The sequence below is a fragment of the Pogona vitticeps genome, chromosome 1, assembly GCF_051106095.1.
Source record: "Pogona vitticeps strain Pit_001003342236 chromosome 1, PviZW2.1, whole genome shotgun sequence".
In the NCBI taxonomy this organism is placed as follows: domain Eukaryota; kingdom Metazoa; phylum Chordata; class Lepidosauria; order Squamata; family Agamidae; genus Pogona; species Pogona vitticeps.
Window position 1 is genome coordinate 148,851,418 of NC_135783.1, and position 115,446 is coordinate 148,966,863.

Genomic DNA, 115,446 nt, shown 5'->3' on the forward strand with positions numbered 1-115,446 from the left:
TGTTCAGTTTTGTGCATCCGCGTGACGGTTGATTTCAGGAGCACGACAGGTTCTCGGTGTTCAGGACAAGATGGAGTAGCCAAAGGACGTTGTTTTGCCGCCTCTGAGATGGCTTTATCCGTGGCTTTCACATGGAACATAGATTTACAGGAAGTTTGGGCCATGGGCTTAGCAGGTTGGAGAGATTGCTCCCAAAGTTGTAGTTTGAGCCTAGAAAGGCGACTGCGGAGAACTGCACTTAAAAGTTTTTACAGTGAGGGCATGAGGAAGTTTGATGAGCCTCACATAGGAAAAAAAGGCATTTAGCGTGGCTGTCAGAGAGTGGGATTTTATTGTCGCAGACCACGCAGTATTTGAATGGGCCTGAAGAAGCCATAAACTGATAACTGGGGGGGGGGGGGGAACGGGAGGGGCGCTTCAGCCTTAAGGCCGGAGCATATTTGTTGGAAAATAGTAATAGTGATTGATAAAGAAAGAAATTTTTAAATAATAATTTTTAAGTAACTTTCTTTCGCTTACAGAAAAACTCACAGAAGCTATTGATCAAGGTTCTCAACGTGGTGGTTGAAAAGAAACTGAAAGGAGAACCTTGGCACCAAGGTACATATACTAGGGGGGAGGGGTCTGCACTAATGTATCTTTTTGCTACTGCAAAAGCTCTAGAATATTCCAACGATGTTCCGCACATGCGCATATCACCCATAGTGTGATTCACAGAGGCCACGAAGAAGAAACCCCACTTTATCCAGAGGGACTTCTCTTCTCTGACAACTGCAGCCAAGGGTGTGAAAGTTGTACCTGCCTGGCATACCTCAACAAGCTAATCGTATTTGTATACCATCCACATTCTCTTGGAGGACATTGAATTACATTTCAAAACAACACTCAGGTTATACTGATGGTGTTTTGCTTTCATATACAGTGGTGCCTTGCTTAACGGGCACTCTGTTTAACGATGAAACCGCATAGAATTAAGTTTTTGCTATCACAAAAGCGATTGCATTGCGATGTTTTTAATGGGGTTTTTTCGCTTTGCGATGATCGGTTCCCTGTTTCGCTTACCGATCATTGCAAAGCGATGATTTTTAAACAGCTGATCGGCGGTTCCAAAATGGCCACCGGGTTAAAAAAATGGCCGCCCGCTGCGTTTAGGGACGGATTCCTTGCATAAGAGGCAGCAAAAATGGCTGCCGTATGGAGGATCTTCGCTTTAAGGTGAGTTTTAAGCCCATAGGAACCCATTAAATAGGTTTTCATGCGTTTCTATGGGCTTTTTAAAATTGCAGTGACGAAATTGCTTAGCAGCGATTTTTGCTGCACGGATTAACATCGCTATGCAAGGCACCACTGTAACAGCATCAGGAGACATGCTATCAAGAAAGCTACACAAACATCTCTCCTGATTATGATCAAGCAAAGTATGATGATTATACAATTTCTGAACTCTTAATTAAAATTAAAACATGTTCTCATAAGATCTTTTCCGTTAAATAATTTCAGGTGCCAACAAATCAAATAAATAAATAAATAAATAAGCTCTATCTACTAGGCTTTATCGAAGACTCAACACTCCTAAATATTTTTGAAACCTGATGGTTAAATAGTCAACTGAGAAGAAAGAAAGAATGTGGACATCAGAGGTGAAACAAACTGTAAGAGCAACATTCACACAGGAGAGTTTAGAAAACCATGCCTTCTTCCTTTTCTCCTTCCTTGTGGTCTGGAAGGAAATGATTGTAAAGAGGCAGGTACCTCTTGAAAAGGTCAACAATCTCTCCACATTTTTGATGGATGGGTTTTTTTGTCCCAGATCAGAGTGATAGGATAACCAGAATAAACCGGTTTGTCTTATTCAGTGTGAAGCCCCGTAAAAGCGGGCATTGTTCTCAAACTTAAGTTTCGTTTCCTTGCAACTTTGTAAGAGGTGGAATTTTTCATGGGAAGGATACTGTTGCGCCGGTGCGATGTAAGTTTCTAGTTTCTCTGTAACCAATCATGTATTGCCCGCCTATGCAATGCCCATATATGGAGACTGTGAGCCTTACCGGACTGCCCGGAAAGGACAAACTATAAAAACTGTATGTGAAACGCCACGCCTTTGGAGAACCGCTTCCTATGTCACTTGGCAAGGAATGTTCTTCTCCCCGCTTTCTGCAGCAGGCGAAAGAAAAATAAACCTCCTTTTCTTTTATAGCCTTCGTGTCTCGATCTCTTGTTTAAGGTAAATTGTTGGGCGTAACAATTTGGGGGCTCGTCCGGGATCCTTAAAGGGTCCCCGTTGAGGCCAAACAAAGCAACGGCTGCGACGACGTGAACCGGGGGGCCCCTGTCGTTTATTTTCCGACAGCCGCTTCTGTGCCGAGGCCTTGGTTGTTTGGCATCAAGAACCCGGAGGGAGACACGAACGCAGAGGTTTCTTCAGTCGGCCGACCAACGACCACAGATCTGGTGAGTATATTATTTGGGGAAATAATCTGGGTAATCTGGGTGGTCGTTGTTGAGTGACTGTGAGAGTGTTTGGACCTGCAGCTCCCTACGCCAGCCGTTGGGTGATCCGGTGGCCTGGGTCAGGTCGTTGCGAGTGACGGTCTGTAATCCTCACGTGTCCGCGTCCAAGAGACCCCTTACTCTTGGCGCAAATCCCCTTCCCTAGTGTTTTTGTCTCCCGCGGGATGGGGAACCAAACATCGAGGGATGAAAGAAAGCCTAGTGGGGGCGGAAGCAAGAAAAACAAAAGGTCCGGTGGGGACCTCAGGAGGAATTTCGAGGGGGACGCCCCAACTCCAGGCCCTTCTAGGGGTGGTAATGAGTTAGGAATTCCTGGTAATAGCCCGTTGGCAAGGCTGTTACTTCATTGGGCTTCCGTGAAAGTGCAGGACTTTCAGACAGAGCAGGAGATGGTTAGAATGTGTACAGAAGTGTGGCCTCAGTTTAATATCACACCCAAATGGCCACAGTTTGGTTCCAACAACTTTGATGACATTAAACTAGTGGATGATTTTTATGTTTCTCACCCACCCCGATCAGTGTATGTAGACTCTTGGTTTTGGTATTTGATCAAATTCGGAGAAGGAGTGAGATTGGCTGTAAGTAGGAACTTGGTGGAATCTAAACTGACAGGGGAGGAGATGTCTAAATTTGACCCTCTGGAATTTATTAACTATCAGCCACCTCCTCCCCCGCCACCTGTGCAACAGCAGCAACAGGTTCCTACCGCTCCTCCATTAAATGCGCCAGAAACAGAGACACCCCAAATTTACCCAGCCTTACAGCCGCCAACATATGACCAAACCCTGAGAGAAGGGCAGCTAGAAGGGGCAGTAGGTGAAGAATCCGTAGGTCCTATTTCCCCCATGAGCAGCGATCGTACTGTAGATTACAGCACGTCGCCCCCCCCCCGACCGAACACTAGGTCCAGAAGTAGAATGCTAGAATTAGGAGAGGGAAGTCCAGGTGTGTTCCAATGCCCCTTAAGAGAGGTGCCTATGGGCTCTGCTGTTGGATTCGTGGAAGTTCCGTTAACAAATTCGGATATAAGAATTATAAAGCAGAACCTCCCCAGCCTTCCGGAAGATCCTATTGGATTTGTCACCGGTCTCCGGGATGCTCTGGGAACAATGACTTATAAACCCACGGAGCTTCTACATATCTGCAGGCAGCTGGCAGGAGCAACATATACTAATCAAGCGCTAGAACAAGCCCGCCAGCTGTGGCGTGGGCAGGCTGCTGGAGCGGCACGAACAGAGGACCAGGCAAGAGAGAGGTTCCCGGAACTTACTCCTGGGGACTGGGACTTCCAAAACCCCAATACCAGAGAGCAATGCGCCGAAATGATGCAGCTGTTACTGAAGGGATTTGAGGCAATAATTCCTAAAACTGTTAGCATGAAGCTTGCCTTTGGGCAACCTCAAGGAAAAGATGAGACCCCGGTAGAGTACCTGGAGAGGCTGAAACGCAATATGCGGAGGTACACTGGATTAGATCCAGACGACCCGGCCAACTTAAACCTATTGCGGCTGGAGTTCGTATCCGGATGTTACCCGGATATAAGAATGAAATTACAGAAATTTGACAACCTGACCACAAAACCTATGAGTGAATTATTGACTGAGGCTCAGAAAGTTGTTGCAAGAAGAGAGGATGAAAAGGAAAAACGGAAGTTGAAGTTAATGACTCAAATGGTTGAGAAGGTAGTGGAGAGGAAAGTCCCAGGCAACGGCCCCTCTTGGGAGCGACCCAGGGGAAGAGGATTTGGTAGAGGAGACAGAGGCGGGTATAGGAACCAAGGAAGTAGAGGAGGGTACGCGAGAGGTAGGGGAAGAGACGGAGATGGGAAGAATCAGGTGGGAGGTCCACGAAGGACCCCGCTACCCCATGATGTGTGCGCGAATTGTGGCCAGGTTGGCCACTGGAAGCGAGAATGCAGAAATGCAAGGAGAAATGATCAGGAGGAGTTGACCCGGTTAGCCGCCTGCTATGAGGATGAATAGGGGGGTCAGGGCTGCCTGCTGAAAAGTCCCGCCTGCTCGGAGCCCTTGTTAACTTTGCGGGTGGGCACCAATGAAGTTATGGTAGAGTTTTTGGTAGACTCAGGGGCCACCCGGTCTACCCTGAGTCAGTCAATTTGGTCCGGAAAGCCTCCCCTTACGGAAGGTCGTGTTAGCGTAGTAGGGATAGAGAACCAATCCCAACAAGTAGCCATTCTGAAACCCCTAGTAGTAGTTAAACCTGACACTAAGGAGAAAATTTGGCATGATTTCTTGTGGACCCCGAATGCTGGTGTGAACTTGCTGGGCCGGGACCTAATGGCTAAATTAGGCATACAGATATTTCTTAAAGAAAACATTTGTGAAGTCCGGCTGGCTGTCCTCAGGGAGGAGGATGAAAAGAAAATTAACCCAATTGTATGGGCAAAGCCAGGGAATCCCGGCCTCATGAATGTTACACCAGCTAAAATCCATTTGAAAACAGATACACCGGTTTACCGTCCACAGTATCCGATCAGGCCAGAGGCTGAGGAAGGACTCAAACCGGTTGTGAGGGAGTTGCTGGACGATGGGCTCATCGAACCTAGTGACTCACCTTACTGCACACCTATCTTGCCAGTAAAGAAACCCAATGGGACTTGGCGCATGGTCCAAGACCTGCGGGAGGTAAATAAGGTAGTGATTCCGAGAGCCCCAATAGTTCCAGACCCACATACGATTCTGCGAAGAATCCCTGATACTCATGTGTGGTACACAGTAATAGATCTAAAGTCAGCATTTTTCAGTGTGCCGGTAGACCCGGAGTCCCGGCCGATATTTGCATTTCAATGGCCACACCCAGAAACGGGAAAACTAACTCGTTTTCAATGGAAAATATTATGTCAAGGTTATTGTGAGAGCCCCACTATATTTGGAGAAATCCTGGAGGAATTACTCCAGGGATGGTCCCCACCAGAGGGGACACTCCTTACTCAGTATGTGGATGACCTACTTATTAGTGGAGAAGAAGGAAAACAGGTCAGGAAAGCTAGCATAAGCCTTCTGAACTTCCTAGGAGATAAGGGGCTTAGAGTATCTCTGGATAAGTTACAGTTTTGTGAACCAGAGGTCAAGTACCTAGGACTTATCTTGAAGAAGGGAACTAAATGTATAAATCCCAAAAGGTTAGAGGGAATTCAAAATCTGGAAATGCCAAAGACAAAAAGGCAACTGAGGAGTTTCATTGGCACTATTAACTTTTGTAGACAGTGGATTGAGGGATTTTCCGAGTTAATTCAGCCATTCCTTAAGAAGTTGTTGAAGGAAGAACCAGAAACATTGGTTTTGGAAAAAGCAGATTACAAACTATTTGAGAGAGTCAAAAAGGTACTAGTTTCAGCCCCAGCATTAGGACTTCCAAACCCAAACAAGCCCACCCATCTCTTTGTCACCACTGGAAATGGGGTGGCAAAGGGGGTATTGGCTCAGAAGAAAGCAGGACAATACCAACCTATTGGGTACTTATCTAAACATTTGGATGCGGTAGTGTTGGGATGGCCCACATGTCTTCAGGCGTGTGCGGCGGCGGCCGAATTAGTTAAACTTACTCGAAAGCTGTACCCCTTTGAGGCGATTGTTCTGCATTCTTCTCACCAGCTCAAAACTATACTCACTCACACTGCTCGACGGTGGATGACTGATAGCAGGCTTTTGCAAATTGAAGCGATATTACTAGAAAAGCCTGATTTGTTGTTAACCACCACCGACCATTATGGTCCAGCAGGAGGCCTATCAGAGGCAGTCAGAAAAGAGATGTGCAATGAACATGATTGCATTGCAATTACCGATCTGCAAACTAAATTCAGGGAAGACCTTCAGGAAGAGCCAATAGAAGGAGCATGGAACTTGTACACAGATGGGTCCTCCCGGGTAGTAAATGGGAAAAGGATTACTGGATATGCCATTGTAGAGGACGGGGGTCTAGAAGTGGAGACTGGCCCTCTCCCTCCCTCAATGTCAGCACAAACTGCTGAGTTATATGCTCTTAAAAGAGCTCTAGAGATAGGGAAAGAAAAGAATGTGAATATTTGGACCGATTCGAAATATGCCTGTGGAGTGGTGCATGTGTTTGGAAAAATTTGGAGTGAAAGAGGCCTCCTGACCTCACAGGGAAAGAATCTGGCCCATCATCGGTTAGTATTAGATACCCTGGAAGCGCTGAGTTTTCCCTCCAGGGTAGCTATAATACATATTCCGGGACACCAAAAGGGGAATGCCCCAGAAATTGTGGGAAACCGTCTGGCTGACGAGTTGGCGAGAAGAGCAGCTGAAAGAGAGTTTGATACTGCCCGTCTTGCAGCTCTGATTCCGACTTGTAGGGAAATTACTGCTCCTCTGGCATATTCACAAAAAGAATTGGAAATGGCGGAGTCACAGGGAGCCACAATGGAAAACGGTATTCTAAAACTGAAAGATGGAAGGCAGTGGCTGCCCGAGGGCACAGCCAGAGAAATTCTTAAAGCCCTACATGAGGGAGGACATTGGGGAGCTAAGGCCTTGGTTGCAGCTTTCCTACAGAAGTATGCAGCCAGGAAGGTTTGGTCACATGCCAATGCCATTTTGGCCCACTGTGTTGCATGCCAGAAAGTGAACAAGAATAATCCCAAGAAAGCAGAAATGGGAGGACGGCCTCTGGCTATCCATCCATTTGAGCATTTACAGTGTGATTTCATAGACATGCCGAAATCAGGTCCCTGGAATCATTGTTTGGTAATCACAGACCAGTTAACGGGATGGGTGGAGGCTTTCCCTACAGCCAAGGCAACGGCCGGTGTAGTATGCAAATTGCTATTGGAACAAATTGTTTGTAGATACGGGATAATATACTCCATGGATAGCGACCGTGGTACACATTTTTCCCAGAAGGTATTGCAGAAAGTAGCGGATGTCCTGGGTATTAAGTGGAAACTTCACACCCCGTGGCATCCGGAGAGTTCCGGAAAGACTGAGAGGATGAATCAGACCTTAAAGAAGCAAATTATGAAATTAATACAGCAGGCCAAATTGCCTTGGCCAAAGGTATTACCTCTTGCCCTTTTTGCAATCAGAACCAAACCACATAGTGGGACAGGACTGTCCCCATTTGAGAGCTTGTATGGGATGGGAATTTGGGACGTGAGTGTGCAAAAAGCTAGCCCCAACTTGGAACTGTTTAAAGATGCCTTTATAAGAAAGTATTTGCTGGCACTGTTCTCTATCCTTTCTGACATTAGGGAGCAAGGGATCTCTGTGCAGAGGCCACCTTTGGAGGTAGCGGTACATTCCTTTCAACCTGGAGGCTGGGCATACATCAAAACGTGGAAGACCGAACCCCTTACCCCGAGGTGGCTGGGACCCTTCCAGATACTCCTTACAACAGAGACTGCAATACGCACTAAAGAACTAGGTTGGACACATCATACTCGTGCCAAACACGCCGCCGACCCTGAGGGACTTTGGGAAGCTACGCCAGTGTTGGGAAACGGCCTGAAAACTGTTTTTAAGAAACTTAAGTGATGACTGATGAGTGGTTAATACACAAATGTTGCCCTTTCTTTCAAGTACAGTTGAATATAAGGAAAGTAACTAACCTGATCCAGGCGTGGTACGTTGTAGTGAAACCAGAAAGAAGCCGGAGGGACTTGTATATCTATAAGGGGTATTCGATTGGAGACCAAGTAGTGGTAGAAGAAAAAGAAGCACATAAGAAGCCACTAGTGGAAAGGATCTTATATGGCCCTGTGTTTGGTCTGAAGGACCCCTGGTGGTGGCATACCATACTCTGTAGAGTTTGCCCAATTACCAAAGACTACCGTCTTTGTGAAGAGTCTGGGGATTCAGACTCAGAGTCTGAGGACGGGTGTGGATGTGCCTCGGGCTCTCAGTGGGCCTTGGAGAAGGCGTTTCCTTTGAAGCTATAAGGGTCGGGCTGGCAGAGATTGAGATCGGATCCTGGCTGAGTCAGAGGAAACCCTTTCCACCCTAATACTCTCACCCCCTAATCATGAGTATGGGATTCCAGGAGATATAAGAAATCTAAAAGATCCCTTGACAGGACTAAACCCCTTTGAGATACACTGTTTGTTGTGGTACCCATTTTGCCCTTATCATTGGTGTGCTAGAGTGACTAAATTTGACACAGGTCCGACACTAAGGTGGTACGTATTGAAAGTGGGGTACCCTGAGGAGCTGTGGACCGAGAGCTTGTGGGCTGTAAAAACGCCAACGACAAGCTTTAAGTGGAAAGTGAGTTCTCATAGTGTTTCAGTGGCTGAACCCGTATCAGGGGAATGGATCCGCGACGCATCTTTGGTGCACCACGAGACCTGCTGGAAGTGCAAGAGCGGAAGTCCTTGGTGCACGCCCGGTCCCGACTCGGAAGACGAAGAATGGAACGCCCACTACCAACGACGGTAAGGTCCACCCCTTTGGTGTCTTGGAAACATATTTGGCAAATATTGGCAGGCAGACCAAGGGTTAACGGCAAAATGGTCACTATAATTGGATTCATATTCACACTGACAGTGGTGGCCAGTACCACCTGCCCATGTACCACTACCACTAGAAGAGGTAGTTATATACATCAGACCCTTGTCTATAAGTCTACCTATAAGTGTCAGGGAGCTATTGAGGGTTGCCATTTTAATGGAACAGAGTATAAGATCTGTAGAATAAACGGCCAGGACCCGGTTTGTTATGATCCGGAAGAAAACCCTGAGAGGATCTGGGTTGAACTTCGCGTTAATGGTAAGCTAATAACACGGGTTGAACGCAAAGGAAATCGCCCTCTTTCTTTAATTTTTGATGCGTGTGGAGCAATCAGCCATGGGGACTGGACTAAAATTAAATGTGGTGGGATAGAGTGGGTCCACCATTATATGGTACAGCACAAGTATATGGGGGATAGTAGCAAGTGTGGGTCTGGAACGTATTTGTTTGTTCCCGCGTGGAGTTGTGTAAGATGGGCCACATGGTCTACCACAGATCGTACCGCCATCCTAAGAAAAGTGCCCGTTAAATCGGATTGCACCTGGGGCTCCTGTAATCTCGTCAACTTTACCATATTACAGCCCGAGGAGTGGGATAAGAAAGACAAATGGGGTAAATCTATGTGGGATAAGACGTTCAGTATACTCATTAATGGTAAAGGAAAAGACCCAGGGGCGCCCGTTAAAATTGTCCAGGTGAAAGAATATCGAGTGGGAGAAGACCTGAGGCGGTATATGGATTTTTGGAAGGAAGTAGTCACGGACCCTTGGGAGCAATCCTTAACTACCGCTACGGTAAACTTGTTTATAGAATTGGCCCAAACCATAGCTGCCACCTTGAATGTTTCCAATTGTTATATCTGTGGCGGAACTATTTTGGGAGACCAGTGGCCTTGGGAGGCTATCGAGTGGAATTTTACTACCCCGTATAATTTAACAGGGCAACCTGAACATTCAGGCCGAACCAGATGGGACCTCTCTAACAATCTGGTAGGAACAGCATGCATTCAAAGGACTCCTGACAGGTTAAGTGCTCCAATACCCATAGGGGATTCAAATTGTCAAAATGTCCGAGTCATAAATGGTACAAGTATGAGTACCTGGGGAAATTTAACAGGCAACCCTTGGATGAATTTGACTAGGGAAGTATCCAACCTTTGGCACAATGGTAACATGAAAAATGAAGTAATGGCTCCAAATGGTTTATATTGGATATGCGGTAAAGTAGCCTATTCGTATTTGTTAATCAATTGGACTGGAACGTGTTTTCTGGGACATCTTAAGCCATTCTTTTTCATGATTCCGTTGGACAAAGGAGCAACCCTGGGCCAAGTGGGGGAAGAAATGGTAAGAGAGAAAAGAGAATTGAAAATTGGAAACTGGAAAGATGATGAATGGCCGCCGGAACGCATCATCGCTTATTATGACCCCGCCACGTGGGCGCAAGATGGTGCGTATGGATATAGAACGCCAATTTATATGCTTAATAGACTGATTAGATTGCAGGCTGTAGTAGAATTACTTACTAGGGAGAATGAACAAGCTTTGCTACTCTTAGCTAAACAAAATACGAAAATCAAAAACGCTATATATCAAAATAGACTTGCTTTAGATTACCTGCTAGCTGCGGAGGGAGGAGTATGTGGGAAATTCAACCTCACAAATTGTTGTTTGGAAATAGGGGATACGCAGGAAGCTATTGCTGAAATAACTGGAAAAATGCGGAAACTTGCTCATGTTCCAGTACAGAAATGGACTGGAATGCTGGACGATTCAGGTTGGTTAGGAGGAATCTTTAATAACTGGAAACAGGCGTTGTTTTTCTTCACTATATTCATGGTGGGCTTAATGATTTTGCCTTGTGTCATACCATTAATAAGAAATATGATTAATTCAGCAGTTGAAGCGGCAATACCAAAAACACAAATGGTTGTTAGGGCTCCTGAAATAAAATATAGAATAATTCCGGAAACTGATCAAGAGTATGAGGTCACTAATAAGTTGTGAATAAGACAAAGTTTGTGTAAAAAGAAAAGGGGGGAATTGATAGGATAACCAGAATAAACCGGTTTGTCTTATTCAGTGTGAAGCCCCGTAAAAGCGGGCATTGTTCTCAAACTTAAGTTTCGTTTCCTTGCAACTTTGTAAGAGGTGGAATTTTTCATGGGAAGGATACTGTTGCGCCGGTGCGATGTAAGTTTCTAGTTTCTCTGTAACCAATCATGTATTGCCCGCCTATGCAATGCCCATATATGGAGACTGTGAGCCTTACCGGACTGCCCGGAAAGGACAAACTATAAAAACTGTATGTGAAACGCCACGCCTTTGGAGAACCGCTTCCTATGTCACTTGGCAAGGAATGTTCTTCTCCCCGCTTTCTGCAGCAGGCGAAAGAAAAATAAACCTCCTTTTCTTTTATAGCCTTCGTGTCTCGATCTCTTGTTTAAGGTAAATTGTTGGGCGTAACAAGAGTTTGGCACCATTTTTAGGGACTGGAAAATACCCATGGTTATTCTTTGTTTGTTGACAATTTTGGCAGTTATAGTTGTAAAATGTAACTTTTCTAGGTTCCACTCCATATTAGGATTTATGGATATATATATCCTGAATACAGAGAACATTTTTCACAAAATGTTATTACAACTAGTCTCTTACCTAGCAGTGTTTCACACACACATATATGTACTAGGAAATCAATTAACTCCCAATCAACTACCTACTTAGCTAAACTGTCAGCTGAATAAAACTTTGAATCAAAGCAATAAGATGGCAGTTGCGCCGTGCACTTTTGACAGTTGGTTAGAAATGAATACATTCCATGAAGCAGCTATGATGTCCTCTACCTTAACAGCATTGTTTGGCAAGTATGATGTCATAGGAGGAATGGGACAACTGGACTGTTGCTAGGCTACAACTCCCATCAATCTTAGGCAACCCACCCAATGGTGAAGAATGATGGGGACTGCAGTGGAACACCATTTGGAGGACCATCTGCCCCGCGTGCCCTTTCAAAGGAAAGGCACAGAGGAAACACGGCTGGCTGAGTCTGTGTGGCTTTGTAGAAGGCAAGATGCCAACATACCCTGTTTCCCTGAAAATAAGACCTAACCTCAAAATAAGCCCTCGTATGATTTTTCAGGATGCTCGTAATATAAGCCCTATCCCAAAAATAAGTCCCAGTTAAGTGAAACCCCACCCTCCACCATTGTGCAGCAACCAGAAGATGACATGACTCTATCTGAATAAATGTATATTGTTTTACATGAAAAAAAACATCCCCTGAAAATAAGCCCTACTGCGTTTTTTGGAGCAAAAGTTTATATAAAACCCTGTCTTATTTTCAGGGAAACATGGTACTGGCATTACATTGCTCCTGATAATTGTGCCATTCAGACCAGAAGCATTATTAGACAGCAGAGTATAATGACAGCAAAACAGATACAATTTGAGAATTAATGTTGTATACATTTCTTCCACAGTGTATGAGAACTAGACTATTTGCATTTAATTTTTAAATGAATTATGTTCTAGTGGATGAGTGCTTAAAAACTATAAGCTCACAACTGAAAACTAGGCGAAGGGGTATTAGACCCTTCATTTCCTCCCATTTCTGCCTCCTCTCCACCCTCTCACAGACGTATATGCATTCTCAGCCGTCACAAAGACATTAAAAGCAGAATGAAGTTGGATTTAGTTACAAAACACATTTTATTTGTAAAGTAAGAATCGTTCCCAGAGACTGTGCTGTTTGTGGAGGACAAGAGTAATTTCAATACAAAGCAAAAGGAGACAAACCAGTTGCTGCGAACAATTCAGTAGTACAGACCAAAAACCATTTACAGACTTGCATTTATTAAAGGTTCATATAATTAGCTTTGTACAGCAGTGACAAGATTCGAATCATATTGTTTCAATTGCTGATTTGCAATAGCAGGAAAAAAATAAATATATTTTTAACATTTTTATTACACATTTAACACTTCAGTAAAAAGCTACAGGTAATTATGTCTCATTACCTGCTATTGTAGAGAGGTATGGATTGAACAACATGCAAGCATACATACATGACAAAGTATCATAATTTCTGAATAAGTTATACACAGTGAACATTAGCCAGTCTTTAAAAGATTGAGACCCTATTACATTCTGAGAATCAAACGTGAGTAGTTTTCTTTGTAAAACATATCTGCTAGTGGCTAGGAATTTAAAAAAAATGAGGTGATAAAACCTCATGTAGCTATTGACACATGGAGGCTTGTGGTTTTTTCAGCAAAGATTTAAGCTTTTTTTTCCCCAGCCCTTGTCGCTCTTGCACCATATAGCACCACAAGAGCACAAGGACTGCTGTGAACATCCAAAGCGTCATGCTTAGCATTTACTGGCTTTGTATTGTACAGCTGTTCATTTAATATTTGAGAACAATGATACATTTTTGAAAAACTTACAGTCAAGACTGGCAATTTGGCTTATATTGATTTGCAACATTCTGAGCTTCAGAAAAAATTCAGGTACAAACATGGTGGAGAAATGGTTTTATTCACCTATCTATCGGCTGCTAGGCAGAGAGAACACCATTGTATCTGGCAAAATAAATACAAGGCAATAACAGCCTGAAAGCGGAAATGAAAAAAGAGAGAGGCCTAATTGCACTCTTTTGCAATGAAATGGCACACATGTTTGTACAGATGCATGCATCAGTGCAAACGTATGCACTTGAGGTACCTTTTCCTCAGACTAAATGAAAAATCTATATGATATACAATCTTCTCCACTAGTACTGCAGCTGAATCAATTAAACAATGATATTTGGCAATTTAGATGCTAGCAACTTCAGCAATGATTGCACTTCAGATTGCTCAGAAACCAGGTGTGTATGTTAACAGTTCATAGATTTCATCTTATGGTGGTCGGTTTAGAACATGTAGGAGCTCCAGGCAGAGCAGAAGAATGATTACAACTGACCAAGCGTTTTAGCAGTGTTTGACAATCTAGCAATGGCTTGTAATATTCTGCAGTGGACCATGAGTTATTGCTTCATTTAGTTGCAAGAACAGTGAGGCATTGCTAGCATTGTTCAGTGGAAAGAACTGGATGCACACATTAAATAGTATTGGTTCTTCTCATAATGTCTGCTAGAAACTGCTTGTACTTTCGGCCATTCTTGCTCTTATGGGACTACTATGACACTTACACAGACCAATGCTACTAAAATGGCTAACTGTGGGACACACACAGCTTTTCAACTCTGGTACTTCCTCCTTCAGCCGTTCTAGTTGCTCTGTCTGGAATATATTTGGCTGTTCAGGCATCCAGTCATAAATCCTAAGAAAATCACATAAATACAAGAGTTTAATTAATGCAAAGTCATCTTACTACAGCAAAGTGTTGAGACCTCTCACTAAAGTTCAATGCCAGTACTTTAATATTTTCTTGTTTAGGATGAATGTAAAGGGTAAATAACCTGAACATGACATGTTGTGTATCGTATAGCAATAATTGAAAATACAGTATAAGATATTCAGCATCAAGTTCAGGGGTGGGCGAACTATGGCCTCTAAAAGCCGCCTGTGGCAACAGAGGGCATTTTTTGTGGAGACTTCCCATAAACCTCCAAAGCAGTCGCTTTCTACCCCTGAGTCTAGGGAAATTCTCCCAAGACTACTCTCCCCCCCCCCTCAAAAACACACCAAATCAAAGCAGAAGTGCCAGATTGGTACTTATTTCTCATATTATTGCGACTGCACACATAAGCAGTCACAACACTTCATGCTCAAGTTATTTAGCCTTTGCATCCATCCTAGGCAAGAAAATGTTAAAGGACTGGCATTACTGGTCTGAGCACTTCTGTTTAATCCCCCCCCCTTTAAAAAACCGTTGTCTTGGGCCATTTTTGGGCTTAATTCACCCTGCTGGGGGAGAAACTTGCATTTGGCTCCAGAGCCATCAGATCTTCCCCATCCCTGATTTACATGTCACTAGTTAAATGTTTTTATGCAACAGAGAGAGTAAAGAACAGGCCATTGACGCTGTCAACATCTGGGATATCCAGGCATTAAGAAGACCATACTGTGTTAAACATGCATCAACAAACATTCTGTATTAATTTAACACCATGCTTTACAATTCAATTCTTTTAAAGTATATTAAGGGCCCAAAGAAAATACTTTATGCTCTGTTTTCAAGCCAAAAGCATTCCAAAATCTCAAAATGGATTTTCAAAGCTAAGCAGAAGAAAGCATTATTATCCCACTGTGGACTGATTATGTACTTTTTAAAAGGCATTCTAGAGAACAAGTACAAACCTGTCACATCATTTGGAAGGTGAAGATCAGGTGAAGGTCTAGAGGAAGAGGGAACCCATGTGTGAAGGACTGACTATACTAGTTACTTGCCTACAGATCTTACAGGTGATTGATTTGAGAGCAGGTGTGAAGAACTTGTAGCTTTACAGTTGTCGTTGAACTGCTGTTCCCATTATCCCTGATCACAGGCCATGAGATGGTTGGAGATGATGGGAGTTGGCAGTCCAAAATCTGGAGGGGCCACATGTTCCACACATCTGCTTTAGGTCACTATCAATGCCTTACAACTATTAATTAGCTACAGGACATGGATATGGATTTCCAAATGTTATTCAGGTACAGCTCTGATCAACCCTAGTCTGTATAGTCAAAGACAATGGGGAATGCAATCCATCAACATCAGGAGGGAGAAATGTTCTCCATCCCTGATTAACAGCTCTCTCTTTTGCTCACCCAGACCGAAATGTTGTCCCAGTGCACAAATTTCAGAAGGGGTTTTATGGTCATCTGGAGGCTCCACCAACTGCCGCAAAGACTATAATATTGCTATGAATAGTCCTACTGAGGAAGCTGCAGTTTGGGCAAGAATTAACCAATCTGCACATATTCTCTTTTGCCATCAAGAATGGAAGGGGTGTCCTCGTGTCTACCCACTCATTCTGAATTCAAGCACTTGCAGGTGCTATGACGCTGCAACCAACCATTGATAGGCCTGGGTTTCTCTCTTGCAGCATCTTAAGATTCAGTGCAAGCGATAACATTGTTTCTGGTCCCATTCAAAGTACGTAGGTTCCACACACACAGAGCTGACTGACTGGGAATCCGTATCTAAAATGTGAAAAATGTTAGCTTCCCTCTGCTGACTCCATGCTCAGCATTAGCCAATTTAAACTAAAAATTATATCTTGTCATGTGCCAAGCAGTTGTGGATTGGAATTCTTTTTTTCAGCTGTGTTATCCCATAATAAAAACAGCACTGATTATTTGGAAATTTGCCAGCTGAAGGAAAGTCACTACTTTGAATTTAGTGACCTAGCATGTGTGCTCCTCCTTCCCTTCCTTCTCCTTTCTTCAATAAGAAATTGCAGTGTGAGACGCCAATAAAGCGTCCCGCACTGCAATTTCTAGTTTCTGATAGGATCCTGACTGACAGCAGAGCTAAGCTTCCCAATTTCTTCCATTTCCGTTTGGCCTTAAATTTCACTGTCACTTAGGGAGCTAAGTCCCTGCTTCAATCTCTTTTTTATGGATGTTCCTAAGAATCTACAGCCAGCATTTCTCCTTTTAGCTTTGAGACCATGTTGCCTTTTTCCATCTCCTATTTGAATCTTTTTCTGAGGAACCATAGCTGTTTGGTTAATCGCAGCATTGTTTATGCTATTACATGCTGTCTAACCAAATTCAGCCCTATGTTCTCAGTGCTAAAGGAAATGTCAGACTAAAGGCAGGGCTTCCTGTACACATGGTGATTCTAACTAAACACACACAAACACATCCATCCCAAAATAATAATAATTTACTTTTAACTCTAACCAAGATTGTCACACAATATTGACTACCCAAACTTAACCAACAATGTGAAGTATCAAATTAGAAGGTGGCTTCATTAGTAGCTCTAAACAGCTATGCGCAAGAAATGTTTTCCAGCCTGTTTCTAGCCCATTGGAGCAGACTGTCCTTCTCAATGCTGGTTTTATTTGACTGGTGTTGACGTACGTCTTGTGTGTTAATACAACTTCCAGGCATTGATATGCTTCTCACAGCCCAACAAAGATAAAACAACTGGTTTAGCTGTAAACATTTACCAAAATACTAGTGTTTCAGTGTGGACAGAGAGGATATATTTCTGAGAATACCTACATTATCAAGAAGTAACAGCCAACATATTAATTTAGCTAGACTATTATTTTGTGATGCAGAAGTTGTGGAAATCAACCTAATGCTGGGATGGGCAACCTATTATCCTCCAGATGCTTTTAATAACAACCCCCATAATCCCTATTCAGTGGCTATACTGTCTGAGCTTATGCAGTTTACAGGCCAAACAGATCACAGCAGACTGCCAATTCCATATGCATGAATGGAAAATCAAGTTAATCCATATCCTTTTAAAATTTCAATTTTTGCCTATAGTTACTGCTAGAATTCTTGTTAAAAGTTGATTCCAAACCATTTCTTCATAATACAGATTGTCACACTTGTTGAGACTTCACAGGCAAAATGACTATTAATAGCACTGTAATTGTAGATTGGTGTTAGCATTTTATGTTGTCTGCTTGTTCTGACAACAAAAGGCACTACAGAAACTTTATAAAGTATTACAAGCAGGGGCTCTGCAAGCCAAACACTACCAAAATATTTGTCACAGAAGGCACAGCATTCCAACTCTTTAAACCAGTCATATCCCAATCCAGTTTAAATGACACTTTTAACAATCATGCTTCAGAAGCAAGATTATCTGCTGGCCAAATAGATCAAAGAAAGGTAATCAAGCGTCCCTTCTAGAATAATATCTCTGAGAATGTCCAAGAAAGATAGTTTACAACATCTTTCCTTGGCCCCAAAGAACATAGTCAGTAAGGGGAAGAGCTAAAAACGCAATGTGCATTCAGGAACGGATGTAAAAGGCACATTATATAACTTGAAAGACTTAAGACTTAATTATTCCCCACTGTACAAATCATTATTGCTTGAAAGTCAAAGCTGACTTTCCACACAGTGATGCAACCAGTTCTGCTAACAGTGGATAACTGAAAAGCTTAATCGTCCTTGATTCTCCCTAGGAAGCACTGTCTCACAACTAACGGTAGAGACAATCAGACCTAAAAGATAAATAAGCTCTTTCAATATAACATAGTAGCATATAGACAGGACCAAAAACCACAAAGATCATGGTTCAAATTTTGGTCTCCCATGAAGCTGCTAGCCTGGCCTTAGGCAAACCATTGTCCCACAGTCACACCCATGTCCATACAGTATGGGAACAGGTGGAACTGCCTTACAGGTTAAATTAGGTTAAGAATTTTGAATATTCTCTCTCTAGAAATGTTAAGTATTTAAGGCGTACTTCCCATATAGAGAGCTTCTTGATCTGGATTCAATCAGAATTTAAGTTTACTGCTATAGCAAATAGCATGATTTCATGATAATGTTTTTGCAGCCTCCCAAATATGAAGCAGCTAACTGCTCTAAATAAGTTACTGATGACAGCTAAAAGAACATTACAATACCAGTGAATTTTGATTTTAAAGTTAGCTGTGAAATGGAGTTTTGGAATGAAGCAACCATCCTTCCTAAATGGTGCATGCTAAAGAGGCATCACAAAATCTCTCAGAGGAAGGTGTGTCATTTCAAAGGGCAACCTGCTCCTCTACTCTCAAACTATAGCCTTCTTTGAATTCCTTCCCTTCACCCATTCTCTCAGCCAAAGAATGCCCAGTCGCCTCTATACTGTTCCATCATGTACCAGATGGAATCTCCTGACTGGGATGGGCTCTTGTTCAGGATGCTGAGTGGGAAACCCCACACCATTTCCATTACCAAATGATAATTTATTTATTTATTAGATTTGTATCCCGCCCATCTAGACTACGTCTACTTTGGGCGGCTTACAGTAAAAAGGTAAGTTGATGAAAAGATTTGTGAAGCTCTTACTTCAGTCTTTAGTTTGAATTTGAACACACAGCTAAATGTTCACTACCAATTATATATATATATGTATTAAAATATTGTAATACCTGTCATATACCAGACCATGAACCCCAAATTCCCTCAGTTTCTTCCTGTTGTCTGGTTCATTTGCTTCATCACCCCAACAAAACACAACTAAACCTTTAGATATGGCATCTTCTATAAATGAGGGATGGTTTAGCAATTCTTCAGTATGTGCATTAATTCCCTGAAAAAAGAATACAGAACATTAAGCATAGATCTGAGACATTAGCAGTACAAAGATCAGTTTTTCATGGTAATACATAATTCACATTAACAGGTTACAAGGCACTATGGAGATTTTGACGGTAACAAGAAAAATGATTTAGCTGAATGGTCTCATTTTGGAAATCAGTTACCACACAATTATCCAGACTATTTAACTTACCAGCAGATTTTCAAACACTGCAAAACTTGTGGCAATTGCTGTTGTACGGCATCTGAGATCCATGAGTTCTGGGTAGGCTTCACATTGTCCTTGAGTTAGAAATAATATGGGATATTTATTTTGTTTCTGCCTGACCCTGTAAGAAAATTTGAACTAAGTTACAACTTTCATAGGAAAAATACAATGATAAACATTTTTAAAGCATTCGGTGTTGCTCTAAGATGCAAAAATCCTTACATTTGCCTTGAAATAATTAATTAACTTGCAAACGATAATATTATTAAATAGTGTAAATTAACCTCACAGAAATGGCCATGGAATTCCTATGTAACATTAATCTGCTTAGAAAACTGAAAAAGAACTATGAATGTCATCTGATCTTCCCTTGTTCTCCATGGAGAAGTAATTCTTCATTTACAAAACATTCTATGCAAAAAGATTATAGGAGACTGAATGCAAACCATGACCACTGTCAAATATCTCCATTACTGTCTCATAAGAAGTGCAAGCACAGCATTTGTCTACTTGCATTGACATGCGGTGGCAGTGTTCCTATGTAATACATGCATTATTTCTTTGTAAATTTCATGCTTGCTGTGATGAAGAGCAGGTAGCGTTTTATGCTGAAAACTGCTTGCCTGAAGTAGAAGCCTGAAAGGAAACTGCAGCTGCCAGAATATTGCTTCCGCAGTGACTCTAGTTCTCATTTACTGAACTAATGAGCACATTTTCACAAATGCACAATAAACAGCATTATTTTGTTGCTTCTGTATGAATAGCACAGCAAACAGCCAAATCAAACCATGGTTTTTCCTCTCCATTTCTTTATTGTTTCTCTTTTGCCACTTTTATTAGCTCCTCTTTCAGGGTGAGAAGCTGAGGAAACAAGCTATGGTTTAAACAAGTTAGGGGTTCTAAGTTAACAAACTCTGGGTTTCTATTTTGATATGTGGCCATTAACAGTCATGGCTTCTTAGCAGAGGCAGGACAGCAAATCAAAATCCAGATTTCAACAAGCTACATGATAGTTTATTTTGATATGCAAACACAATGATTATGCTTCCCACCATTTTAACTGACAAGGAGTCCCACCACTGCTACAGTGGGGTCTTGACTTAAGAACGGCTTGAGTTAAGAACATTTTGACTTAAGAACCACTCTCATAGGAAAATATTGACTTGACTTACATACTTAGATTTGAGTTAAGAACTGAAAAAACCCACGTGGGAGGCAGGGAAAGTGCAAAATGTGAACTTTCAGTTAACTGTTGGCCAGTGAAAAGGGTGCCTGTCTGCTTCCTCACTCCTCCCAGCGTTTAGAGAGTGGATTGGGAGACAGTCTTCAGACTGCCTGGTGTTCTACTGCCTGGACTGTCTTTTCCCTGCCTTCCCTGAACCTTTCTTGACCTAAGAAAAAAAGAAACAAAATATTCCCCCTCTAGTGGTCGAAGGCAGAATAGCAGCTTCCCATTAGTTTCTATGGACGGAAAAGAGCAGATACGGATCAAATGGTTTTCAATGCATTCCTATGGGAAATGCAGATTTGACCTGAGAACTTTTTGACTTGAGAACCGCCTTCCAATACGGATTAAGTTCTCAAGTCAAGACCCCACTGTATGTATTTTACATCATAGTTAGACAATTCTCACAACTTGCCCCTGAAAACCATGCCAGACAAATTTGGCTTGCAAACGGTGAAAATTTCAGACAACCCAATTTCATGCAACCATTTGCTTGCTTTAAATAGCTTGAAGCAATTTGTCACTGAATTCTATTAGCAAACTTGGAAAAATGCATTTCAAGCCAGCACAGTGTGGCAGCAGAACTCCACAGTGAGTTCTGAAGGTGTGAAACTGGACTCGTACCACTTCAGGCTTTTAATGAATAGCAACATGTGGACATTCCTGAGCTGCAGGCTAACAAAGAAAATACCAAATCAAGTCGGATCAATATCTCTTAATATTTTCGATAAAATATAAACCCTGCCATGCAACTAGATTACTACAAACTCTGTGGCCAAAATCCTCTTGCCTAGTTATGCCTGCATGATGCAAACAACATAAACTGGGTGGCAAACTGCCTCATGTTAAAAAATCCTTGTAGACAGTATCAATTGCACGACTCAACAAACAACAGTAATGTCTACAGAGATTTCTTAACTTGAGACAATTTGCCTCCAACAATTATACCACCTGCATAAACTGTACAAGAGAATTTGGGGCTATGAATATAAATACATGTGTACCACACATTAAAAATACACCTCTCTAAAATGATATTGGGGAGTATTTCCATTAGCTCACATTGTGCATATGTCTGCATCAAATGAAGAAAATACGATCCTCCTATTTCCAGCCTTGAGAAAAACAGTTTTCAAAATTATATCTAGGTAGAGGTTCATGTCAAAGTAGGTTGAAAGGTTGCCATCCCACAAACCATCCTGTAAACACACAAAAAGCCACAATTTTAAAGATGATTAAACACTATCAAAGATGGCTGCTGTTTGCAATTTAAGTCATAGTCTTACACCTTAACGTTTTTTCAGATTCACCATAAGAAGCAAACTATTCTTCATTACAAACACGTCATGTTGATGACTTACTGCAGCACTACTGATCTGTCAATTCAGCGGAGAAAGCAAAAACTGAACTTGGGGGAACATCTCTCTTTCTCCAGAACACAAAAATGTTACACAGTATTCAATAAATGCTTCCAATGTATATAGGCATCATGTTTTTCACATAGCATCCGGCTGGTCAGCATATCTGGTATTGGGAAGAAAAACTACCTTTATATCAAGTGGCTTTATAGATGGCAGTATTTTAAAAAAATAATTCCTCAAACAAAATGTTTTCTTATGTGTGCATACATGCAGAACCATGTGTGCTCCAGGTCATTTTCCACAATTCCACTTTCTTCAAAAAATAATATTAGCAAGCTGTAATTTGTCCTCACCAAACTTTGGCACCTGTTTGGTTCTATATACAGTGGTGCCTCGCTTAGCGATCGCTCCGTTTAGCGAAGAAATTGCTTAGTGATGCATTTTTGCGATCGCAAAAGCGATCGCTTTGCGATGTTCTCTATGGGGTATTTTCGCTTTGCGATGATCGCAGGGAAGCGATCGCCGCAAAGCCCCCATTTTCGCACAGCTGATTGGCAGTTTCAAAATGGCCGCCGGGGAAAAAACATGGCCGCCCGCTGTGTTTAGGGACAGATTCCTTGCTTCAGAGGCACCGAAAATGGCGGCACTATGGAGGATCTTTGCTCAACGGTGAGTTTTAAGCCCATAGGAACGCATTGAAGGGGTTTCAATGCGTTTCTATGGGCTTTTTAATATCGCATAGCGATGTTTTCGTTCTGCAGTGATTTTTGCGGAACGAATTAATGTCGCTAAGCGAGGCACCACTGTATCTAATTAGAAGTCTGGACTACTCTACATGGTTTCTTCATTTCTTACATCTCCACTGCTGTGTAAAATCAGCAGAACACATGTATTTTAAGAACTGAATCCCAGATATACAGGCCACACAATATTGAGCTAGAAAAGTTCAGCAAGTCAGTTTTATTTGTATTAAATGTAAGAGGTAAAGAAAAAAAATAAACACAATCTCTAATACAATCAGGTTCTACAGTGGAAAAAAGGAAACAGATCAGTTCCTGCCTCATGCAAAATTACAAGCTAAGGTATACGTTAAGAAAATAGTCAATTGCCTTATTAAATTGTTAAATGGGGCTGCTCTCTCTGTGATAATGTGTTCTAGAATGGGTTTCAACTTTTTTATCCAATAGTTTTTAACTTCATGTCTGATTATTTTCAAATATTGTAGTAATTTATTGCGATTTTTATTAGCTTTTAAAAGGCTAAAAAGAATGTTCATATAAGGGTAGAGTTTCTTCTGAATGCCAGATATGCTGACAAACTAGATGCTATGAAAAGCCTTGTGGAGCAGTGGTTAAACTGCAGTACTGCAGCGAAGACTCTGCTCACAACCTGAGTTTGATCTTAGTGGGATCAGGTAGACAGCTCAAGGTCAACTTATCCTTCCAAGGTCAGTAAATTGAGTATGTAGCTTGCTGGAGGGGGCAATGTGTATCCTGAATAATTAAATTGCAAACCTCTCAGAGAGTGCTTTAAGCCTTAAGGAGTGATATGTAAGCAGCATATTTTGCTTTGCTTTTTTTAAAACTTTGTTTTAATGTTGTATGCCACCTTGGGTCTTCTAGAGCAGAAAGGCTGGATACAAACAAACAAACAAATTACCTTTTGCTGACAGATCCATTTTATTTCTATATTAAACCCAACATCTTCAGGAATAGATTCTAGTACCTGGATGGAAAAACATTACTGACATTATCCAGAGTTACTAGGGATATTCATTACTATTGGTCAGGAGAAAATGTGCTCATGTGCTACATTCTGGTGTGATGATCGTTACTTCCTAGGTTTTCAATAAAAATGCAGACTCTATAAGAGCTGCCTTTCAAGATTTCTGGTGAGCTGCAAATGTCCCGTGCAAAACCTAATCAAGGAAGCAAGGAAATGACATTCTAGCAGGCCTATATTTACAACATTACTCTTATCTATTAGAGACTGTTCCTAGTTTCCACCTTGGTTAGTGGCACCAGCAGCACATTATCCAAAACATAAAAGAGAACTGTAGGCAGATATTGCAAAACCTGCCAGACTGCCCTTCAAATGTGTGCCACAGACAAAGTAAAATGGACAATTAGCAAGTCTGCCAAGGACTTTTTCCTCTCTCCAAAAGAGATACAGGCCACAAAGAGCATAAGGCAAACACAGCATGCATCTAAAAACAGAAAAGCTCATTTAGTTGAGCTTTCTATGCTATATTAGGTCTCACAAAAAACGTAAAAATAAACAATGTCACAAATCACGCTATTTGATACTCCCTTCCTTAAGACTGAATAGCTTTCATTTGTAAAAGCCTATTTTATTTGTATGAATACAGGGAAGAACATGCAGATATTTCTATATCTGCACACTCTCTGGGGAAAAACTTATAGAAACTTCGGCAATTCCTGTAATCTGTTTTAAGGAGTGGTTTTACCAGTTCCAAACCCCCCCAGTGAGTTTTCCATGGTTGAGCAGGGATTGAAACCCAGGTCTCCTGAGTCCCAGTCTGTCACTCTATCCACTCACCATGCTGGGTAATCCTGTTTTTAGCAACAAATATTCTAATGCATGAAATCACATCATTTAAAAATATAAAATTACCCTATGTACCAAAGGCAAGCAATTATTACTCTAGTTAACTGCACCACAGAGCACAGGACAGTGCTTCCAGCTTGAGGGGTGGGTATGTGCGGTTAGAATAAGCAGTATCTACACGCAGAGGTCTCAAACATGCGGCCCGGGGGCCATTTGCGGCCCCCCAGATGATAGTTTGTGGCCCTCGCCTTGCCTGCCCCCCCAAAGCGCCCACACATCCTCTGCTGTCAAGAGTAAAAAAAAGCCTTGCCTCACTCGCCGGCTCTCTCCCAAGATAGCACCTCTTGCACCCTCCATCCAGAACTGCAGCCTGCCAGCCAGCCCACCTGTCTGTCGGCTAAGGAAACTCCTGGGCGGCTTCCTCGGGCTCTTGCTCCGCTTGGCGGAAAATCTGATGCGGCCCAGCCTCACCCAGACTCTGCCTCTAGCGGCCCCCAGGTAAACTGAGTTTAAAACCCCTGATCTAGAGGCTCTTTCAAGCTTGGGTGCAATGAAGGGACGGGAAAGGAAAATGCACGGAAAACATAAGATCAGATTTGGCAGTTTTGCTGGGGTAAGAAGAGCAGAAAATACAGTACTTTTCAACCATTGTGCTGTGTACTGTGGTGATGAAAACCTGAGTGACTTGCAGTGGCAGCAAATTATGTAGTCCATAATTGTGGTAGTGGTGGGCGACTCACACGTGGGTCGTCTGTACTCATCCTGCCCTAGATGGAATGAATGATGACTTACTTTTTGTAGTGATGGAAAGGGCTGCATGTCAGAAGGAACGTTTTCTTCCTCTATAAATGATTCTGTGTGGAAATATATAGAGAAGAAAAGAGAACTTAAGAAAAGACACATATATTGCAATGAAAGGCTATGCTATTTCTAACTAGGCAGAGGTAATTCACATACAGTTGAGGTTGAGGACTGGTAAGCTGGCTCTATCCTAGCCCCAGAGACTCCACTCATCCTGCTCCCTTTGTCAACTAGCAGGCAAGCTTTCATGCCCCTCCCAAACAAGTGAGGCGGGAAAGAAGTTTGCTGGTGAAGAAGAAACCTCATATGATGCTATCTGGTGACCAGAGATACGCATTCTGCCCACCTCCTGTTGTTCTGCCACTTTCCTTCACATTCTGAAGAGTGAGAAAGCAGCAGCTACCGTATTTTTCGCACCATAAGACGCACTTTCCCCCCACAAAACGGGGTGTGTGTGTGTGTGTGTGTGTGGAAAGTCTGTGCGTCTTATGGAGCAAAGAAAACAGATTATATTTTCCTGTTTTCTTCTCCTAAAAAATTGGTGCATCTTATGGAAAGGTGCGTCTTATGGAGCAAAAAATACAGTATTTCTTCCAATAAGCCTCAGGTGTTTACTTCCAGGGGCCAAGCCTCCCTACCTGCTGTAACCCTAAGTGGTCTTCAAATTAGAATTCAACCTGCGTTTGTCCACGAATCCAGCCTTCAAGAATACAAATCCAGTGTGAGTTACCACCCCAGTACCAGGAGATAAGCAGCCCAAGAGTAGTGTCAGCTCAAGAGTAGAACTAACACCAAATTAGCCTTTTCTGAACAAATATATTTCAACACAGGCTTAAATACTTGGTAAGCTTTTTTTTTAATTGAAAAAATATTTCCACAAAACCTTGCCAAGTAATTAAGCAGTACTCTAGGATGTGTTCAGTTATTAACTATGTTCATGAACTGGTTCATAATCAGAATATAATAGGTAAAAAAAAAAAGACTTTAAGACTTCGGCCTACCTTGACTATCCTTAGATTTCAGCGCAGTCACATGGGCTAGCTATTAAAAGAAATTAAGTAGATGGTTTGAAAAGCTTTGTTAACAGGAAATAGCAATATATTTCACATACAGTTCCTTCATAGAGCTTCACTCTGGCTTAAAATAAAACTGTTCACTGCCTAAAGCAAAATGAAGATTACTTTCCATTTGTTCAAGTTCAGCCTATAAGCAATTCTGTAATTTGTGATGCTTAACTTTTTGTTTTGTTTTGTTTTTGGCAAGCTGTACCCTGCCAAATTCTGAGGATAGCTATTCAGGCATTCAGCAGGACAATTAAAACATGGATTCTTCAGCACACAAAGTAAGTTTGCTTATTTTATTTAAAGCATTTTTTCATTGTTTTTCTGCCTACTATGGCTCCCAAGGTAACCACTCCAATTAACAGATAATTCTGGCCCTTTTTAAAATGCTTTTACTTTTTAGTGTGGTTATCAGCTTGGCTCTGGAATTCATACCGTACACTTTTATAACTTAACAGGCCTTTGTTAGGCAGGATAAAAATCTTAAATATGGGCCGCCAACAAATTTCTAAAGTAAACACTGAAAAATGGACGATAATAAGACAATACCTTTAATAACTGCAGCTGGGCAAATGTGAGCTCTTTGACTGCAATCTCGAACAGTTCCAATGGTTCATTATCATCTTTCTTTCAAGGAAATGGGGGGAAAGGATAAGGTCAGAAAGGTAATGAACTCTGAAACATCTTCTTTCAGGATGATCTTCAGGGCATAAGCCTCAGTGAATATAACAGGACTTACTTCTAAGTGAGCAAGTAACAGATGTAGGTATGAGTGTTTTCATATTTCTCCACCAGCAACCCCAAAAAACCTAACCATGGAATTCCAGCAGCAAGTAGGAGATGCCATTTAAAGCGAGCATTATAAAGCAGTGTTTCCTCCCCTGCTGCCATTGAATGTTAGGGTATGACCCTCGCATGATAAGACAACTAGTCCCAGAATGAATAAATTTTGTCTGTCTCACATATAGAACTGTGCTGTAAAGCAGAGGTCCCCAACACAGATCTTCCGCCCCATCCCCCGCATGCACTCACCCCCGGACAGCTGATTCGCGCACTCCAGTGTGCCCGTGCGAGCACTGTGCCACCGTTTGTGCATGCACACGAGCGCAAGCGCACCCAGACAAGCACCGCACTGCCGTTTGTGCATGCTCACAAGAGTGCGCCCGCACAAGCGTCACACTGCTGTTTGCGCATGCGCACGAGCATGCACTCATTTGTGCGAGAGAGTGAGCGCTTGTTTGCGCGTGCGCATGAGCACTGGGGGTGTCCTGCCTTCCCCAGCCGATCCACGGGGTGAAAAATGTTGGGGACCCCTGCTGTAAAGGAAACAGAAGAGATACTATCCATTCTATTCCTCTTCCCCCAAACCATTTCTACAGAAAAATAAGCTTTTATGCAGGAGGAACAGAGAAGCCCACCCCCCACATCCTGCAATAAATATGTTCATACAGGACAACATCTCTTTGTCACTCCCATGGTAAAAAATGATGGCATGAAGGGCTGGGGGACTGAAGCCTCCCATCACCCCAATGTACAGCTGCTAGACAAGGAAAAGGAATGTTTTCCATTCCCATGCCAAATCACTTCTGAATATGACAGCAAAGAAGCCATTTCTGTTTATTTTTGTGGATCTCTGGATCAATGCTCAGCATTTTGTTTCACCACTCCTAAAAGTTCTTTGACCATAAACCTGGCAGCATCCTAGTCTAAATATCACTACCAGCTTAAAGAGAACTATTCTTCTTTTACAAATAACAATGCTCTGAAGACTTCAGATCCATGTGCTTCTACATGAGTGTGCTTGTGTTTTACACACATACACACACACAAAAGACTGGAAAATGCCAATTTTCATTTAAGGATATATCCTCAGACTCCACTACTTTTAGACAAAGCAGGAGTTCTGCCAATATGTTTTGATTACTATTTAAAGCCACTTGATCCATTCCATATAAAGTGGCAAACAAGTCAGAAAATGAAAAAAAAAAGTGTCCTCCAGTGTCAGCGCAGGGAAAACATTATAGATTCCCTTGAAACTCCTCAAAATACTTTAAATGCATGCTTAAAGATAAATGAGACAGATAAAGAACCTTCATGTGGAACACAGGTGCTTGCTACCTGATATCTAAATCCAATGAAGCTGATTTGGTTTTAGATTGGTGCCTGATGTCAGTAACGGACTGGAATGAGGGTGAATAAACTAAAATTCAATCAGACAGAAGTGCTCCTTAAAAGACAGATAAGGAAACAGGGAAGCAGCCTGAGCTGGATGGGGTTACACTCCCCCTGAAAACACATGTGAGCAGCATATTTTGGTGGTGGCCAGGAGTGCATTTTTACAGTTAGAACTAATGTACCAGCTGTGCCCATTCCTGGGCTTAGTAACTAGCTGCCTAAGAGGGTTTAAAAATAAAAAGGATTGTAGTGTTTTTGTTGCTTTTAATGTGTTCTTACTATTGTTTTTATCTACTCATTTCAATATGTATTTATTTAACTGGGCTGGGCTGAGGGCGAAGGCCAGGTCTGTTTGCATGGATGCCATGCTGAGTTTTTTTTTTCCTGGGCTTTCCTTTTGTCTCCTGACCACATGGCCTGGGGGTGGGGCCTAGGGGTGGGACTTCCTGCTGTAAAAGAGCATGTCCCAGGACGTAATTCTCAAATTTTGTATCTGGCCTTAATATGGTAAATAGGAAAGCCAATTAGATGTGCATAAGCCGGGGAGTTAGGAAAGTTTTAAGGATCAGATCATACTTTTGCACTATTAAAGAGCAGGCCGGGTAGGTGGGGCTCGTCAGCCATGGAAGGCAGCCCATCTAGGAGAAGGAAAACTCCGATTTCAAACCTCCACTGCCTTGTGGCTATATCCACCAATGGAAAAGGCTTCAGGAGTTAACCTCGAGGCAAAATCCGGAGCTGGAGTCCCGAAGGCAGCTCGTGTCATTCTGCCAACTCCTGCGACGTTGCTGGAACCAGTCGTATTGGCTCTTGCCTTTCCATTGGACATTTCAGCAATGTGGAGAGGGGGGATCTGCTGCTTGGGTAGCAGCCTATCCTCCATATTACCTTACCCGGGCTTCATGCTCTGGAGAGGACACTCCTCGATTCAGAGCATGTTACCATAGTCTCTCGAGACTGAAGGATGCCTATGTTATTTAACTATCTTTTAATATTGTATTTATTATTGTTAACTGTTATATTGTTTCTTATCAATATTTTGAGATTAGATCCTTTTTCAGAGAAGCGGTATATAAATTTTTACATAAATAAAGTTGTATTTTATATTAACTCAAATCTGCATTTAAAAAAATCTTACATTGAATAAATACAGTACTGGCATGTTTTCTGATCTTATAACAACTTCAGTGTACAGTACTGTATTAAGATTTGCAATACGCCTAGTGAGTTAGTATTGCATTTATAGGTTTTACATCTCCTGTACTGAGATCTCTGAGGCTTAAATAGGGCCAACTTACTGACAATCTGATTATTTTATTTTTTTCTCTCTGCATCTTAGTTCACAAAAAGTGACATAAACCATATTTAACTCAATACCTTCTATTGGCTGGGATACATATACAGCAGCAAATAAGTATGTTGGGACAAATTTGTTTTGATTTTGGTTCTCGCCCACCCCCGTGTTTGTAAACAATAACTTCCTTAAATTTGGATACATTATTTACAAGTTTTCAGTTTACAATGTTGTAAAATGCCCATCGCATAGATCTAGATCTGTACAAATTCTGCAACAAAATATCAATCTAGGGAGTTAAAATGTTCCATCTTTATGGATCAAGGTTAAAGAGTCTACACCAACATTGCCCTTTGAACACCCACCAGGAAGGGGGGAAATCTTGGTGGAAACATGCACACATTTATCAATAATCGCACTGGCACAGTACTTTTTGTCTAACCTTGAAGAATCCCTAATTAACAGCCAATGTATGAAATCCAGTAGTACAGTGTAACTACAGTAGGCCTACTGAATCACTGGAACTTATGGAGGAGTTGACTCACCAAACCTCCAGATTCAATGAGCTAGGCTTATTCTAACTGTGACTTACTCCTGGATTTCAACCAAAGAACACAAAATTATAAGACAGGAAAAATTGCAGTTACTTTCATTAGCCAAGGAACATAAAATGCACATTTTATACCTTTTTCATAGCAATACAACAAGTAAGATCATGATATATGATGGGGATGAGATCCCGGGAAAGGTGTACATCAAATTCCACAAAGGCTGCTCCCTAAACCAGAAAAAGAAGGAAAGACAAAAGCATTTAGTCTTTAAAATATGCAAGGTCAGTACAGTCGTGCCTCGCTGGACGATTATCCCGTTTAACGATGAATCCGCTTAACGTTGATGTTTTTGCGATCGCTTTTGTGATGGTTTAAATGGGTGGTTTTTTTTGCTGTGCGATGATCAGTTCCCTGCTTCGGAACTGATTTTTGATTTACAACGATCAGCAAACATCTGATAGTCGGGTTTCAAAATGGCCGTCAGCTGAAGAAATTGGCCCCCCGCTGTTTTTAGGACTGATTTTTTGCACTACAGGCACCGAAAATGGCCACCCCTATGGAGGATCTTCGCTGGACGAGCAGGTATTCAGCCCATTGGAATGCACTGAACGGTTTTCAATGCGTTTCAATGTTTTTTAAAATTTTGTTTGACGACGTTTTCGCTCTATAGTGATTTCGCTGGAACGAATTAACGTCGTCAAGCAAGGCACCACTGTAACTGTATAGCAATGGCATTATAAACATTTTGCTGGTATCCTGTTGCTTAGTTTGTACTTTATGGACAAAATATGATCCTGTTGCTCCGTGTAGCACTTAACACTAAAGTGGGTCCATTGAATCAATGCAGGTTGGATGGGTCAACTTCTCTGTAAATTCCATTGATCTGAATGAGCTACTCTAACTGTGGCTTTCCTTAGCATAGCACAGTAAGTCATAGTTAGAGTAAGATCATTTGAATGAATTGAGCTTACAGAGGTGCTGAAACACTCAATTTCCATTGATTTAGTGAATCTACTCTAGTACGATTTAGTACACTAAGCAACAGGATTTTGACCAGAATTTAATGCCCCAATCACTGAATAAAGTCCAAATTTAGAGCATTTAATAAAGATGATTGTATCATATAGAACAGAACACTCCTAAGTTCTTACTTTCCTAACATACTGATTCTAATGCATGTAATAATCTTTCTTTGCCTCACCCAGTCTAAAAATTCTGATTGCCCTGATGCTTCAGCCACCCCCACTGACAAATTATGAACCAGAGGCTTCTTCTGTCTTCCTACCAAAGCAACCTAAAAATAACCTAGTCCATGAATAATAATAAAAAGAGCCCCTCATATTCATGGAAAAACTGTGGGAAAAGGCTCTTACAGGAGGAAATGGGGGGGGGAGGTAGCAACTTTGACTAGTTCTTTTTTCTAGCACATCACTACACATATTCTTCCGGAAGACTGCCTAGCCGTTCCAAACAAGTTTGCATGGAGATGGAGGATCTGTTCAAAAATTCCTCTTTTTCTTCCTCCAATGGGAATGTTCTATCATCAGAATTCTGCTCATACGAAATTCGGGATTTCAGCCAGGTTACACAAGGCTACATCAAAAAGTCTATTTCAGGATACAGATTTCAAGCTATGAAGCATAAACTTTTTTCATATAAAAATGACAATTGAGAAGCGCAGAGAGCAAGAGAGAGAGAGAGGTAAAAACATTATAAACTTACATGTTTAGCTGCATTCTTTAAGGAAGCAACAGTATTCTCTCGAAGTTTAGCTAGCCTGGGAACAAAAAGGGGGGAGGGGGATGTTTTCATTTCTTTTCTTATTTAAAACAATCAAGATACAAATTGTAAGTTCATTTCACATAAAAACAGAAGCAGACAAGCCAGCAAACCACAAATTATGCATCTGCAACACAAACAGCAACAAGGGAAATACCTCTACCAATATCAAAGCAGATGTCAAACCTAAGATACATTTGGCACTAATAAAGCAGAACCACTATACATAACAAGGCTTGAAGGAAATGATGAACCATAACTGGAATGTTCACAGGCCACAAATGACTATTCCCAGTTGGCAACCGTCAATTAACAATTGATCGTCATCAGGAAATAGGACTATTGCAGGAGATTTTAAAATAATGTTAAGTTATTTGGTATCCTGTTGGAATTAACCAGCATGGAATGAAGCTGCAGAAGTGACTTGGCAAGTCCCCAGCCTTGTGCCTGGTCAGTCACTTCAACAAATAATCATGGCCATTTCCACAATTTTCATCTTATACACAGAAATCCCAACACAATGCTGTTTTTGAGAAGGGAAACCTCTCCACTCTTCACATTTAAGAGTTTGTCATTTATTAAGTTATTTGAGGAGAAACGTTCTGGAAGCAACTAAGTGTGGGTCAGGTTCCTCTGAGGTCCAGCTTTCTCCATTTAACTCATAGTGCACATTTGTCTATGATAAATACTAAGGAAATACAGTGGTGCCTCGCTTAACGATTGCCCCGCATTACGACGAATCTGCTTTACAACAATCTTTTTGTGATTGCAACTGCTATCGCAAAACGATGGTCTAAATGGGGAAATTTTGCTTAGCAATGATCGGTTCCCTGTTTCGGGAACCGATTTTCGTTTACGACGATCAAAAACAGCTGATCGTCAGGGTTTCAAAATGGCCACCGGGTGCTTAAAATGGCTCCCCGCTGTGTTTAGGGACGGATTCCTCACTATACAGGCAGCGAAAATGGCCACCATATGGAGGATCTTTGCTGGACGGTGAGACTATGAAAAGGGGCTGTGGTACATGCTGAAGTTTCTAGGTGTCTTTATGTAATCCCTGCCTGAAACCATAGCGAGCCATGGACAATTTGTTTTGACAATACTTGGCTAGGAAACAACCAAACATCTGACTGAGTATACGGAAACACTCTATGTTCCTACTGACTGCTTTGGCATATATAGTTGCTACTGCTATCACACTTGAGAGAACCCTCTGACACTTATTCTGGAGCAAGACACATTTGAGCCAAAACACAATTGTTTTTTATAGACAACGGCCTTTCTTAATCTGAATTGATATTATGTATCCAATCTCTAGTGTTTCAATCTACGCTGATCAGCCAAGCTTCAGGACGAGGGAGAAAAGTTTCTTTCCAAACCCAAAGCGGTCTCCCAAATTAGAATTCATTGTGATTCAACTCTGAAAACTTACTTGGTAGTGGTTGTAGAGTTTCCTGCACCCCTGTGCCCAACATCTAGCCCTATTCTTCTTGATCTCCAATATTTAGCATATGAAGCTTGCATATCACAGGAATATCCTTGAATTGGCCTAATAATTATGAAGTCCACTAAAAAAAGAAAGAAAGAAAGCCACTTGGTTGTCAAAGCATTTTCCTCTAATTAAAACAGCATTTCATCTGTTACAGAGAATTATCATTTAAATCAACTGGATGGAAATGACGTAGCTAATATAGAACAAACAGGCACCTTTAAAATGTAATTTATAAACACCCAGCATTTTTTTTGTGTGATCTGTAACTTTTGATAACATATATTTTTTTTTTTTGCAAACTTCCTTGCACCTGAGCTTCAACCCATATTGCCCATTCTGCAAACAGAGGGACTCCATTCATTCACCAAAAGGGCCCGAATCCAGCAGAGGTGTTTCACTAGAGGTTCACATACTGGGAAGGTATGTAATATTTACTGACTCCCCCCCTTTCCCCATGTCAATTAATAGTGCTCTAAAGAGCCTCCAATCCTCTCATGCAGCTTTCCAGAAGGTAAAAGAGAAAGGGGAAAATCGCTGGCATCCTCTCCTTGCTCCACTGCTCAGGATGAGAAGAAATCTGCTGGGTGCTAACCTGGATCCACCCCAATATTTCAAATCACAAAATAGAAGGGAATGAATTTTGATTAAGGTTTGCATTTGTGTTGACCACCACATTTTGCATTAAACACACCTCGAACTTTCCCAATTGTTTTTCGTGAAATCCTGTGCATAATAGGAAGTGTGAGGATACCACAGCTCTTTCCTGATTCTGCAATAGTGGACGACAACAGACACGCAGAGCCCACATGACCGGGAAGTGCATCTCCTTGTATCACTGCTTCACTAAGATCTTCCTAAGAATACAAAAATATGTTTAGATATTTTAGATCACTGCCATGTTTTTGGAAGTGGAAACTAAACATTCCTCTCAGCTATACTCTTGCAAATGAAAGACAGAGAAAGAACAAAGCAAAAGAAAATATAATTACACATTTGAGTTCATCGAGTCCATTTTATACTCAAAAGTTCCTTTGTTTAATTCACAGGGACCCAGTCTTGCTGCAAACTTCATATCCCCAGAAACAGAAGCATGTTTATAATCAATGCCATGCTTCAATAGAGTAATACAGTATTGGAAGCCTGTATTTGTAAGGGAGCAAATTGGGGGGAAAATACACAAACAAAAAATATAAATGAAGAATTTCTTCACCCTCTTATGGCAAAATATGTACATGGAGATGAGAATACCAAAGAAAGAGAAGACCAGTGAATGTATAATGGACAAGTATTTACTGCTTATTCCATGTATTTTTTTACGAAGGAAGTACTACTCAATGAAAGAACACTGTTGTAAGACAAAGACTTGCGAGAAGGTTTGGAGACTGCCACCACAACTGAAAAGCCTCATGATGTATCTAAGTGAGGCTTCGACGAAACAAAGACACTGGAGAACTCGGTTTTGATAGCCATGGTACAGGAGATCACATTCAAATAACTGCAGGATCTCCCAGCTTAGATGTCTTCTAAATGTGCTGAGAGAAGGAAACATATTAGCCTGAGGACTGCTTCTTGTCTCATCATGTGCAGAGGTGGGGCAGAAATCAGTAATATTCAGATATGCCTTTTGCCAGATAAATATAATGGGGAATCTAATAAGATTTTCATTCTTGGAGAGCAAACTTCTTATCCTTTGCAAGGTTTCCTTCTTCTCTCTTCTTCTTCCACTTTCCTATCTGTAATTGTGTTAGGGTGGTTGCAACCCCGAAATTTGATGAGTGATCCAACAGAAAGATTAAGTCACACAGTAAAATGGACTACGTATTTTAGAAAACTGAAGACATTGTACATTGTCTGTTGTCAGACAGAAAGATACATTCTCTCACATAACTAAGCCCTCACCTCAAAAAAGTCAAAGATTAATTCCAAATTGTCTGGTTCCATTGTCTGTATAGAGTATTCTGTCCACCGGTCAGGCTGTAGACCATAACCACATTCTGGCTGAGAATGCCGAGATTTGAATTCGGTGTCACTTATCAGTGAAATCTCTAATGTGTTCGGCATTCTATGATGAAGTGTAGGTGACAGCCTATCATCCTCATCATCTTCACCTTCCTCTTCCAAGCCTTCAAGGGTGAGTTTTACTCTAAAAAGGAAGGAGAAAGCAAAATCTGATGCTAATGCATAATGAAATTTCAATGACAGCATGTAGACAGACAGTGGTGTCAGAAAATTTACTAGGTCTATTTCATAACACTCTGGGGTATACTGTATTAAATTATCCATGGCTTAGAGAAAGCTTCTTTCCCACTCTTAGTATCAAAATCTGAGGTCAGCCAATGGAGCTGAAACAGGAAGATTCAGGGCATTCAAATTTGACAAAATATAGTACCTCTTCACACAATTGATAGTGAATATTATAGAGCTTAGTTCCACAAGATGTGATGATGACCACCAGCTTAGACTGTTCGAGATGCATTCATCAAAAACAAAGCTACACATTGCTACTGATGATTGTATTTTCCTTTATTTGAGGTATTTCTGCATTGCTTTTTTTGGGAGAACTTGAAAACCTTTTACATAAAAACTATAGAAATGAAATAGGTATGCTTCTCAAAGCTCCTCTCTCCTCAGGGAAGGTTATACTATACATCGGAAGTTGAGGGGAATGTTACTGGATATTAGATGCCGGACAACCTATTCACTCTCTTCAACATCCTCCTTCTCTCCCAGGCTAAAATGGGTTTTTAGCAGCCTTTTGGTGGCAGTGGCAAGATGAAAGATGCCACTGGAACACCATGATGCCATGCTGGAAGCAGCATGTTTCTTAACAACTGTTGCTGGATCACAAGAGTGGGAAGACTTATTAATTCCAAAGCAAACATGTTGCAAGTAGCACAATGCATTACTTCTTGTGTAAAGACATCACAAATGTTTTATTTTGAAAAAGTACTCCGGCTAATACCCTGTTTCCCCAAAAATAAGACAGGGTTTTATATTAATTTTTGCTTCAACCCCCCCCCCCCACACACACATTAGGGCTTATTTTCAGGGGATTTTTATTTTTTTCATGTACAGCTATCTACATTTATTCAAATACAGTCATGTCATCATCTTCTGGTTGCTGGACAATGGTTGAAGGCAGAGTTTCACTTCATTAGGGCTTATTTTTGGGGTAGGGCTTATATTACGAGCATCCTGAAAAATCATACGAGGGTTTATGGTATTTTCAGGTTAGGTCTTATTTTCGGGGAAACAGGGCAGTAGTCATAATCTGAAATGCAATGAGTAACTTTTACCTGTAATTTCAATAAATTACATTTTCTGAGTCATTTTGGAAGATGATATTTAAAATATTTTAGTGAATTGCTTTAATAGAGGGCCTAGTTTAGTTTTTTTATTCTTTTTTCCCTCTGTTTTGGTTTTTTGTATGTTGAATTTAAATAAATTTGTTTAAAAAGTGCTGTGCTACTAATGCAGTAACCGAAAAGCGATGAGCTGCTTTTTCTAAAAGTAATTACAAATGCTAACATGTTACTTAAAATTAATTTTTAAAAAATGTTCCTGTCTCTCTTTAGACCTCATGACCTATTTGTGCATTCTACAGTCATTTGATTGACCACTACGGGTACAGTAATAGAATTCTGAATGAGACTGGCCTCTGGATTGATCCAGGAGGGCTCTAAATTCTATGTTTGTGTCTCATATAAACATCATGCGGTTATAATATGATCATTTCTCATTTACCTAAAGAAGAAAGGTGCTAGAAAGGAATTTATGTCATTAAACCTTTCTGTGAGTAAAAGCAAATGAATGGAAAAATCTAAAGACCATAACTACACCCCACTCTGATCAAAAAGCTCTCATGTCTCACTGGATACATAAGAGTGATGGATTTTAAACTCATCTGCCTCATTTGGAGAACAGACAGCTCAGTATGCAACCATATCATAAAAAGGCAATGGCATCAAGATTTTAACAACTGCAGAGCTGCAACCCTGATCTTTCATTTAGTAATCTTAACCATACAGCAGAGTCCTTAGTTTTACCAACTATCTTCTATGAAACAATAAAGGAACAAATCAAAAACTAATTAGGAAAACTGAAAGGTAACAATGTATTTACGAAGGCTTTCACGGCCGGGATTTAATGGTTGTTGTGGGTTTTTCGGGCTCTTTGGCCGTGTTCTGAAGGTTGTTTTTCCTAAAGTTTCGCCAGTCTCTGTGGCCGGCATCTTCAGAGGACAGCACTTTGAGGACATCTTCAGAGCACAGAGTGCTGTCCTCTGAAGATGCCGGCCACAGAGACTGGCGAAACGTTAGGAAAAACAACCTTCAGAACACAGCCAAAGAGCCCGAAAAACCTACAACAACCATGAAAGGTAACAATTAATCCCATTAATTTTTCCAACAGTTAACCCTCCATAGAAAAGCAAGGATTCAGGCTTTAAGGGCTCTTAAAAACTTGAGAGCTTAAACATTTTCAGAATTACACTACGTAATATAAATTAGAATGCCACTATATTATTAAAGGCAGGATTCACATAAAACACTGAACAATCAGTCTGAACATACCTAAACCTAGATTTTTTAAATTTTCTCTTAGTTATTGATACAGGAGGTTTTTCAGAAAAATGCAGTCGTAGTCTGATTTCTGTCTGACATGTCAGCCATCCGGAATCAACGCACTCCACATTATCTGACAAAATAAAAAAAAATTAAAAGTACAGATTTATGAAATCATTTTTCTAAACCTGGAATGTCAACAGAACTCTGGCAAAGATATCTAGCTCCAACATCATATCCTAAAAGTGAGGTGTCATTGTAAGATGGCGGCTGTTGACATGTAGCCAGTAATATCTACAGAAATATTTATAGGCAACACAGATGTGACTTGAGACAGATTTGCCTTCAATGGTTTCTGTAAGAAATGGGTCTGCTGAGTGAAATGTCATCAAGGTGAAAGTGGTGGTGCATGCACACCAACCTTTATAGAGTGGAGAAAAAGTTACAGAAAAGGCAGAATCTTACAGCAAACAAGAGACCGAGGTAAGAAGTGTATGAATACATGCATGCATGTGAGTACATTAGTGGCCCCATTCCCAGAATCATTAGCAGCACCTGACAGATAAATTAATAGCATCTACTCCAAAGCAAATATATTGCTGAAATTAGCTATACATGACGGTGCTTGAATTAGAGGGAAGGCTGTATTAAAATGCAGAAACTTCACCTCCAACTTCACCAAATGCTTGTTTTTTAAATCCATTGCTCAAGAGGCTGTCATTTCACTGAACTGGTTGCCTCCCAGCTCCAGGGGTTTCTGAATGAGGCAGGTTATCTAAATCCATTTCAGTTTGGCTTCAGGCCTGGAAATGGATGGAAACAGCTTGGGTCACCCTGGTGGATGACTTATGCTGGGAACTGGATAGAGGAGTGTGTTCTTATTACTTCTGTTGGACCTTTCAGTAGCTTTCAATACAACTGACTGTGGGCTGGAACTTCGTGGCACTATCCTACACACTTCTTAGAGTGCCAATCTCAGAAGGTGATAGTTGAGGACTCCTGTTGGACTCCTTAGCCATTAGGGTTATGGTGTCCTTCAGGGCTCTCTCTTGTCCTCCTCATTATGCAATATATGCATAGCACTGTTGGCAGAGGTTGTCTGGCATTCTGGAGATCAGTACCACCAACATGCTGATGGCATCCAACTCTATCTCTTCTTTCATCTAAAGTCAAGGATACAGTTTTTGGTTTTAAACCAGGACCGGATTAGTAATGGGGTGGATGAGGGTAAAGAAGTTGAAGTCTCAATCCAGACAAGAGAGAGGTTTCCTGGTCAGTCAAAAGGCAGCTCAGGAAACAAGGATTCAACCTATGTTGGATGGATTTTCACTCCCCTAAAGACTCAGGTTCACAGACTGGGTGTACCTCTAGATTCATCCCTGAGTGTGGATGCTCAGGTCTTGGCATTGACCAGGACAGCATCTCCACAGTTAAGAGTTGTGCCCATTCCTGGAAGATGTCTGAATGACCCGTGCCTTGGTTACATCTTAATTGGATTCCTGATAACATGCTCTGCGTGGGGTTCCTTCTGAAGAGTGTTTTGAAATTTTCAGATGGTCCAAAAACAGTGCAGCTACATTGATGGCCAGGGTCAGTCTCGAAGGACTTACAAATTCCTTCCTATAACAACTTCAGCAACTACCAGTCACAATTCAAACTGCTGGTCATGACCTTTAAAGTCCCACACAACTTAAGTCCAGGCCATCTAGAACAGTGTTTCTTAACCTTTTTGAAAGAAACGCCCCCTTGAGCCATTGAGGAAGTTATCATCGCCCCCCTCCCCGAGGTGATGATATCTTACCTACCTACCTACCTACCTACCTACCCACCCACCCACCCACCTAGTCTCCCTCCCTTCACGGGGCGAGGATGAGGACCCAAGAGACTCTTTCCTTCCACCTGATCCACACTCAGTGCTCCCCTAAAGGAGAAAGGCGAGACGTGGCAGGTAGAAAGAGCTGGATCATCTGGCGGCAGCAGCAGCACCGGATCTACTGCCAGCACTGCGGCTGCAGTCGCCTTCACAGGTTTGGCTCGCTCCAGCGCCCCCCTACCACCCCCCTTCTGTTCTTTCGCCCCCACACCGCCCCTTTTCGTTCTACCGCCCCCCTGAAAAATGAAATCGCCCCCTGGGGGGCATTATTGCCCACGTTAAGAACCACTGATCTAGAATACCATATTCTCCTATATAATCCTGTCTGGGCTTTGAGATCTGACAGAGGTCTTTCTCATTATTTTTTCTCATCCCCAAGAGACTCCGTTTGGTGGGAACTCAACAAAGGGCCTCCCTTGTGGCTGCTCCAAGCCTCTGGTATTTTATGCTATGAGAAGCTAGGTTTGCCTTCTCTGCTGGCAAGGAAAAGACCTTTTTATTCAGGCTGTTCATCAGCAATTAAAAGCTCAAACCACTGGATTTTAGCTGGTGAGCTGGTTCTTTTATTTGGGGAACCGGGTATTACTAATTTCAGTAATTTTATAGTATTTTAATTTTATTTGTATTTTACAACTGAATGCTTTTAATTCTATTTTGATATGCATTACTTTTGTGTATTTGAATTTCACGGCATTGTTGTAAGCTTCTTTGGCTTCCAGTTTTAAATATATAAGTAAATAAATCATGTGTGGAAACAAGCCTCCAGTAACTCAAGCACTGAGATCTTATGTAAACTGTGTTTCCCCACCTCCACCCCTATACAGTACAATGGACCAAATATTCAAAGCCATTATTATAGCAGAGTGGAAAGTTCATATTCACACTGTAGACTAACATGAATTAATTTGCTTCAGTACTGCTAATGAGGTGGAAGACTCACAGGGCAATTGTTTGGTAAGAATTATAGCCATAATTACATGATCAGAAGTGAATAAATCCAACATTCAACCTAGGTGGGAATGATTTCGAGAGACTGGGTGGCTATGTCCTCCTCCCTTGCTGCCGGGTGGGGAGTGGGAAGAGAGGTTACCACTATCTGACATACAGGAAGCATTCCAGGACGCACACAGAGAGAGGTAAGCTGGCCAAGACCACCCGAGAGCTTGTTTTAGAGGAACAGCCCCTCCACCCACCCCGCAGGGTTTTTTTTTTCCTGCTAGCTACCTTCTAGTACATATCCCCACAGAGGGAAGTAGTGCAGGCTGGCAAAAATTACCTCAGAGGCTACTCCAACTGCGCCATTCCCCTCTTCCCCTACTGGGTTATCTACCATCAATTGCCATGTGGAAAAGATCCTTATGCCATATTTTAAAAAAATACTTATTGTGATTTTATAATGTATCCTTGTTACTTACAATCTGCTTTGGAACTATTTGTATTTTGAAAATGGGATACAAGTACTGTAAGTGTAATCAATGGTAAACAATACACTTCTCCCTTGAATTGATTGGGCTTGAACAGCATGGTTTGGGTCATACATAGATCTTTTTTTAATCAGTCAATCAATCAACCAACCAACCAACCAACCAATCAATCAAACAAACAAACAGCATGGTTTTGGTTATACACAGATCTTTTTCAATAAATAAATAAAGATTCCAATAAATAAATAAATAGTCCATAAACAAATAAACAGTCAATAAATACGGTGACCCTGGCCTCCAGAAACCCATGAGTATAACACTGAAGATGTCAAAGTGGTTCACTTGCTCCCAAACACAACATCTTTAATTCAGCCTCTAGATCAGGGGGGCATAAGAGACTTCATTACTCAGTACATGCTATGGAGACAACCCTGATAGGGAGAACTGGTTTGTGTGAATTAACTGTTTATGTTTTGTAGTTATGTTTTGGAAGACATAGAGTTATACATGGATTTTGAATTGCACAGAGGTCTGCCACCCCAACCCCAATGTTGTTGAAGGGAGAAGTGGAATACAGTGGCATGAACATGCACATCTTATAATTTCCACCCTTATCCTAAACAGTTGTATGACACAACAACTTCAGGCCATTGTGTGGGATCATCAAGTCTTGATATTGGATAGCCTAAATATACAGTGGTGCCTTGCAAGACGATTGCCTCGCGGGACGAAAAACCCGCAAGACGATTGGTTTTTGTGATCGCTATGGTGCCTCGCAAGACTTTTTTTCTATGACCACGCTTCGCAAGATGTTTTTTTTCCCCGAGACCGATGCCTTGCAAGACAAATAAATTTCATTTGTCTTGCGAGGTTCCCATAGGGAACCTCGCAAAACAATTTTTTCGCAAGACAGCGCTTCTCACAGAACGAATTATAATCATCTTGCAAGGCACCACTGTAACCCTACACCCTCATTTGTAAATATTTCGAAATACCCTTTCATCACCAACATAACAACTTAACACAAATGCCTTTATATCCTATATATATAAATATCTGACACCTCATCACCTACTCACCAAAGATCCCGAAGGTGCCATCATCAATGAAGATATCCTCTGGAATTTAAGGGACAAATTGTAATCCGAGTTTACATTTACTGGCTTATGCATTCACTGCTACTTAAGGCTGCCATCCTACATACACTTGCCTGACAGCAAGTCTCTTTGAACATGATGGGACTTACTTCTGAATAGGTATGTAGAAATTTGCACTGTTGGTAACTGTGCAGCTTTACCACTTCTAACAACTACAGCTAAGACATTTAAACAGGAAGGCAAGAATAAGCATGTTTATTTGCAATGGCAAGATAACTCTAAGTTTGTTTTCTTGAGTTAAAAACAACACTGTCTTCAGACATTAATAGCAGGAGGGATGTCTTGCAAGCTACCGAAACTGTGAAAAGGACATGGCACCATCCTGACAATAAATGATGCCAAGATGTTGCTCTAGAAGTTTAAATACAGTACTATGTTACTAACTAAATGGAATGGACTGTAAACTATTCGTTAAGCAACCAAGAAATCTATTTTGCCACATATTTCTAGTTCAGATATAAACTAGAGTAATTACAAATAAAAATACTTATTCTTTTCCTTCATTACCTGATACAATATTCATATTTTTTTAATCTTCATATCATGTTACATTAGATATATTGAAACATTGGACAAAGTTATCAAACAAAACTATCCTGCGTTTAAAATAAGTTCTAATATCAAAGGTTTAAGATTTCCTCTTCTCCATTTGAAACAGTGCTTCTCAACCTTTGGTATCCAAATGTTCTTGGTCGAATTACTCCCAGAAATCCTGGCCAGCAGAGCTAGTAGTGAAAGCTTCTGGGACTTTTATTCCAAGAACATTTGGGGACCCAAAGTTGGGAACCATTGATTGATCTGAAGTGCCATTTTTAATCATTAAGGCTGATCTTCCACATGCAGCAGCAAAAGGATACATTTTCTTTGCTATTACCAAAAAAACTATGTTTGAAATAGTATCATGGAGACATTAATATATCCAATAAACAAGTGGTCCCCAACCTTGGGCCTCCAGATGTTCTTGGACTTCAACTCCCAGAAATCCTGGCTAGCAGAGGTGGTGGTGAAGGCTTATGGGAGTTGCAGTCCAAGAATATCTGGAGGCCCAAGGTTGGGGACCATTGCAATAAACCACCCAAGCTGAGATCAGAGAGACCACTCAGTTAAGATGTTGGATGTTTTTTGGACGATGTCACTGGGATAAGTTTTCAAAGAAATTGAACTTTCCATTTAATTAGGCCCTAAACTGTCTAAATGAACTTACGAAGAGTCACTGGCAGCTAAAAATGGGAATAAGAACACATATTTGATAATGAGAAACTAACATTTTGTGTTTAAAGGCAACTGAGCAGCATTTCACTAACTATTTCACAAATGAAGGCATTGACTTTTGAATTTAAAGTGCAGTAGTGCTGTGTATGCAGCGGACAGAATCTAGACTAACAGACAGCTAGAAGAGCTCAGTGATCAATTAAGGACATGCTTCCCTGACTGTTCTAAAAAATAATGGATTAAGGAGCAGAAAATCACTCAGGACATGCACAATTCTCATCTACAATAGCAAAGCAAGAAATCAAGCTATGCACTACAATCCTATGCATGCCTACTCAAAAGAAAGTCCTGCTCAATTCAATGGGACTTTCTCCCAGGTAGGTGTGCACAGAATTGCCAATCAGAGAAAAAAACAACTTTCCATTTATTATTTTAAAAGATTGGAAATGCTGAATGGAACAAGGCTAGTCACAATAGTTTCAAGTTCTGATGTTCCACAGGAACAGATAGCAATTAATTTCCACCACTTTATCCACCCAATTCATCTTGCGGGAGAAAGGACATTAGTTTATCCTGTTTTCTCTCTTATACTGCTTATCCCAAATTAACAAAAAGGTATATCATATGTTCATGCACTTAGCACAGTGTTTCGAAAATATGTAGAAAAATGATACCTTGCTAATGAAGTGAAACTTTTCTTAAAAGAAAAAACACAAAAAACCAATTGGCTCTTAAACCTCAGTTTAAGGTGAGAACTGGTGTTCATCCATGACAGCACCCCACAGCTCAGTATGAAATCAGAAGCAACCCCCTCCCAAATTTAGACAGACAAAATGTGTGGATCCTGATAAAAGTGAAGTTTAAAAGAATTTTACATGTTCAAATCCATGACAATGTAATTCATATTCAAAATGCTCCTGCTGTGCTAGAAGAAAGATGCTGATGTAGCAGTGTGGTATTAACGTTAATCCTACAAAATATCATCAACCCCACTAAACCATTTTGTAATGTATTAGTAATCTTATGCATATGCTTCAAACAGATGCACTTGGTGCCCATACCTAAAGGGGTTATTGATCGTGGTGGTAGATGAGTCTCCCACTTGTGAATTATGACTTGGCATGGACCATCGATAGTCTGTAATTTAAAAGTTAAACGTCTGCAATAATTTTTGTTAAATCTGATTTTTACCTGTGATACCACTGACAATTCTTTGTAAGTCTAATTTATTTCAACAACCTCTGATGTTCAAAAATTGGCCTTGATTCATATCACTTATATCATAACTACTGAAGCCACTAAGAGACTATGATATATCTTGATATCTCAAGAGTAAAACTTTATGCATATGCCGTATCCCCATATATTGAAAAGGGGGGGGGGGAGGAATAGGATAGCAGCCCATTGCCCTACACCCAACATCTACACATCCATCCTAGCCCTGGAACTTAGAATGTATACCATATTCAGAGGCTAGGCTGAACATATGGAACTCCATGTTTTACTTTACTTAAAGTGCTCTTCACTTCTCTCAACAGACAATAGTTACAATTGCACTTACATATACCCCATTTTACAGATTAACTATGTTGCGTAAACAGGGCTTAACTTTTTAGAAATTCTAATCATCCTCCATCCAAGGACTTTAGGTTGCGTTAACAGATTTGTAACACTAGTAAGTGTTACAAACCATACTTTGGACATCATACTTTTTAGAAAATCACAACAGTCAACAGTAGAAATGGGGTATTCGTATACGAGTACGAATGCCCCATCTTTAGTCAACAGTTTATATTAGTATAATGTTATTTCCTATTAAGCCATTTTAAAAAACCCTGCAAGAAATCTTCCCCTTATTTGGGATTTTAATTCACTGTTATAACTTTCTAGTCACCTATCAGATTGGTTCAAGATTTCTTAAAAAAGCACAAAGCCTACACTGTAAAATCTTGAGGTTTCTGCAATCCCATCCAGTCCGAAGCCAGCAATAAATCCATCCTTGAATCTCAACTGGAGAAAAAAAGGTTGAAATGTGCTCTCCTCATATAGGAGAGGTTTTTATGCACTTGGGAGGCATCTCCTTTAAAATCTTACACTGCACTCCTGAACATGAATTTTCTTGCTGATACAAAGTTTCCTAAGAATGAGAATACCTATGGAACTTAGCATCACAACACTATGTACACTCCTGAAAAAGCATTCATGGATCAGCTTTACGGGTATTTTGATCAAACACATTTTTTTAAAGGCTCAGCAAAAGCAAGAGGTCCAAAGTTTAAGAGGAACGGTGATAAGGAAGTTCATTTTAGAAGTTCTCAGTTTCTTACCAATTCAAGAAAAGTCCTCCTTCACCATAATTCCTACACACATCCATAAATTCTTAGCTGTAATCTTCTAAATCATTCCAAAATATAGCTGACATAAGGTATGTGAGGCATCTCATTCTCCTTTCACCACCAGAGCCCTAACACTCCCAAAGCACCTAATGGTGCAGATAGTAAGAGCAAAAATGTACTACGCTTTGTGAACACATAAAGCTGGTTTTAGTTGAGGCCTCCAGAAATGAACTCTTGATTCCTTCAAAAATAGTCACAAGATTCCTTATGGTATGTCCATGATTCTTCGATAGGTCCATGTCTATATACATATTAGAGCAGCATCAACAGAGATCATCTGCATAAAATATAAGTTATTGTAAAAAGGCAACAGCCCAGAGACTAGACTGACTGCAGATAACCTCTGCATATCAGCAGTTGTTAAACATGATTCCTCTCAAAATATATATAAAGTATATATAATCACTGAAAACCCGTCAAGAATCTACCAGTGCAAAATATTTAGGAACTTGGGTTAAAATTAATTACAGTGCTGGCAAAGGCCAGCTAGATGCTACTGGATGTGACAGCAAATGCTGCTCTGACTACAGAGAGAATGAACACTGGTGAATGATACAGCGGGGTCTCGACTTACGAACTTAATCCGTATTGGAAGGCAGTTTGTAAGTTGAAAAGTTCTTAGGTCGAATCTGCATTTCCCATAGAAATGCACTGAAAACTATTTAATCTGTATTTGCTCTTTTCCGTCCATAGAAACTAATGGGAAGCTGCTATTTCGCCTTCTGCCACTAGAGGGGGATATTTTTTCTTTTTTTCCCTTAGGTTCAGGAAACGAGGAGGAAGGCAGGGAACAGTTTGCAAAGCACTTTAGAAATCTTTTTTTCAACAAAGCCAATTTTAAATCATGTTGTGCTGATTTTTTCAGCACAAAGACACACAGGCAGGCTTTTTAGGTGCTGAGCAAGCCTCCCCAAGTCTCTTCAGAGCCAGCCCATCAGCTGAGAGGCGGGGAGAGGAGGGTGCGGGGGGGGGGGGGGGAAGCTCAAAATGGCTGCCAGGCTCCCTTCTGGGTGTCGGCTTTTAGCTGTTTCCTGCTCTTTTTCCTGCTGTTTGGGGGCTACCAAGGCCTGGTAAGTGACTTTCTTTTATTTATTTGTAAGTTTCTGACCCTTTTTCCCCCTCCAGAAGCCTCTAAGGGGAGGGAGGGGCACTTTTTTTCCTGTCCGTAACTCGAGGGAAGTTCGTATGTCGAGTCCTTGTTTCCCCTATAGGGCGGGTTCGTAAGTTGGGTCGTTCGTAAGTCGAGACCCCACTGTATGTCTAGCGTTAGAATCCTTCCCCCGCATATAGTCCAGGAAACCGTCATTATGCATTTTGAACGTCTCTTCCTTCCCACTGACTGCAGCAAAAAGTAAGAAAAACCACTCCTATTCTACCAAACCTTTGCTGCACCAAGCCAGTGAGGTGCAGGAAAAGGCAACTGTTTCTTCTACAAGATCTCCCCACCTCAACAGGATTATTCCTCACAACTGCAATCCTCTATGAATCTGCTTGATCATAAACCTGACTGATAACAGTGGCTTCATTTCAGATAATTATTGTCATTACTTATCCACAGATACCCTTCTACTGTCTAGATTTTAAAACATTTATATATATGGGGATTTTAAATCAATGTACAACTTAAGAGACACATGGACATGGGTACCTGTTCTGAGATTTGGAACAAATTACTCTATAAAAGAATCTGCTTAGGTTCCACAAATTCAGGGTATATAGATTAGTCTGATTAAGCACAGCACTTGTGCAGTTTCATAAATTAAGTGCTTGAGCAACAGTCCCATAGTCATATAAAACCATTTTAAAGTGCAAGACGCATTTCCAAATGGTAATACAGCATTGCTATATCTGAATACTTGCTACTTAGTAGCATAGCAGGAGTGATGGCATACACATTTTAAATTAAAATCATTTGAAAATCACGTGCAAGGAGTTTTCTGAATGGGATGACTTAACGTTTCTAGTGAATACCTATAGATGCTACTATTAAGGAGGCACTTATTTTTGTTACTGGTCCGTTCAAACGGAGGATTATAAGCAAGACATTTCTACAAACAGACAATTAACAACAGAAAGCGAAGTCTGAAGTTAACAAACTGTTGCCACAGGTAGATAAAATGGGGAAAGCAAAATGACTCCTACAGAAACAATTTAAATGCTGTTTTACCTCTAAAATACAGTGGTGCCTCACTCAGCGATGTTAACTGGTTCCAAAAAAAACATCGCTATGGGAAAACATCGCTAAGCAAAACACCATTTCCCATAGGAATGCATTGAAAACTGGATAATCCAATGGGAACGGATTACCATCCTTAATCGAAAATTGCCATAGGAAACATCGCTAAGCGAAACGCGGTTCCCCCATTGGAATGCATTTAATAGGTTTCAATGCATTTCAATGGTTTTGACAGGTCTGTTTTCGCTATTTTTAAAGTGTCTTAAAATGTTCACAAACAGTTTAAAATGCTTGGAATCGTTAGTGCACCTTGTGAAACCTTTGCAAACTTAATTTGTCTTTGTTCTGAGTCTTCGTTAATTTTTGGTGAATTCCCCCCCCCATTGGAATGCATTGAACTACAGTACTATAATTAAATAAACATTAAATAATTGCATTTTATACACACTAACATTTATGAAAAGGTACATTTATATCAATCAGACTCAACTTCAAGCTAATCAGTGTACATCACCTCTTAGTCAGATTTTGCAACTAAGGTTGTGAATATATTTATAACCATGACATGCTTTTTTATCTCTTAAAAACCCTCCTTTGGCTTTTATTTTAACTCAAAGAGTTTTCTCAACTATAATAAAGCTAAGGACTATGAAACATTCCAGTCAGTAAAAGCAATCAAGGTTAAGTGAAACTGCTGAAAACAGAAATATGCAACAGAAAGAGCCATTTAACAAAAGTTCTGACCTTTCATTATCAATTCAATGCCACAGAAACGTTCGATTTTACATTTACTGAGTCACTCATTCTATTCCACATTCCACTCTTACATCATTCCTGCTTTCAGCTTCACAGTATCCTCTCTTTGAAACAATGCAGTGTTCAATTCAGTACAGCCTTTCCACCCACTGTTCAATTTTAACTTCTGCTGGTAACTAGACACAAGGTGGCCATCCATGTGGGATCTTTACATATGTCTCTACTCTGCTATTCCATAAAATTCATACTTACCACAGAAGCCTCTGCATCACACGGTACTTATAGCGTGCACGATACAGAGCACCTACTCAAAGGAAACACACTCACCAATACATACTGTAAAGTTTGCATGTATTATAAGGGAACTTGTCTTACTACAGAAGATCTAGCATACAGTATATATTTTAAACACTAGATCATACTTGTTTTTTCTTCCACAGCTCAGATATTTAAAACTTACAAGAGATAGCCAGAATGTATCAGAAAACTACCTCTGGGGATTCTTGCCATTCCAAATCCACATATCTTTATCTAATGCTAGTGTGTCCTGCACAACAGTGACATGCATACATATCTATATGTACTACTAGTGAAAACCTATGTTGCCAGTGCCTTAATTTCCTGCATCATGTTTAAAATGTTTGCATTTAGTTCTGGTTAGCACCAACAAAAAATAAGCAAATGTACTACAGTATTTAACCTCGATATTCTTCATGGTTTACATTTTTTCTTATTCAGAATACAGCTAGGCAGAAAAACCATGAGATATGGAACTGCATAATTCATTTGCAAACATGTGTATTTTGATCTGCATGCATTTGGCTAGGAAGTCAGCTACAGTTTGCCAGTTTGTATGGTAAGCTAAATTTTCAGATGCTCATGCTTGGGCAAATGCTTCCTATGTAGAAACTTACAACTGGAGCTAAACACAGTTTTGTTATTGGGAGACATGAATAAAATGAACCAACTGACTATGGCTTAAATTGTTGCCAAACACCATAACACCAAGAGCTTATCCTAGAATTAGTCAACACATTATACTGGTGCTTGTTAAATTATACATACCTGAGGCTCTAAAAAAATCCCTCGAAAATATCGATAGTCAATATCTTCTCCCCTAGGGAGGTCAACTGTGGCTTTCCATAACAGACTGCAGAAAAATAACAGTTTTGAAAAATGTTTTAGGAATAAATGCAACAGTCAGATATGTCATTTATTTATTTAACTTATATGCCACCCACACTACCCAAAGGCCTCTGGGCGGCTTACAGCAATTTAACTACAGTAAAAAAGATAAAACAATTAAAATGCAATTAAAATATATACTCTACAAGTTGCCATCAGGACCCACAGTTGATATTATTTCAATTAAAAGCCTTCTGGAACAGGAAAGTTTTGACCTGGCGCTGAAATATCATCAGTGTTGGCGCCAGACAATTCTCCCTCAGGACGGTGTTCCATAATCTGAGGGCAGCTGCTGAAAAGGCCCTTTATCTACAAGCCATCCCTCTTATCTCCTTGAGGGATGGCTCTTTGAAAAGGGCCCCTTGGCTACATCATAACTACCGGGTAGGTTCATATGGAAGGAGGTGGTCCGGCAGGTATCCAGGGCCCAAGCCGTTTAGGGCTTTATATGTCAAAACAAGCACCTTGAATTGGGCCCGGGCAGCAACTGGTAGCCAGTGTGTCCCCTAGCAGCCCCACCACTCACCAGCTGCGCAGCTCAATTCTGGACCAGTTGCAGTCGTCGGACCATCTTCAAAGGCAGCCCCACGTAGAGTGCATTGCAGTAATCTATACGAGATGTTACCAGTGCGTGTGTAACTGTCATGAGACTCCGCTCATCCAGGTAGGGCCATAGCAGGTACAATTTCCATAGCTGAAGGAAGGCACCCCTGGCCACCGAGTCCACCTGGGCTTCCAGAGTTAGACTGGCATCCAGGAGCACCCCCAGGCTGCGGACCCTGTCCCTTAGGGGGAATGTAACCCCATTCAGGGCAAGGAAATGGCCCTCCAGGCTGTCCAGCAAAGCACCCACTAATAGCACTTCCGTCTTGTCTGGATTGAGTTTCAATTTATTAACCCTCATCCAGTCTATTATCAGGTCCAGACACGAGTTCAGCACAGAAACCGCCTCACCTGGATTGGTGGAAAACGAGAGGTAGAGCTGAGTGTCGTCAGCATACTGCTGACTCCTCAGCCCAATCTTCTTGATGACTTCTCCCAGCGGTTTCATGTAGATGTTAAACAGCATGGGGGACAGTATCGAGCCCTGAGGAACCCCATGACATAAACACCATGGGACAGAGCAACTTTCCCCCCCATAACCACCCTCTGGACACGGTCAGCCAAAAAGGAGTGGAACCACCATAAAGCAGTGCCCCAAACTCCCAACCCAGCCAGTCTATCCAGAAGGACACCATGGTCGATGGGGTCAAAAGCCACTGAGAGGTCCAGGAGTATCAACAGGGTCACACTCCCCCTGTCTCTCTCCCGGCAAAGGTCATTGTACAGGGCGACCAAGGCAGTCTTCATACCAAAACTAAGCTTGAAACCCGATTGAAATGGATCCAGAAAATCCGTTTCATCCAGCAGCGCCTGGAGTTGCCCGGCCACAACCTGCTCCAACACTTTGCCCAAATAAGGGAGGTTCGCTACTGGTCGGTAGTTAGCCACCAGCCTTGGGTCCAGGTTAGGCTTTTTTTAGGAGTGGCCGAATTACCGCCTCTTTCAAGGTGGTAGGGACCACTCCCTCTCTCAAAGAGGCGTTCACAGCCTTCTGGACCCAGGTGCGAACCCCCTGGCAGATCTTCCAATTAGCCAAGATGGGCAAAGGCCGAGCGGAGTGGTGGTAGAATGGACAGATCCAAGCACCCTGTCCACATCCTCAGGTCTCAACAACTGAAACTCATCCATTAATACTTGACCTAAGCACAGTACACTGGACACAACTTGTGATTCTGCAGTAACGGTGGAGTCCATCCCACTGCAAATCTGAGCAATTTCCCCCTCAAAATGAATGGCAAACTCATCACAGCAAGCTGATGAGCAGTCCTGGGCTTCCACCGGATTTCCCGGTTGAAGAAGATCCCGGACCACCCGAAACAGCTCTGCTGGACAACATTCTGAGGAAGCAATATGGCTGGAGAAACACACTGGTGCCCCACTTGACGACAATAATGCATTCCGTTAAAATTGCTGTACAGTGAAATCGTTGTCAAGCGGAAAAAAAAAACCATTGAAATGCATTGAAAACCGGTCAATGTGTTCCAATGGGGGAAATACCTGCTCGTCCAGCGAAGATCCTCCATAGGGGAAGCCATTTTGCATCGCTGTCTTCTGGAAATAGGTCCCGAAAACAGCGGGGAGCCATTTTGAAAACCCTCCGATCAGCTGTTTTTAATCGTCGTGAAGCGAAAAATCGGTTCCCGAAGCAGGGAACTGATCGTCGTAAAACGAAAAAAACCCATTGGAATCATAGTTTTGCGATCGCTATAGTGATCGCAAAAAGCTCATCGTCAAGCGATTTCATCATCTAACAGAGTAATCGTCAAGCAGAGCACCACTGTATTGCTGTTTCGCCAGCTGTGTTGCCATGAAATAGGCCCAATGGGCTCTAAGTCATGTTAAATCAGACTCCCAGTGGGATTTCCTCCACCTGCGCTCCCCTCTTGCTTCATCAACCGCAGTTCAGATGTATACCAAGGAGCTGTCTGAGTTCTTTTTTTTAATTTTTAATTTTTTAATATATTTTTTTGCATGCAGGGAGAGGGCAGCTAGGTGCAATCATGTCAAGCGCCCGGGACATCTCCCTATTTGATAGGGTGACCTCAGCTTGGACAGGAGCGCCAACCATATCAGACAGATAATCTCCCAGAGCATTTAGGAAAGCATTCGGATCCATTAGTCCCCAAGGGTGGATCATCTTAATAGATCCCCCACCCTTGCAGAGGGGAGAAGAAGCTAACAGACTAAACTTGACCAGGAAGTGGTCTGACGGTGACAATGGGATCACAACCAGCCCCTCCACATCCAGGCCACCATCTTCCAGTCCTGTTGAGAAAACCAGATCCAAGGTATGGCCCTTCTCATGTGCTGGGCCGATGACACATTGAGACAGCCCCATGGTTGTCATGGCAGCCATGAAGTCCTGAGCCGCCCCAGTCAAGGCAGCCTCGGCATGAATGTTGAGGTCCCCCAGCACCAACAACCTGGGAGTCCTCAACACCAGGTCCGAGACTACCTCCATCAGCTCAGGTAGAGAAACTGTTGGTACGCAGCAGGGTGGGCGGTACACCAACAGAATCCCTAATCTGTCTCGTGAGCCCAACACACAATACAGCCCCTCAAGACCTCCTCTCAAAGGGATAGGAAGCCTAGTCAAGGAGATAGAACTTCTGTAGACTATAGCAACTCCCCCTCCCCGACCCTCCGAGCGACACTGATGCTGGACAGAGTAACCAGGCGGACACAGCTGGGAGAGGGGAACACCACCCTCCTCTCCCACCCAGGTCTCAGTAATGCATGCCAGGTCAGTACCCTCATCCAGAATTACATCATGGATGAGAGCAGTCTTCTTTTGTACTGATCTGCCACTCATCAACAGCTCCGTGTGGCTCAAGGGTTTACTGATATGGTCACCTGATACCATCTGGTTGGGGGTAGGACTAGAAGAGGGGATAGATGTAAGATATCTAACCCTCTCTTCTCCTACATGGGCATGTTCTACTCCCACCGCCATTCCTTCCCCTACCCATTTATTTAAAAGTTATTGGATGTGCATTCTCTCTCTCTCTCTCTCTCTCTCTCTCACTCACTCACACTCTCTCACACACACACACACAGCTCTTTCACATTTGCCTCCCTAATTCTCATTTCAAAGGACAGTTTCTGCTGTAACAACTGCAGGCTATAGCTGCTGTTAAAGTAAAAAAAGTTAACAAGAGGCCTCTTACATGTGCAGAGTACAGGTTTCTAAACCATAACTCTTGCCATTATGATAGTCAGTGACTCCAGCAGGGAAACACTACTGCTTATCCAAAAGCACCTTTCCAAAGGAGTCACAATGTATTACTGGATGAAATAGTTACTGTATATCAGTGCATCTCTACTGATTTCTACCCACTTTACCACCTGGGGGAGGCTACTGGTACTATCTCAGAATGCTAAATGAAGGACAAAGCTGTAAACACAATGTATTTAAAAAATAATTCTATTTCAACCCCATGCCCCAGCTCACAATCCTACTAATCTTCTGGACATGTAAATATTGTTTCTACACACAGAGTGCCCCTTGCTGGATCAAGGTGTGCATATTTCTTTTAGTAACTCTTTCATGAGCAGACAATTTTATTCTGAAATACTATATTACAAGCAAATAAATGTAAATACAAGCAAAGCACGTGCTTAAGAAGAGTGCAAGCGCACAAAGATCTAGTAAGCAATAATTAGCCTCATGTTTCAATACTAACATTTCTATTTTAAAATGTGGGGCTCAAATATTAAGGCGTTAAACAAGGTAACAGCACAAAGCATTGTATAGTTAGCCCTATCCAGTTTGCCTGAAGAGATTTAAATGTCTGTGTGTATCACTGAAAGACACTTACACATCGCCAGCCTCATCCTCTGGCTGGAGAATTACTGCACCTTGAGGATTCCAGTTTCCCAGAGCGTTGCAGCTTCCACAAATGGCAAAAACCTCTCCTAGGGGGAAAAATGTTAAAAATAAACAGTAACACTTTTCAATATTGCCTGAGTTTTTCTGCTCAGGAACCACACTATTTTGAAACCTGTCATTCTATAAATATTTATTTAAGATATTTTTACCTCATCTTTCTCCTTACAAAGGACTCAAGGCAAGTAAGCAACCCGGCCGCTGCGTTTTGGACCCACTGAAGTTTCCTGCTATTTTACATAGGCAGCCCCATGTAGAGTGTATTGTAGTAATCCAGCCTGAATGTAACTAGGGCATGTGTCACCATGGCCAGATCCGATCTTTCCAAAAACGGATGCAGTTAGCACCCTTGTTTTACTTCTTCAAATACACGCCTGGCCACCGCCAAAACCTGGGCATCCAGATTCAGAGACGCATCCAGAAGTACCCCCATGCTGCACACCTGTGTTTTCAGAGGGAGTGTAGCCCCTTCCAGCACAGGCTACATTCCTGTGCTTTGATCTGCTTTCCAACTGACCAAGAACATCTTTGTCTTCTCTGGATTAAGTTTCATTTTATTCACTTTCATTCATTACTGACACTAGATACTGACCCAGAGCTGAAACAGCTTCATCAGATTTAGACTGCATATAATACTGCAAAAGTAGCGGTATATGTGCAGCCAAAGCCCACAAAGATAGGGTACACCAAAAGTAAAATGTTTTGTGTTGTTTCATTCCATCCATAAGCCCAGTGTGATGTTCAGCAATGGGACCCTAAAACTCCCTAGGAATAGCCCTCCATGTGTAAATGTCTGTTAATAGATACTTCCCAATAAAATTTTACATAATACTTAACAGCAAGTTAACTAGGCAGTCAAAATGAGAGTCATTTCTTGAGTAAGAAAGCATCTGTGACAGAAGATGAAACCTCTAATTTGTATTCTGAACTTGGGAAGTGGTGCCTTGCAGATGGCACTGTATAGGTCCACAAGAGGGAGTAAGAGATCGGTGTGCCCCTGAGGTTATGCATCTGCCATGCATTCATATGTTGATAGTTTTCTAAGTGTTTATATAGATCATATTACTGGGCTAAAACAGCTGATGGCCTGTTATGTGAGACACCAACAATTTACCCACTCCTTGGCATAGATCAGGACTGTTATGCAATATTTCTGAGGATGTTGCCTGGCAGAGGAGAAGGATAACAGTGGATAACACAGCTGCTGTGACAGCAAGGCAAAATCAGTTCAGCTGGCAGGAAACGTTCTCAAAGATTCTGGGACGGGAAAGGGCTCCACAGTGTCATTTCTTTAAAAAAAGGGGGTTGTAATTTTTTAAAGGGTTTGACAAGAGTATTTTCAGTGATACTTAGGGAGTTTTTATTGATTATGTATGAACACAAGGGAAGGGTTGTGAGTCTTTACAAGATTCAAGGCAGTTTCATAAATGGAAAAAAACTGATATAATATATCTCCAAATATCCCAGTAGCAGGGTGCACTGTTTGCCTTTCCACACCCTGGTGCCCTCTTAGATGTGGGGGCTATGAACGCCCTCAGTGGCCATGCTGGTTGAAGGGTCTCAAACAGGGGCCTGAAGATGTCTAAATCACTATACATCCATCCTCTTTTGCTGTAATAGACCCATGAAAGAAGGAAAAAATTGTACCTGGTGGCGATATTCCTCTTATTTCAAAGGTAACCTGACAAAGTGTCATGTTTGCGAATGATGTTCAATAGCTGCTGTAGCCTACAGTGAAAAGGAGAGAAAATATGTATTGGAAAGACTACATTAATTAAGCATATGCCTTAATAACTGATGCCCTTACTTAATTCATTAATACTGTATCCACTTTTTCAAGGTATTTAATTTGCAAATAAACAATTTACAATATGAATTTTAAACCATACAGAATCACTTGCAAAATAACAACAAATGCTTTCTATTGCCCTCTAGAGATAATAGCAGACCTGTCAGCTTTCTCTTAAGAGCTACTGTTGAAAACAGGCTGATGTCAACTCATGGCAGCCCAAAAACCAGGTTCTTCAAAACACCAATCTTAGGGCTAAGGTGGGTTCACATAGGCATAGGAAGACTTTGGGTAACCTAGTAGCAGGCAATCTGTATCTTTAAATGTCTCAAAGGGAGTGAGAAATGGAGTAAAAATGCCAGACTTTTAAGTTGGATTCAGAAAAATGCACCCACGATATCATATTGTAAATATATACTACCACAGTGTATCAAAATTTTTTAGAAGAAAACCACTCTCTGCTTTATAGAATACAGGAAAGCTTTCAACTATATTTTGGATAAGAGGCTACTATAAAGACAGAAGATACAAGAAAGAGAATGGTTTCCATAGGCAAAGATGTCAGAGAAAGATATATTTACTTTCCCATCAACTGAACAATGTACAGGACTGGAAAAGGAGTTCAAATTGGTGGATAAAATACAAGTAATGTAAGAAATACACATGATACTATAGTACTGGTATAGAGCAGCAATAACTTGAAACAACTACTGAGGAAATTAAAGAAGAAAATGCAAAAGCAAGACAGCAGCTGAACATTAAGATGACAAAAATCATGATCACAAAAAGACCACAAAATTGGAATGATGAAAATGAAGAATTACAGATTATGTGTGCCTCAGTTCAATCATCAATGCAGATGAAGACTGCAGCCAAGAAATTAGTAGAATAAGAATACTTGGAAGCACATCTATGGAGGAACATGAAAATATTGTCAAAAGTAAATATGCTTGGAGAACAAGGCCAAGATCATCCTTACTGTGGTATTCCCAATCATCATGTATGGCTGAGAAAGTAGAAAATGAAGAAAGATGAGAAAAAAATTGATTCACTCAAAATGTGATGTGGAAGGACAGTTTTACAGATGTTATGAACTGCTGGAAAGATAAGTAGGTTTGGAATAAATAAAGCCTGAGCTCTCAACTACACTTAGGCCATCATACTTGGGATATATCATGGGAAGATTAAGATTCATTGGAAAAGACAGTAATACTACGAAAAGCAGAAGGCAGCTGGAAAAGAGGACCACCTATATGAGATCAATTGAGTCAATAAACTCATGGCCTTTGGTCTCCAAGAACTGAAAAGAACTATAGGGTTTACTCTAAGTCAGAAATGACTTAATGGTACATAACAATTAGCATCTTAAGCCAACCCTAAACCAGAATGATAACTAACACAACTGATGTGAGATCTATTATATGCCCATGTAATTTCCTGGTGGCTACGTTTTGGACCAACTGCACCTTCCAAATTTGTTTTTACAAAACACAATAGATGACAGCATGGATGTAACCCCTGAGTGTTCCCAGACAGGGTTGAGTTAGCAAACCAACCAAAGCATGCAGAAAGCACTCCTTAGCTTCTGCCACCGATCGAGGCAGCCTATGACAGCACTGGATCCAGAAAAACCCGTAAACGGTGTACTTTGCTTCTTCAAGGGGAGTGTAATCCAATCCAGAAAAGACAGGATCTCTCCTTCAAGTTCAAAAGACTTCCCAATCAACCTTGTCTGAATTTAATTTTATTTTATTCAGAACAGCTGTTGGACACTAGTTTAGAATTTCTACTACCTCAGTGGACTTAATAATTAGAAATGAGAGATGGAACTAAGTGTCATCAACAGACTTCAACCGAAATATCTGCAGTACTCCTCCCAGTTGCTTCACAGAGATGTCATGAAGTACAAGTGACAAAATGACACCTTGAGGCAAACTCATAAGCCAAAGACCATGGAGTGAAGAAACAGCCCCCTAGTATCATTTTCTGAACAATAGGAGCATGTTATCCTTATCCATCTCCAAGCAGAGGCTATTCATGAGAACAACGGCTATTATGTGAACCAGAAACTAGCCTGAAATGGGTCTAATGGCCCCACTCTAGATAACCATGGAAGCAACTGATTAGCATTATTAAGAACCTAGTGGCTAATATCACTAAAATATCATTGCCTCACTAGTCACCTTGGTGGGAAAATTACATGCCGTATTTTTCACTCTAGAAGACGCACTCCCCCCCCAAAAAAGTGGGGGGAAAGTGTCTGCGTCTTATGGAGAGAATACTGTAAAACAGCGCTCCCCAGGGCCCAGTGGGGGGAGCCTCGGAAGGGTCCAAGAGTGCCTTCCAGGACCTTTTGGAGGCTACACCCACCCACCCCCACGGGGCCAGCGGGGGTGAAATTGTGACCTTCCAGGACCCTTCTGAGGTGTGGAAAGCCTCAGAAGGGTCCTGGAAGCTGGTAATTTCACCTCTGCTGGCCTCCCGGGGGGGGGACAGGGGGAGCCTCCAAAGGGTCCGAGAGTGCCTTCCAGGACCCTGTGGAGGCTCCCCCCCATGGGGCCAGTGGGGGCAAAACCACGACCTTTCAGGACCCTTCTGAGGCTTGGAAAGTCGCAGAAGGATCCTGGAAGCTGGTGATTTCACCCCTGCTGGCCTCGCGGGGGGGGGCAGGGGAAGCCTCCAAAGGGTCTGAGAGTGCCTTCCAGGACCCTTTGGAGGCTCTCCCCACCTCCCTGTAGGGCTAGCGGGGGCGATATTGCGACCTTCCAGAACCTTTCCAAGCCTCCGAAGGGTCCTGGAAGGTCGCAATTTCACCCCGCTGGCTCTGGGGGGGTTGGAGGGAGCCTCCGAAGGGTCCTGGAAGGCACTCTCGGACCCTTTGGAGGCTCCCCCCACCTCCACCCCTGTGGGCACAGCGGGCCAAAATTGCCAGAATATTTTTCCGTTTTCCTCCCCTAAAAATGAGGTGCGTCTTATGGAGAGGTGCATCTTATGGAGCGAAAAATATGGTAATTTCTATCATAGGAGGAAACTGCATATTTATATGAGCCAGCATTTCCCCTAATAGGCACATCTGACATGCTACCCTCCACCCCCAAGCTGGAAGTTCAACAGTTGTGTAAAACGTATCAGAATCAAGATTCCTTCTTGCATGGGGAAGCCGTATGTGTGACTTTTACTTGGCCAAAGGAGCTTGATGCTCATCTAATTTGCAGATAATGCTAAACTGGGACGGGAACCTTATACTTCAAAAAGCATAATGAGGAGGCAACATGATCTTAAGAACTGGATTTGAAAACTGGACTAAAGCAAGCTAAATGAACTTCAACAAAGAAAAAAAATGCAAAGTTCCACAGTATGTCAGAAAAAAAATTAAGTGCACAAATACAGAGTGACTAGCACCTGGCTTGGCAGTAGTACCTGAAAACAAGTTGGAGTCTCAGTAGGTTACAAGCTGAAAATGAGCCTTTAGGGTGATATGGCACCAAAAAGGTGAATGAAATAGTAGAGTGTCTCAGCAGTACCATCCAGGAGATATAGTTCAGTTGTAAATTTCCAATTATGTAGGGAGCTGGGCTCAATGACCAATGTGGACTCTTTCCAGCTGTACAATCTGTAATTTTTTGTGTACACATTGATGCAGGTACTGCAACATCTTTCACGAGACTGACAAACAGGTGGCTGACATGGATGGTCAGTGCACGTATGATGGTAAGCTGTGAAACTATCATTGTGTGTTCTCATGGAAGTGTACAGGCAAGCATGTAGCACATAACTTGCATTTTCAGTATGAGTACTGAATTTTACTGGAAAATGTCAGTACATTATACTGTATATGATTAACTATAAGACAAATCAGACCAAAAACATATCTTTCATTCACAATGGTAAATTATCTCTCAGCTACTCATAGATACTGCGCAGGTGGTAGTTTATAAGCAAAATATTAGGATGCGAACATTCCAAATGATGATATTATAATTCTTACCTAGACCTCATGTTATAGCACATTATAGCCAAATCTTATTTACTTGTCAGTAATTCAGTTCAAGAAAAAAAAAGTTAAGTCTTCTAAATGTGTTACCCAATCTAAGATTGGAAGTCTTTGACCATTTCAGGGACATCATCACAACTGCCTGCATAACTCAAAAAACTGTCCCTCTCCCCAAGGAATTTCTGGTCACTATCTTAGTGACACTATCCAGAAGACTTATGTGCTACCAACACTGTAGTTTAAAAAAATCATAAGCAGAGAGTACTGAACATCCTAACAATGGGTAAGAACCAGTCACATTTAAAATCGATTAAATCCTGTTGATTTCAATGAAATATTTTGAACATGCAACCATCTGGATTGTGCCCTATCCTCATGCAACCATCTGGATTGTGCCCTATCCTCCTTTTTTTAATAGTGAAAAATCTTTAGGAAAGAGCATCTATAAATTATTTCTTATTGCTTTGTTAAAGTGAACAAAATATAAACATTTTATCATATTTAATATTTGAGCCTCTAAAGACACTGTCATTTGTGCAGCTGTTAATGGGTCTATAACTCAATGCTTTCCATCAATAACATTGAAAATTACTGTATGTTTTATATTCTGGTCTTCACAGAAAAAAAACTGACAGAAAATATGACAGCCCCGAATGAAAGTAGTAGACTAGGGAAGCAGCACTGTGGCAGAAAAGTCAAGGCCAAGCATAGTGGGCTATAGATTTGTCTTTGGCCACTGGTCACCTAAAAGATTGCAGAGATTATTTAACTACAGCATTGGCCATTATGGAGTGTTGGAAGTGAGTCAAAGATGAAGTTCCACACCCTACAAGCTTTTCACAAAATTCTTTAGACTAGAGCAACAACAGTACCTGGAACAATCACCAATATAGTGGGTACCTGACTAAGTTGTGGTTTGTTAAAGACAACAAAACCTCCTATAATAATGAAGCTTTAAGATAGTTTCACAGCAAGCTGCACACCTTTTACAGAAACACTGCATGGAGCTCATGAATTAGGCAGCAAGCCTCCCAAGAGAATTTGAAAACAAGTTCTGGGCAAAGAATCCAAGACCTTCCAAATTACCTGTCTAAATGCAAACTAGTGGATAGAAAAAATTATTTCTTTGTTTTAAGCTGAATTTTCTAATGCCATGTTGTCATACATATGTGGCACTGGAGGAATGAAAACAAATTCCTCCCTCACTTCCATCTGTCCCGGAGCCTATGCTGAAAAGTGGGGCATAAATGCTTCAAACAGACAACAATTTTTATTTTATTTTATTTATTCGATTTATATCCCACCCATCTGGTATATTCTACCACTCTGGGAAGTTTCCAATACAACATATATACATTAAAATAACACAAGAACATTACAAAACAATCAGCAACAAACGCAATGCAAAAATAGAATAAATAATAAGTACCCAGCATGGGGGCCGTGCGAATCTCTGGAAGAAGGTTATTCCAGAGGCGAGGAGCCACCACCGAGAAGGCCCGATTTTCTGTCTTTTCCTTCCGGGCCTCCCTCCCTCGGTGTTAGGCTCCTCAGCCTCACCTCCTGACTCACACGGGTGATCCAAGTAGATCTTGGTGGGAGCAGGCACTCCGCCAAGTATCGAGGTCCTAAACCGTTTAGGGCCTTATAGGTAAGCATTAAAACTTTGAAGTCAATGCGGAAACGAATGGGCAGCCAGTGCAGTTTGGCCAGAACAGGAGAAATATGCTGGTGTTTTCTCACTCCAGTAAGGAGTCTGGCCGCTGCATTCTGCACCACTTGAAGTTTCCGCATCAGCCTCAAAGGCAGCCCCACGTAGAGCGCGTTACAGTGGTCTAAATCTTGAGATTACGAGCGCATGCACCAAGGTAGTGAGCGCCCCGTGTCAAGGTAGGGTCGCAGCCGGGCAATCCGCCAAAGGTGGAAGAAGGCGGTGCGGACTACCGACGCCACCTGCGCTTCCATGGTGAGCGTCGGGTCCAGGTGTACCCCCAGGCTGTGGACCCCACTCTACTCTAATTATCTACTCACTAGTAAAATGAAATGAATCATTATGGATATAACTTTGGGCTATGTCTATAGCACTGTAACATTAAAAGCAATTACTTACTGTCTCCACACAGTACAGTAGCATTATCATTGCAGTACACGGAAAGCACCGCATCAACCTACTCTATGAAATTCATATATCAGCCAACTTTACACATTTTGCAAAAAATGCCATTTTTCCAAAGAGTTCCCCTTTTGTCCTTGCATATTTAAGGACACGCAAGATTCAAAAGAGCCTGACATTTATACTGCATGCACCAACTTACTGAGCTTCACTACAGTCACACTCTTTCCTAGATAGACAAGAGTTTCTATCAGCAGGCTGCAGCAACACAGAACTCTTTATCATAACATACATTACATAATGGAGTAAGACCTTTAACACATTTCTTCCCTACCAGAGTCTGCAGTGATCAACAGCAAACATAATTAAAAAGCCCTTGCTACAGCCCTTTGCTCTTTGGCTGGCTTCTCCCCAGCTTTATGACAGATTCTTATGAGAACTTGGCAACCTTCCCTGCATGTTGTGCAGTGCAGGGGCAAAGGAGGACAAGGAAGCAAATCAGCACTCTCACCCTCCCAACTTTCCCCTTCTTTCTTCATAGGGCAGACCACTGGCCAGATCAAGGAAGATTACCATTAATTAATCAGTACTTTTCTTATAAGAATCTGTAAAGCTGCGGTGAAAAAAAGGAGCTGCTATGTTAAAAACTGAACAAATTGCTGAAAGAAAAGTGCTGCTCAGCACACCAGAAAGGAGATCATTCCCACCGAGGCTGTCAATCTGTGCCTGGGTTTCATCCCCTGAGACTTGCATGGATGAATATTTGCAAATAATAATAATAAATCTGTCCACACAAAACTCCCAGATCAAGCAGCTTTTTCCAGATACTAAGATTTTGATTTGTTTGTGTGTTGGGAATTATTTTAGCACAGAAACTATTCAATCTTGTGAGTTTCACTTGTGGTCAGAAATACAAACAAGAATAAAATTAGATCTGCACCCCACCCCACCCCCAGAAACTCGACCAAAAATTACGCTCTTGAGCCAGGGAAGGGTACTGTCTTTGAGATAATGTAGGATTTATATATATGTAGAAAGAGAGCACTTTCAGCCACTACCTCCACTAAGCAGAAAAATTAGGTAAAGGCATAAAGAGAGAAAGAAAGAAAAATGAGAGAGGAGAATTTCACTTCCATTTGAATGAAAGTTCTTGGAAGACCAGTGAAATGGCTAGTTATTTTGCATTCTCTTTGGTGGGCTGTGCCAGGTGTTTATTTACTTTTTCACAATTTAAGAAAATGCAACATGCAAAAGAAGACAGGGTGTTCTGTCCCTGTTTGTTGAACACATTCTCCTACGACTCAGCAGGTGCAATATTCCTTATTCCACACAGCACGCTGTGTCTCCTGAAATGTCTCATTTCAGACAGCTGTAAAAATCACAGAAATCCTGGAGGTCCTTTTTGCAAGTAGAATTCATGCTAGAAATCAAGAGAATCTTGCAGAATAAACTTAAAGCATTTTTTGTTGTTGTTGTATCTAGTAAGGGTAAATCCTGTTTGGCATACTAGACACATTTGGAGCAGGGAGACTCAGATTCAAATCCCCCATTTAATAACGGAAAGCTACTGTGCTGTAGTGGATGAAGTGGTGGACTGGGACTCAGGAGACCTGAGTTCAAATCCCTGTTCAGCCAGGTAAACTTACTGAGGAGTTGCAGTGATGAAACCACTCCCTAACTATCTTACATCCCGTGAAGCCGCATTAGACACTGTAAATCAGAAGCGACTTGATAGCACAGAGGCTCAGATACCCACCCCACTGCATTGGTGACCTTGGGTTCAGTTCCCGTCACTTACCCTGCAAGGCTGCTGCCAGATCAAAATTAACAGGAACTTTTTGAGCAGAGGAAGATTCTTTAAAAAAAAAAGTAACAAAATATAACCCCAATTTGCTTGAGAGCAGGGCCCATACAGAAGCAGTACAATCCACGCTGGTGCCTTGCAGTGGGTCCCAGAGCTGGGGAAAGAGACTGCAGTGCTGTCACTTCCACTCAAATGCAGCAGATCCTACTGACCTAAATAAGACACAGGCGATCTCTAACCCGACAGAAGCCAGCGTCCCTCTCTGCTTAAACCCCCCCCCCCACACACACACACAGAGAGCTCCCGAGGTCAAGAAGACAGCCTTTTTGTTGCAGCCAGACAGCAACAAACTGTCTCCCTCCCCCGGCCACTTTTGAGGCCAATCTAGTGCAGAGCTTGGTGAGGGGGACTCTCTCTCTCTCTCTCTCTCTCTCTGTGTGTGTGTGTGTGTGTGTGAGAGAGAGAGAGAGAGAGAGAGAGAGAGAGGAAGCACCGCCAAAGCCGACGTCGCCCACTCGGCAGCGGCGAATGCCGGGAGAGGGTTCGAATCCCACCGGGGGCCACGACGACAGGGCGGAAGGGAGGGAGGCGGATTAGGATTATTCCCGATTAAGCCGCCGCCGCCACCGCCTGCCATCCCACACCGCCGCCAACGAAGTGACAAAGCAGGCGCTGGGCAGACGCACAAAGGAAAGCCTCGCTCGGCAGCTATCCTCTCTCTCTCCCCCACCCCTCACCACACACACACACAAACACACACACACGACCCCGCTCCGGCCGCCCACGTTTCACCCCCACCCCAATCCCCATCACGAGCTTCGTACCTAAGACTAACCTGCCCAAGATAAAGGTGTCGGAGGATGGGATGATTGATGATGATGATGATGGCGGGGTGCTCTCTCTCTCTCCCCCCCTCCTGCCAGGCAGCTGTTCCCTTCCCGCAAGAGTCAAGCTCAGGAGGAAGAAACTGAGGACGATGAAGGGGGGGGAGGAACGGGACCCGGCGAGGCGAGGGCGGCGTTGTGGTGTGCGGGAACCTGCTGACGACCGAGCCTCTCCCTTCCCCTCTCCTTCCCCCCAAACCGGTTCCAGCCGCCCGGCCAAAGCCGCCGCGGCCGGGCGGAGAGAAAGGAACACGAAGCGGGGACCCGCCACACGTGACGGCCGCAGCCAATCGGAAGGCGGAGAAAGGAGGGGGCGGGGAGAAGGGAGGGGGTGGGGAAAAGGAGGCGGGCGAAGGGAAAGGAAGAATGCGGAACTGGCGGCGGGGTTTCCTCGAAAGCGCGGCCTTGGAAACACTCGCTGGGCGGGGCGGAGGCGGGGGCGGGGGCGGGGGGGCGTTCCGAGGGACCGAGAAAAAAAGGTGCGGGAGGCAGAACGGGCGGGAAGATGGAGACGCGTCCCCTGAGAAGCGCTCTCTCAGAGAGAGACAGAGAGAGCAACCAAACAGCAGCTCAGTCACATTTTCCCGGATCCGTGTGAGATGGTGATCACGAAAATGAACAGACTTGAATATATGCTAGATACTCGTAGAAGTACATTATTATATGTACTTATAAGAATGATTAGGATATAGTACAATTAAAGGGAGTCGTGTGGCCAATGCAAAATACAAATGCAAGAGATGGACCACTAGAAAAGTCCTGACGAAGTGGTTTCGGTCCACGAAAGCTCTCGTATTGTATGATAATTATATTTTTAATCTTTTACTCTTGCTTAAGATATATTAAGTACTTATAATGTGCTTATAACGTCTATAAGATCAAGAAATAGGTATATATATGTATACACACACACATATAAAGATACATACATGCATACATATATCTATTCTTGTGCCATCATATGTGTGTATGTAGTATGATAACTGTGTCTTTTTAAATAGTCTGGTGGCATCTTTAAGACTAACAGGTACAAGACAAGCATTAACTTTTATTATTATGTAATTGGATCCAAGATTCCTTATGGCACAGCTGTTCCCAAATTACAAAAACAGAACACTGTCATATGGGAGACTAAGAAATTTAAGCAAAGTCACCAAACAGTTTACCTTAAGTGTTCTCCTATTCCCACTCCAAAGAAAAATCACAAATCAGGGCACATTAAACTCTTGTAACAGAACGTACACATGTAGATTACAATAGATAGTTGTAAAGTCTGCATTACAAAGGCTCAGGGAATACCTCAATCGTAAGACAAGATATTACATATACAGAAGAAAGGATAACCACATGGGCTACCCTCTCATGAAAACCAATAAAAACAAAAATAAATAAATCACGTCGTCGTTTAGTCGTTTAGTCGTGTCTGACTCTTCGTGACCCCATGGACCAGAGCACGCCAAGACCTATCTTCCACTGCCTCCCGTAGTTGTGTCAATTTCATGTTGGTTGCTTCGCAGACACTGTCCAGCCATCTCATCCTCGGTCGTCCCCTTCTCTTGCCGTCACACTTTCCTAACATCAAGGTCTTTTCCAAGGAGTCTTCTCATGAGATGGCCAAAGTACTAGAGCCTCAGCTTCAGGATCTGTCCTTCCAGTGAGCACTCAGGGTTGATTTCCTTTAGAACAGATAGGTTTGTTCTCCTTGCAGTCCAGGGGACTCTCAAGATCCTCCTCCAGCACCACAGTTCAAAAGCATCAGTTCTTTGGCGGTCAGCTTTCTTTATGTTCCAGCTCTCACTTCCATACGTCACTACAGGAAAAAACATAGCTTTGACTATGCGGACTTTTGTTGGCAAGGTGATGTCTCTGCTTTTTAAGATGCTGTCTAGGTTTGTCATCGCTTTCCTCTCAAGAAGCAGGCGTCTTTTAATTTCGGGGCTCCTGTCACCATCTGCAGTGATCATGGAGCCCAAGAAAGTAAAATCTGTCACTGCCTCCATATCTTCCCCTTCAATTTCCCAGGAGTTGATGGGACCAGTGGCCATAATCTCAGTTTTTTTGATGTTGAGTTTCAGGTCGTTTTTTGCACTTTCCTCTTTCACTCTCATTACAAGGTTCTTTAATTCCTCCTCACTTTCTGCCATCAGAGTGGTATCATCTGCATATCGAAGGTTGTTGATATTTCTTCCGGCAATCTTAATTCCGGTTTGGGATTCCTCCAGTCCAGCCTTCTGCATGATGTATTCTGCATATAAGTTAAATAAGCCGGGGGACAATATACAGCCTTGTCGTACTCCTTTCCCAATTTTGAACCAATCAGTTGTTCCATATCCATTCTAACTGTTGCTTCCTGTCCCACATATAGGTTTCTCAGGAGATAGATAAGGTGGTCAGGCACTCCCATTTCTTTAAGGACTTGCCATAGTTTGCTGTGGTCCACACAGTCAAAGGCTTTTGCATAGTCAATGAAGCGAAGTAGATATTTTTCTGGAACTCTCTGGCTTTCGCTATAATCCAGCGCATGTTTGCAATTTGGTCTCTAGTTCCTCTGCCCCTTCGGAATCCAGCTTGTATTTCTGGGAGTTCTCGGTCCACATACTGCTGAAACCTACCTTGTAGGATTTTGAGCATAACCTTGCTAGCGTGGGAAATGAGTGCAATTGTATGGTAGTTGGAGCATTCTTTGGCACTGCCCTTCTTTGGGATTGGGATGTAGACTGATCTGGTCCTCTGGCCACTGTTGAGTTTTCCAGACTTGCTGGCATATTGAGTGTAGCAGCTTAACAGCATCATCTTTTAAGATTTTAAATAGTTCAACTGGAATGCCATCACCTCCACTGTCCTTTTTGTTAGCCGTCCTTTCTAAGGCCCACTTGACTTCACTCTCCAGGATGTCTGGCTCAAGGTCAGCAACTACATTGTCTGGGTTGTCCGGGATATCCAAATCTTTCTGATATAATTCCTCTGTGTATTCTTGCCACCTCTTCTTGATGTCTTCAGCTTCTGTTAGGTCCCTCCCATTTTTGCCCTTTATCATGTTCATCTTTGCACAAAATGTTCCTCTAATATCTCAAATTTTCCTGAACAGAACTCTGGTTTTTCCTTTTCTGTTATTTTCCTCTATTTCTTTGCATTGTTCATTTAAGAAGGCCCTCTTGTCTCTCGTTGCTATTCTTTGGAAGTCTGCATTCAATTTTCTGTAGCTTTCCCTATCTCCCTTGCATTTTGTTTCCCTTCTCCTCTCTGCTATTTTTAAGGCCTCGTTGGACAGCCACTTTGCTTTCTTGCATTTCCTTTTCTGTGGGATGGTTTTTGCTGCTGCCTCCTGTACAATGTTACGAGCCTCTATCCAAAGTTCTTCAGGCACTCTGTCCACCAAATCGAGTTCCTTAAATCTGTTCTTTACTTCCACTTTGTATTCATAAGGGATGTGGTTTAGATTATACCTGAGTAGCCCAGTGGTTTTTCCTACTCTCTTCAGTTTAAGCTTGAATTTTGCTATGAGAGGCTGATGATCAGAGCCACAATCAGCTCCAGGTCTTGTTTTTGCTGACTGTATAGAGCTTCTCCATCTTTGGCTGCAGAGAATATAATCAATCTGATTTCGATATTGCCCATCTGGTGATGTCCATGTGTAGAGTCGCCTCTTGTGTTGTTGGAAAAGAGTGTTTGTGATGACCAGCTTGTTCTCTTGACAAAACTCTATTAGCCTTTGCCCTGCTTCGTTCTGAACTCCAAGGCCAAACTTCCCTGTTGTTCCTTTTATCTCTTGGCTCCCTACTTTAGCATTCCAGTCCCCTAGAATGAGAAGAACATCTTTCTTTGGTGTCAGTTCTAGAAGGTGTTGTAAATCTTCATAAAACTGGTCAATTTCAGTCTCCTCAGAAATGGTGGTTGGTGCATAAACTTGGATTACTGTGATGTTGAAAGGTCTGCCTTGGATTCGTATTGACATCATTCTATCATTTTTGAGATTATATCCCATTACAGCTTTTCCCACTCTTTTGTTGACTATGAGGGCTACTCCATTCCTTCTACAGGATTCTTGCCCACAATAGTAGATATGATAATCATCTGAGCTGAATTCGCCCATTCCTGTCCATTTCAGTTCACTGATGCCCAGGATGTTGATGTTTATTCTTGCCATCTACCGTTTGACCACATCTAGCTTCCCAAGGTTCATAGATCTTACATTCCAGATTCCTATGCAGTATTTTTCTTTGCAGCATCGGACTTTCCTTTCACTTCCAGGCACGCCCACAGCTGAGCTTTCCAGGCACGTCCACGGCTTTGACCCAACCACTTCATCAGCTCTGGAGCTACTTGTCCTTGTCCTCCACTCTTCCTCAGTAGCATGTTCGACACCTTTCGACCTGAGGGTCCCATCTTCCAGCGTCATATCTTTTAGCCTTTTGTTTCTGATCATGGGGTGTTCTTGGCAAAGATACTGGAGTGGCATTGCCATTTCCTACTCCAGGTGGATTGCGTTTAGTCGGAACTCTCCACTATGTCCTGTCCGTCCTGGGTGGCCCTGCATGGCATAGCCCATAGCTTCTCTGAGTTACTCAAGCCCCTTCGCCACGACAAGGCAGCAATCCATGAAGGGGAAATAAATCACAGTTTGTTTTAATTCAACAAAATAAGTTATCATCATGTGATGAATGACGTAAACAAAAGAACTCTTTAACAAGCTACTAAATTGGTAGAATTCTGTCTTCTATTTTTTATTTATTTATTTATTTATTTTTATTTATTTATTTATTTATTTATTTATTTATTGTCATTGTAAGTATATACACAGTACTGTACAGTATACCCATACAATGAAATTCACAGACATCCAGAGACCAGACACATGCACACACATAAAATTCCCCAAACCCTCCCCACCCACTAGAACTCTCCCACTAAAAATACAAACATCTACACCGCAGGCCAAGTAACACAGTCCAGCTAACTATTCACTACTGGTGGTCTTTAAGCTCATTATTAAGTGCAATTATAGCTTTGAGATAAAAACTATTCAGAAAACGTGTGGTCCGAGTCTTAATTGTTCAATATCTTCTGCCAGACGGCAACAGTTCAAAAAAGTTATAAGCAGGATGGGAAGAGTCTCTCAGAATGCTGTGTGACTTCCTCAGACAGCGGGATGTGAAGATGTCATCCAGGGTTGGTAGCTGGAGCCCGATGATATTCTGGGCAATTTTAATGGTTCTCTGTAGAGCTTTTTTGTCCACTACATAGCTACTCCCAAACCATGCCAGAATGCCATAGGTTAGGACACTCTCAATGGTGCTACGGTAGTAGGACAGAAGTAAATGCTGTGATAAATTTAACTTCCCGAGCATTCTCAGGAAATACAGCCTCTTCTGTGCCTTCTTTATTAGCATGTTGGCATTTATAGTCCATGAGAGGTTCTCTGAGATGTAAGTGCCCAGAAATTTAAAACTACCAACTCTCTCCACTTCCTCGCCATTTATGTACAGTGGTAAATGTACATTTCTCTTCCTCCTAAAATCAATTATGAGTTCTTTAGTTTTTTAATGTTAAGTGTGAGATGATTTTCTTTACACCAAAGTATCAACCCTTGTACTTCTTTTCTATAAGCAGACTCATTGTTCTTATTTATGAGCCCCACCACTATCGTATCATCTGCAAATTTAATAATTGCATTGGTGTTATACAGTGGGGTGCAATCATGTGTGTACAGGGAATAGAGGAAGGGACTTAGCACACAGCCCTGGGGAGCTCCTGTACTTAGTACCAGGGTAGAAGAATGGTGAGATCCTATCCTTACTGACTGTGGCCTATCTGTCAGAAAATCCTTTATCCACATGCAGATCTCCTGAGGTAATCCCAGGGCACAATCCACACTCCAAAATAAAATGGGTTTGGAATGAGCATAAATCCTTTGTGCCAGCACAGCTGTCCTTCTGCTAACCTAATCCCCTTTGCTGCCTGATCTCAGATCTTCTGACACAACTTTGTGCCAGCACAAAATCAGTTGACAAAAGAAACAAAGAAAGGGAGGGGCAGGAGAAGAGCTGAGTTATGCTGACCCAAACCCCCCTCAGCTCAAACCCAGCACCTTTTATGCTAGCACAAGCTAGGCCAGGGTAAGGGTAATCCTAATTTCCAGCACATGGAATCCAATGGGAGTTCCTAAAATAATGAAGGTCTGAATCCTTCCATCACTAAGGGAGTCAGGCTCAGCCAAGAGGACGGAGGTTAGGACACGGGCACAACTACCAACCAATCAGAGCGCACCATCACTAGCTTATAAATCCTATCCAGGGAAGCTCTCACTCAGATAACATGTGCCAGGGGGCTCTATCTATCCGGCTGCATAGTATGCATACTTCGCACTTAGAAGGAGACACCTGTAAAGGTGATGGTGACTCACGATGAGAAATGGGACTTTGCACCACAGAACACTCCACAGGGCGACTTAGCACACAAAAAAACAAAGTACATAAGTCCTTTTTTCTGGCATCTGATACTGAGAGTGTTAGCCTGGGCAGTGGTGCTGCTATGTCATTACCCAACACTAAAAAGCAAAGTGTGCTGCTTATGCATCTCCCCATAGTGCTTAAAGCACTCTCTGGGTCATTTACAATTTAATTACTGTATGCAGCCAACACATTGCCGCCACCATCCCACGAGTTGGGTACCGACCCTGGAATGATAGAATGCTGAGTGAACCTCGAGCCAATTTCCTGAGCTTCTTGGGACAGAGCTCAGATTGTGAGCGGTGAGAGCTGTGGGTGGTCTGAGCAGGAAGGATGATTGAGATGGAGGACGAAGGGGAATTTAGGGGGTGGGTGTCTCCCAAGCCAATAGTCCAAGGGAACAGCAGCCCATTGCAGCAGCAGAGAGGCAGCAGGGGGTCAAGGGACAGAGTGAGGATGGTCTAGCATTCTGCCAATGGCCCATGGCATGCACAGCCATTGCCCCAGCATATGACTTCCCTTTGAGCTCAAGTGGAACGTGGTTGGTTGGAAGGAGCCAGAATGTGGCAGAATGCAACAGCTTCTTCCCAGGAGGCTCTCAACACTCTGAGCAGGAGGTCGGAGGCACAGGTAGAGCAGGTGCTGAACATGGCAACTGCTGTGGAGCAGATTCACATGAATGTGGGGTCTTAAGAAATAGCACGGGCCTGTGGATTGGCTCCTGCCTGTGGAAAAGCATATGAGGGATGATATGACATTGGGCTGTGGAGAGATGACCGAGATCCTTCCACACCTTTGTGCTGTGCTGTGCTCAACTGGCACAGCATCTAAATTGGGCTCCTGGCTCTACAGCTGCAGTGCCCATGGTGTGTGGGCAGAGGCGAAGGGGTTGCCTGGCTGTCAGTTGTCAGCAAGGGGCTCTGGGGAGGGGCATCGGGTTAGGCTAGATGGTGCACCTGCTTCTCTTCCTTGAGGTGCTGCTGCTGCTATTGCTTTGGCTGCTACTGGATGTGTGGCTCCTGGCTGGCATGGTGCCATCCCTCCCTCCTTTCCATGGTTAATGAATAGGGTGCATGCATGCAAGTCTGCTGCTATAGTTAGCATCCTTTCTGTGCCAACTAAGTCTTCCTCCTGCCATGCAGGACACTTGCATGGATAATTGTCATGCTTGCTCTCACCACCACCCACCATTGGCTCACCACGTACTCTATTTTTTTCATCTAGCCACCACATGGCAGCTCCTTTTCCTTCTGGAGGAATGCCTGTCTATCTTCTCCTTCTTCTAGTGCCATCTCAGACTTTTTGTGGCAACATTAGCAATGTATGCATGCTTTTAAACTCCTGGGGAGGGATGAGTTTTCACCGGGGTGTTGCCTTTGACACTGTGTTTTCCCTTTTCTGAGTTTCTTGTGTATTGTTGTTTGCTCATCAATGAACAGAATTCTCTGGCTGTCTGCTGTGGTGTATAAGTAAATATAAGAGAAAGAGAGATAGCTTGGGGGGACTTTGACTGCACCAGTTGCACTAGGAAGCCGCACAGAGTAGTCTATTGACTAGATGGGTGGGGTACAAATACAATCAATCAATCAATCAATCAGTCAACCAACCAACCAACCAACCAACCAACCAACCAACCAACCAACCAACCAACCAACCAACCAACCAACCAACCAACCAACCAACCAACCAACCAACCAACCAACCAACCAATCAATCAATCAATCAATCAATCAATCAATCAATCAATCAATCAATCAATAGGAGATTTTGAATGTAGAGAGTGTTAAAATAATTAAGGGAACTGTAAAACTGCAAACTTGAAAATGTGCATTGTGTCTTAAAAATTAAGTCTGGACACCAATATATTAAAAGTCACTGCAAAACAGCCAACTCTCCAACCAAGTCTGAAAGCAAGGTGAATATAAAATAACATTTCCTTTCCCTGACTAGCTGACAATTTAACGTATAAACACTTGATAAGGAAATGCAAAACAATTAAGAAAAAACCCTCCTACAGTCCTAAAATGCAGATACAGTATAGCAAACTGGTAGCTGACCAAATCGTGCTTCAATACTTTTTTCTTTTACTTTCACTAAAAGTCATTTCATGTCATTGCTACTTTCTGCCAGAAAAATTGTGTGGATGCAGATGAAGGAAGAGTGAAAATCGGTGGCAGAAACATCAACAATTTGCATCCTTCATCTGCATCTAGTCTAGCTTTCTGTATGATATGTTTGTGTACAATATTGAATAGATATGGGGACAGGATGCACCCTTGTTTGACACCTTTGCCTACAGGAAACCATTCCATCTCTCCATATTCTGTCATAAAGGTAACTTCTCGTCCCCAGTACAAGTTACACATCAGGACAATCAAGTGCTGAGGCACACCAATTTCTTTCAGAACAACACATCTACACAGTCAAAAACTTTGCTGTAATTTATAAAGCATAGGCTGATCTTCTTTGTCTCTTAGTCTTGTTTTGGCTGACAGAATACCTGACCAACAACTGAATTTTGCTGATGTAATAAAATACAGAAATCAGTAATTCATTACATCAGCAAAATTCAGTTGTTTACTGAAGGGAGATGGAAACAACTGAGAAATAAAAATATAGGAAGGTGAGATTATACTAGAACAAGACATAAAAAAGCAGCAACATGTAGCAGCACAGATCACAGCAGCACCTCAGAAAAGACAAGGATGTTATGGATTTTCCTCCACTGAATCTATGAGTGGGCACTTAGAATATTTTTCATGTATGTACACTAATATGCTTAAAAAGCTAAAAATTGCTCAAAACTATACTTCAGTACTTAAATTTTTTAAATGATGTCTTTTATATATATATTTACTGCCTTTTAAATGGTATCTTTTTAAATAATAGGCTCTTGCATTTTTAGAACATACATAATTAAACATTCCTTTTAATGTGTTTATTGCAATTTTTATGCTCCTATATTTTGGACTGAAATCTAATTTAAGTTTTTGCTTGCCACTGAAGTTTAGTTTTCATATATTTTTAAGATTTGTGGCTACAGTTTTTCCACAGCTGTAAGACTGATTTCTGTGGAACTGAAATGTACCTGTAACTTCTCAAAAAGTTACATGTTTTGAGCAATTTTGAAATATTCTTATGCTTATAGAAAATATATACAACTCTTCACATTCTTATATTCAAAAATAACTATGGCAGTCAGAAAGACTGGTGCCTGATGCCTGTGTGTGTGTGTGTGTGTGCGCGCGCGTGTGCGTGCGTGCGTGTGTGTGTGTGTGTGCGTGCGTGTGTGTGTGTGTGTGTAACCATACGTGTACCTTACTACAGCTGTAACTATAAGTAATGGTTTTTAAAAAGTAACTCTCACAGCTCTGCTAAGTAATACAGGACAATGCCTTTGATATTAGTCCTAACAATGCTACCATGGCAACAATGCTACACATTGAAAACAGAATCACAATGTGACTGAAGAAAGGAGGAGGCAGTTGCTAAAGAGTCACCCAGCTCCCAATTTCTCCATGTGGTTGTTGCTTTTCCTAACTTGCCAGAAGAGGAGCTGCAAAGTTTCCACTCACCAGTGCAAAGGTACACAGTAAACCATCAAGCAGCTATTCATCTGGTTTAGCTCATTATAACTCTGTCATAAATGGTACCCCTGCCCCCCCATCATTATTCTTACTATTGTCTCAGTACTTGATGTACTTAGCAACGGTAATCCCAGGTTCTTATCAGAAGAAAATATCATTCTAGATGGGATCACTCCCTTCATGTTTGTTGATATGCACCAGCAAACTTGTATCAGAACACATGCCATATTTTTCCATGTATAAGATTATTCTTTTGTGTAAAATGTTTAGACTAAAAATCAAGGGTTGTCTTATACATGGAAGTAAGCTCAGGAGAGAACAAAAACAAGTGGAGGGGAGAAGGGATCAATGTTCGCTGCTTTCCCCCTCCACTTGCTAAGCCCTGCTTAAAGCACTCTCTGGGAACTTTACAATGTTTTAATTATGCCGGCTTCACATTGAACCCCCACTCCAGCAAGCTGGGTACTCATTTTACCAACCTCGGAAGGATAGAAGGCTGAGTCAACCTTGAGCCGGCTACCTGGGATTGAACCCTGGGTAGTGAGCACAATTTTGGCTGCAAGTACAGGAATGGAATCAAAGTATTTTTTCTAGTTTCAATGGAAAGGGAAAGCCTAGGGCTTTATTTCTTGTGGCTGATCAATTGTATAGAAACTCACAAGCAGTGGGTGCAGGCTGCCCTAGCTTCTGCTAGCCTCTGCAGCGGCTAGGTACAGATTGTGAATCTGTGCTCTAACCTCTGTGAATCTGCACAGATTCATCACTTGGTCTAGACAGGATAACTGCCTCTGGCTGCACCACATTTTGGTGGTGTTGGTTTTTTTTTTTTTTTTTTTTTTGGCCTCCTAGCAGTTCAGGCTGAAGTAGGCAGTGAGTGGCGGGGGGGGGGGCTGTTGGCTCTCTAAGTGTGTATTAGGACACTTTCAGCCCTGTGTACTGGTGGTGGAAAACATCACATGGGTTGCCTCTTTCCCTGCTAAGATTTCCTCCAGCTCAAATGCCAACTAATGTTGCATGCATTGCTTTGGTAGAAAGGGCTGTGTTCCATTTCTCTCACTAGGACAGGACTTGGCTCCAAATAGTCCCCGAGCAGAACTCTGGAAGAGGGAATGAGCTCAGGCACAGATGGGCTCAGGGGCTGGGACCCCTCCAATCTCAGCTCACTCAAGTTCCCTGGGGTGTTAAGGGGCTATCAGAATGTACAAGTGAACAGTGTGTTGCTGTCAGGGAACAGGAGGTGCCCAGTTGGAGATGGAGGGTGTCACGTTCCCGCCTGGCCCTTGGTTGTTTCACTAAGCAAAGGCACACGCTACGTGTCATTCAGCTGCCACCAGTTGATTACATCAACTTTGTTCACTATTAATGACAGAGGTCCGGGCAACATATCATTTAAGAACCAAGTAGAAATTGTTTATTGTTACAAGTGATAAAAAGTCCAGTCAATGTCATTAACTCTCAACTAAACAACCTTCTTCCTTCCACTCTCAACCACTTCTCTTCTGTCTCTGTCTCCTCTTTTCTTCACCCCTCTTAACTCTGCCCCCCACCAACTCCTATCGTGGTGCAGTGGTTAAGCTGCTGTACTGCAGCCAAAACTGTGCTCACGACCTGGGGTTCTATCCCAGGTAGTGACTCAAGGTTGACTCAGCCTTCTATCCTTCCAAGGTCGGTAAAATGAGTACCCAGCTCGCTTGGGGGGGGGAGGGCAATGTGTAGCCTGCATAATTAACTTGTAAACCGCCCACAGAGTGCTTGAAGCGCTATGGGGCGGTATATAAGCAGCACACTTTGCTTTTGCTTTTTGCTATTGGTGCATGCAAATCTCAACATATATATTCATGAGTAGGCTGAACACTACAGAGGGGTTACAGGGAAGGATGGAGAACAGAGAATACAGTGAATTCTGCTGGTCTTCTTCCTGGGCAGAACTGGCCTATCTACAGCTGGCACCAGGATAAATAGCACACTGGTGAGGAGTCCATTTTCTCTCCTCTCTCCCTTACCACTTACTTGCTTAGATTTTCAGGAACACCAGATTATTTATGTGGTCTCGGATAGGATGTTGGGAGTCTTATACAAGAACATGGACAAATGTGTACAAATCTGGGGAGCAACATGCAAGAATTAGTACTTGCACAGACTACATGTGAAAACTCTCGCCTGCAGCATCTCCTCGCCCTGGGTTTAAGCAAAACTATAACATTTCATCCCAATTTAGATCATGATTTTAAACATTTCAAAATTTGATTTTTTTAATGATTTAAATAAAAATTTGATATTTTTGATTTAAATTGTGAATTTAAGCAATTTGATTTTTAAAAAGTTGATTTCCATTCACCCTGTGTGGCACCTTCTGTTTGGCTCAGGGATGCCTGAATGTGTCCTGGGCCCTGCATCAGAAACTCCATTTGATCCCCTGTGAGGAAAAAGTGAATTCTCCCAGTTTAGGGTGGGATGTGGTGGCGCTGTAGGTTAAACCGCCAAAGCCTCTGTGCTGTAAGGTCTGTAGATCTTCAGCTGTAAGATCGAATTCACGTGACCCCAGCGCCCACCAGCCTAGTGCTTCGAAAGCATGCAAATGCGAGTAGATAAATAGGGCCACCTCTGTGGGAAGGTAACAGCGTTCCATGTCTAAGTCGCACTGGCCATGTGACAACGGAAGATTGTCTTTGGACAAACGCTGGCTCTATGGCTTGGAAACGGGGATGAGCACCGCCCCCTAGAGTCGAACACGACTGGACAAAAATTGTCAAGGGGAACCTTTACCTACAGCCCCAATGCATGTGCCATTTTATGACTGGAGCTAGAGTGGTGCTATTCAGTTTTATTCTTCTTCTACTTTTACTTCGCTGATGTAGGACAAGTTCCACATCTTTGCATAGTTGGATGAAATTGACAGCAAAAGTAAAACAAACCTCTTCCATGTTGCTTTTAAGATTAGTAGGCATTTGAGGTTTGCTTGAATGTAGAATAAACCCTTTTTAATATAAACTCAGCTGATCCTGATTTGCAGCTTTGAAAGGTCACCTTAGCGGTGCTTTTAATTAAACCTGAAATGAGACACAGGATATAATTTTGATTGTCATGGAAAGTTAATTAAGAAGCATCCCACTTAAATAGGATTGTTTAGTATGAAATTATGAATGTTAGCTTCGTCCAATTATCACTTATGATGAAATAAGAATAATATGCTGTTTGAAAGCAGCCCTGACTTTTAATCTTTCCTGTATGATGCAGTGTGGTTGTATAACTTGGTTTTAATAAAAGTAAATTGAGTCTCCAATACTGGACAAGTAATAAAGTTCCCTGAAATTAGGAAAGTATTACAAAATCCAAGAAGGATGAGCCAAATACAGGTTCAAGTAGGACTTGAAACAAACTTAAGCCCTTTTAGATTAGGGACTCTAATGTAAAAAAGAAAAAAGAAAATGAAAGGAAGGGACACCAGAAATGTACAACATTTGAAATATGAGACAATGAAAGCTATCAGGTTCAAGAAGCAAACAGCAGAATTAAAGTATACTGTATTAGCTGATGGACACATAGGTCTTGGTTTCAAAGAAAATGGTACCAAGACTCTTAACACCATCTGGAAAATCATTTTTACTGTATCAAAACTATCAGCACCTTTGTCATTTCATAGAGATTCATCTGATGACATGGATTTTGGCTCAGAAATGATTATTCCTTCATAAGACTGCAACCTTAAGAATACTTTTGATTTGCAGTTAAAGTAGGGCATATGTCTTACTCAGATTTCAGAAGATCAGCACCTAGTACAGTATCTGGAAGTTGAGTCATGGCAACTGGACTTCTTTCTTGTTAGGTTGAAACATTTTGCTACTCATCCAAGTGGCTTCTTCAGTTTGAGGAGAGTTGGTAGGAGATCCCTGATATATCCTTGGTTTCACTTCCCCCTGGTCTGAATAGACTGGTTAGAAGGACAAAGAACTGGGGGTGATTGAAAACCCCATTTCTGCAGTCCTTCACCACCCATTGTCATGGGTTGTTAACAATAGTCTTTCTGGTGTGTATGGTCCTAATCTTTCTGGGGATGGATAAAAGGGCAGCATGATAAATAGGAGACAGATTGTATCTAAGGCCTCCACCCCTGTTGAGTGAGGGATTTTCTATATGCACATGTATAACCTCCCTTCTAACCAACCTATTCAGACCAGGGGGAAGTGAAACCAAGGATATATCAGGGGTCTCCTACCAACTCTCCTCAGACTGAAGAAACTACCTGGATGAGTAGCCAAATGTTTCAACCTAACAAAAAAGAAGTCCAGTTGCCATGACTCAACTTCGAAATAACCTCACCTGGATAAAAAGTATGTATATGTATACTGCATATTCCAAAACAAAATGAGTGGTGACACATTTGTTTACAGAAGAGTCCACAGTTGTCTCCTGGCAGTTGTTGAGACATTGCTGACAGCGGGAGAGCTTCCCATGGGCTCTCTAATCGGGCCTGCCTCCTGCCAAACTGGAAAAAGGAAGTGACCTTATCTAAACTTCATGTGAGCAACTGGAATGAAAGTGAAGCTGTCATTTCTACAGGGAGCCTTTTCTGTTTGCTGGCTTTGGCAGTGCTTGTCTCTTTGAATGTGGGCCCGTTGTGAGGGAAAAACAAACAAACAAACAAACAAGCCAAAAGATCCTGTTGTTGGGACAGTTCAAGGCAAGAAAACACAATTGTACGGGGACCTGGATTTTTCAACGGACTTGGTAATGTAGAATTAAACCAAATATTTAAGGCACTATGCACCTTATGAATCTCACCCTCTCCCGCTTTAACAAAGACCTCCTGTTGGTACGCACAATGATAGTTCTGGGATCTATCATCACACACAAGCATGCAAGATTCATTAGAGAGTGCAATTACATGGGCATATAGCTCACATTTTGGACCACTTATAGCGTGGTCCAGTGCGGGCTATTTCCCAGCGATCTTACAACATGTGGGTAATAGCACTCCAGCCTAACCTCAGTCCTTGCCCTTTTTTGGTCCAGCAGTAAGGCCACTACTTTTGGTGGCCAGTTTAGAGTGATTCCCCAATAGACAGAAGGGTCACTTTAAGGAAGATCGCTCCCCACAAAGCAACCCTTTCCATTGTGGTCAGATGTGCACCTTTCTTACCATCTGATTGCACCCCTAGTTTTTCAAATGGCATTACAAGGAATGCCCCAATAGCACATACACATGCATGACATACCCCCCATTCCTATACATATATTTATTTCACACATTCATATGTACAGAGACATAACCCAGAGAGACATAGCACATATCTATTGTCATATATGAACATATTCATACACACAAGCATGCTTCCTCTTTCTATTCCTCATTTTCTTCTTCTTCCTCCCTCTTAGGGCCTGTCCACATTGTGAAATCTGGTGCAACCCAACCAGTGCTTAAAAAGTCATTCTCTTCAGTGCAATCTATTTCAACTCTTGGTACCCATCCATGAAGGCAAAACAAAGAACTTTTTTTGCATCTCATTTAATTATCCTGGTAGACTTTATGTCCTAACCTTGTACCAGAGAGATATGGGCCAGCCCTTAAAGGGCTGGATGAATCATTTAAAGGAGAAATACAAGCAGTCAAGGTCTTTTTTTCCTGTGCCAAACTGTTATCAGGGAACCATATATCATAACAATATGCCAGCGTGCACAGGCTTTTCTACACATCATGCCCCATGCATCAGTTCATTTTTTTAAAGTTTTTTTTTAAAAAGGAAGTTTTTTAAAAAGGAAACAGAAGGTTGCACGGCATATATTTGGGAGGGGAACTGCGGTAGGTACTCAGCTGTGAATCCCCCCATCAACCCTATGCAGTAAACGAGGGTTGAAAAAGGGCTTCCATTTACTCCAGTAGGAGATTTCTTTCCAATATAATATCTTTGTGAGATAGTTTGAGGAGGGAGGATTAAATTCGACCTCTCCAACTGTCGCCATGTAAGGTGCCAACTGTGTGGGCGGTACTGCAGTGTGGCTGGAGAAAAGCTTTTCTTTGGCTCCAAGAGAGGGAGGGAGAGTGTGTTTCCCTCAGGTTAAGTGCTGCAGAAAAAGAATGTGAGCCATTTGGGAAGTCCCCATAGTCAGGAGATTCCCCACAAGCAGCTTACTGAGTATTGCAGACTGCATCAACATAAAGTCACAGTGCATCAATCATATTTCAACCATACATGACTATTGAAAGCTGTAAGGTTTAAATACCCTATGCAATGATTGGTAATGAATTATTCTATGTCTAAGGAGGGACGTGGTGGCGCTGTGGGCTAAACCGCAGAAGCCTGTGCTGCAGGGTCAGAAGACCAAGCAGTCGTAAGATCGAATCCACACGACGGAGTGAGCGCCCGTTGCTTGTCCCAGCTCCCGCCAACCTAGCGGTTCGAAAGCATGCAAATGCGAGTAGATAAATAGGTACCATCTCGGTGGGAAGGTAAACAGCGTTCCGTGTCTAAATCACACTGGCCATGTGACCACGGAAAGATTGTCTTCGGACAAAAACACTGGCTCTATGGCTTGAAGAGTGGGATGAGCGCCGCCCCCTAGAGTCGGCCACGACTGGACAAAAAATTGTCAAGGGGAACCTTTACCTTTACCTAAGGATAGCTTATCAGTTTAAGTCTTTGCAAACTCAGCTCTAGACTGTTGAAAACCTAAAACTGCAAAGCTTAATTACACTGAATGCCAGCATTCATGTGGAAAGGAGAAGCCAATCCAGTAAAGTGTGCAGGGGTGCATAGTAGGGTAGCTAAAAATGACAAGCAAAAGGCCAAGATAGTTTGCTGTGGTAGATTTTCCCTCAATATAGATTATTAAATAGGAGCTGGGTGGCAATTTATCAGAGATTCTACAGCTGTCGATTTTCTGCATCTATGTTGGGTTGCCCATTTTGAGATGCCTTCAAATTCTGTGATACTATGGAGCCAGAGGTGATGGGTGGGGAAGGGAGACAGATAAGGAAGGGTTGTATCCATAGGTAAAATCATAGAATCATAGAATAATTGAGTTGGAAGGGGCCTATAAGGCCATGAAGTCCAACGCTCCGCTCAGTGCAGGAATCCAAATAAAAGCAGATCTGACAGGTGGTTGCACAATTTTCCCTTGAATGCCTCCGGCATTGGGGTGCTCACCACCTCCTGAGGTCATTGGTTCCATTGTTGTGCTGCTCCAACAGTTATTACGTTTTTCCTGATATTCAGCCGAAATCTGACTTCCTGTAGCTTGAGCCCATTATTATGTGTCCTGCACTCTGGGATGATCAAGAACAGATCCTGCCCCTCCCCTGTATGACTGTCTTTCAAGTACAGTGGTGCCTCGCTAGACAGTTACCCCGCATGACAGGTTTTTTTGCTAGACATTGGCTTTTTGCGATTGCTATAGTGATTCGCAAAACAGTGATTCCTATGGGGGAATTTCGCTGGACAATGTTTGGTCCCTGCTTCGCAAACTGATTTTCACTAGATGATGATTTTGACAGCTCCCTCCACACTTGCAAAACAGGTGTTTTTGGGATCTAAGCTTCGCAAGACAGCTATTTAAACAGCTGGTCGGTGGTTTGCAAAGCGGCTTTCCTATGGCTGATCTTCGCTAGACAATGACGATTCTTCCCCATTGCAATGCATTAAACAGGTTTCAATGCATTCCAATGGGGAAATGCTTTTCGCTAGACAATGATTTTGCTAAACAGCGATTTCAGTGGAACGGATTATCGTCTAGCGAGGCACCACTGTATTTGAAAAGTGCTATCATATCTCCCCTCAGTCTTCTTTTCTAAAGGCTAAACATGCCCAGTTTTCCAGTCTTTCTTCAAAGGGATTGATTCCCAGTCCCCTAATTGTCCTTGTTGCCCTCCTCTGAACTTGCTCCAGTTTGTTGGCATCCTTCTTAAAATGTGGTGTTGAGAACTGAACACAGTACTGTACTCTAGATGAGGCCTAACCAGTGCTGAATAGAGGGAGTCTAGTACCTCACAGGACTGAGTAGGTGAGTGGTATAGAGGTAGATTCTAGGATAAGGTGAGGAACCTCTGGCCTGTGGCTCTAAATTGGCCCATGGAGATGACCCATCCAGAAGTCTCTGGGCAACTGTATTTCCCCATATGAAGAAGGAAAGAGCAAAACCTGGCTCTTGGCCAAAACATGAGATGGAAAATCTCAACTGGTGCTTTCTCCAGGATCCCAATGGAAACAAGGTTACACTTATTCTATCCTGTGTAATTCTCTGACTCGATTATTGTTTTTTTTTAACAGCAACAGCAGTTTGCAAATTCTGGCTCTATGCAATAATTCCTGACCTTGAGTCCTCCGATGTCCTTGGACTAAAACTCCCAGAAGCCTTCACCATTCGTTGTGTTGGCCAGCGTTTCTGGGAATTGTAATTCAAGAACATCTGAGGATCCAGAGTTGTGGATCATGGCTCTAGGGAAACATTCTTCTTTGAAAAGGAAGGCGGAAAAGTAGCTAGAAGGGATCAGATTAATGTTCCAGCTGCTTGGCCCATTCCATTTCTGCAGGTGTGTGGTATGGACTTCTCTACAGGAGCTTGCGGTGAAAACAAAGGAGCTTTAATATTATTTGTAACCAAGAGTTCAAAGCAAAAGCAAGAAATAGAAGATAAATAATTCAAAACTCTCTTAAGTATTAAAATATTCATCAAAGCTTTGCAACTTTCCAGTATGATGCCTTTAAAAAGGATGGTTTCAGTTTTCACTGCCTTCACCTCATTTCACTGAAGTCTGTTATGTCATGGTTTTTATTTTTATTTAGAACATCTCATGCCCATTTAGAATATAATCCTGCTGTGCATCACAAGACATCATAGAGAGGTCCAATGAGTACAATTTGAAACAGTTTAGTTGAAAACATATAAAATCATTTAGAAGAATCTAAAACATACGTTTTAAAGCTATTTAAACCTTTTTAAAACCATACTGGAGTGCTATGGGCCTGATCACACATGGGAAAGGAGCTCCAGTTATAATGATATGGCCATTTTTTAGATTGTTTCATAAATTTCCAAGCACATGACGCACGGTCAAGATTGACTCATTTTCCTGGCCAGTAGTTTATTTCCTCTTCACCGGGAGGGTTGTTTTATTTTGTACCGATGATGAATCGCTTCATTCCTTATAATTTCAGCCTGTGTAAATGTTGCTGTCAATTTATTTCCTTTGCAAAGGGATCAGGTTTCTAGGTGCTGTGGCCACTTCATGGCCACTGCACTTGTTCCCCGGGGGGGGGGGGGGGGACTTTAAAAGGTATATTGACAAATTGTCAGTAACAGCCACTGCTGCTAGCAAAAGCAACATGAATATACTGCTTACAAGGAGACTCCCCTCCCCTTTTGTGGGTGAAAGAGGGCTTCAGATTTCCTGCTTTGAATTGTAAAGAAAGGGCTGTTGCATTTATTTAAAGAGAAGGTCCATTGCAGTTGATCTGTTGCAGGGATCCACCAATGGCCTGTCATCAAAGATAGTAACTCACCTTCTAGGCTATAATGTTCTCCCCAACATGTAGACTATAAAGTTTAGTGGTTGGGGGGGGGATACATATTTTTCCAGCTGATTTCCACCCTTGTAGTTTTTATTTTTGTTTTCTCAATATTCCGCTTTTGAACATTTTCCCTTGATCTTTCTCAGGAATAATTGGAAGTATTTGGCGTTTTCTGCCATTAATGTGGTGTTCTCTGCATAGTTTACATTATTAATGCTTCTTCCACCAGTTTTCATTCTTCCCTCACCTAAATCTAATCCAACTTTTCATATGATACATTCTGCATATAGGTTGAAGGAGCAAGTGAGACCAAAAACCCTCTTGTTAGAAAGCTTTGGCAACTGGGATACAACTCTGTTTCTCCATGTTGTAGTTTCTTGTCCTGAGAATAGGCTAAATGTATTGGTACCCTGATTTTTTCAGAGCAATCTCTTTTTATGGTCAAGAGTCAGAAGTATATTGTAATTTTTAAAGCACAAACTAATTTTCTTCTGAAATTTTCTGGTATATACCGTCATATACTGCAATATGGTCTCTAGTACCTCTCCCTTTCTGGATCCAGCTTGGACATCTGGCATTCTGGCTCCATATATAGTAGAAGTCTTTGTTGTAGAATCCTGAGCATCATTTTACTTGCATGGAAAATTAATGTGATAACCATATAGTTACTGCTATCTTTGGTGTCTCCTTTCTTTGGAACTGGAATGTATGTTTTATTTATTTTTAATTAATTAATTTATTTAATTTATATGCCGCCCACACTACCCAAAGGTCTCTGGGTTGACTGTTTCCAGTCTGTGGGACATTGTTTTCTTTTCTGTACCAGCAGGCAAATTCTTGTCAGCATCTTGATTCATTGTCTCTCTTTAGTGGTTATACTGGTTTGTTCTTTACTTCTGTTGCTCTACTTCCAATTGCTTTAAGAGCAGCTTTCTCTTCACTTTCTAAAATTGCTGGTTCTTTATCAAAGCATTCTACTTTAAAAGTATCTCTCATCTTTCCATCTCTTCTGTGCAGTTATTATGTTTCTATTTTCTCTTTATATTGATTAGGTAATATATTCCTGTTGCTCTTTCCTCATCTTGGTTTGAATTTAATAGTTCTCATTTCCCTATAAATGAATTATTGAAAAGTTGCATTTAGGAATCACAACCTATTACTGTCATATTTTACTTTTGCTTCTTGTCTGTTGTTAACCATTTAAGAGCATTCTCAATCATCAACCAGGGCTTTTAATTTCATTTAACTTCAGGAATAGTCTTCTCATGTACTGTATTACACTATTACAGTGCAGTTCTGGTTTTCTTTTTGGAGAAAGAATAGAGCTTCTCTACCTCCTGCTTTCAGTTATTATCTGTTTTATTTCTATATTGACCATGAGGTGACATCCATCTTTACAATAATCTGTCAAGCTGCCTATAGTGTATGCTTGCAATAAAAATTCTCTAAGATTGTTTCCCACTTTATTCCTGACTCCTAGGCCAATGAGTAAATTTTCCAACAATGTCTGGTTTTGCTTTCTTTTTTGCTTTTGCATTCTAGTCATCTATGATTTATCAGCGACATATGATTATCTTGTTTTGTGCATGGTCAGTTTCCTTGTAGACACATGGAAGCCTTATATTCCTTCTTCTTCGACAACTATAGCTGGAGCATAATCATAAATGGTGGTTATGTTGAAGTGTGACTGCTATTATTTGGTCAGACATTTTGTTATAGCTACTTAGAATCTAATATTCCAACGCTATCTCTTGTTCCATTTGGGATTATTTTATTATAGGCTTTTCAAGCTATAAAATACTCAGAAACTGGTGTTTACTGTGCAGCCATCCAGAATAAGCCTGCTTTTGAAAAGAACAATCATGTGATGGCTAATGATTATATCATTAATGTCACATCTGGTTTGACCTAAAATCTCCTGAAGAGTGTATGGATTGTTTGATCAGCATTTATTTATGATGTGCAAGCATACATGCCCTTTGAATAGCAAGACCCATTATCTTCAACCACAGGGAAAATAGTGAGATTGTAAATTGTTCTTTCCCAAACAAAACAGTCCCTGACAGAGTTATAAGAGTGAGCTTACAAGCTAGTCATTTTGACCACTAAAGGCATACATAGTAAATTAGTTGTTTCCACCCCTCTTTCTGAGAGATGTTTGTGTAGTAAGTCCCAGGAATGCACATTGCCACAAACAACTTATGTGATCTTTCCATGAAATTTGAGAAAATAACAATGCCTACATCAGTAATTGCTGAGTCATACTTCCCTTTTCCATATCTCCCACATTATCAATGTAAACCTATCCTTTAGTTGGTCCAATACTCAGATTTCAGTGGATTCTTTAACTGCATTTATACAGATTAAATTATTTGGGGGAGGCAAACAGGAGACTACTTGGGAATATTAATTTTTTGAACCAAAGCTCTCAGAACTTGCTACACTGGTTTGGGTTTCTGAGATCTGTACTCAAAAGAAATAACTTCTTCCAGGCTCTTTGAAGGGAAATCACTATGAATTCCACCCATGCCTTCTTCCATATTCCAAATATTAAAATCCCCAGCTCTTCCCCCCCCCCATGTTCACACCTTTTGATCTTATGAAGAAACAGATGGACCAGGGTCCTTATTCAGTTCACCCTTCACACCCTTTAACTTACGTACTATTTTGCTGAACATTAGCTCTGGTATCACTTGCTTTCCCTAATGTGGATGGTTGCAAACTTTACGTGTGAAGTAGTTGCACTGGAAAAAAGAGAAAGCCTCTCTTGTAACTTTTGCCTGAACATATACAACAAAGGCTCACGGTTTAGGTCCCCAGGTGTTCTTGGACTACAACTCCCAGAAATCCTGGCCAGCAGAGCTCATGGTTAAAGGCTTCTGGGAATTTTAGTCCAAGAACACCTGGGGACCCAAGGTTGGGAACCACTGATATAGAGGCTCCGGAAGTTTCAACTTTCCCTTTTATGTGGTAGCAAGTGCACATACGTGAGTAGCTATTCATTCCTATTAATTAATATTTTTCTGCAATGGAGAAGGTCATGGTGTAAGCCATAGAAAGGATGATAATTTAATTTCAAGTTGCCCTGGCATAATCAGAAGACATTTTTCCTTGTTTGAAAGAGGGTCCCCAGTTGATCAGATCTTCTTTTCTGCACCAACATTCCTATCCTCAGTTCTGCATTGCATGTTATGCTGGTTGAGACCTCCAGCCCTTAGGAGAAAAAAAAATGGAAACAAAAGGCAGGGAAGTCTCATGCCATCAGGGAAACTTTGTCTCCATCAGCTGGGCACCAAGTCCATTGACTCAGCCAGACAGATGTTCTGCTGTTCCCTTTGTCTCATTTTGAAGACAGATGCCCAAGAGATATGTTCTAATCAGTTTCTTTATCTTTATCTTTTTTCTTTTTTTAAAAAAGATGAATCTTGGCATTATTTGATGTCTGAATGTGTTGGTTTCGTCTGATTGAATCAATCCGGTGTCTGCTTCAGGGAGCAGATTTGGGGTGTCGTGAAAAGGCAGTAAATACCTAGTTACTGATTTACTGTTTTAAAATTTCTGCTTTGAAATTTCCCCTCATGTGCCAAAATGGTAGGCCCATTTGGGTCACTTGTACCTTAAACTGGAGATGGACTTATTTGCTCTTCTGACTCAGGCAACCAAATGTCATGGACTGGTCCTGTGGTTTTCCATATTCCATATGTTGTCTATATGCTTACTCGATTTCCTGTAGACACGGAATCAATAATATTAATAGGAAGTCACATTTGCCTGCAAAGAGTTAGCAGCATAAAGCTGGACAACAAATGGATTCTGCAAGCAATGTAATGGCAGGCTTTTTGGAAAGTTGCCAAACTATGATGAGACTATTGATCAACATGATAAGCCTTTCACACAAAGCACATCTGTGGTCTTCCTGTCTAATGATTACACTGGGTTGCAGAGGAGTGGCTTATGGATGGGAGTCTTGCCCATTGTGATTTAGCAGTCTCATTCCCTCTTTCTACAATGGGCCCATGATACTGCTTTTATTTAGATACAGATCAATATGAGGGATTGCTGTGCACAAGTCTGACTTCAGAACAAAATTTCTGACAGGCTTTTCTTTTTCTTTCTTCCTTTCTTCCTTTCTTCCTTTCTTCCTTTCTTCCTTTCTTTCTTCCTTCCTTCCTTCCTTCCTTCCTTCCTTCCTTCCTTCCTGCCTGCCTGCCTGCCTGCCTGCCTGCCTGCCTGCCTGCCTGTTTGTCTAAATGAAAACCCGTTAAACAACAATATTCTCTCCAAGAGAGTAAAAATTTAGGAGTGCTGCATTGTAAAGTAAGAGCCAGTGTGGTGTAATCATGAGTAGAATATTGGTCAAGTATTAAAGAGACTTGGGTTCAAATCCCTACTTAGTCATGGAAACTGACAGTTCAAAATACAAATTAAAGGGGCAGACTGACCAGGAGGGGGAAAAAAAAACACCTAAATTTGTGTGAATACTGTCTGAAAGAGAAGGCTGGAAAAAGGAAATTTAAAAAATTTTTTGTCAAGAAACCCAGCCCGTGCTTCTCCTATTTCTCTCCAGGATATTCCTGGCAGTGGATGTCATGGTGCTGATGCTATCTCTGGACTCACAGGAGCCTTCATACTCTCAAATTCCTGATTAGAAATTGAGCCCAATAAATGCTGCTTCCTAGAGGCACAGAGCGAAGGGAACCTACCTCTACCCCATCGGGCACTTTACCAAATCAGCCAAAATATCTTGCTATATGAAGCAGAGAAGAACCACAAGTGCTTCTCTGCCTCCCTGGCAGGTAAAATACAATAACAGAGTGACACACAATTTGCCCTTTCATGACATGCAAAATCTGTTGCTTGAGGTGGACAAGTACTGTATAACCAGCCTCGTTAGAAAGATTAGAAGCGAAAACCGAGATGACACTGGCCTTTTTAGGAAGACAAATTCCAGGTCAGATCTGTTGAACCGCATTTGCAGTGATATTTGGACCAGCACACAAGCCTGGATATCAGAGAGCTCTCAGCTTTTATTCCAGTCCTTTCAAGGTAAATGGGCCTTGAACTCTGTACACAGAGCTTCATATTGTATTTTTCTTCTCAGCAAGTATAAAAGTCCCCAGTGGAGAGAGAAAGCTCATTTGCGTATGACTGTTGGCAAGTTCCGTTTCCACATCTGGCATCTCTTGGCAAAAGATCACTTCCTTTTGTGCGGGTGCAGGTGTCTGGAGAACCCATTCTAACAGTCCTTTTAATCTGAGGATGCTAATAAGCACACTGTTGGAGCTGTTTTGCTTTCTTCTCACTTAATTTAGCTACACCAAGCATATTGTGTGAGAAAGTGATTCTGCAAAAGGCTGGGGCACAATTAAGCCTTGTATAAGAAAGGAAACAGTGAAATAATGGCATAAGAATGCAGGTTTTCAGTGAATGTTAATCGGTGGCTAGCAAGCAGAGGATCCTTGTTGCCTTCCTCTTGGAACCTCAGAAGTTACCTTCTTAGGGCCAGAGTCTTCCAGCCTCTACTGCCATTGAGGGCTACAGTACAGTCTTCTCCATTTCATATCTCTTACCTGGAATCAGTCCCAGGCTTTACATGAAGCCAAAAGCCTTAGGTAGACATTCCAAGGATGTCTGAACAGGGGAACAGTTTTCCAGCTGTAGAGAGGTAAGAATCTCTTTTTGTATATTTTTTTATATACATTGGTCAAAATATGCACCTTTCATTACATTTGAGATTGGAAGTTATAGAGGTGTTCAAAACAAAACCCAACAAACACCAAGTGAACACAGGAGAAAAAAAAACTGAGAAATTCATGCATCCAGAACTTGGGCTGCTTAGCTCATAAGAATCTGAGTTTGAATCGCCATAGTACAGTAGTACTTCGGAGGAGTTACTTTCCCCCCCCCCCTTTTTGGTACTGTAACTCCTCTTCTTTAATACTTCTATGGCAGACAGATCAATATAGTCTCCATGCTAGAAATCTTCTTTTATTGGTACAACTTATTGCATCTATGGAGTTTAATAATGGCAAATGCAAGAGGATGGACGTTCAGTTCCATTTGGTGACTGTGAGAAGGGCAGCGAGGATGAGGCTTCCCTCGCTGGAGCGCCGTCTGTCATAGACTCGAAGGGTAGAATGAAAGAAGAAAGTGTGTCTAGAACTGCCCAAAGGTTGGGCTTAGGATAGGCACACTGTGGAAAGGGAATCCAACACCCTGGTGTCAAACTTGAGGGGGATGGGTATTGGAGAAAGAGAAGGAAAAAAAGCGGGAAATCAGAAGAAGGAGATAGAGACCCGGGAGGCGGGGCAAGGGGAAGCTATAAAAAGAGATGAGCCGTTGCCTCTGCGGTGGGAATATATATGGACAAAGGAATCCTGGACAGATAGATGGGAGAGATCAAAGTTCCTCATGAAGAGGCAGATTACAGGAAAAGATCCTCCATTCCAGTTCGTCCTTTTTATTGGGGAGCGAGAGAGGCTAAGGAGTGACGGAGAAAGCTGAAGGAAGAGAGAGAGAGAAAGTTGAGGCAGAAAGACAGGTGAGGACAGGAGGTTGGAGATGAGAATGGAGGAGAAGAAAAGGGATGGCAAGTACTGGATAGTCCAGGGGATACCCAGTGGGACGACATTCCCAGAGATGACAGTGTCCCTGTTGCCGGGTTCGCTGACCCCCACTTTGAAGCACTGGACATCCACTGATCTCCCAGGACCCTGGAACACTAATTATAATAACCCGTTTGATATGGACGATTGGAAACTCCTGTTGGCCACGTTGAGTGAAGGAGATAAGAACTCAGATACAATTAAAGACACTGGTTTATTTGTTAAGAGCACGATAAATGTTCCTTTGTTAGAAAAGCAATCTGCGTCTGAGACATTCCTTTTGAACGAACCAGAATTGGCCACTCACACACACCCCGAACCCTCACAGTGATGTTGCAATTTTCTTCACATACAGAGCAGAAGGCATTTGAGGTTTAAAAAATCCAAATTAAAAAAAAGGGGTACATCTCCTCATCCCCGCTCATGGCCTGAAATGGGCTAACGAGTATGCAGTTTGGTGGCTATATTGCAGCCCCAAATCAACATTTGGGTACTGACATCATTACATCATGTGGTTTTCATTGCATGGCTACATCATTTACATCATATGGTTTTCACAACAGTGAAAACAGCTTGTTTGTTTTAAAGGTCAAGGCCTTGCCTCAGCTTTGCTGGAATGTATGCAAACATCTTTTTTCATTCACCTGCTCGGGCAAAACATGTTTTGATCACTTAAAGCTTAACAGCACAAGAATGGGGAATCTGGATCCTTCAAGATGTTTTGGACAGCAAGCTTCAAATTCTCTTACATTGGTTATGCTGGCTGAGCTTCTAGGACAGTGATGGTGAACCTTTTTGAGCCTGAGTGCCCAAACTGCAACACAAAATCAACTTATTTACAGTATTTCAAAGTGCCAATACTGCAATTAGAACCCAAATGCTGAGGTTTTAGTTTAGAAAAAACAACTGCTCGGGCACTGCAAGGGTTAAATACTCGTGGTTTTTTCCCCCTATGGGCGATATTAACAAAGAAATACTTCATAGTCCTCCCATCCCCATTGGGCTAGATTGGTAATGGTTGCCATTGCACCCCTCTGATGGACCACTGCACCAGCAGAGGGGAGTGTCAAAATCTGAGATCGGAGGACGGGTAATTCTCTATGGCGACTTATGGCTCGTGTGCCCACAGAGAGGGCTCTGTGTGCCAGCTGTGGCACGTGTGCCATAGGTTCGCCATCACGGTTCTAGGAGTTGAAATGGCACACATCTGGAGGACTTCCGTACCTTAGTATCAAAGCCTACATCAGAGACTGTAGGCCACTGTTTCCCTACCTTGGGTCCCCGGATGTACTTGGGACTAAAACTCCCAGAAAGCTTCAAACTAGCTGTGCTGGCCAGGTTTTCTGGGAATTGTAGTCCAAGAACATCTGGGGACCCAAGTTTGGAACCATTGTGGTAGGCCAGACATCTGAGGCTTCATTGTTGTCTATGTTCAAGGAGGCCTCCATGTGATTGCATCTTTCTAGAATCCTCCCACATTGGGACATGTTGAATTTCAGTGTTATGGAAGTCTTTTGCCAGTTAGGCAACATAAAGTTATGCTGGGTGTCAAACTAGTGGGTGGATAAGGATAAGTGCCCTAAATGTGGCTTCAGGTATGCATCCCCTCTCTCATGGTAGAACAATCACAGCTCCTCAGTGCTGGGGGTTTTCCTCTCTATCTTGAAAAGTATTTTGTCTGTTATTCATTTATTAACCCTAACAGGCAGACTCAGCCCTTGGAAATATTACTTTCTTGGACTACTACACCCAGAATCCCAAGGCTGCATTAGCTGTGGAAGTTACAATCCAAAATAGTAACATTTCCAACCTTGCAGGCAACTAAAAATAGCTGTCCCATTTACTGGGGCAGCAATGGCTGGCCTGATGTGCATTTTGCAACCAGGAAGTAAGCTCAACTTACAGCAGATGGGTTTCACAGTTCCTGGCTTGTCCTACTTTCACAACAGTTTGCATGAGTAAGTATATGTTTGAAATGGAAAACTCAGGGACATATTAAAAGTGTGTTGCTTATATACTGCCCCATAGTACTTACAGCACTCTCTGGGCGGTTTACAAGTTAATTATACAGGATACACATCCCCCCCACCCCCACCCCCAGTGAGCTGGGTACTCATTTACCCACGTGGGAAAGATAGAAGGCTGAGTCGGCCTTGAGCTGCTACCAGAGATTGAACCCTGGGTCATGAGCACAGTTTTGGCTGCAGTACAGTGGTTTAACCACTAAAACTGCCTACCCAAGTAATCTCTTAAACGGGCAGATAATAATTGTTGACTATGATTCCGACTCATTGATTAATTGCTCCACCTAGTTTTTGGCCCTTTATAAGCTATGTTAAATCTTTATGTTTACTACATAAGAAGCCCCCTTGTCAGGGGCTTCTGCTTTTTTGGTGTGGATAGGTCTATTCTAGCATGGTCCATTTCTAGCTCATGCAACACCTGGGAACAAATCAAGAAGGGAGACTTAAGCTGTCAAGGCTCCTACCACTGACAATTTCCGTTATTGTGAAGTGGTTTAATAGGTGAGCCACTTCAGAATATTAGCAAATTGAGTACGGTACCTCCCTTGCTCCTTCTTCTGTGCCTAATTTGAGACTGAGTTGTGCACTTCACTTGACTCAGTGGCTGAAATCCTCTTACTTAATGTATTCATTTGCAAACAGAGTAAGCTTCAATGATTTAATGTAGTGATTCCCAATCATGGGTAACCTAAGTGGTCCTGGACTGCAATTCCCAGAAGCCTTCACCAGCAGCTGTGCTGGTTGAGGTTTCTGGGAATTGCAACCCAAGAACCTAAGGTTCAACCTAAGGTTGGGAACGGCTGATTTCATGGGACTACTCCAGTTCTGACTTACTACACCAAACAACAGGATTTCAGCCAAAATGCAAGAATCAGAGGGGCCATACCTTAGTCAAGTGAAGGCAGCCAGTTTTTCCTCCACGTGTGCTGCAGCATCTCTTGAGGGGTTTCTGTTGTCCCTCAGTCCCCACATCCCCCTCCAGAACTTCTTACCTCCTGTTCTGATGCATTCCCTTCCTTTTTGTAACACGTTTCTCACCTGACACACATCCTTCATACTTCTCAACTACTCCCCTTATTCCACCTTTGCCATTTATCTATTAGGGTTTTCTTTTCTTGCCTACAAACAGTCCGAGTGACTATAGGCCGGTGGCACTAACTTCAATCTTAATGAAGTGCTTTGAGCAGTTAGTTCGGAAATATATTATCTCCTGCCTTCCTGATTCCTTTGATGGGCTTCAGTTTGCTTATAAAGAAAATGGATCAACTGAGGATGTGATTAATACTGTGCTTTATATGGCTTTATCCCACTTGGAAACACAAGGGAATTATGTAAGAATGCTGTTTGCGGACTTTAGCTCTGCTTTTAATACCATTATACCCCACAGATTAATAGTCAAACTGAAAGATCTAGATTTTCCAGATTCTATCTGTCTGTGGATTTTGGATTTTTTAACAAATCGTCCACAAAGGGTTAAATTGAATGATTACATCTCTACTGACAAGATACTCAGCACTGGCACTCCACAAGGTTGTGTCCTTAGTCCACTACTGTTCTCCATTTATTCATCGGATTGCACCAATAACCATCCCAGTAATAGAATTATCAAATTTGCAGACGACACTACACTAGTAGGACTTATTTCTGGGGATGATGAGTCTGTGTATCGGGATGAGGTATTACAGCTATCCCGCTGGTGCAAAAAAAAACAATCTTCTATTTAACATCCAAAAAACCAAGGAATTTATAGTGGACTATAGGAAAAAAAGAGCAGACATTCAGCCACTGTATATAGATGGAGTTTGTGTGGAACAGGTGGTTGAATGTAAGTTTCTTGGGACCATCATAACAAATGACCTGACTTGGAGTGCAAACACCGCTGCGTTAATCAGGAAGGCGCAACAACCGTTGTATTTCCTAAGGACTCTTAGAAAGCAGCAATTGACTGAGAGTTTGTTAACTACCTTCTATCGGAGTTCGATTGAGAGCATATTATCCTACTGTCTCTGTGTATGGTTCACGAGCTGCACAGTGGCAGAGAAAAAGGCAATTCAAAGGGTGATTAAGACGGCCCAAAACATCATTGGCTGTTCACTCCCCTCTTTGGAAGAATTGTATAAGAACAGATGTAAGAGGAAGATATCTAACATACTGAAAGACTCCTCTCATCCGGGACATCAGCTCTTTAAATTATTACCATTGGGAAGGAGATTTAGGGTATTGAAAGCAAGGACAAGCAGATTCAAGAACAGCTTTTACCCAAGTGCAGTATTGAGTTTAAATGCGGGGTCATACGTTTTGGTGGAATTTTAATTGCTGGGAGAAACGGGGTATTTATATTTGTATGGTGAGTGTTGTATATATTTTTAACTTTTTTTTTTTTGTAGTGGTGTTGTCCAGTTTTACCTTGGGGAAGAGCACCTCATTTCGTTGCACCCACTTGTGAGTGCAATGACAAATAAATTTCTTATGTCTTATGTCTTTAGCTATCTTTCTTCTTTTCTGTTTTTTTTAAAGCATGATGCTTATACCAGAAAGAAAACCTAGAGAGAGCCATGATTGGAAGATTCAAACTCGTTAACTATTGTGAGCATGTGAGTTGTCATACTCGGTGCTTCTCTCACCTCTGGAATTATGCAGATGGGCTTGATTTGTTGGGTCTTCTGGATTTAAGCATGGGATTCCTTTGTCATCTGATTTCACAAAGGCAGAAAGACTGGCTCCACCACCTCCCTGCAATATTAACATGCTTTCACCTCTAAGTATGGGGTGATCTCTAAGGTCTGTTTGTAGACCTAGTCCCACACATGCATTTCTACTTGCTTGTTCTGAAAGTCTTAAAGGTCTGTCGACAAAATGTCTGCCACCTACAACCGCATCTACTAGGGAAATGCCACATAGAGTAGGTGAAAGGTCCAGGAGCGCTTGCTCTTAAATTAAAACAAATATTAACGTTTACTACCTGAGTGTGATTTTTAGATGGACTGTTATACATTACTGCTTTGACTTGGTTTTTAGTATTATTTGTGCTTACCACTTCTCAGAGTAGTATTTGTTCCTTTTTAATATTTGTATACCTATTGTTTTTAGCTTTAATATTGTCTTTCGATGATGTAAGCTGCCTTTCCTATACTCATGGTTCATACCTTTAAATATTTTAATTATGTAAACCACCCTTGTATACTCATTGTTTTCAGCTTTAAATATTTTCTTTCAATGAAGTAAGCTGCCTTGGGCCCTTTTTAAGGAGAAAGGTGAGGTAAAATTTTAAATAAATAAATTTCTGATGATCTCACTCATTTTTTCAGTTCCAGTTATTCCACCAGAAGCATGTGTTAGAACAGCAATTCTTCTCCGTCTCCCTGGTCAACTGCATTCTGCACTGACTAGGCCTCATCTTGAGTACTGTGTCCAGTTCTGGATGCCACTTCAAGAAGGATGCTGACAACAAGTTCAAAGGAGGGCAGCAAGGATGATAAGGGGGTGGGAAACCAAGCCCTATGAAGAAAGATTGAAAGAATTGGGCACATTTAGCCTTGAGAAAAGAAGACTGAGGGGAGATATGATAACACTTTTCAGATACTTGAAAGGCTGTCATACAGAGGAGGGGAAGAATCTGTTCTGGATCATCCTGGAGTGCAGGACACACAACAATGGGCTCAAGTTACAGGAAGCCAGATTTTGATTGAATATCAGGAAAAACCTTCTAACTGTTAGGGCAGTAAGACAGTGGAACCAATTATATCAAGAGGTGCTAAGTGCTCCAACACTGGAGGCATTCAAGAGAAACTTAGACAACCACCTGGCAGATATCCTTTGATTTGTATTCCTACATAGAGCAGGGGGTTTGACTCAATGGCTTTGTAGGCTCCTTCCAATTTTATTATTTTAGTGTGTTGTATTGGACAGATTGTTGGATGAGGATCAATGAGATCTGGGTTAAAATCCCTGCTTGACCATGGAATCTCACTGTGAGGTGGTAATAGTAAACCAATCCTTGAACATCTCACATACCTTAAAAATCCAGTGAGGGCTGCTGTAAGTCAGAAGCAACCTGACAGCACATAACAACACCACTACATGTGGTACTTGTAAAATTCACAATGAAACAGAGGTTTTACATATTTATAAAAAATATTAACCTTTAATGGGTAGCTAGAAGTGAATGACAAACCTAGACAGCATCTTAAAAAGCAGAGACATCATCTTGTCGACAGAGGTCCGCATAGTCAAAGCTATGGTTTTTCCAGTAGCGATGTATGGAAGTGACAGCTGGACCATAAAGAGGGCTGACCGCCAAAAAATTTATGCTTTTGAATTGTGGTGCTGGAGGAGATTCTTGAGAGTCCCCTGGACTGCAAGGAGATCAAACATATCCATTCTGAAGGAAATCAACCCTGATTGCTCACTGGATCCTAAAATTGAGGCTCCAATACTTTGGCCATCTCATGAGAAGACTCCCTGGAAAAGACCCTGGTGTTGGGAAAGTGTGAATGCAAGAAGAGAAGGGGACGACAGAGGACGAGATGGCTGGACAGTGTCATCGAAGTTACCAACATGAATTTGACCAAACTCCGGGAGGCAGTGGAAGACAGGAGGGCCTGGCGTGTTCCATGGGGTCACGAAGAGTCGGAAATGACTTAACAACAACAAACTATGGACTTTGCTTGCAATAATGATTACTCATATGCAAGAGTCTGTTAGAAAACACATCTTTGAAAATTAAAAGATTATGGTAAATGCCTCCTTCCGTATGAGCCTACCCAGCAGTTAAGATCTAGCCAGGGGGCCCTTTTGAAAGAGCCGTCCCTTAAGGAGATAAGAGGGATGGCTTGTAGAGAAAGGGCCTTTTCGGCAGCTGCTCCCAGACTATGGAATGCCCTCCCGACTGAGATTCATCTGGTGCTGATGCTGATGACATTTCGGCGCCAGGTCAAAACCTTCCTTTTCCAGAAGGCTTTTAATTGAAATAATATCAGCTGTGGGTCTGATGGCAATTTTTAGAGTATATATTTTTAATTGCATTTTAATTATTTTGCCCTTTTATTTTGCTTTTTTACTGTATTTTAAATGTTGTAGGCTGCCCAGATACCTTCAGGTAGTGTGGGCGGCATATAAGTTAAATAAATAAAAAAACAAACAAACAAACAGATAGTAATAATGTGCCATTGGGTCAATTCTAATTTACGCTGACCCTCGTCAGGGTTGTCCAGGTAAAGAGTACCCAGAAGTGCTTTACCATTCCCTTCTGAGGGCACACTGAGACTGTGCAGCTTGTCCAAGGCTATGTGGGATAGCTCTACTATTGGGAGGCACAGTGGAGAATCGAACTCCCAACTTCTGGTTCTGCAGCCAGATACCTAAATCACTGAGCTTTTCAGGCAGCTCTAATAATGTTAGATGTTCCCCCCAGTCATGGTGTCTACATTCGGATGTAGTGCCAAAGCACAGAATGACTTCCTCTCCTTCCTCCTAAGGTTGCATCTTCCTTTCCCTTCCCTTCCCTTCCTCTTGCATGATTGCAAGGAAGAGAGTGGCAACCCCTATTTCTCTTTTAAATGAAACACGATGTTGCATGTTATGGCTTGATCAAGATCCCCTTCCAAAGCAGGAATTCTTTAAGATTTTAATGAGTAGATGGATCGGTATAGACTCCCAATTCAGTACCATTGAAGACCTGAGTAAACGATAGACAATAGCTATTCTGGCAGTGTGTTTCTCTCGGATCTAAGATAAGAAGACACAGGTCAGGGATAGGCATGTTCAGGGGCTTGTGAGGGTCATATTGCTCCAACCAACAGAGCTACACTACTGCTGATTATGTTGCTACAGAGGAATGGTAAGGCAGTAGCGGCAAACGGCCTTTAAAATAAGCTTTTCTGCTATAGAACAAGGTACAGGGCAAAAGTGGCCCACATGGGACTCACCCTTGGCAAGGGAGGGGGTGTCATATGACACAAGGGGAAGAGTCACATGGCACACACACACACTGTGTCTGTGTGTACCTGATTCTGCTCTTTGTGGGATGTGATAATAGGAGCTGCAACACAGCGCATCAGGACGGTGCCTATTTAAAGGAGGTTCTACTAACCTCAGATCTGTGAAGATATAATTTTAAAACTGTGGAAACACTAATAAAAGCTAAGATGATGACAGGATCACAAACAGTACCTTCTGGCATTCTATGAACGATGTGCACAGCTCAGCACCACTTCTTGCCTTCCACCACTGGAAGAGCTGTAAAAACTGGGTCTGCGTAACTTACCAAATCGTTTCTACTGTAGCAGCTTCACACACGTGCGATGGTGCCGACACCTACCAACTAGAAATATCTGCCCAAGCTTGACTGCAGCTGTTATTCCAAGAAACGGACCTCCTGCTGATTATCCTATCACTTAACTCCATGCCTTTTACACAGGAATGTCTGGTGATTAGATTAGTTGGAATGCAGCTGGTTGGTGAGTTATGACTATTATTCAGAAGTAATCATTCAGGCTGCTCATCGTATGGGAAAAGGAAAAAAAAGTCCCTTTATTGTTCCAAAAAGTCCAATTAGGATGTAATGAGATTAAACCTAGATTTGGTTATAGAAGCCTCTAGACATGGCTTCTGTGTGCGCTGAAGACCAACACAGAGGCACTGTGATGGCTGCCCTTCATTGCAGATGAAAGCAGTTGTTTTCTTGGTGAATTTGGAAGTACGGGGGTGCTCCTTGTGACAATCTCGATAGCCACTCTGTGTAGAACTCACACAGTTTTCTTATCCATGTGTGCTACCACTTAAACAGTATCCTCCCCTCCCCCCCAAAAAAGGTTGAGGTTGCCATTAGAACCTGTGAGCAGGGACATCACAACGCCCTTTTAATGGAGATAAGAACGGAGATAATGGAGATAAGGATGCTTCTGGAGAAACAGCCTTATTTACTCTGGTGACACTGCATCAACTGCGGGCTGACATCTAGTCGACATGGGTATACCGTCTTGTGACTGCTATCTTCAAAAGTAATAAACAGGATTTGTAAACCAAAAGAGGGTTTATTTATAAACACCCAAGCAAAAGAATAAAAAGGTTCAGTTAGCAAATAAAAATAAACTATAAGAACAAAGTTCAAGCTGTCAAGTTCTTTATCATACAGCAATAAGCCTTTATTTTACTACGTTATACAGTAATTTAAACACTTGCAGTTCTTTATATGCGCTTATAGATGGATATAGATTTAACACAAGTTCCAATAAAACCACACACTATCAGTCACAACCTCTTCACAAAAACAGACCACACTCAACTCTAATAGTGTTAAACTTAACTAACACACAACTCTTACTGCAGTGCATTCAACTAAAAACTTCAACTTTCTAACACGCACTCACCTCTCCCATCTATATAAAATAGAACCTCTCCAGATAGGAAACATTCTTCCACACTATCCAGCTATTTTTACTGTAATTCCTGGGACACATCCAGTTTACAACTGTCAATCAAACCAGTTATTTACTATGCATGCTACTACAAACCTATACTATATGTATCTACTGTACACAGTAAAATTGCCACACACCTTGTCTCTTAAGTCCAAACAAGTACGCTGCTGGGTTGGTGCATATGAACAATGAAAGAGTGGGTCTTCTGAAAAGCTAATTCAAAACCAAAACACTCTCAAACACTTTCTTCTACATCAGGGATAGCTTGCAACAACACAGGACAAAAGAACCAAATGTATGTCCTTGAAGAGGGATGTCATTTAAGGAGAATGTGGCCTAAGGACAACAATCCAAAACAGGTCACTTGTAGAAAATTAGGAGAGGCCAAGATGCTCAATCCCACCTAGCAATCTATCTGCTTATTACCATCATTGCTTATTATTGTCTCATTTATTACTAATTATTTCTGCCTCACCTTTCCCCAGTATAGAGATCAAAAAGGGGCTAATAGGGACCCAGAGAGGACATGCTGCTGTACTTATTTAGACTATTCTTATCCTGCTTTCAGTCTAAATATCTACATAGCGTCTTGAAAAATAAACAAAATAAGCTTAGAGTGCGACTTTACAGTATGCATGTTTACTCAGACATTGCATGCAATTATGTGGAGTTTATTCCCGTACCTCTAGGATCCTAAATGTATTTTGTACAACTGCCAACCTTGGGATGTCTCTAAGCCAGCTAATACAGTATCTTGCTTTTATATATGAGTGATACTGCTTTGACTACAGAGGCAACAGTGCACACTCCTTGGTACTGGGCATAGAGGGAATGATGATAAACATTTGAAGAATAAAGCAAAGCAATTCAAAGTAGAGCACAGACTCAAACGAACAGCAGTGAGCTGGGGGAGAAGCACATAAATGCCAGTAATGGTCAGTCAGGTTGCCTGTGGGAGAGAATCCCACCAACCAGTTTATCATTGCAGATGAAGTTCTGTGCCCATTCTAGCCAATCTGGACTCCAATAGTAATGGCTCATTCTCGCTACTATTTCCTGGGCTTGAGATGGATTATGTAATAAAGGGGAAAAAGACAAAAGTACAGCAACACCTCCCCCCCCCCCAAATTCATTGCCCCCTTTATAGAGATTAAGAGTAGCCCTGCATCATGCCATCTGAAATTGGATGATCTGGAAAATGTCTTTTCAGCAAACCATAAAGGATTGAGTTTTAACGTCCTCTGCTGAAGGCAGAACACTACTTCCCTAGAACTGCTTTTCTTAAAATATAGAGATCTTGGAAGCATACCAGAACCCATTGCCCTGGCTGTCTGTTCCATGTTTTATTATTTTTCTGATAAAGCCTTAAATGATTCAGGGCTTGCCTTCTCTAGCGGTCCATTCAATCCTTAAGATCCTCTGGAGAAGCTCACCTGATGGTCCCACATGCCCCATTTTACAGGTCCACTTTATAATTTTCTAGAGCAAGGCCTTCAGTGCTGTAGCACCCATGATATAAAATGTATTACCCTCACAAACCGCATGGGCACCACAACATTGAGTTTTGGGTACATGTTTAAACGTGCTTACAGATGCAGGCCTTCCAGGAAACTCCAATGAGCAAAATGATCTACTACATACGTTATTGTATTTAATGTCTGTATTGTGTACAGTATTTGTGTATTGTATGTATCGATTAGTTGTTCTATGTAAGCGCAGTGGTGTAAACTGGAGTGAACTGCTGCTAGTGGTTACATATCATGCTGCACCAGGGTGAGGAAGACAAGGAAAGCCTCTATAAACAAACAAAAAATGCCCACCCCACCAAACACAAATGCCCGTTTAATAAAGGTCATTCTTGCTTAGGAGATTCAAACCAAGTTTTGCTGAAGAGCAAAACCACAATGAACACAGAATTTACTTTCAAATACGCAGGCTAATTTCGTACTGCAAGACCTCATTGCTTAAAACATCTAATCAAATATTTTGGAGCTCCACGATTCTCCCCTGTGCCCATTTTCAAAATCACCAAATGCTTGGCGGTGGGGAGGAGAGGGTTCGCAAGCCGCAGCCAAATTCTTCTAACGGCCAAAATCCTGGATAGAGATGTAAAATACCCATTTTATCCCCCCCCCCGAAAAACTGAATTTTTCAGAAATGTTACATCTCTAGTCCTATTTCACATCCCCTGAGAAAACTTATCAACATCTGTCAATTGATTGTTTCCCCCCCCCTGGAAAAAAAATGGAAATATTTGGTCTCTAGCTCCGGATGACTTCACGCTGTCCGGCCAAGAGGATTCGTTATCGGCCGAGCCAGAGGCTTCCCGAGGAACTTGGAAGGAAGGAAAGAAGGAAGGCGGCTCTGCAAAGGACACGCATTGGCTGCAGCAGCCCGCCGTTCCCGGGCTGCTCGGCTGCTCGCGTGCCCTGGCTTTGCGCCTCCGGGAGGGAGAGCCGCGGCGGGCGCGAGGGGAGCGACCGGGGCTGGCGCGAGGATGGCGCGCGGAGGAGGCCCCACCCCGAGTGAGTCGCGCGCGCTTCTCAGGGGCAGACCAGTCTCGCGCCGATCCTCTTTTGTAGCTGGCCTAAGAACCCAAGGATAGGGTAGGCGGAGAGACTCCCTCCTTAGGACGCGATTGTGTCGTCACAATAGGGCGACGTGGCTTACCTGAAATACGTCAGGGATTTCTCTGTAGGGGTGGTGGTGGTGGCCTGTAGTCACGTGCGAGTGGCAGAGACTCGTCTTGTTTCCATGCAACACTCACCCCCCCCCCCGGGAGGGACGGATTTTCCTTCCAAGGGCCGTGTCACTTGAGATGTGATGGTGAAATATAAAGTGTGAAATCCGACGGGCGTCTGTGTGCTGCCCTGCAGTGTTGCAGCCAACAACGGTGATTGAATATTAGTGGTTTTTCCTCCCCCGACAAATATTGGTACCTCTTAAGGTTTTAATCAGATGATCGGAAGCAGGGTAGGTTTGCCTCTGTTGAAGGGTGATGGGGATTGATTGGCTTAAATCGAGATAACGGTTCTCTTTGGAGGCGAGAAGGGGTTTCGGCCTAAATCGCAGACCAGTCAGCTGGTTAGACCAAGTGTGGGATCCTGCCTCCAGTTATAGGTAACCATCTTTTGAAAATTATGTTGATACCACAGAAAAGGTCCAGCGTGTAGCAACAAAGTCAGGATAAAGACTGTGTGATGGCCCTGTTCATATTCAAAAATAGTAATTCTGTTTGTTCCAGAGCAAAAGGGAAAGCAGTATTGTGACAGTTTTGAAAACTAACATACCTGTTTGGCAGGCTTCTTCTTCTGGTTTGTATTTTCAATATTATGAAGTGGCTTAATAAAAACCACTTCAGGATATCAGCAGATTGACCACTTCCTCTGCTCCTCAGCAGAAGGGCAGGGGAAGTGAAAATAATTTTTAGGGCAAGTTGAGAAACTGTCTGCCACTGAATTTGTGGATTTGACTGTGGGCAGTTTCTCCTTAGTGCTTGGGTGGCATACTAGATGGGGCGGAAGCAACTGGGTGGCCAAGGAGCCAAAGAGCAAGCAGGCTTCAGCAGGACAATTGCGCTGTTAAATATCTTCCACCTTGTATCATCGGACAGCTGATACAAGGAAGCCACCCTTGAGCGAATTATGGCCCACATTTCTTGGAAGTGGAAACTTATAGACCCAAAAACAAAGACCTGAGACATTACTTTTAAATAATGGTTTATTCCAGCACCTGAGAGTCTTCAAATACTGAATGCTTCTTAATTTAGTGCTTTCTCCTTACTGGTACAGAGACATTCCATACTAGGCCCAAAGGTATTTCACCCCCCTGGATAGTGATGGGTTTGGCTGTGGGCAATTTCTTGACCAGTCCTTGACAAGGCAAAGAAATTTCAAAGAATGTTTTAATAAGTGATGTGGCACATCAGCAGTGGTCCACTATAGTCTAAACATTAGGCTTATGTGGGGTAGCCCAAAGAACCATGCCTTGCAGGAAGTCCTAGAGCAGTTTCCTTTTTATACAAGAAGTAGACCTGAGAGAGCCTGGAAGATAGGACCTGTTCCAGCAGAGTGAAATACAGTATAGGTGTCTGTTAGTAAGAATGCCCGTTATTCCACCAGAGAAATTCTTGGAGAATCCTTTGGAGTTGCAGTCCAGAAACCCCAAATGGCCTATCCTTAGCATGTGTTTTTGGTCTCTTAAGCAAGCAACAAAGATGTCTGTTCCAGGGTCTGGGAAGGATGCTGAATTCTGATCTGTCATCCTAATCATTGTGTGCTGTTACTGTACTAATCAGTACTTTCATTTCTGCAAAAATGTATGATACAGTAGCATTTGACATGTTTAAATCTGAATCTTCACTGGAGAGCTAATCCCCTCCACTCTGTACAAGCACAATTTGTCATCTCCAAGTGCCTGTTAGTAACATTTATGTTTTGTAGCTGTGATGTCACAGATACATAGGGACAAGAAGAAGTAGTAATAGCAGTTTGGGACGTTTCATCTGCTCTATCTTGATCTAACTAACCATTCAGAATGGACTTGTGTCCTGTTAAATAACAACAATAAAATATTAACTTCCTGTTGTAACAGAGTCATATAATAATATTATGGGTTTTCATATTATGGATTTTAAAAACAGGTTATATGTAAATGTGTAAAATTTTTTGATCATTTATTAGAGTTTGGAAAAGTTACGTTTTAGATGTTAACTTCCATAACTCTTCAGATAACATGGTCCCTTGCAAGGTTCCCTCTAAGGTGTGCGCCTGCAGCTCTGCCCCCTCAGCACGGGGGCTTTTCCTCTGTGCACCCACAGTGATGGTTTTCAGCATTCCGGTTACAATGGAACCCTGCGTGAGGGGCAGAAAATTAGAGGGAATGTTGGCCCCTTGCCATTCTTGCTGTGGGATTCTGGAAGTCATCATTTGAAAAGGTAACTTTTTCAAGGTGAAGTTTTAGCAGCTGATCTGGCCTGTGGCACACTGAGCTTCCGTGAGTCTGTCTGACTTGGTTGCAGTTTGGAAGGCCACTTTAGTGGACTGTGTTACATACAGCACTGATGTTACCTGTCTGTCATGGGTTTGGAGGGAAAGTTCCATCCTATGGGGAGTGGAAGGCGGGACATCAGGAGGAGGGGCTGTACTGTATATATATGTGGACCTTGTGTGAAGAAGGAAAGCTGAAGGAGGAGAGCTGAGAGAAGAAGCTGGAGTGGGAGTCTGTGTGTCAGACAGGGTACTACTGTGTGTCAGTCAGTACCAACCTGATAGGTTCAGGTGTCTGTATGGGTAGCCAGAACTGATAGGTTCAGGGTCTGTGCTTTATTTAAAGGTGTTCTGTGTGAACCAAACTGGTGTATGTATGATTGAGACTAAGCCACGTTACTGTATCTTATTCACTTGATCATTTTATTTTCCCTGTGTGTAATTTAAATAAACCTTATTCTTTTATTTGTTGAAAATCCATCCCTGGTCTGTGTGACTTCTTATAGGGAATGGTTGGTGGCAGCTTAGTGAAACTGTGGCATATCCCAGTAGGTCTGGGGTTGTCACAGACTGTTTGTCTTCTTTACACTTTCTTGTTTAAATTATCCCTGATTCATCCTGGGAGATTATGATCTTCTGGTGTCCTAGATTTGGTAAACAGTTAATGCACATGTTGATTTCAAGTGTGCACCTGCTTTGGAAAGATTGCATCCTGTCTAAGTCATCATGATGTGAAACGTTTTACTCAATTTGTTTACTTCATTCCAAAGAGCATGACCAGATTTCTTAGAAAGGGATTTGTCTGACAGGTGGCATTGAAGCATGTGGCTAGCTGGTTCTCCTTTGGCAGTTGCCCAGAAGGGATCCTGAAATTTCACAAGAGTCTTTGCAACTTTGGTGCAAATGAAACAAGAACCTTTTCAAAAATGTCAACACCTGTTTAGATTGCCATTAAATCAGCTGTTTTATTCACCCAGGATCAGCTTTATGACCATTTTCCATCCACACTAGTTTTGTTTCTCCTGATTCAAAGTCCACTTAACTTTGAACAGATAGAAGTGGTTTTGCATCAGTAGAAAAGACAAGTGAATGAGAGGTGCACAGTCAGTTGTTGATGGCTATTATTTCAGTGCTTTTATTGGTATAATCAGTAAAGTGTTGTTTAGCTGAAGTGAGGCAAAGTACACCTGTACTTAAGCAGAAGGTTTGAAGTATGGCTGGAGTTTAAGATTAAGAAACAGGATTTGTCTCATACTCCTTTAAATATGTCCTGGACAGAGATATTATAACTTATGAAGCAACATTTATTAGTTGGCATCATTGCTTTATCAAGCCCAGCACTATCTGCTCTTTGATGATAGCAGTCCTCAGCTGGCTAGAAAATAACAGGAGCTGTTGTGCCCAAGAAATAGCTTGCTCATGCGCTGTACTTGAGACCCATTTGGAAAAAAAAAACCTTGGTAATTGAGCCTGGGACTTTTACTACCTCCTCGAGTATGAGCTCTGTACTGAGCAAAGGCCCCCTCCCAGTTGCTCCTCTTAAGAGAACAACATGCTCTCCTCTCCCCCACCCATGGATATACTTATGAGAATTTTAACCTTCCCTCTGTTCTCTAGGTCATCAGTAAGCTGATCTCGCTCTGATCAGAAAGCTGATATTGGGGAATTAACGAGCCAGTGCAATACGACAAAGGGCAAGTTCAGCAGCATTTTCTGAAAAGGTTGGTTCAGAAAAGGCATAATGCAACGAAATACAATGGGTGATTTAAAAAGTTTATGACTCTTTATTCATAGCAAAGTGTTGCACAACTTTAAATTGTGGATCTATATAACACATAGATAAACATTAAGAATAATGTTACTTCAGTAGTGTTATTTCAGCCATTTTCTTTTGTACGTGCGGTGGGGCATACATTGCATGCATATAAATGTTGCAGTTTCTCCACAGTCACAGAAAATTTGTCATCCATCCATAGTTGATGACTAAGAACGGGGTCTTAATGGACAGTATTGAGACTGCTTCTCAGATTTGCACATGAATGCAATCCATTAAGTTTGTACAAAGTTAATACTTTTTTCCTTCCTAAGCTAATTACATATACAGTGGTGTCTCGCTTAACGTTTGCTTCGTTTAACGTTTTTTTCGCTTAACGTTTATTTTTTCAGAGGCAGATTGTGCTTCGTATAACGTTTTTCCCTATGGGCGATTTTCGCATAGCGTTTTTGGGACCATGCTTCGCTTAACGTTTTTGGTTTTAGGTCCCCTGCTTCGCTTAACGTTTTTTTTGTTTTCAATTTAAAAAGTGTCTTAGAAGGGTCCAAAACGGTTCTAAATGCTTGGATTCGTTAGAGGACCCCTTAAGTCATGTGCAAACCTGATTTCGCTTTGATCTGACGTTTCGTTAATTTTTTGTGAATTTTTGTTTTTTGGCCCATAGGAACCAATGGACCTGTCAAAATCTGACAGCTCCATGCTTTCCTATGGGGGAGAAAACAATTTACAAAAAATTAACGAAAGTTCAGATCAAAGCCAAATCAGGTTTGCACACAACTTAGGGGGTCCTCTAACGAACCCAAGAATTTAGAACAGTTGCTGAGTCTTCATTAATTTTTTGTGAATTTTTTCTTCCCCCATAGGAAATAATGGAGCTGTCAGATTTTGACAGCTGTCAAAAGTTGGGGGAAAAAAATTCACCATTAATTAACGAAAAGTCAGATCAAAGCCAAATTAACTTTTGCATCCGTTTTAGAGGGTGCAGAAGCTAATCCAAGCATTTAAAACCATTTTTGACCCTTTTATGACACACTTAATTTTGCAAAAATTGACTTTGCAAAGCCATTGAAACCTATTGAGTCAGCTACAATACATTCCAATGGAGGATACATTGTATCATTTAACGATGTTTCCTATGGGTTTTTTCGCTTAAGGACGGCAATCCGTGCCTATTGGAACGGATTAACCGGTTTCCAATGCATCTCTATGGGAAATGGTGTTTCGCATAAAGTTTTTTTCGCATAAGGTTTTTTTTTTTGGAACCAATTAAAAACGTTATGCGAGGCACCACTGTATAATTATTTTTGTTGCATGTGAGCAGCATTGTGGCCATAAAAGTACACTCCATTGCAGTCTTCTCTGTGACTTGGCTGCATGTTGTTGGCATTTGTCTACCCCTTGATTGTCTCTGTTTCTGATCTTTGGGAGAGGGGATAACCTGAAGGGGGTCATCTGAATGAGTGGGGCTACAGTCCACAAGAACTTATTCCAAATAAAACTTATTAGTTGTGAAGGTGCCACTGAACACTCTTGGTTCTGCCACAAAAGACTACAAATATCTATCTCTTTGAAATTTCTTTTTCTAGTTTCTCGTGTAGCCAAAACAGCACCAGTTATGCACAAAAAGGAGAGGTAACACCCCAAAAACTTTTCAGTGAGGATGGAATGTGCTCAGTGGCCATGGAATGGTGACTGATTGGGAACATGGCATAAAATGAGGGGGGAGGAGGAATGGAATGCACCGTTTTGTTGGAAGTCTGCTTGTTTCTGTATAATGTCTGATACCAGAGTCACTTAAAGAAGTGTATAATCTGAGAATATATTCAGGATGCAGTTGCTTTCAGACCAGCAATTCCCACACTTCTAAAGTAGGCCTGCCAAGTGACATCAGATGGGCATTTAAGTCCGCTGTTTGGACTTCTGTGGGAAGTAGCTTCCTAGTGATCACACAACATAATCACGGGAGTGAACCAAGTAATCCCCGGAGCGTTTCTACCTACACCTTTCTGAACCCTTTGTTTCCAGAGAAATGGAAAGCGTCTTCCTGGAAGCCCTCTCCCTCCCTTTTATCTTAAAAGTCTGGTCAAGCGTCTGGCTGCACCTAAATTTGTCTTTCCATTTGTCTTTTGTTTTTGTTTTTTAAGTGATGCAGCACATATTTGCTGCCCAATACACACTTCGTTTCCCCCTCCCCCTTCCTCTGTGACTCCATGGAACCTAGGAAGTAATTAATTTGCTAATATCATGAAGTGGCTGTCTTCTTAAGCCACTGCATGATATTGGCAAACTGACAGTAAGCTGCTGCTGACCAAATTGGGTCACTTGAGGTCTCTGTGCCATTTGGACGCAAGGATCTCACCAAATGGTATACTGGGCCTCCTATTTAGCCTGCTCCAGTCCACTCCAGTTGTCAGGTAAGCCTATTGTTTTTGTCTGCCAGTCAGAACCCACCGCCCCATTCATGCAGGCCACTCTCACTGTTGAAACAGATCCCATGAAAAAGGAAGATGTGTATGTAGATAGTAGAAATCCACTCCACCAGCTGAGAAAGCAAGAAGGCCAAAATTCTCCAAAGCAATTCAGTTCATGCAGCATGCCTTCAAATGCACTTGACTCCATGGTAGAGTCTGACATCTTAAGAAAAAAAGCTTGTAGTTCAGTGACACTGCTAAATTTGTCTGTTGCTTTTTGAATGATTATACTTTTGTTTTGAAAGTACTGTATATTGGCTGCCTTAAGCCCTTTAGAGATTAATCGAGTTAGAAATTGCAGGGAAATAAATGCCCATTTCTCTTTGCTTCAGTGTTGCTATGGAAGGAAGTGGAACAGCATCAAGCCACCAATCTGAAGAAAGCAGTTTGCTGGACATACCATGTCTGCTAAATGCAGAAAGTTTTGGCTTGAACTTGAACCCAGGGATGGATGATGAAGCTCTTAGTTCTGCCGATGCATTTGTTTCACCAGCATCCACAGCAGGCAACACAGGTAAAACATTCCCAATATAACATATTGGTCTCATTTCCAGTGCTTTCTTCTTCTGGTTAGGCAGGCAGTGGAAATGGCATTCCTGTCTGGAATGCCAGACAGAATGTTCTAATATAACAAGGGTTTTGAGTGCCACATCTCTGCCCAAACACGATTATATATATCTTTAAATGGGCTGACAGAGCTTTTTAGTCCAAATGCAGAATTACAGGACTGGCTGGAGTGATGTAATCTTCTATAAAAGCCTGTGTCATTTTGACTTGGCTTTGTTGAGTCATTATTTCTCTGATTCACAGTCTGCAATAGTGACTTTTGATCTCTATGTTTGTTTTCTCTGATTTAAATTGCACTCTCTGGTTGGGTAGAGTGGCTGTCTCTGTGTGCCTTTTCATATCTTGCACTTTCCCCTTGAAGTGTCAGCTTAATATATTTGCTTGCTTGTTTAAAATAAAAATAAAGCCTTTCACCTTGAAAAAGCAAATGCCACTCTGAGAAATGGAAAACACAAAAATGAAAAACACAAGTAGTACTAAAAATGCAGTCAAAGCGGCAATGCATAACAATCTAAACATTGCACAACAGGTAGCTGGTTACTGAGGAAAGGCGTGCCTGAAGAAAAAGGTCTTTGCCTGCTTGCGGAAGGACAGCAAAGATGGGGCCAGCTTGGCCTCCAATGGGAGTGAGTTCTACAGTCTGGGCACAGCAACAGGTGTGTCCCTGTCAGACACCCCTGTGAAGGTGGTGAGACCAAGAGAAAGGCCTCCCTGATGATCTTAACACCTGAGCCAGCTCATAATGGGAGATATGGTCTTTGAGATAGCTTGGACCCAGGGCCATTTAGGGCTCTATAGGTTAACACCAGCACTTTGAATTGTGCCCAGAAATTGATCAGCAGCCAGTGAAGCTGCTGTAACAGGGTGGTGGTGGTTATGTGATCCCTGTAACCAACCCCAGTCACCAATCTGGCTGCTGCATTTTGGACTTGGTGAAGTTTCTCAACACTTTACATCGGCAGCCCCATATAGAGCATGTTACAGTAATCCATCCAGGAAGTAACTAGGGTGTGTGTCCCAGTGGGCAGATCAGGTCTCTTAAGTAATTAACACAGCTAGTGCACTAGTTTTAATTGTGCAAATGCATTCCTGGCCACCGCCAAGACCTGGGTATCCAGACTGTGGGACTAGGACTCAGGAGATCTGAGTTCAAATTCCCGCTCAGCCGTGGAAACTCATGAGGTGGCAGTGGCAGGTAACCCACTTGAAAACTCCGTAAGGCCACCATAAGTCACAAGTGACTTGACAGCACAACTGTCCTTTGAATTCATAGTATTACTTGCAATTTAAAAATAAGCTTTTTAGCCAAAAAAAAATTGTGGGTGAAAATAAACAGAAGTACAAAACAGTGTAGAACTTGCAATTTTTTAAAAAAGGGGAATGCTGCTATAGTTTTGGGTCAGAATCTAGAAAATGCAGTGTTTGGACTACAGCTCCTATAATCACTCAGTGCCTGGCCTTGCTGGCTCAGTTAGGATCTATAGCCCAGGAAACAACTTTTGTTAGCTCTTATTTTGCTCGTATTATTTCAGAGCAACATCCTGTTGCTCAAGATGTTTTCAAGACTGACACAGGCAGTGCAGGAAGTTTCACACTCATTTCTCCGGTGTTGTGGACAGCTTTGTGACCTGAGATCATGTAACTGGAAAAAATGTTATTTGAATCTGGGATAATATTTTCCTTTATTCCTGATAGCAATGACAAGATGTACCCAGTTCTGGCATATTGTGTGTACAGTGGTGCCTCGCTTAGCGATTGCTCCATTGAGCGATGAAATCGCTTTGCGATGGACTTTTGGCCATCGCTGGAGCGATCGCTTAGCGATGGCCCCTATGGCTAAAATTCGCTTTGCGATGATCGCGGGGAAGCAATCATGACAAAGCGAACTTTTTTAAACAGCTGATTGGCGGTTCCAAAATGGCTGCCACAAAAACAAAATGGCCGCCACTGTTTTGCCTCACTTTAGAGGCACCCAAAACGGCTGCCGCTATGGAGGAATTTTGCTTTAAGGTATGTTTTTAGCCCATAGGAACGTATGAAACGCGTTTTAATACATTCCTATGGGTTTTTTAATATCGCTTAGCGATTAAATCACTTAACGATGTTTTTTCCGGAACGGATTAACATCGCTAAGTGAGGCACCACTGTATATGTATTGTAGGTATGGGTACTTTGCATTCTTAGTCGTTCATATTTGTTTAATAAGCCATATGGCTTGAGCTTTAAGTATGTGCAAATATCTCATTTGCTTCTACTTCCCTCTTCTTTTCTTGGGAGTGGATAAATGAGTCAGTAACAATAATCAGCCATAGTTTCCTGTTACAGCTGAGCTGGGAAGCTATAGTGAATAGTTTCCAAACAAGCCACAATATGAAGCTATGCTTTAAAAGTGATGTTCAGATGCTGGCTTATTTAGAATCTATTTATCACGGTTTCAGAGTTCAAAATCCTTGAGTGTGGAACACGCTGAGCCTGTGGATGACTCGAAACTTGGGAAGGTTCCTTTTCTATGGCTCCCAGAATCCTTCAGCAAACATAGCCATTGGCGGTGTTGCCTGAAGGACTTGAGGAGTTGTAGTCCAAACAAGTAACTTTTTCAAAGAAGACTCTAGGCACCTTCAGATGAAATCCCTTAGAGAGACCTGCCTTATCAAAATAGGAGATTGGGACTAAAGAAGGTGAGATCAGTACCCCATCTGGTTCCCTTCTGAAGACCAGCAGAAGGCTGTGGTTGAATGTGACTTCCCTGTCTGTTTGTTAGCGCACATGACCGGAGTAGGAGAATGGGGCTCTGCATAAGGCCCCCACAAATCTTGTTCTAGTCAGCCATTACCTGTTAACAGTGCTGCATTATTTAGCATGTAGAATTCAGTGTTAGAACCATCTGCATATTCAAGAGGGAGGTGAGATGGGGACCGGTGCTCAGAAACACATGACTGGTTAGGATCACATTCAATACATTCATGGGTTGCACATTGTTTGCAGTGGATTTGATTGCAGTTTGTCAATAACTGCATGTAGTTTGAGAAATCAGTTGACACAATGAATCAGAAAGTTTGTGTACAAGTTCGTGTACTGTGTTTTTGGAGAGCATTCAGTAATGAATAGAATTGCCTTCTTGCTCTTTTCTGATTCTCTTGGTGTTTATATGTTATGTATTATGTGAATTTCGTTGTATGATATACTGTGTATATACTTACAATGACAATAAATTATATTATTATTATGACATTTATACGTGGAAAGGCTTGCCACATGTGAACTGACGGGTTGCATGTAACACCTTGCACACTGTGGAACTTAAAGAATTGGTATCCAGCGTTTCTTTCTCTTCTTCTCTTTCCTTTTTTCTTTTCTCTCCTTTTTTACCTTTGCTATTGAACCGTTTAGATTATGAATCTCCGGGCAGGGATGGCCTTCTTACCAGTTTGTAGGTGCGTTCAGCACTTTGTTAAGCCTATTTGGAACCTTAGCCCCAGTATATCCTAAAGCAGAGGTGGGCAAAATGTGGTCTGTGGGCTACATGTGGCCCAAAGCCTTTTTTTTTTCTGAGTCCTTCCGTTCTTCCCAATGTCCCCTGGTGATTCCTCCCCCCCCCCCCAAAATGATTTTTAAAAGTATTTTGGTTTTCTACCCACATTCAGCCAGGGTTGGCAACCCAGAAATCCCAGATCCTGGCTCCCAGATGAGCCCTTGTTGCAGTGGTGCAGGGTAATGGGAGAAGGGAAGGGGTTGAACAGCTCCTTCCCCATAGCAGTTTTTGAAGTGGCTTCCAAGGAAGGTTAGGTTATCCTTCCGGGTGCCTAGGTGGTGTCTAACTGCAAACACAAATTCAAGACTACAAAGACTGTTATTTACTGTCCATTGGTGTTCCAGTCACAAGAGACTGTTATAACTTCTTGGCAAGAAGAGTTCCCTGCTTTACTTGCCATGAATGTATCTGAAGTGTTACTAGCTGAGTAATCTTTCCTGGCTTTCAGCTTTTTTAGTGGCATGTGGTCAGAGGACACTGCTTTGAATGGTCTTTATTTCTTGGTGAGTTGGTAGGCATTCTAATTTTTGCTATAGTTTGGCTAGAGAAAGATGCAGCACAACATTTCAAGAAGCCACAGAAACCAGGCAGTTACTGTAGAAGGCTGTAATGCCTTTTGGAAATGTAGGGAAACATGAGTGGATGCAAACCTCTGTGGCCGGAATGGTGCCTGGAGCTGCTTACATGGAGAATAAAAACTTCTTGTAATGGCATCTTCACTTGGTCCATTTCTGGGTATAAATCAAATAGCTGGCTATGAGCTGTAAAGCTCTATATGGCTTTATAGCTCATCTCAATGATCAACCTGTCTGAAGGGCTGTCTTTCACTGTGAGATCCTGCCCAGCTCCTGAGATCGTTGGCGAGAACCTTCTCATCACTCTCAGAGGTGGATTAAGTGAGGACATAAGAGACAGCTTTCTTGGTGGTTGCTCATAAACGGTGGAACTTCCTTCTGAGGTGAGGCTGGCCCTTGGTAAACAACAACAACAACA

General features: G+C 42.0%; 1 protein-coding gene, 1 long non-coding RNA gene and 1 other non-coding gene across 8 annotated transcripts; 2 read left to right on the forward strand and 1 right to left on the reverse strand.

The window, feature by feature from the left end:
- Positions 1-1,821: 1,821 nt before the first annotated feature.
- Positions 1,822-11,412, forward strand: LOC140702600 (uncharacterized). The gene is made up of 2 exons (XR_012081807.2): positions 1,822-2,448; positions 7,739-11,412. It is a non-coding gene; the product is annotated as an uncharacterized LOC140702600 (long non-coding RNA).
- A 1,269-nt stretch (positions 11,413-12,681) lies between these two features.
- Positions 12,682-65,741, reverse strand: GPCPD1 (glycerophosphocholine phosphodiesterase 1). 6 transcript variants are annotated; one of them, XM_073003005.2, is made up of 21 exons: positions 65,481-65,741; positions 56,593-56,673; positions 54,878-54,974; positions 50,337-50,421; positions 45,005-45,080; positions 42,654-42,692; positions 38,287-38,410; positions 35,615-35,858; positions 34,407-34,569; positions 33,656-33,791; positions 32,167-32,221; positions 30,579-30,671; positions 26,974-27,051; positions 26,365-26,404; positions 25,355-25,416; positions 23,654-23,719; positions 21,696-21,832; positions 19,394-19,529; positions 19,032-19,192; positions 15,295-15,332; positions 12,682-14,314 (listed from the first exon to the last, which is right to left on the reverse strand). In XM_073003005.2, the coding sequence occupies exons 2-21, from the start codon at positions 56,639-56,641 to the stop codon at positions 14,262-14,264; spliced, it is 1,932 nt and encodes a 643-aa protein (XP_072859106.2). In that variant the 5' UTR covers positions 56,642-56,673; positions 65,481-65,741; the 3' UTR covers positions 12,682-14,261. The 6 variants fall into 6 exon arrangements, with proteins under 6 accessions (XP_072859106.2, XP_078242920.1, XP_078242883.1 ...); XM_078386794.1 differs by lacking the exon at positions 15,295-15,332 and adding an exon at positions 64,640-64,799 and having other exon boundaries at positions 65,481-65,556; XM_078386757.1 differs by lacking the exon at positions 15,295-15,332 and adding an exon at positions 64,640-64,696 and having other exon boundaries at positions 65,481-65,548.
- Positions 65,742-103,873: 38,132 nt separating this feature from the next.
- SHLD1 (shieldin complex subunit 1) lies at positions 103,874-110,868 on the forward strand. The gene is made up of 3 exons (XR_002300529.3): positions 103,874-104,094; positions 107,727-107,830; positions 110,687-110,868. It is a non-coding gene; the product is annotated as a shieldin complex subunit 1 (transcript).
- Positions 110,869-115,446: the final 4,578 nt, after the last annotated feature.

Coding starts and splice junctions, on each gene's coding strand:
- GPCPD1 (XM_020793644.3), bottom strand. CDS start 56,641: ATGACACTTTGTCAGGTTACCTTTGAAATAAGAGGAATATCGCCACCA. Junction 42,693..45,004: donor ACGATCAATAACCCCTTTAG/GTATGGGCACCA, acceptor CTTAAATTCCAG/AGGATATCTTCATTGATGAT. Junction 35,859..38,286: donor TTTAAAAAATCTAGGTTTAG/GTATGTTCAGAC, acceptor CTTCCTTTTTAG/AGTAAAACTCACCCTTGAAG.